The following is a 124,133-nucleotide window of genomic DNA, read 5'->3' on the forward strand; positions in this document are numbered from 1 at the left end:
TTTTTCATCTAGGGAATTATTTATACTTATTTCCATTACTGTTAAAATCTTGCTTTATCATATTTTTATAACTTGATTGTATAGTAGATATTAATTTTTATCCTTTTCCCTCTTAATAAGTCATTGATTCCTTCCTAATTCACTTTTATGTTCCTCCCCATGTATGTTTTTAATGTTAATTAAATATAGAGTTAATTCAATGTTTTTTAAGCAAAATGTCTATATTCACCAATTAAATATTGTAAAATATTAAAATTTAATGCTCAGAAATTGTTGATAAAATTAAACAAAATGAAAAATTTTTTATTTAACAGGCAAAAGCTAGGGGTCACATCACCCTTTCTTACATGAAACATATATAAACGATAATTTTAAAAAATTGACTGTATATACTACAATTAAATTTAGCTAATATATAAATTAACAAATCTAGTAAAATTAATTAACTAATAAGACTTTCTTAATTACATTATTAATTAAATATAAAAAACAACTAAACGAAACAAACAAACAAAATGAATTATTTTAGTTATTATATTTATAAATGGTCTATATACAAGTACATGTAACATGCAGAAAGCCAAAAAATTCGTACAAATAATACTAATACTTTTGATTAATTAAACTAGAAAAAATTATTAAATATTTTATACAAGTAATTATGCTGGTAATACAAGTAATAAAAAAACTAACACATACATGCACACATTTATCCTTTCGCGAGTCCCACACTCACAGCTCCTCAGGCCAGACTCGCATATGTGTTTATTTATTTGAGGTTATGTCTGTGGCAGTTCTCGGGTACGACTTTGACCAGCTTGCATCAGTTGGTACAACTGGTACAGAGAGGCGACTACATGAATGCCTTGCAGCTCCACACACAACTCATCTCCGGGCACGACTTCTCACAGATCTGTGCCTTCATGCCAGGCCTCAAGGTGCTCATCCAGTTAGCCCTTCAGTTGGGTGTCTATTTACAATAGTATTATGTCATACTTTATCATCTGTAAAGATTATATAATCATTATTTGTAAATTATAAATAAAAATATTTTATTGATTACTTACGTATATGTTTACTTACCTCTCATTTGAGTTTGAGGGGGGTTATAAGACTGGTCTGGATGAGGATAGGCCAATCGTGTACCTACAGTGCATCTGATTACATCTTTCAATGTTAACAATGTAATAAGAATTTTTCCACATTGTGATAAATTGATCTTTTTAACATTGTCAGTAATTTTCAAAAATTCTCATAACATATTAGGTTAGTATTTTTGCCTGTGTTGTCTTAGGGTTTTACAATGGTAGCTCTTATCAGTTCGGAAAATATGTCAACATTGAACAGTAATAGTGAAATTTGAATATCCTCAAAAAGAAGTATTATTAAATCGCCGATTTGTGTAAATGAAAAGCAAAAAGTTCTACCATGTAGAATTATATGAAATCATTTTAGTCGCTCTGTACTTTAAAATTTAATGGAATGATTTCTCTTTGAATATTTTTTCAGGATTGAAAAAAAATGTAGGTTGAATGAAGTCTATGAAAATTTTTCAAAGATTTTGACATAGTTACCATGATATTTTATTTTAAAATACTGTTTACTGATTTGACGACAGGGACCTATTACATGGTACAAGTTAAATTATCTTACATTAAACATGAACTATTGAATAAATGACGTTAAGATTTACACTTTAATTATTAGTTTAAATTTGATAAATGCATAGAGTACTTTGTCAACAATGTGAACATAATCTACAAAAAGGCAGACCCAAATACTGTTTAACTATGATGAAATCTATTATAGTATCTTTTCTTTTTTTAAAAAAAAAAGGAGAGACCAATATTCTTTTAAACCTTATTCTGCCTGTCCTTAAGGGCCACTGTCCTGTGTGAAGATCTTATCAATCAGAATCAGAAGAGTCAATACAATATAAGGTTGACAGTACCGATAAAAAGTACTATGGTCAAAGACAGGATTTGAACCTGTAGTATCACCAACTTTGATACAAAACCCAACATCTTAGTTTGCTTGGCAGTCGACGCTCTTGTTCTGTATTACGTGAGAATTAAATTGACGATACTTACATTTACAATAGCAATATTCCAACATACGAGTATTATTTAGGAAATTTGTTTGGTCTTTTGTAAAATTGTCTGGTAGAAGGATAATTTAAAGTTTGATGTTTCCTTATGATTTACATGGTTGATAGTTCTTTCACATTTCAGAATGTGTCTTTTTTATATTCCAAATTTTAACTCAAGACACCAAATTATGTTTTTTGTTCTTAGATGTAATACTATTTATCATTATAATTTTTCTTTATTAATAAGTCAGATGTTTATTAATTCTAATGGTGGTGTTAATATTTTTATTATCAGCGCAAGGAAGTTTCTTAGTTGTGTTACAATATTGTGTGTTACATTTTTCTTTTAATATTGATTTGATCTCTGCAGTAATACTCATAAATTAATTTTATTTTTAATTCTTTTAGATAATTAAGTAATCAACCTTGTTTTATCTTGATCTTCATTTTTATCATTAATTTTTTTTACTTTTCAAATGTTGATAAATTGTTATGTTACGTTTTTATTTTTTTGTTCACTTTGTTTATATGTGTTAGTTTTTAGTTATATTTCTTTAAATTGTTTTGTTATATGTATGTTTTGTTATAAGCTATTTACAATTTAAATATTTACTTAGAAAGAATAGATTATTATTATTATCTGTAATTGTTTTTATATATTAAGATTTTAAAACTTGAATTTTCTGTATTATAAAAGCAAAATAAAAACTGGTTCTCCTTTAAAGTATCTACCAAATCTGTTCCCAAAATTTAAAAAAAAAATTGTTAAAACCCATCCAGTTGGTTTTATTACTGATTAATACAATTATTTAATTGTGTGAATTCAAATAATTTTTATGGATCATAACTTTTTTTATCCCATTTATTTAGAATTCTTCAAATGATGTTGTATGGGTCTATAAAATATCAAATAATTTTGTTTGGTATATTGTTGATATAACAAAGTCACAAAATTGAGCCCAGAATAGAAACTTGAGGAACAGCAAATGACACTGTATGAAAAACTGTAGATCTTAATTTTTTTTATTTCTTATAAAATGTATTATTTCAACCTATTGTTTCCGGCTTGATATGAAGAATTCAAAAGATTTGTAGGCAACAATTTTTTGTTGCAATAATTTTTAATTTGGAAAGAATAATTTTATGAATTAACGCTATCAAAAGCCTTAACGCATATCCCTAATGTCTTTTCTGCTTTACCAGTTGTTTCAATAACTATATAAAAGATGTTGCTGTTATGACTACAGTTTTATTTGATCAAAACCTGTGCTAGGAGCTGTCCCCTCTTTCTAAGTAGTCTCAGAAAGCACCTTCGTGAATCCAATATGTTGGAAGGATGTTGAGCAGTCCTAGGCATAGCTGGAGAGGGTTTAGACATCTAAATATAGCATGCCTTTTGTATGGGTTGGTGTTTGAGCTATACCCATAATTTGGTGAGAGAAGCTGAAGCGAGGAGTAAAACAGAAGATGAGCAGTGTGCTCGGAGGTAAAGTCACACATACTCCCAGAGTCAAACAGTGCTCTGAAAACAAGAGTGCTGCTGAGCGGTGAGGTTAGTTGCACTAATGTGGTGCCTAGAACAATAATTGTAGCAACATGACCAGCAGAGGGTTGATATTGAGATTCTATTACCATGGATGTATTTTTCTTTGGGTTAGAAGCGTTGTTGGAGGCATTAGAGGGCCTAGTCTTTTGAGACAGCTTTGTTTGAAAATGCAACAAACTGTGGGGATAACTTGAGCACGTTGACTAGGATTTACATTGTGATTTCCTAAACACAACACACAACGTTGTTCTCTTTTTATAAGTTGGTGCCGTTCTCGAGGAGTTTTAGTTTTAAACGCTTTATATTTATAGATTTTGTGGTCATTTTTACCACATGCAAAACATAGCTATTTAGGAAAAGGGGGTGTAGTAGGTTGAGCTACTGGTTTGTTCCTGGAGCCCCATTTTTAAGGGGAGGGCTCATACCTTTTGTGAATTTTGATGGGAATAATTCACTATGTTGGGCGTTCATAGAGCTGGAAGCGTGATGTAAATTAGCACCCCCATAATGAGAGCAATCCTCATTTAAAAATGTTATTATTCATTGAGTGTTGGGTAGAGCATGAGGTTCGTTGCCAACACGTGCATGATAACACTAGAGATTCTTCCTTAACCTCATCGCAGAGAGCAAGAGGATACACTGAGAAGTGATGTCACATTCAAGAGCCTTAAGGGCTTGAGTGTGCTCAAAGAATAAGTTCATGAATGATGTCATTGTTTTTGTGAGATTTCCGGCAAATCCACGATGTGATATAAGTGGAGAGCTGTGAAACGACGAGGATTGAACGATCACAGAATAGGTCATACGGAATGGTATAATCTGCAGCTGTCAAGTTCAGATATTGAATAAACGTCAGCTGTGTATCACTGAGCGTGGAGAGAAGATATTGCATCTTTACTACATTGGAGAGCGACGCATTGCGATAGACAATGTTGTATAAATGTATGTTAAACGTCCATTTGGTGAGTTCGCCACCAAAGTTAAGCAGCTCCAATTTCGGGAGTCTAACGAGTGCTAAAAGTAGAATATGCTGGGGCACTTCATTGCGCGTTGCAGTGAGAGGCAACGGTGATTGTTTAATTGGAGCTAAAAGTGGTTCAATAGCACTGGAAGTTTGGACAAACACAGTCATTTATATTTCCCGCCATTTCAACTTGGCTTAAATTTGCCTCCGACTCATCATCAGTATGTTCTATGACGCGTACGAGATTTTCTTTGAATTCACTGCGTTTCTACTTGCTTTCAGTGAGATAGTTCGCAGCACTGAGGGACCATCTTGATTGGCAAGTTCATTAACCGCTGCCTGGAAGGTTGTCAACCTTATTTTTATTACAGCCGTTGATCATTTATAGGTTAATAGCTTGATTGTTTTATTAGCCATATTAAATTGCAACAATTAAAACAAAAAATATGTATATGTGGCGTGACGACCACACGTAATTTAATTTAGAAGTTCTCGGGTTCTAATTCGGACACGGTGATGGAAACTAGCCCAGGTTGCTGTAATAAAAATTCTCTCCTCGGTTGGCCAAATAAAACAATTTAGTTTATTGCGAAAACAATTTGAATTTTATTGCTTAATTTAGAATCAGTTGAACAATTACAAATTTAGAACGGGAGAGAGAGCGAGAGAGCGAGAGAGCGATTTCACGCGAGCTTAACGCGTTCAAAACCCTGGCACGACTGCGACTCAGAACAACGAACTCCAGGGAGCAGCGTTGTTCCAGACGCTACCTCAGCAAATTCCTGCCTGTTTACCACCCAGTAACTGCGCAGCTGCTCTGGGTATGGAAAATTACCAGGCTTACTGCTGACAGACTTGGACTTACAATTCATGTGCTGAATTAAAATATATATCTTCTCCACCTGCACTGCTTAACCTAATAAGTCTGGCTGCATATATTCATTACTCGTTACTACAATTAAATGTTATGCTGAATAAAAATAAAATATATTACTGATGATTTAATATTTTAAATTGGCTGATTAAGACCGCATACGATGTTACCGGTCTGGTCTTAGAACTATATGCTGGGGTCGTCACATATAGTACACAAAGAGCTTAAAGAATAAAAATCACTTGAAGGTTAAAAAAGAGTTTCTAGCACGATTAAAAAATTTGATATTATATGTATCAATTATCAAGTGATTCGAAATATTAATTTAATTATATTAGAAATGATGGCCGATAGACATGCAAATAAAATAAAAGAATTTATTTAGTCTTAAACTGAATTTCAGGATTTGACAATATTTGTATATAATTTATCAAGGACATCTAAAACAACATACTAATATTTATTATTATATGAGACGATTAAATTTGATTAGTATGGAAATTACACAGTAATTTTATTGAAACAATGAATAGAATAAATTAATTGTTTGTAATAAAGCAAGTGATTGTTTAGAACCAACTATTTATTTGAGATGCGATTATACACAAAGCCTATTACATCTGAAAAACAGTGTTTAACAGCGGAAAATGAAATAAAGTAATAAACTAATAAAGTAGTAAAATTAAATCCTAGAAATTTCCAAATGGATTTAATCTAGAGAGAACATCCCACTTATATTATAAATGTGAAAGTTTGGATGTTGTCCTCGAATCACGCTGAAACTGCTTTACGGATTGTGCTGAAATTTGGAACAGGTATAGCTTTTGGTCTGAATTAACATTTAGAGTGCTTTTTTACCACCCATAACACATTCATTTCACCAAATAAAGTCAAATTCAAATTGAAAAATTAGTTTGTTTTACATCTGAAAAACAGTGTTTAACAGCGGAAAATGAAATAAAGTAATAAACTAATAAAGTAGTAAAATTAAATCCTAGAAAATTTCCAAATGGATTTAATCTAGAGAGAACATCCCACTTATATTATAAATGTGAAAGTTTGGATGTTGTCCTCGAATCACGCTGAAACTGCTTTACGGATTGTGCTGAAATTTGGAACAGGTATAGCTTTTGGTCTGAATTAACATTTAGAGTGCTTTTTACCACCCATAACACATTCATTTCACCAAATAAAGTCAAATTCAAATTGAAAAATTAGTTTGTTTACTTTCGAATGTTGTGATAAGAACGAAACGTAATAACGTTTCATAATTCAAATTAAACTGGCACTAAACAGCTGTTGACAGCTATAATTCGACAAACTTTCTGAAACATCTGTTTACATTGCTAATGAAAATAAAAAGATAATGGCGGGCGACTTATTATGTCAAAACAGCAGGGGTGAATTTAAACGACCAGAACAGACCCATATTGACCACAGCAACTTTTTAGTTGTACGATACACTTTCGTCATTGGGATAAAAAGGCTAACTCTTATTGTTACTGAAGCCATCGAAGAACTTCAATAAATTATCATGGAATGTGGGAGGGAAATACTAATCTTATAAAAACTGTTTCACTTTACGACTTCAGGATCCCAAAACCTCTGTTCTTTAAACTTAAATCTAAATTGGATCAGGAGATTGGAATAGCTTTGAGTGACTATCGATTATCTCTAGACTGTTTATTATGTCATACAAAAAGAATACATAGATATATTGTCCAGTTTTTCAACAGAAAATTGTGTGCGAAGCCGCGGGTAACTGCTAGTTTAAACCCTCCAACTGTTGTTCATCAAAATTTTGATAAACAACCCTTAGCGGATTGTTGTGTCGTCAAAATTTTGATGAACAAACATTCCCTTGCATAATCACTCATTACAGTATATTCCGGCAACGTATCGATTCGATTCATGCACCATTGGATTCGGGAAAAAAAAGCCTAAGGAGTACTATAGTTTTATTCCTCTTTATATTGTAGTTGCAACGTACCAAGTTCGTAGTTTGGAACGTAAAAGAAGACCGCCATGTTGGTCGATGCCGTCTGAGTTGTTGATGTGACGAGTTGTGTTTATTAGTAGTTTTTTATTTGTGTTTTTTTTGTGGTGTGTTTAGTGTGTGGTGAATTGTTAAATATTGCACTAGTGCAAATAAATATATTTTAGAATAAATAAATTTCTCGAAAATTTTTTCGCAAATGTTTTGAGTAATGACAAAATGAAACTTTTTTTTCGACTCTTCAAAAAAAAGTTATGGAATTTATTTTACTACTGCTGTATAGTTTACTTCATTCTGAGAAATAAAATATGCAATATAACATGTATTGAAGTAAAACTGTATTAGTAAAACTTTTATTAGCAAACTCTTAGATATACACCCTATTTTCACAATTTATGCGCATCGCTGCTTTTTGTTATATAGTCTTATTATAGTTTCGTAAATTTGTATAATGCTTATGTGTTTTCTGAAACTAGAATAAATTTGACACAAAATGGCTATCTCACTTTTATATTTTTCTTACTATAAACTTAGTTTGCTAGGTATGGTCCCCCCCCAAATAAAAAAAAAAATGTAAATTTTGAATTTCATGGAAAAAAATTTTTAGTAAACATTTTTTGAAGGCCAAATTTAAATACTAATATTATTATATGTTTAAATTCTGAACACAAAAATATATACTTCTATATGTATTACTTTTAATTTATATTTTTAATAAATTTTTTTTAAACCCTTGCACGAGGCTCGAAAACATGCCGCCACTACAGGAAAAAATGACCGCCAGTTGGAGGGTTAATATATATTGCGATTAGTGTCAATAATACAAGGGTCAACGTCCCGATCACCTGAGACGGGTATAATCGATTGAGCAGATTTAAAAGTCCAACTCCAGTTCAGTATGCAAGATATGGAGGTGCGGGGTGCAGGGGTAGATAAATCTATTCCACGCTAGAATGTCTCTGCCGACTAGACGGCTCGTTCTTGAGGGGAAGTGTAGTGCCTTTTTTATTGAGGCTGAACTAATAATCTATTATAAATTACTTATTATAGAGAGTGCATACTAACCTACAGTTCAAACAATGAGTGAGAGAGAATGAGAGGGCAGAGCAATAGAACAACAAAGTCATACATTAAGTTATATGAGTGACAATGAAATTAATTTACTTGCTTAAATTCACGATTAGCGGTCTGGTAGTTTTTTGTAATATCCGTCAAAGACCTATTCGTTACAACGAGTAAACATAAACAAGTTTTAGGCCTACATCACAATAAAATTGGCAAATGAACAAAGTTATTATTAATCCAGAGCGTGATTCTATAGCTTCCGGCTCGGAGGACCAAACAATGTAGTGTATAGAAAAGAAATAAACTGAATCAATCTGTTATTTAAGAATAATTATTTTTTTAACGTTCGGAAGACCAGTCAGGTCAGTCTTCTGCTTCCGACAATTTTAAAGGAGAAATTTGAGGATAGGAAATTTCATGGACTGTGCCAAAGAAGTCTCTCACCAAGGGAAGTTGTCTTTTTCGAGCACAATCACAAGAAGAGCCCCTGGATCAGGCATACGAAATCAGAGGACGACGAGACCAGAGAGAATTCAAGGAAGTATCCAGAGGTCCTTACTGCCGGATAGTCCAGGTTTGGGGCAGAACATACACTTTGGCACGCACAACGGGCTAAGGGATGAACAAGGGATAACAAAATAGGTGTAAAACAATAAAGGAGAGTGGTTAACTAAAGAGGGTAAGATATGATAATTAACATAGAAGTGAATGTGTACTCAGACACATAGATACAGGAGTAATGTAAGAGATGTAGACATTGCTACCATACCAGTAAAAAAGATGCCGCCCCACTGACAGCCAAGCGGCGCGAGCACAGTGATGGATTTAGAATTGGTATTTGAGTGACAACAGCTGATCTCTCTCGCTCGCTTATTGATGAAACTTAATATGCATAATTAAATAAAAATATTACCAAATACAATTAAAACTAAACACCTACCAATTATATACCTACAAATTAGTCTACTGAGAAGAGATTTGTGGACCATTATATACACAAATATAATTGATCAATTACTAGCTTACCACTATATATTCAACCATGACGTTATAGTTTTTTCCTTTAATTCGATAATATTACCTAAACTAAGGTAGAATGCTAACCTATTAGCTGATAAGATTAGATGTAGTATTGTGTAAGATAAGAAACTACAACAACCAGAAATGGTTATAAAAACATTTTTAAATTTATTCAACCAAACCACAAAACAAATATCTTCTAACAGTTATCGTATTTAAAAATTTACTCCGAAAAAACTCAACACGATTCGACAAAATCAGCGTATATGTGCAGAAGATCGGTCATAAAGAAATTTTTGAGGCACGCTTCGCATAACAAACAATTCACTACAGGAATAAACCTTTGTAGAAAAGAGTGACTTGGCACAGATAAAATCAATTTTCATAGGAATGGAAACCATCATTACGAACCATTTTCCATTATCACTCCTACTTGCACTCTCGAAAATGTTTGAATGGGATACTGTGCGACCAACTTACTCACTATCAGAAAGTAGCAATTCATATTTGTAATGGACATGGTCAATTTTTTTAATCAAAGCATCGATGCATTGCATGCTCTGAATGGTTGTTTCGCAGATATTTTCCAAAGAGTTTGACTGCGATAATGCCAACATTCTTTAAAAAAAAAACTTGAACCTTTTTCAATAAAAGAGCAAGTCATTGGTTGGCTTACTTTTTCAAATCGAAAACAATTCACAACAATTTCAAACCAGGCCACATTTAAAGTCAATTGTCTTTTTTCACCCAAAGAACAAAATATCACAAATAATAGTGTTCCGCAGGGTCGATCTGGGAACAGTTTTGTTGGGGCGTATATCAACGACATCCCGGATGCGGTGCCGGCATTTTCATGTTTGCGGACGATAAAATATTTTTTCCAAGACTAAATAACGTGAAAAGTCTAAAAATTAAGACCTCAACAAGATAATATCAATTGGCAAATTTTTTCTAACAACCAGTTAAGAACTGTGATAAAAAGGAGATTCTTCGACTCAAACCCAACAGAGAGTTAACTCCTATTTCAGTTCTTGAATCAAGTGTTGTATTGGGGAAGAAAGATTGAAATGTTTGATTCCGCAGATTTTTCTTTGAATTGGTTGGACAAACCGTCTTACACGGTTTACAACATCGAAAAACTGAAAAAAAATATCCTATGGGGATTTTGTTCTAAGGAGGACAAGTAAATTGAACAATGTACACCTGAGTTGATGTACTTTGATTGAATCATATATTGATTATTCAATAGCACTTTGCCTAGGTTTTAAGACCAACCTAAATACGATTATCGTATTACTAAAAAGCCTTTAGGGCAATTTTTCGTTTACTCCCATGGGAGCATTGCCAAGATCTACTTATGGAATTAGGTATACTGACGGTATCCTGCCTTTATGTATATGAGCTAGTCATGTATATCATACATTAGAATTTAACACACCACTCCCAAAGAACTCATGGCCATAACACTAGGCACAAAACTCAATATTCTAGGTACAAATGATTAGCTTTGTTCTAACATTAACCATTGTATGTAGATCTTAAGTTTATCATGCGATACCAAATGTTGTAACACAAGTAGCCAAACTGAACAAATTTAGACGTACACGATTTATATTATTTGGTGTACCATAATTTATATCATGTGAACTCTTTGCTATACCACTTAAAAATTGCAGTTCTTCCTGTAACGTCTTGACCTACCCTTACCCTAGTGCCCAAAACTGCGTGACCTGTCTAGTGTTTTGGGAACAGGGGCCTACAGAAAAGAAACCAAGTAACCAAGAATACAAAATCAACCGACTGTCTCGACTGACTTTCAGAACAACCGAGTGGCGAGTAATGCATTTAGGTTCGTCTTGCTATTCACTTGGTTGGTTTGTTTCACTGACTCACGGACTTTCATGGGGTTGTGCCGGTTGTCAACGAAATGTCAAAACAATATTGAGTATTGACACTATTTTAATATGGAAATCATGTGGTATTTCAATTTATTTATTTGTTGTAGCGTTAACGGTAACTGTATATGAAAACTGTACTGCTTTCTAAGAAATTGGTAAGATGTATTTTTTATTATCAATCTTAAATATAATAAGGTTAGGATTATGAACTTAACCAAAAAGAACGATCAGATTTAGATTCAAATTCTATGAGAGCTCCTACAATATCTTCTAGATAGATTTGTACCTTTCCTCAGAAACATTAACCCTTTTAGTGCCATGTCAAAAATTTAAATTATTTTCAAGAATGTCTCATATTTTCCACACAGTACTACTGTAGGATGCCAGACCTACTTCAGTCATTTGCAGTGTTTTACTATTTAAATTTGTTAAAATTACAAATATTGAGGTACCTATGCTCCTAATTTTTTTTGGGTAGGGTACGATAAGCTGACCCGGGTTTTTATATTGAAGAATGTAGTCGATACCTAATATTCACATCTCAAATCCTAGACTACCAATCAATATAAAAGTACCTATAGTCCTCAATAACAATCATATGTTATAAATTAAAATATGAATTTAATATTTACAGTGATCAAACAAATTATTATAACCAAAATTAGGAAAACTGAACACAACCATATTTGCTCCTTTCACAGTTACACTTGTTTCTTTCCCACAAATTTCACATAGCTTAATGGGTTTTTTCGGTACGAGTCCAACATGTTGAAGCCACGAAAAAACATGTTTTATCATCTTTTAAAGCAATGTCATGTAGGTAGCTTTCTAAAATTGACTGCCATTTTTAACAATCAAAATTACTTATGTAAAATTGAAATGTTACCCTACGTGTATTATTTTAAAGTATGTACAGCTATTGATATAGATTATTTAAGTTAATAGTTCAAAATAATTAATCAGTATCTATTGATTATACTGATGGTTATGATTAAGTAATTTCGTTTTCTAATTTCGATATAAAAATCCAGGTCCGCTTATTGTACCCTACCCTTTTTTTCCTTGAAAAGCAGAGAAATAAATTTCTTTCTTAAAAAGTATAAAACCAGAAATCAGAAAACTATTCAATTTCATCAAGAAAAGAATAGGTGTCAAAGTATTACAATATGAAAATAATTTACATTTACATGTCATGTTTTAATGAAAACTGTTTATTGAAGTCTTGAAACTCGTCAAGGGTGTAGATGGATCTGTCTTTGAGCCAATTTAGCAGTCTTCTTTTTAAGGTTTTGGAGTCACAATTTTTGAAGTCTTGAGGAAGTAAGTTGAACAGCTTTGCCCCAGCGTAGCAAGGTTTCTTGGAGAAAAGTGCTGTCCTGTGTATCGGTAGGGAGAAGAAGTCATTACTATGTCGCGTGTGATGTTCATGGACAGCACTCATTCTGGGCAAGTTCCCGCGTGAGGCTGCGTGATTGATGACCTCGATGATGTAGATGGACACCACTGTGAGAATTCCAAGAGACTTGAAGGCTTCTCTACAGCTATCCCGAGGTTGAAGACCAGCCATGACCCGAACAGCACGCTTCTGCGCAATAAGGACTCGTTCAAGGTTGTCCATTGTAGAGCCTCCCCAGAGGATTATCCCATAAAGAAGGTGGGATTCAAAGATGGCATGATATGCAGTTTTTGTTGCAGTTGATGTGGCTACTGCCTTGATTCTCTTCAATGCAAAAACTGTAGAATTGAGTCTAGAGCATAACTGATCTACATGATCTTTCCAGGAAAGACATTCGTCCAGTATAACACCCAAATGTTTGGTTGTCCCAACCCGTTGTAAGTCTGGAGGCTCAGTCAACTCATCTTTCAGCCTTCCCAGTGCTAGGAGTTTTGTCTTAGAGGAGAGTTAAAAACAAGATCATTGCTATCACAGTACTGTTGTGCCATGCTCACTGAAATATAGGTGTTAATATCTAAGAGCTCAGAAGAGTTACTGCCAGTCAACAGGACAGTGTCATCAGCAAACATGATTGGATAACATTGATTTTCGAGGTATTTTGGCAAATCTGAAGTGAAAAGTACAAACAAGACCGGGCCCAAAACCCGAACCTTGAGGGACACCTCGTTTTGAACCATTTGTGGTTTGGACCTTACAGTTCTCTCAAATCCACACTGCACTTGTTTTATCTCGACTATCTGTCATCTCTCGCTGAGATAACTTTGAAACCACCTCAGTGTGCTTCCCTCAAAGCCCACAGAGATTCGATCTTTTGAATTATTAATCTGTGGTCTAGGGGAGTTCAAACGCTTTGCTGAGGTCAAGAAAAACACTTTGTAACAGTGATTCCTTTCTCAAGGTTGTCTATAATTTGTTCTACTAGGTCAATTAGTGCACTTGTGGTTGATTTTCCGGATATGAAACCGTGTTGTCTTTCAGGTAGAAGGTTGTTGATATTTAAGTGATCCAAGAGCCTTACCAATACTATTTTTTCAATAATTTTAGAAATAGTTGGAACAAGAGATATGGGTCTGTAATTTTGAACCTCCTGTTTGTTTCCATTTTTGTGGAGAGGATACACTTCAGATGTTTTTAATTTTGTAGGAAATTCACCCTGAGACAGAGACTTATTAATGATGTTGGTAAGAGGCTTGCTAATCTTCATTAATACAAAACTTTATCATCTTAGAGTTAATACCATCAACCCCCGCAGACGATGTTGATTTCAGCGAAGAAACAATATTTAAGACCTCCTCATGTGACGCAAAGCGGCCAGTTGGCAAGTGTTTCTCCTTGAAAAGAGTTATTCAACTGAGCAACATGTGATCTTCGAGTGTTAGTATTGTGTAACAAATTCTCAGCTGCAGTGGCAAAAAAATGTATTGAAGTGTTCAGTTACTTTGTCAAGATCACTGTCCACCTCTCCTGAAATTTCCAGCCGCCAAGTGGTCACTGGGGTTTCCGTAGAGGATGATCTCTCGTGGTTGAATGATGCTCCAGATGGCTTTTGATTTGTTGTCGATCTAGTGATGAAGGTCTCATTTGCCTCTTGTCTTAAAGTCCTCAATTTCAGGTCGTAATCCTTCTTCCTTTGAAAGGCCAATTACTTTATCCTCTTCTCTTCCGCTTGACATAAAGCTTTCTTGAGCCTCAATGAAGCTTTTTCCTGAGCTCTATAGCATCTGGATGGTAGGTTTACTTGAGGCTTGGCTCCGGTTGGTTTTCTTTGAGACGTCTTAAGAGGACAGGGCAATGTCCAGAGCAGCTGAAAAAATGTGGCTATAAAGTTAGAGTAGGCACGTTCTGCACTGTTTTCTTGGTAGACTCTTTCGCATGATTGCAGTGCAAGCAGGCTTTTTCAGATGTGAAAGATTGTCTTCATTTAAGTGCCTTCTAGTTGAGGTTGAAGACTTTTTAAGGCGAGATGGAACTTCCAAAGAAACACAGCTGTCCAGTATGATCAGAAATGCCTGTATTTGTTACTTGAACTCTTACTTCATGAGGCTTTAGGTTTGGTAAACATAAAACAAGTTGTATGTTTAAATGGCTTATGTTATCTTAGGTTAAGTACCTTTAAAAATTAAAAAAAGGCTGCAGTATAATAAGCGGCCACCAACACAATTGAATAATATCAAATCTTTGATATTCACAACCATCCAAAGGACTGGAAGCAAATTGTCAGATCAAATAACGTAATATTTATTCCAAAGAACAATATGGTTTTAATAGTTTTCGAACTTATAAATTCATTTATAAAATTTAGAAATTAAAATTTGCAACACAATCGGATTATGATTGTCGATTTTACTAATTGACAGTATTAGATTTAGTGTGCGCTATAGATGTAGTTGACACTTCCACAGTGGCACTTTATTGAGTGAGACTAACTAGTATCAATGTGATTCTAGTGTGACATAAGGCGTCTGCTGCAGTCAATATTATGTTAAATTATACCTTAAGGTGCTTATCACACTAGAAGAATATCAATTAAAATTCTCAAAATGTATTGTTCCAGATTATTAAATTTTAATGAGTTTTTTAAACTAGAAATGGATAGATAGTGTTTATTTCTTGTACTAATGGAGTGAATTTTGTTATGTTGAATCTAATATCAACATTTTTAACAGGGAAGCCACAAAAGTTTATTTCAATATTTCGACAAATCTTAATGAAAGGTAACAGCTGAAAACATGAGCACACCAAATGAAAAAGAAGAAACTGAAGATGACCTGACTGAAAATGGATCTCCTGGGAAGAAAGGCGAACTAAACCTCAGTTTAGCTCCATACGTTTTGTTGGCAGCACTGAGAGTGGTACTGACGTTGGTACCACAAACAGGTTATGTGCAGCCAGATGAATACTTCCAGTCTATCGAAATTGTAACAGGTAAGTCGCAATCTATACTATATACTCACTATGTATGTATTAACTGAAAACATTATGTTGATTCTATTATTATGTCAATAGCATTGGCTTTGACTAGGTAAATAAATAACTCTGGCTATGCCATTTGTATGTTATTAAACAGATTTATTAGATTCTTTTATAGAATGATAATAAGCCCTACTTTTGCAAATATTATGTGAAATTCAAAAATGGTCAATTACGTCAGTTATAGTCAAGAGATAGGTAAAACCAACGAATGAAATGATGCACAGAAGAATGAGTTAATGTTCTTTCACGCTCAGCTATCACGTATTGCAGCTGTTAGTTCAGTCCGTATTCATTCAATCTTCAATCCAACAATATATAATAATCACAAATATTTTGATACACAAAATCAGGTAGAGCTTATGCCATGTCTTTTCAATAAAATGAAATTACGTACTAACAACTTATTTTTAAAAATAACGGTGCATAAGATATTGTACAGTACACTTCATTTCACTAAACGTTTATAAAATAATAGTTCTTAAATTATTGTGTTGAACAATTTTTTAAAATCTAAATTTACTTGTTTACTACTTAATACTAGTTTACAAATATTTTATGAATTATATTAGGCCTTATTTAGGAAAAGGCATGTTGTAAACTTCCAAGCTTTTAAGCTTGGTTTTAAATCTGAACTAGAGTTCAGATTCTACAGAAAGAGTTCAGTACACAGTCAGTTACAGTTGTTCTGTTCTAGAGCTCTGTTAGAACAGATCATTTTGATTCCATGCAAAAACCAACTGTGCTTTAAAAAGATTTACAGAGCATGACTGCAATCTTTGCAGTAAAAAAGGCGTTGCTGCCACTATTTTGTGCTTTAATATTGACCCATTTCACTTCTTTCGTGTGCGCTACATAAGCCCTAGCTTAAAGATGTTTGTTATACACAGTATTGGGATGTTCATCGATAATATTACGTAATGAAATTAAACCTAGCATCACACTAGCTTAAAGTGGCATTAAGTGATTGGTAATAAAGTAATCACTTAATTACACCTTATTCACTTATTAATAACCATTCTACATAATAATCAATCCAAATTAATAAGTCCACAATAACACCTGTACTTGGGTCAAACTATTATTAAAAGATTTTCTTTTGCAGCATGCTTTCTATTCACTAGATGAATTACATTCATTAGGACAGTCAGTATAACTCATAAGCAAACGGTAGTGTTTTTAAGGTTTTCTTACAATTAATTTTATTATATATCATATGGGGGTTTACAGTATGAAGAAACATTGTTAATAATAGTTTTATTGTACTTGACACTATTTATTTTATATTTATACATTGTAAATAAAGACTTTTTGATTTGATTTGAGTAATCTTGACTATAAATAACAGCTTTTCGGTTTTATAAGTTACTAGAACATAACTGATCTATTTATTCAAACACAATGTTGTGTTTAATGTTGTTTAATAATTAATTATTAAACACAACTGGAGATTACATATATTTCAGAGGATATAAGTAATTTTTATTGAGTTATTAAAACCGATTTTTAATGTTACCCCATAAATTATTTATGCGCCAGCTTTTCAGTGGTTAACAAGTTTCTCTCTCTCAGAGTTCGGTTCATTGTGCAAATGAAATAAATGTTAAGTTGGCATGCTGAACCACTGAACCGTAAATTATTTTAAAACAAACCTTGAATATTTTAACATAGATTAGCTTTGTTTAGGTAACCGTTATTAATACCTGTTTTTGTGCTTGAAATTAAATAGAAAATTCTTAAACTGAATGAATGATAATATATTATGTTGTGTATATATTAACTAAGATTTAAATTTAAATTTAAAACTCTTATAAAGTATTTCAAGATTCATAAAAAATGTTTCTACACTCCAAATAAAAAAAAATTACTTTAAGACATAACCTTTTTTAATATTTAAGCACAGTATCCAAAACAGCTTATAACAAAACATGTTTTAAATTGAGTGCAACTAACATCGGATTAATGATTTGTTAGTTTATTTGGCTTGAAACATTTTAAAATTAAATAGTGAATATATTAACTTCAAAAACATCGTGTTATTGACTATTTTAGTATAGCTATTAATTGTGTTGTGTGAACAGTGCAAAATAAATAAACAAATGTTACATGTTGGAAAATATTCAGGTATGATCAGAACTATAAATAATCAAAATTAATACAAAATTATGGTTTTTGTAATAAATTACTATTTATTTCAAGGCTTACGCTAACATAATGCTTTACTTGTTAAACAGAAGACATATTCGATGTTGAAGCTTCAAGGCCGTGGGAGTTCAATGTGACCAAGCCGATCAGAAGTGCAGCCTTGCCTTACTTGTACGCTGGACTTCCGCTGTTTGTACTCAAGTGTGTGGCCCCCTTCATAAAGTTGTGGTTCGAGTACGACATGGTCACACCTTACTTCTTAGTCGTCATACCACGACTGACTTGTTGTCTGTTGTCGTTCCTGAACGATTTGTGCCTCTTTAAGTAAGTACTGATTTGTGTTTGTCCTTGTGATTGCTCGCTTAAAACCTGTTGGCATGTACCCTAACAAGTAGGCTAATAAATCTCCTAGTTGTGTTTTTTCATTAACAAAAGATACTTGATTTTCATATTGTATGTTTGAAGAGTAAAAATAGCCTGGTGATGTATTATTCAACATGTTTTAAACTGTACTGTGACTAACCTCAATGGCATATTGCAATTCCGTTCTGGATACCATACAAGAACAGGATTTATTTTGCACAGATAATTGGCTTCCCCAGGAGGGTTCACTTCTGGCTGATTTATACCTTCCAGTTGAACCTATACTGGATACAACAAAACCGATGTATCACTTAAATCTGGGCAACCGAATGGATGTTCAGGAGCGGCACATCACTAATTGCAAATGTCGAGATATTGGAGTGCAAGGCTAGATCGATAGGTTTAGTCTACTGCGGGAGATGCCTGTTGGAGTTGGTGAGGCTCCCCAAGTGTTAAGGGCTGTTGCTAGCTTAGACATAAGGGTATGTCACTCCCTGCCTGATTTGTGTTGAAACTCCACAAATTTTGTTTTAATAATATTGACTACTATTTCTAAATTTTTCCAATTGCTCCAAGAGCTTTCAATAATAATTGATATCTTGGTTATGGCACTCAAAGGGTTAAATTCTTATTTTAAGGGGGATGGACGTTTAGAAGCGTAGTAAACATGATGCATTTAAGTGCTGCAGAAGCGATAAGTGAGGGAACATTGTTGGAGCAACATTGTAGGTGAGCCATCTGCGTACCCAAGACATTAAGTCTTGGCTGTGTGGTCTAAGACTCATCTTGAACGCGGAGTTAGCCTTAGGAGTCATGGGTTTTATTCCTGCATCTGATATTAGGGATTTTTACAATCTGGAGAGAGCTACTGTTCTGTGGTAAAGCCGGTGGGAGGGCCCACCTTAAATTAAAGGTGGTTGGCTTGGGTGGAAGTTATGGAGTTCAGTGTATTCTTAACCCAGGATCAGTGTATAAGTGTACCAGAGCCAAAAACACTTGTTGCATTTTTTATCTTACTATTGAAAAACTAACCACTCAATTTGTGTATTTTATGTGTTGCAAAACATGTATTATTAAATCATAACCATAATAATAGATTTTAAGAGTTTAACTCTCAAACTGGCAGTCATGGTTTCCTCATATGGCAGACCATTTTTGGCGTTTTGTACCCGTACTTTAAAAATGTTCTAAAAAATTTATTTGTACTATAACTCTATATTTTTAATACATTATATTTTACAGGTGAATGTGAAGATAGTTATGGTATAAAAACATGCAAAAACCAATACAAAAAATATTAATACACTAAAAAAAAGTATTTTAAGTGGTGGGACTGCACTTGGTAAAGTGTGATAATGGAATAAATATTAGAATCTGAGATACCCAATTTATTGTTAATTTTATATAGTTTCAGAAAATATATAATAATTTCCAGGTTCTCCTGAAGAAAACATAAAATGTTTTGTAAAAACCATAAATAGTACAAGAAAGGCTAAATTTGTTACTATGGATACAATTATTTTAAAAAATTTACAAAAAATATAATTCTTACACTTTTATCCAAAATATATAGACATATATGGGCTAAAAATAAATGAATTTATAACCAATTTCTAAATTTTACTTTTTTTAGTTTTGAAAAGTGGTGGGACGTACCTAAAGTTGTTACTATGGGTATACAATCATTTTCAGAAATGATTTTAAGTGGAAATATTTCACAGAAAATTTTAGAATATTGGCTTAGTTTGGGGTTCCATAAAAAAGCATTAACCCGTCATCAGTCGCATGTCGGTCATTTTGACCGGCGCCCTCCATTTTCATTCACTAAACAATGAGTTGTAGTCAGATCGGTTTTCTCCCGCCATGACTTTGTTGGTGGGGATATACACAATGCAGGGGTGGGGGTGGCAGCAAAGCAGTTTGAGTCGGAGCGACCTTGAGAGTGGGCAAACAGTGCGTCTGTCGTTTTGACCGAGTGCGACTAACGGTGTGACGGTGAATCTTGACATTGTTCGGTCCTTTTGATTGAGTGCGACTAACGGTGTGACGGTGAATCTTGACATTGTTACGGTCCTTTTTGACTGAGTGCAACTAACGGTGTGGTGGTGTTTTTTTATATTAAATTGTTATTTCTTTTATACATTTTACTAAGTTACCTATCCACAATGGAGCTAAACGAAGAAGAAAGAATCGCAGCTCTCCTGCTTAGTGTTGAGCGGGAAGAAAGACAAAGAAATGTTTGAACTTCAGCAAATAATTTGTAGACAACTATTTCAAGATGTCCAGGATGATGTCATTATATAGAAATGATGACGAGGAAGTTGACGTTGTACATGATACTGATTCGGAGGAATCAGTCAGTTCTTTTTCTGAGACAACACGCCAGATACTGCCCATCATCCCCACTTCCACCACGTGGAAAAGCAATAGGACTACTTCGAGGAGCAGTCTTAGGTATACCTGGAAGAGGATTAGGTGTATTTAGAAGACCAGCGGGGTCCAATTCTGCGGAAGGAGCAGCGGGTCCATCTGGGAAACGAGCACCCGGTCCATCTACCGGTAGGAGCAGCGAGTCTCTCTGCGGAAGGAGCAGCGGGTCCATCTGCGGGAACGAGCACCCGGTCCATCTCCAGTAGGAGCAGCGGGTCTCTCTCTGCGGAAGTAGCAGCGGGTCCATCTGTGGAACGAGCACCCGGTCCATCTCCGGTAGGAGCAGTGGGTCTCTCTGCGGAAGTAGCAGCGGGTCCATCTGTGGAGACGAGCACACCCGGTTCCATCTCCGTAGGAGCAGTGGGTCTCTCTGCGGAAGTAGCAGCGGGTCCATCTGTGGAACGAGCACCCGGTCCATCTCCGGTAGGAGCAGTGGGTCTCTCTGCGGAAGTAGCAGCGGGTCCATCTGTGGAACGAGCACCCGGTCCATCTCCGGTAGGAGCAGTGGGTCTCTTCTGCGGAAGTAGCCAGCGGGGTCCATCTGTGGAACGAGCACCCCGGTCCATCTCCGGTAGGAGCAGTGGGTCTCTCTGCGGAAGTAGCAGCGGGTCCATCTGTGGAACGAGCACCCGGTCCATCTCCGGTAGGAGCAGTGGGTCTCTCTGCGGAAGGAGCAGCAGGGAGGGGAAAGAAGATCAGCAATAGGTCAACTACGAGGAGCGACAGCTAATCACAAGGTGGAGAGGGGGGCCTACAGCAAGGGGGAGTGCCAGCTTATCGAGGTCGAAGAAATAGCAGCTCCAGAATACACAGCTGACGGAAAGAAATATCTAGGTAAGGATTCAATTTACTATATGGGATAAAGATTTATCTGAAATAAGAAGAGCACCTCAAGGTCGAGCTCGACTACATAATGTAGTTATAAGGCTTCCAGGACCCAAGGGAGACGCTTGTAACATTAGGTCCACCTTCAGATGCCTTTGCTTTATTCTTACCATATCAAGAACTTGAACAAATAGTATTAAATACTAATAAATGGATTCAGGCAGCCCCAAGAAAACTATGAGCGTGAACGTGACGCCTTACCTACAACTCTTACCGAACTTAAATCTTTGTTAGGTTTGCTCATTTATGATGGTGTTATGAAGTCATATCACATCAAAATATAAGTCATTTATGGAGTACTGATGGCACTGGCATTGACATATTTCGTAGCGTAATGAACCAAAGGCGTTTGCATTTTTGCTCAGAGCATTGCGTTTTGACAATCCGACGATCGAGAAGAAAGATTGGCGGTCGATAACCTAGCTAATAATAAGGCCATTGTTCGATCCATTCGTCGAAAGATGTCAAAATGCTTACACACCAAGTGAGTATTTAACTCTTGATGAAATGTTGGATTCATTTAGAGGTGGATGATACTTCAAGCAGTATATGCCAAAAAAACCTGCCAAATATGGCATAAAAATATTTGCATTATGCTGTGCCAAAACATTTTATACAGTCAAATTAGAGATTTACCCAGCAGTACAGCCGCCTGGTCCATAATAGACAAAGCAATAGAGTAATGGATGTAGTCGAGAGGATGATTCAGCCAGTTGCTGGAACTGGTAGAAACATAACCATGGATAATTGGTTTATGTCTGTGCCGATGGCTGACCGTCTTAGAGATTATCCATCGTTGACAGTAGTTGGAACAATTCGTAAAGATAAACCCCAACTTCCACTACTGTTCAATACTTTACAAGATCGACCAGTACGAAGTAGTATATTTGCTTTCAGACCAAACTGCACTGTTGTGTCTTACGTACCAAGTAAGAAAAAAGAATCGTCACGTTACTGTCCACAATGCATGCATCTGACGCCATTGATCCGGACAGTGGCGAAGCTCAAAAACCTGAAATTTTGACATTCTATAACTTGACCAAAGGGGGGTGTAGACGTAGTAGACGAGATTGAAAAACACGTTATTCAATCTCCCCAAATCAGCAGACGATGGCCACTTACAGTTTTTTTCTCAATTTTAAACATAAGTGGCATAAATGCCTACATTGTTTATAAGGCTGTTACCAAAGACAACGTCAGTAGAAAGAATGTTTCTACAAAATCTAGCTTGGAGTCTCTGTGCAGAACAAATGAGGGTAAGAGTTCAGATATTTTCAATGCCACAGAATATCAAAACCAAGATAAGAGAATTATTTGAAATCCGAGGTGATGCTCTTCCAGCACAAGCTGTGCAGCGGCAGGGACAGGCAGTGGATGGAGTTGGCCGTTGCTACATGTGTGGCACAAAAAAAAAGCCGAAGAACCAAAACACGATGTGTAAAATGTGGAGGACTTTGTTTGTAGAGAACACACCAATCCGTTGTGTGCGCAGTGTGCAGGACCAGAACGTCGGCCAAGACAAGAAAGTGACAGTGACTAATCCGCTTCAGAACAAGCTTTTGATGATAACTACTATTTCTTTATAAAATATTGTTGTTTTTAATTTACTAATAAAGTAGCTAGAATTAGAATATTATTTCCATAAATTTCTCCATATAGTAGAATTTTATAATTTTATAATAATGTATTGTCTTATTTACAGAGTAATGTATTTTTTCAATTTTGAACAAGTAGAAATTTATATTTGACTTCAAAATGTGTATTATACAGCTAATATGATGTTTTATAATAATTAACAACCATATAACAATATAATAAATTAAAGTTTTTACTCGAAAAAATTACTTGCTTGTCTTTAATATTCACATTTTTAAATTTCGGTCAAAAAGACCGAGTGCGACTAACGGCGTTGCACAAGCCAGTGCGACTGATGACGGGTTAAGGGAAACCTAGGTGTCACTTTCAAGGCCTTGCTTGTTTGAGTCTGACAGGTCAACAATGTCTGTAATGTTAAAAATCAGCAACATATTGGGACATTATTGAAATGAGAGTTTAAAACAAAGCTGTAACAAGCTATAGACCAACATAATAAACCATACCCATGATATATCACTAATATTGTAGCTCCCAAACACTTTCACTGCACTGCACAATAGCCTAGATCAGGCAGGGGTTCTCAACCTGGGGGTGCAGTGAACTTCACAATAGCCTAGATTGACCTAGGCTTACTAATTACAACATATCACATATAAAACCATGAAATTACAAAAAGAAAACTATATATCAATTTAAAAAGATCCAAAGTAAATTTGTTTTATAAGTAATTAAGACTATCTTGTGAAATAAGAACCTTTTATGACTAAATCTAAAGACCAAAACAGACAAGACACCTGCTTCAAAATGGCTAGATGGAGACCGTTCTAGCATGTTTATTACTTCAATGTGACATCACTGTTGTCAAAACAGCAAAAAAAATTTCACCATTTAAATCAGCGATTCTTTCTGTTTGAATTGGTATATAAATAGTCGTGGTAGTGTTGACTTATGTTTTATATGAACTGTCGAAACGGTTGCATGTCAGATCCATTATAATGTCAATTGCCACTTGAGAATCGATTCAGATCGATATTGTGATGTCAATTGTCAGTTCCATGGTTAAGGAACCATTTAAACCATACCTAGCATTTTAGAAAAAATGACCAGTAGTTAGAGGTGAATGGTTTTGATTATTTTATTGCTTAGGATTTACATTCCAAACAAGTGTTTGTTCATATTCAGTTAGCTGTTCGTTGTTTTAGCTTGTCACATATTTATATTTGTTTGCTAATGTTACTGTGTTTGATTATGTGTTGTAGCATGAATATTATTAAAATTTACTTGAAATTTGTATATACAGTAAACTTCTGTTAATCCGGCTCTGTCAGGACTGGCGCATGCCGAATTATCAAATGTGCCGGATTATTGGATATATATCAGAGAAATAATGTAGGCATTATAAATAAACAAACATTCACAGTAAAACAAGTTTTTATTAATCTAATATAACTTTCAGGTAGTCCTTGTTATATGTGGATCTATAAGATCTATTTTTTTAACAGTCTATTTACTGTGCGTAGTTTACGCATTATAATGATTGGGTGGAACACAATCAAGGTCGAGGGCGCATTCATCCCGGTTCATCACATCCTCGTACCGTACTGCTACTACCAGCCTCTCTAGACAGTGCTTGCCTGTCTCAGAAGGCAGTGCGACAGAAGTCAGTCGTTTAGAGTCGTCCTTCCATCACAAACCTGTGCTGAGCACATTAACTGTGAAATTGACCTACCTTTACTAGACTCAATTGAATTGATACGAAAGTGCAACAGGCTGACAGCCGACGGCCATGGTCAGTAACGTGACTCGAGTCTAATCAATATCATCCCAAGTCGGCCAAATATGACGCCTAGCCTTTTCTCCACGCCTACCTAAACGCTGTGTCCACCATGAACGGGAAAAAACATTGTTGTGTAGTAAATTGAAAAAGTAACTCTTATTAAACTCCTAAAGTATCTAAGAGAGAACCAAATACTAACTGACAAGCAGCATGGATTCATCTCTGAAAAATCTACCACAACTACAATTATTGACCTAGCTGAATATATAATTGACAATATGCAGATCAGCAACACTATCACCAGCTTATACCTTGATCTCAGTAAAGCCTTTGATTGCCTTGGACATGAACTCATATTGACTAAACTTCAAAATGTGGGTATTAGACAAACAGCACTCAGTTGGTTTGAAAGCTATCTCAAAGGACGAAAGCAAATATTGGAACTAAAGGAAACAACCAAGGGACTCACACAATCACTACAATCTCACCCCCTACCAGTGAGAGGAGGAGTTCCACAAGGCTCGGTCCTTGGACCAGTTTTGTTTATTTTATTTATAAATGACTTTTCCAGAACACTTGAGAGAATATTGTCAAATGATCACGTACGCAGACGACACAGTTCTGCTTGCAGCAAATAGAAATACTGAACAACTGGAAATTAACACATACATAGCTTTCAACATGGCTCAAGAATATACAATGAGAAACGACCTCGTTCTCAATGAGAAAATACAAAACAAATGACTCTAGGCAGTAAAAAGGCCCTTGTAACTGAACTACCAAATATCCAAGCAGCTGATGAAGTTAAACATCTTAGCATAATACTTGACGAGAACATGCGCTGGAAAAACCATATAGACAGCCTCTGCCTAAAGCTTAACTCAGCATTGTTTGCATTAAAGAGAACCAAGACAACTAGTACTCATGAAGCCACGAGAACAGCATATCATGCGTTATTCGAAAGCCACCTGCGTTATTGAATAGCAGTCTGGGGTGCTTCTTCAGCTGGCTATCTCCACAGAGTTCTGGTGATGCAGAAAAAAGCAATAAGGTTAATGGCTGGAATAGGACCTAGAGAGAGCTGCAGAAACATCTTCAAAAACTGGAAAATATTGACAGTAACATCCATTTACATCATAGAAACCATACTTTACTGCATAACTAAGAATCCTCCAAAACAAAGAGATCTCCACGGCCACTACACTAGACAAGCAGGGGATTACACTCTACCAGTCCATAGAACAGCATTGTACGAGAAAAAAACCATCATATGCTGGAATGAAACTGTTCAACAAGCTACCAGATCATCTGAAAGACAACCCAAGAGCTATAAAGAGAACCTTACGGTGTTGGCTGCAAGACCACGCATACTACACGCTCGGTGAGTTCTTCTCATGGAATGATGAATTTTAAATAGACCTCTCATTTAATAATACAATTCACTTTTAAAAACTGTTTGACTCTGTAACATGTCTTGATGATGTTGTTAATAAAGCATATTGTCTATTGTGTATTGTCTAAATGATTAATGTGCCGTTACTTTACATGTTACTTTTTTAATATCGAACTATAAGATGCCGGATTAAACTGGATTACTGTATTCTAAAGTTTAATATTTTCTAATTACAAAAATACTAGTTAATTATTTAATGCCTTCTTTTAGAATAACACAATTAAGGTGTTTTTAATGTAACTAAATTTATAAATAGTTTAAAACCATGTTTCTGTACTCAAAACGTAATGTCATAATGTCAGATAGTCAGGCAGCTCTTAAAGCTCTTGACTCCAACAGCATTTCATCCAAGCTTGTGTGGGAGTGCTTCGACACTCTCTGCAAGCTTGGATCACGCAACTTTGTACGTCTTGGTTGGGTACCGAGCCATACAGGCATAGGTGGCAACGAATGCGCTGATGAGCTTGCCAAAAGCGGAGCAAGCATGCCATACACTGGTCCAGAACCGAGTTGTGGTATAAGCAAGTCAGCTGCTTACCAAAGTATAAATAAATGGCCCAAGAAGACACACCGCTTGCGGTGGCAGAGTCACCAAGGACAAGCACTCTGCAAAAGACTGCTTACTGACTAGCTCCGGCTTCACCAGATAGCTGATGGGGCTGGGCAGGGATCAGGTTAAGCAAGTGATTGCCTTGATCACTGGACACGGCCACTTCAGGAAGCACCTAAACACTCTAGGTTTACGAAATGAGGACTTGGAGTGCAGACTCTGCAATAAGTCTGAAGAGACTGCAAAACACATAATACTGGACTGTGAGAGACTGGGAGCAAGGAGAAGGGCTCTTTTCGGTGATAAACAACCAGGCGACGAACCAGATGCTAGTATCGGGGAAAAGCTTGTTAGCCTAATTAAGGGCACAAAGATAGGCTTACCCCTCTAACATCAAAGGGGCATACAATAAGCTCAGGTTGACGTGTGAGGATCTCTGAATCCACCCCAATATCCCAACGCAAAAAAAAAAAAAAAAAAAAAAAAAAAAAAAAAAAACGTATTTGAATTATAGATTACGGTTATTGACTGTAACAAGGCCCTATGTGGTTCTAGTGTATGACACTTGTATGTTTACAGACACCATTAATATTAATTACATATTAATTACAGACACTCACAAGTTTTGGCACTATTGATGTATATTGCACATTTTGTTTCAGGATTTGCAATATTTATGGACAGAACTATAGAGCAAGACTATTGACTCTAGCAAGTTCCTACGTGCTGCTAGTGTACGGCACTCGCACATTCTCAAACACCATCGAGATGACTCTTACATCGGTTTTGATTTATTTTGTTGCAGACTGTATGCATAGATCTGATCAGGTAATTGGTTTTGGCACATTTTATCAACATTTTGATTCAGAATAATTATTGTTACACAAACTCTAAATTTTCTCTCTAATTTTTAGACTAATTAGCCTACATGTTTTAGGCATGATACCAAGGATATTCAGACAAATTATATGTAGTTTTCATTGGAGAGTTTTGCATCTCATCTCTCTACACCAGCCTTCATGAAAAGTCGTTTATTGCCAACAGTATACCTTTATTTTTATCAGTGTCTGATCCTGCAGTTTAGGTAAGATCAAGTTGATACCGCTACTATCGCTTTTTTAATTCCACAAAGCAGTTGTTTTCTCTTTTATCCTCTTTTAAAAAAATTTTTAGAAAGCTTCCATATTTTGGATTTTTTGGCAGGATCAAATCATCTCTTTTTTAGAAAGGATATTCATCAGTGGTGGAGTGTAATCTGAGAGTATCATTGGCAAGTCAGGAGTGCTTCAAGGCTCTAACTTGGGACCTTAGTTTTTTATGATTAATATAGTGATATTAAGATTTGTCGACTGGTAGTTGGAGTAAGAGACCATTTAGCTCTGCAATCAACTATTGTTTCTGCTGTAGGGTGAGCTAAAATGAACCGCATACTTCTGAACTACAGCAAATGGTAGAAGGTATTTTTACTTGTAAAACTCATCTTTTTGTTTTTATGTGAGATGTTGAGCAGTAGGGTAAAGAGTAAGTACTTCATGCCGGTACTAATTGTTCGCAAAAGGTTTATTGAACATTAGGCCTAAGCATTATTTTAAAATTTAGAAGTCTCGTTGAAATGGATAGATAAATTTTCATCTAAAAGCATTAATTTGTCTGTGCCAACGTCACCTGCAATGGTAGAATAGGGTTACAAAGGTGCTGTGATCAATCTTATGCATTAAGAAAATACTTTTTGTGGATAATTAGGGAAATTTTAGAGCTGGTTAGATTACATTCACATTGCAAGAAGGTTCAACTTCCTGCTCTTTCAGCTCATTATGCTTGCTTTTGATGTCAGTGACAAATATAAGTCTAAGAGCTAAGGATTATACTTCTCATATGAGAGACCTGTTGTATATATTTTGGAGTAATTCATGTAGTAGCACTGCAAATATAATTTAGATTTGTTTAATGATGACTTTGGCAAGTTTTTAAGGAACGTGAGTTATGATTATGTCACCTAAGATAGTATATAAGCTGTGATTTTTAAAATTCGGTGTAAGACAACTATTTTAAAGTATAAAGTTTTATTTGATTTATCACCATGTATAATATTTGTATTGAAATCCCTACAAACAATCGGGTATGCATGCATTTAAGGGTTACTTTAGTGAGTTTATCATCCATGAAAAAAAGGGAGATCTGAACCAAATTCGTAATTTTTATGTTTGATAAATCATATAATATCAAGGGATTTTTAATTTTCTGTGGTTGTATTAGTATCATACACAGCGCATTAAAAAAAATATTCTCTGGATAGGTCACACAGTTCATGAACCAAGTCAACTGGAGTACTATTTCTGACCAAGATGAGTAAACCACCTTGAATTATCTTTTCTAGTGAAGAAAGAAACAGGATTATATCTGTGAATAATAAGAGTATATCACTATTACTCAACCAATCTTTTAAAGAAGGTAACATGTTTGGAACATTTATTTTAAGCTTCGACTGAAAAATAAATTGGTGAGATGAGATTTTCATTGGAGTGCTTCAAGGCTTCAACTTGGGATCTTTGTTTTTTTTTATATTACTTTAGAACTAGAAGGGTCACTTAGAAGTAACCACTGTAGAGTGCATCATGGGTAGAGCTTAAATAACCAAAAGATTAGAAACACTAGATTTTGGACCTTATTTCACTACTTACGGGAATTTCGATACTTCTAAAAACCTGTGGCATGTTTACTGGGGTGTAGACACGTATGGTATTATTGTGCTGGCGTTTGGGGAAAATTTCTTCAAACAGAAACCTTACAGCAGGTTAAAAAGGAAGCTGTGGAATTTTCTATTTGTTCAGGCTGTTTGATGTTTTCCCAGAATCACTGAAAATTAAAAAAGTAATCCTATGCAACAGTTTTAATAATGTTCTACGTAGGAGTTTTCCATCCTGTGATCATTGCACTATCTGTATGTCCAGTTTGTGATCATCATAATATATTTTTCCTTTCCATAATAAGAAAATGAACTTAGTCCATTAACAGTGAATGTTTTTCTGCCGTTTATTATATCCTTTGTCACATTATCCAACATTAATGGTTTTATATTGCATTTAACCCTGTTATTGTCAGTGTGATGTGTTGTGCGTATGTATGTTATTGTGTTATGTAAGAAGCTGCTCGGTCTACATGTACTAGTTTACTACTCTCAGACATGATTAACCCTGGAGCTAGCAGTCATTTTTTTTCCTCAGATAGCAGCCATTTTTTGTACCCGTGTTTGTGTTTTGTACCCGTACTTCAATATTTTGTAAAAAATACATTTTTACTATGTGTAATACATTATTTTTCAGGAGATAATGCATTATAAATAATAGGGAGATAATTATGGTATAGGCCTAACAACATTATGCATAAACCATTAAAAAATATGACTAACCAAAAAGTTTGTGTTTTAATTGTTTTTTAGATGGTGGGACTGCACCTGATAAAATATAATAAATATTAGAATCTGAGATAGCTAATGTATTTTTTCATTTTATCTAGTTTCAGAAAATATATAATGGTATCTAGGTTCGCTTTGAAGAAAAATGGAATATATTGTAAAAAACAAAAAGTACATAAAAGGCTAAATTTGTTACTATGACTACGATTATTACAAAAATATAATTCTTACACTCAATATTTCCAAAATATACCAAAATTTAGAGAATTATATTTATAATATTACAAAAACAATAAATTAATTAATAACCGAATTCCTAAATTTTATTTTTTTATATTTTAAAAGTGGTGGGAAGTACCTAAATGTTTTACCTTAATCTCATGAAATAAATATTTTTTGTGTCTAGGTCTAAATCTAAAGACAAAAACGACAGACTCCTGCTCCAAAATGCTAGATAACGACGATTGTTCTGGCAAGTTTATGATGTCACTGTAACATCAATGTTGCTAAAAGAGCAAAAAAAAAGCTTTATCATTGAAATCAGCAACTCATTCTGTTTGAAATGGTACAAATTAGCGGTGGTAGTGTTGACTTATGTACTATATGAACTGTCAAAACATATATATATATGTGTGTGTGTGTGTGTGCGCGCGCGCACGCGCGCGTGTGTGTGTGTCAGATTGACATTATAATGTCAATTGCCAGTTCCAAGGTTAAAATAAATCTAAACACTCTGGTGCTTGTTTAAGTTTTCCATAACACAATGTCAGTAAATTAATTGTTATCTTGTTATAATTTTTAGTTACAATTAACAACACTTTATTTTAAAATGTTGAAAATTTGTTATTTTATATAAATTTAACATGCTAGTTTATTTTAGCAGCAAAAACTAGTATATTAAGGTTGAAGAATGGTTTAATTTGTTGTTTAATATAAAATATTTTAATAACAACAATATTCTAATAACAAACAGTAACACACTGATTCCTTTTATTATATTTCAGATAGTAAATACTAATTGAAATTTACAGATAGAGCCTATGTGTATCATATCAATTTCAAATAGTACTTATTATTTAATTAACACTATATGTATATTTGCTCCTACTTTGTTGCTAACCACACAGCAATTACAGTGCAACTCGTGTAATATAAATACACTGTAAATGGCCACTCAAAGTGGCCTTCAAAAAGTGGTCAGAGTCTCAACCTGTTAACTTTCTAATTGAGAAACCCCTACACATAACGTAGGTATGGTGGGAAGGGTTGATTCAATGTGAATGTTGAGTTTAGCTCCAGTCCACCTTCCTCTTAGTGCAGCGTCTGGAATCTGACACTGTCACAGACTTGACTCCTGAAATCTGGAGTCGTGTTCATCTGAAGAGATTGACAAAGAAATTCAAAGTGAACTCTTTACGTCGTTTCGACATCAGAGACACGTAGACTACAAAATACAGTATAATTTAGGTGAAGAGGTATTTTCATTGTTATATCACTTGCACAAATGAGAAATGTCAAAATGATGTTGAGAATTCATTTTGAGCTTCTTTGTCGCTTTTTTTATCTCTTCAGATGAGCAGGTTCTAGATGTTGCACTAAGAGGAAGGTAAACTAAAATACCTACTTTTATTTAGATTGTTCGTAGCAAGAATCATGTAAACCAAAGTAAGTTCTTTCATACATGTATAGATTCTTTGTGTGATTAGTTTATTGTATTGTTGAATAATACATATAGCAGAATATAGATGATATAGAGATTTCAGTGTTGTATTTTCAGTATATTTGTTATCTTTGTTCATTTAAATAAAATTTCTATGTACTAATACAGTTAACCCATTGGGGAATTTGCCTGAGCGGCACTCGTTGTGCTCTTTCTCTTCATGAAAGAAAAGATCGTTTCTTAGACGCTAACGATCACGTATTTGTTTGTTTTTCTGCTAGATCGCAGTTTTGTGCCCTCGTGCATCCTTATAAGCAATTATTCTGTTTCGATTTGTTATGTTTGCACACTGGAACCACAAATAATAGCTTATTTTGTTATTGTTTACATTTTGCCATATGCTCAATTTTCGTCACTTTAATGTTTTTCTTACATTCTGTATATTGTGTTCTCAATGATTAGTGTTTAACTGTTTATAGTTGCTGAATCAGTTTTTTAGTTCTTCCGCTACCTCATGGAACAAGACAATTTGCGTACTTCAGAAGTAGACAGATACTTGGACAGTGATATTGAAATATCAAAGATACTCAAAGACTGACACAAAAGTGAATTATAAAAAATAAATAAATAGTCATTGTATGTAATGTAAATAATTTATTTGAATTATCATTTTAATAACAATTGAATGTAACAAACAGTTTTATCTCATCTCCCAGACAACTAACTCAGGAGCTTGTCATAATATCATAAAAAAGTGAAAAAATGTAAGTGAATTTTGATTGTTTTGTTATTATGCTTTATAATTAAGTAATCCAATAAACGCTGGTTTTTCATGTAAAAATCATTGTGCTGTTTTGAATTTAAATTTTTTTTAACAGATAAACAAAAACATTAATAAAATATTGACACTTGCTTTTGATTTTGTGTTTTTTACTCAAAATATTTTTAAATGTACACTAAAAAAAATTAAATAAAAAGTTATTTGAAGAAAGCAACACTATTGTAGAGCAACCAAACAGACTAAAATGTCTTGAAAGATTGACTAATTCATCTGTATCCAAACTTATTCTATTAATATTTTAATTTTAGTACATACATGCATTTTTTGCCAAAATCAATTTAAACATTCAGTCCTAGACAGGCTAGGTTAATTGCTTCCTCAATGGGTTAAAGGAAAGACATTACATTTTGTTAGCATTTCATAATGTTATCTGAACCCTTATTTTCCAGCTTCTGCTGACAAAAACAGAGCTATTTTATTTTAAGGCTTCTTTATTTGCTATTTAAAATAAGGATAATCAATTATACTTTGATTTTTCTAATGAAATAAAATCAGTTAAAGAGTAAAAAGAGGAGAATAAGAGACGTAGATTTAGTGCTAATACTGATTTTATATTTTATGTTTCAGGTGATTTATCAGGATGAGTACCTGCAAGAGTGTTACAATAAAGCAGAAAATATGAGAGAAAAAGTGAGGTTAAACAGACTTCGAAAGTCACTGCCTGGACATTCCTTCAGCAGCTGCCTCATAATAGCAAGCATTTCTGTGCTGGGGGTCTTCAACAGGCCGACGTTTATCGCGTTCGCTTTTACGCCAATATTTTTCTGGCTCCATCGTGGTCTAGGGTCTAAAAATATCGGATTGCCAGAATTCCACTTGAGAATAGTCTTGCTGGGTAGGTATATCATAAATAGAATAATTTAGTCTATTATTGTCACGGTTAAATTGTATTGTTTTAAAAGCTTACCGACAAAGTGTGCATTTTATTCGTGTTTATGAATGTAAGATTGGAAACACTTTGAATCATTTGTTTTATTATGTTAACCCTTTAAGTGCAGTGTTGTTACAGGCTACTACTGCCGGGTTTATTTGCCGCGCTCAGAGCTACTCCATAGTCAGCGCAAATGTAGCGTGATTCTTACCCACCATGCTCAACTTTAGCGATATCTTTATTTACTGAACTGTCATCAGAATCTGTTGAATCGTCAGGTCATAATAAAGCATCAATTAAAATAGCAAACAAAAAACGTGCAGTAACAACTTCCAAAACGCAATTGAAAAACTATAAACCAATAATGTTGTTTTTAACGTCCAGGTAAAATGACACCATGTGCTTCCTTGGTAGTTCCTTAGTGACCGTCAGAGTGTAGTAGCAATTAGACAACAGTGCTGTGGATTTGTAATAGTTCAAATAAGCACTACTAGAGGCCATTGTGTATCATTTTACAGCTGTCTCGCATCATGTAGCGAAGCAGCTGTTTGAAACAAGTTAACACGGGCATGGCAATTGTACGCAAAAGTGGGATCGCCCATGTTAACAGGGGTGTGGCAGTTAAGAGGTTAATATCATTATCTTCTTGTCCCCTCCTCCTCATTTCCTTCCTGTTTATTACACCATTATCAATTATTAAGTGCAACTGGGCCAATTAGTGTTACACACCCACACCAAGTGATTATAAACATCACTATAAGAAAAATGAAGCATAAACGATAGCAGTACACTGATTGCCACTTCAGAATGAAAAACATAGTAACGTGCCACACATATTCGCAGAAATCTGCAGGTACTGGGCTGGCTGGCTATACTTATGCGAGTGTGGGGATGCGTGCATGTGAGGCAAGCACACTCCCTAATTGATAATGGTAGTGTTACATCCCTATCTGTGTAATATCTTGTCTAAAAAATGAATGCTATAAATGTTAAGTACTTGTTTTTTTAATAATTTAATCTGAAGTTATTTGGAACAATAAATCAAAAAAGTCAAGTGGACTGAATTCAATCTTAAATACCAATATTTTGGCTGTTTTTTTAATGTTTTTTAATTTTCTGACATAAATTGACGAGATAGTAGTGGTAGGCTGCATACAATTAATCAATTTCAACTTACAGTTCTCCTTCTTTATTAATTTGATTGGCAATTAACTGCCCTTCTGAGATTTCTACTCCTACCTGACCGTACTGAGTATAATACACCCAAGAAATCACAATTTTCTATTTGTTTTAATTCAAGCAGAAAAGTATTTATTTGCCCATGTTTGTAGTAAATTGTTGGTAAAAACTACACATTTCTGATTTTAAAAACGTGTTGACTCACTTAAAACCCCATTTTACCTCTATTGCTATTACCAAAATGTATTTGGTAACACATTACTCTGTAAAAATATGTTTTTTTTAATTACCATCAGTAAATTATAATATAAAATCAATACACTTTATACACTATAAGCAATTTGGCCTTATGTTACATTAATAGAATGAAATTTTTTTAATTATTTTGTAATTAAGTCTATACTTCTGCACCATTATATAAAATGAATTGTGTCTGTCTGTGTGTTTTTGACTCAAATCACATTAAAATCACTGGGCCGATTTTATTGCAATTTTACATGGACATACTTAGGGTACCTGGTAAATGCATAGGGCTATTTCTATTTCTAGTCCTTCCAGGCTATGACCTGCTGGACTCTGAAGTTGAGAAAAATCCCATCTTGGTTTCTAAAGCTCCATTACAGGAAACAAGTATTAATTGAAAGAGCCAGTTAAATATAGTCAACTGTTCTGTGTTAACATTTTTTATGATACCACAACCATATGTTTACTTACTTTATCAATTTGTTTACACTAGCCTTGAAAGCATAAAGTAAGCTTGATAGTAACAACTTTGTTTATTTCCACCTTACCTGGCTGTTGAGCATAGAGTAAGAAAATATCCAGAGAAGAAAATTGAAAGCTTTAGTACAAATATACTTTTAATTGTACGTGTTAGCAGATATTAAGTATGGAGTGCTTATTTCAGTCAAACTGTAATGAAGATATCAATGACAAAGTTACTATCTAACTTTTACCGTAAATCAAAAGAGACTGTTATAAAACCCCTTCTTAGTTGCCTTTTGACAGGAGAAGGCTTCTCATACCTGTGTATGTATATATATTTTCTTGATCAGGGAATGAAGGCAAAATAAACTATGCACAAAAAATTACTAATACTTTTTCCTGCAGTACAACACAAATTATTAAGAACAGATTTTTAGAGAAGTTTGCTATAAGTTATTACTTGGAGTGAAATGTTATCTTTGAGGTGCTGTTAGTTGTGCTTAAACAACCGTTTTCTTCTATGGGGTGGTCTACTGCCGTGCACTTGAGCCTCAAGGGCCTTTTGCACACCCCGGAAGCACACCACGAGGCCTACCAGTCTATGATTTCAGCAGTTCCACAAACCGCAGAAAACAACCTATCAGGTCCTCCTGGGGAAATTCACCACCCTTGTCCAAACTACCAAAGATGGCATACCACTCCCTTGCTATTGAAGGACAATCAAAGAGCAGGTGCTCAGCAGTTTCATCCTGCTCATCACACATTCTACAGAGTGGATCCTCCTGAAGGATGCCGACTCTGTGAAGATGCTTCCCCAAGTGACCATGTCCCGTGATCAGACCTATAACCTGAGAAGACATTGATGTATTTAGTGAGAGTAGGTCAGACGCCACTCTGGAGGAAGGCGACTGTAGTACCAAAACTATCCTTACTTAGATTAGATTATTAAGTTTTTGAAATTTATTATGAATGAAACTGCTTTTGCTGTACATATTTTTGTTGGTTTACCAATCTAATAGTTAATTTTTGAAGTCTTGTTATGTATTCATTCACAAAATTCCTTTGAATCAACTGTTATTAAAATAAGATTATGTTATTGGTGTGTGTGTGTTTTTTTTTGCGATTCAGTATTTATTAAAAAATAATTCAGACTACTGCTATTTATACAAATTTAATAAATGTTAAAAGTCATTTGGCAGGTATTTGGCCTTCCAGTCATATTTTAGACTACTATTTGGCCTTCAAGACTTACAGACTACTCACTGGTGGCTGCCTTTGGCAGAAGCAACCACCAAAAAGGAGGTGTAGCCATCTACAAACTCAATAGCCTGGCCAATACAGTTGAGAGTCTGAACATCGAGGGACTTAGCACAGAACTAGTGTGTGAAACAGCGGCAGTAAAACTATCAATCAGTAGGGGACGACACTTGTACATCATTGGCATTTATGGACCTCCAAGTGCTCCACTTCAAAGTGCACTTGATCTTCTGTCCAGTATTCTAGACACCATCCCTGCAAATAACGGTGGCATATGTATTGTTGGGGACCTCAATGTAGATGGCTTGGAACACTCAAACAACAAAAACGACAATATTAGTTTGAGGGAAATGTTGGCCACCTACAACATTAATAGATTTAATCTTCCACCTACAAGAATCACCAAGATCTCCAGAACATCAATTGACATTGTGGGCACTAATCTCAACAACCGTATGGTTCATGTTGACGTGATAAACAACGGGATCTCTGATCACACTGCGCAACTAACAAGTATTGATGTCCAGTCCAAAATAAAAAAGAACTCCTCATCTTATAGACGTCACTTCAGCACACAGAACCTAACAGCACTTAAGAATCTTCTAGCTGAGCAAGGTTTACGACACTGAAAGTGCTGATTTAGCATACAATAGCTTCATTAATTCAGAGACTAAATCATTCGCTTCTGTAAAAAACATTAATCTAATTGTTAATGGACAAGATATTACTGAGCCAATGGATGTTTGCAATAGCATTTAACAGGCACTTCACAAGTGTACCTCATATTATCTCAAACCAACTTGACTTGCTGAATTCAAGGCATTACGATCCACAAAATTTTTTGCCAAATCCATTTGTTAATGGTTCATTTTATCTCTATCCTGTTTGTGAAAAAAGAGATAATTGAAGTTTATAAGTAAATTTAAATCAAGTAAGTCACCAGGCCTGGATGGAATACCTCCAAGGATATTGAAGGAACACATCCACATCCTGTCAAAAAACCTCTTTGCTCTTTGGTGAATAGCTCCCTGACTCACGGAGTCTTCCCTGAATGTCTCAAGGTAGCCAGAGTAACTCCAATATTTAAAAACAATAATTCAAATCTTGCAGAAAATTACAGACCTATTTCAGTTCTTTCAGTTTTTTTTCAAAATTATTAGAAACTATTGTAAAATTACGGCTTGAAAATTTTTTAAAATCATTCTCAATAATAAATAAAAATCAATTTGGTTTTCAATCTAATTTGTCAACTTCAGATGCTATCATAAGTTTAACTGATTATGTGCTAACTGCCTTGGACCAGGGACAGTCGACCTGTGGCCTGTTTCTGTGACCTCCAGAAGGCTTTTGATTGTGTAGACCATGAAATTTTGTTAAATAAATTGGAGTATTATGGCATCAGAGGAGTTGCTCTCAATTGGTTTAGTAGCTTTCTGAGGGATCGCAGCCAGGTTTGTAGAGATAGTTCGAAACAGTGCTGGTTCTGTCCATAAATATCTATCTCCTGCCCGCTATTTGGAGGCAGGCGTACCCCAAGGGTCAGTTTTAGGTCCAATATTATTTTTAATTTTTATAAACGACTTACCCAAGCAGTTCAATTTATGTGACAAATTAATTCTCTTTGCTGATGACACCACTAGTTTTGATTAAATCTGACAATAAAACTGAACTATCTCAAAAATTATATGATAACATTAGTTTTGATTTTTAACTGGCTTAAAGCTAACAAACTATCCTTAAATATTTCCAAAACATCCATACTTAATTTTCACTTTAATTAGAAACTTTAGAGAACAACTTGAAATAACTTTTTACCAAAGTAAACTTACTTCTACAAAAAATTGTAAATTTCTTGGTGTTACTTTAGATGACAATCTTAGATGGGAAAATCACATCAGTCAGTTAAATGGGAAACTAAATTCAGCATGTTATGCTATTCGTAAAATTAGAGACTTGACTGACTTAAGAACAGCAAAAAACTATTTATCTTGGCTATTTCGAATCTGTGTTGAGATATGGAATTGTTTCCTGGGGAAGTTCACCATTTATTGAACAGGTTTTTCAAAACTCAAAAGAGAGCAATCCGAATTCTAGGAAATTTGAAATTTAATCAATCATGTAGAGGACATTTTTTAATCTTCAAATTTTAACAGTAAGAGTATTTACATAATGGAAGTTTTAACTCAAACATATAAAAGAATACAGTCCAATCCCTTTATCTCCCATCATAACTACACAACACGTAATAGTTATTTTCTACCTGTTCCTATACACAGAACAGCCCATTTTAAAACATCTTTCTCTTACAATAGTCAGCATTTTTTTAAACAAATTACCTTTAGCATGGAGAGAGAGATTCCTACATTAAAGGCTTTCAAAAAAAACTATTAAAGAATACATGCTTCAAACTGAAATTTATACTTTTGTGACGATTTTCGTCCGAATTCACCAGAAAATAATTAAGATGTGAAATATCATACCACCGTATTAGCTATATGACTTGTGTTTGTGTTGTAGTTAGTATTTTTTTTAATTGTTAATTTAGTATTTAGTGTTATTATTTTCTTGACGAGCCTTATAACATTGTAATGTTCTATTGGGCTAATAAATCATTTCAAAATTAACACATTACTCATGGCGCTGAACACAACTTGTCCCTACAAGCTCACCCGAAGAAAGCAAAACAAAAGAGGTATTACTGACCTAGAGTCCGAAGAACTAAGGAAAACATTTATTAGAGCCCAAGAAAGGTTTATCATCAGTGGCACTCAAGAAGACAAAATAGATGCTTCCCTGAAGAAAAAGGAGTACGACCTGAAGCTTAAATTGATCAGACAAGAAGCCAGTGAAGACCTTATATCAAATGCCACAGATAAGAGTAAAGCAATATGGAGCATCATTAATAGTGAAAGAGCACCACGCCGAGAGGACAGGAATATGGATTGGAAGTTGGAGATCATGGGGAAAACTACCCAGGACATCAATAGAGTAGCAGACCATTTTAATGACTTCTTTGTTAATGTTGCGGATGCCACAATCAGAAATGCTAGCCCTGTTGACGGTACAATGTCTGTTGTAAGTACCATAACTGATCATAGGCCCAACATAATACTCTCCATTTTTCAGCCGACAAATACTGAAGAGGTAATTAAGACCATTAAAGCATTGAAACCAAAGCTTTCTACAGGGTTCGATGATATCCCGCCCAAGTTGTTAAAGATCTGTAAAGAAGAAGTCTGCTTGCCACTAACAAACATAATAAATAAATCCCTAGCCCAAGGTGTTTTTCCATCAAAATTAAAAATTTCAAAAGTGCACCCTCTTCACAAAAAGGGAAGTAAAAAGGAATTACAAAACTATAGGCCAATATCACTTGTCCCGGTGGTATCCAAAATTATCGAGAAAGTCGTGTTATCCAGACTACTAAACCACCTACAGCAAAATTCTCTTATTCCCAAAAACCAACATGGTTTCATTTCTGGAAAGTCAACAACGACTGCCCTGGTGGATCTGGTTGAGTGCATTATTGACAGTTTGGAAGCTGAAAATACTGTGGTCAACGTATTCCTAGATCTTAGCAAGGCCTTTGACTGCCTCGACCATGGCCTAACAGTAGAAAAACTGAGATCACTGGGAATAACAGACACAGCCTTGAACTGGTTTGGAGATTACCTTCACGACCGCAAGCAAATAGTAGAGCTGAAGCAGCTCAAAAATGGACAAACAAAAACAGCCAGATCATCTCCCCTGAGAGTAAATAGGGGTGTTCCTCAAGGTTCGGTACAGGGTCCAGTGCTGTTTGTGCTCTATACTGAAGACCTTACTAGATACTTAGAGGCCTTCTGCCTCCCTATCATGTATGCTGATGGCACCGTCCTGATCACTAACAACAGATCAGTTGAAGAATTGGAGATATCAACCTACATTGCGATGAATATGGCACATGAATATTGTATTAACAACGACCTTGTACTTAATGAAGACAAAACAAAACAACTGTCAGTAGGGCGACATAAGAATGATGTATATTACCTACCCAACTTACAATCTGTAACATCCATTAAACACCTGGGTTTAACTTGTACGACCGGCTCTCATGGCGTAGCCAAATCGACTCTTTATGCCAGAAGCTGAGTTCCTCTCTATTTGCTCTGAAAAGAGTCAAAGCGACCTGCACCAGTCCAGCGATTAAAACTGCCTATTTTGCTTTATTTGAGACCACATTAGGTATGGGATCATTCTTTGGGGTGCCTCCTCTGCCAGTAACCTCCAGCGGGTGCTGGTACTCCAGAAGAAGGCAGTTAGGTGCATGGCCAGTCTTCAATATCGTGAGAGCTGCAGGATTGCTTTTAAGCAATTGGGAATTTTAACTGTGACATCTTTATACATAATGGAAGTCATCCTGTATGCCAGTAGCCTTGGGTTGCCCAGGAACGCCAATGTTCACAACCACAACACCAGATTTGCGGATGATTTTGCCCTTCCAGCACACAGAATGAGCCTTTTCGCCATGAAACCGTCCTACGCCGGTGCAAGGCTGTACAATTTACTACCACCTGAAATCAAGAAGGGGAATCACATTTCCTTAAAGCAGAGACTACGTAGCTGGCTCATATCCGAAACCATCTACAGCCTGGAGGAATTTATTGAGAGAGCAAGGAGTGCACATCTCAGATGAACTTTTCCAAAATTGCTCTACTTATCTCTTCTAAATTTTATTTCTGAGTTATGACTGTTTTAAATATTTGACGCTATACTGTTCTTTACGATCATGTAAATAAAGAGATTTGTCTATTGTCTATTAGTTTTCTTATTTTAAGCACTTATATAACAGAAACGCTCAAATACAAAACAATTAAATCATGAAAAGTAAGGGGTCTGGTGTAGTGGTAACATGCTCGCCCTGCAAGTGAGAGACCCGGGTTCGAGTCCTGGCGGAGCAAGTACTTTTTGTGGTTCAATATTTATTAAAAATTAATTCAGGCTATTGCCGCTTATGCAAATTTAATGAATATATACATATATATATATATATATATATATATATATATATATACATATATATATATATATATATATATATATATATATATATATATATATATATAAAATAGATGTAACTGGTTTCCATTCACCATACTAAATTAACAATTTTTACTACAGTACTAAATGAATTAACCTTACCTTATTTATGAAAAATACGTTTTCGACTGCAGGTGAACCATAAAACGTAGATGAACTGTACTACCAGAAGTTGAAAATGTGTTTGTCGTAAGTAGGGTAACGTTCATTCAGTACCGTATTAAAAATTATTAAATATATATCATAATTCTAATAATCTTAGCATACACCTAAGAAGCATTTTTCAGTAAAAGGTTTTCTCAACGTTTCTAGGTCTGTGTGCATTGCCAATGACAGTATTCCTCATCTTAGTGGATTCGTTTTATTTCGGATATTTGACTTGGAATGAAATTATACAGAAGAAGATCAGCCTGGAGAGCAACTTTGTGATGACTCCGTACAACTTCATACAGTACAATGCGTACACGAGCAATCTGGCGAACCATGGTCTGCACCCTCGAGTCACACACTTGCTGCTGAATGTACCTCTGTTGTACAACGTGTTGGGTGTAGCGGCCATATGTGCTGTCCTCAGCCTGCTCTACAGGTAACAACATATCTGCTGTAGTAGTGTTCCTACTCGGGAAATTATAAAGTAGGTATATAAGGTGTGTCCAAAAAGTATCCGACCTTGACGTCTGGCATGAACTGACATTACTCGGCAGCAACGGTAATCTGGTCCCCTTCAAAGTACTCCCCTCCACAAGCCACTACCTTATTCCAACGCTCCTCCCACTTCCGGGAACACTCCTTAAATTCATTTTGCGGAATGGCTAACAGGTCCTTCGTCGCATTTTGTTTTATTTGTTCAACATCGTCAAATCTTTTCCCTTTCAAAGGAATTTTTAATCCAGGAAATAGCCAGCGGTCATTTTTAAACCGCCTAAACCACTCTTTTATTTGTGTATCGCCCATATACACGTCACCATAAACTTTCCGTATCATAGTAATCGTCTCTGATGCTGAATGGCCAAGTTTTTGGCAAAATTTAATGCAAATGTGCTGCTCAACACGTTCAGTCATATTGATATGCGACACACACACACACGGCAATACTGTACAGAACAGAGCGGTGTGACTCACTGAGTGACCAGATCGTATTCAATGCCTAATATGAGAAGGATTAGGCTCGCCCTTCCCCTCCAATAACCGGTTCGAGCCAGTCGGTTACACCGCGGCCGCCTACTTGTCGGCTGTCGGATACTTTTTGGACAGACCTTGTATACCTATATTGCAGGTAAATATTATACTGAAGGGATCATGGGTGTTTACCATCACTGAGTATGCAACAACTTATAATAAACATAAAAACAGCATAACAATCCGAACCATAATATAACATTAAAATAAATAATAAGATACATCACAGGATAAAATAACACGGAAGGTTAAAACTAAAGAAGATAGGTACATTAAAACTTAGTTAAAATTAACAAGTTCATAATTTAATTTGTAAGAGAGATTAAATAGGTGATGGATAACAAGTACTAAAATAATAAAATCAACACAATACACAACAAGAATGCTTAAAAGTAACAAGTCTGACACAGGTACATTTAAAAATTTGTTTACACTGTAAAAAGGATTTAAAACCAACCATTTATAAATTTTACTCTTAAAGTCGAGTTCTTTTATTCTTACAGGCAATCTATTGTAGAACTTGAGCCCATTATGATGTGGCTGGACTTTACATTTTCCAGTCTAGTGACAGGAATGTCCAGTAAATTACAATTGCGAGTATTCAATTAATGTATACTAGTAAACAAAGGACAGAGTGGCTCGAGTTGAATGACAATCTCCTCTGATCTTTTTCTAGTGGCATTCAGATTTCACGACCTAGAGGGTTTCAGATCCCAGTGATATTTTGGCTAGTTATATACCTGTCTGGATGACAACACTGGGTGTAATTAAAATATTTATTACTTTCCAACTGGGTAGCATAGTGTTTTCCAAAACTAATACAACACTACAGATGTGAGAGATTTTAAATTGGACAATGGCTTGAAGCCGTGATTAAACTAAATTCTTGTTCTTGTAAATTCCAGGAATAACAATTAACTGCACTGGTAGATCTCCAACCACAAAAATCGTATTGCCAATCATTTAAATATCTGGAAACAATGACCGTAATCTCTCTCTGCATTCCGGTGGTTATCCTGTACATAGACAAATTGTCCCCTATTTGATGAAGAAACATCCACCACTATACCTGGTAAATAGTATATCCTCCCAAGGCACCGAACCACACTGTCCGAAAAGCGGCTTTTATAACCTGGACAAAAATTAGGAAAACTCCTCCCAACCAACATATACAAAACTAGAAAAATACTGAAAGAAGAGCTTGAGAAGTAGCTTCTCGTTCTGACCTGCCTACATCTTGAAGGAATTTATAGAAAATCCAAGGGGTGAATGGACTGACGTTGCCTGATAAACAGCGACACCTGAGTAACAAAACTTGTACTCTGTGTGTAATAAATTTGATACCTTTTATATTCTGTACAAATGTAAATAAATATTTGATTAATTTTTTGATTGATGAGCCGAGAAGGCAGAGAACCTGGAGGGGCTGGCATTCTCCTGATAAGAATAAGGCAATCAGAGATTCAGACACAACTGAAAGAATCTCGGGCTCATATGGCATAAGAATCAGCAAATTGTTCAGTATGATGATCTCCCCTATTGTCTTTTTTATGAGGAAAATGGAACTTATCCAGTTCTCATGTTATGTTCTCATTATCCAGTTTTCCTTTTCTATTTTTTCCAAAGATGACAAACTATTGATCCCGAGTTTGCACTTGGAAGATTTCCTCTTGGAACCTCCTCTTTCCAAAGAAAGAAATTACTTCTCATCATAATTTTCAAAAAATGTAAAAGATAGTGCACGGATTAATGTCTTATTCTTACTATTGACAGTGAATCATCATTATTGATGGTTTGATTGGTGTCTCTGTTCAGTTTACATTGTATTATTGTAAAATGCACCAGCTGTGACTACCCTAGATTTGTTGTATTTCAGGATTATCAGGCAGAGATGGAGTGAGCTACCTCGCATACAGAGCATCATCGGCTTGATGACATCGGCATGCATCATTCCCATCGCTTTGCTCTCCATCTTCCCGCATCAAGAACCACGATTTATTATTCCCATCACGCTTCCTTTAGTCTTTCTCCATTCGCAAAGAATTCGCAACGTCCATGATGTCCAGCAGATTTGTGAAAAACAAGACAAAGGATTGAAGGTGTTTATAAAAAAAGAAGTGTCTCAAAACTACAAAGACAAAATATTGTCTGTCTGGTATCTGTTGAACATGATTCTGGTGCTAGTCTATGGCTTTGTACATCAAGCAGGAGTTTATCCGTTGTTAGATCACATGTCTGTGGTCATGAAGGAAAAGCCAAGACTGACAGCCGTTCATCTAGTCACCAGTTTCGTGTACCCTCTGCCGATATCGTTGCTTCGCCTCCAACACGCCAAGACTTTCGTAATAGAGGGAAGAAGCGGTTTGAAAAGGTAAAGCTTTCTGGCAAAAAGTTTTGTTACTTAGGATATTTTAATCTAATGTATTTTAAAGTTTGTAACAAATCATAAAATAGTGTTTACAGAGACCAAGCTGGTTCTTGACCTTTAAACTTTAAACTTAGATAGTTAAGTTCGATTCCCAAATCTGATTCTAAATCTTAAAAATTACTGGAGCAATTGCACTGAAATTTTACATATTGGCAGCTTTTTAACATATAGGCCTATTCTTATTTTGAAAATCCCTCCAGACTACACCCCACTGGTGTCTTAAAGCTGTGAAAATTCCCATCTTGGTCTCTAAGGTTTAATTACAGCTATAAAATCTTGATTAAAAAAGCCTGTTAAATGTAGTCAACTGTTCTGTGTAAACATTTTTTATGACAGCACAACCATGTGTATACTTAATTAAACCGCTATTTTCTATTTGTTTACATGTATAATTTTGAAAGCATAGAGTAAGCTTGATATTAAAAACACTTCTTATTTCAACCTTTTCTGAAACTGCTGTTGATACAGAGTAAGAAAGTATCCAGATAAGAAAATTAAAGTATGTAGTGATCGGTCAGTACTGTAATGCAGATATCAAAGACAATATTACCATCCTAACTTTTACTACAAATTTAAAGACTGTTATAAAACCCTTCTCAGTTGTCTTTTGGCAGAAGTAGGCTTCTCAGGCCTGTATGTATATTTATGTATGTGTATATATATATATATACACACACACACACACACACACACACACAAGATCTGTTCCAAAAATATTGCAACTAATTTCCACGGGTTACGTATATTCGGTTTTTAAAATTTTTTTTGTGGAGTTATGTTGGTACACATGTCACTGACGTATGCCAACAAGTTTGACCGTTTTGAATGTTCAGTTAATTGTTGACAGCTAATTTTGCTTGCATGTGTCATGGCTCATCTTCGATTTGTGCCCTATTTAAAAAAAATGGATCATAGAATCTGTATAAAATTTTGTATTAAAAATGGAATTAAGTCACGGAAGCATTTCGATTGATGACTGTAGCTTATGGAAAAGCTACCTTGGACTGAAAAGTTTATCGTTGATACAAAACGTTCTCAGAGGGCCGAGAAGATGTGAACAACAATGTGCGTGCCGAACGCCCCAGCATGTCAAAAACTGTTGATAGTTTGGCTTGTGATACAATACACTATACAATTTTAACTACATTGATATATTGTTTTTATTTTATTTATTTCTGTGTTTGTGTCTTAAGTGTGTGTATATGTTGTTGTTACTTGTTATTACCTTACCGATTGTTAATTAGTGAGAATTTGACAACTGTCCTTTAGACAGAGATTTATATTTATAGTAAGAAAATGGTTAATTGTAAATCTGACTTTTCACTTGCACAATGTGTTTAAAGGCGGTAAAAATTCTGGATTCTTGATTAATTTCCCGCAAATGCTGGTTGATATTCCATCATTCTCAATTAATTACTCACCGCAGATTTGAGGTCAAATCTTATCAATCGTTTCTAGGTTTCAAATAATTTTATCTTTATTTTCTTTATTTAAAAATACAACAGAAGGTCCTAACAAATACAGTAACTTGGCATTGGGTGCCTAAATAGTTTAATAAGAATTTTAATTGATTAACATAACTTAAATACTCGTAAATTATAAATTTATTTCCATATCTATTATTCCAAAAAATGTGTGCCCTCCTAGCATTGGTGCTGACAAAATGCATAAATAATGACAATCAGAAGTATATAATACCATAAAATTTACAATGCAAACAAAACAAGATCGAAGATATTTGAAAATTCAATAGCTTTTGAGATTTGGCTTCGACCACTAAATGGGTACAAGTAATATATATTAAATCATCAAAGATGTCCTGTAATTATTCACCATGAATGCAATAAAACTGAGAATGGGAAGTATGACATTCTTACACTGAAAAAAATATTTAACATTCATAAACAAACTGATTTTTATGATTGTTTTCCGTATTGTATCATCTACAATTCTTTGTTCAGTATAATCACGTAACAATGTTGTATTTTTTTATTTCAGGTACCAAACTGCAAGAGACTTTTTCACATATGAAATGGGTCTGTCAGATACAGTAGAAAATGCAGCCAAGAAAGTCAGAGAAGTTGTCGGCACTTCCGAGAAAATTTGGCAGGAAAAACGTTTGAAGTACAAAGTATTTTTAGCAATACCGACCAGTCGCTTAGCTGAATTTGAAATCAACGCATATAAAATGAATATCACGTATTTCGTAGAGCAAATATTTTACCCTCACGTGGCTACGGAAGCGATGCCTGACTTCAGTTTGGGGATGTTCACCAAGTGCGAGGGCTTCACGGAATCCGAGTGTCAGGCCACCATAAGCAACCTTTCACTGGACTTTCCACTCCATTATTTCTCCCACATTATCGATCAGTGTGGCTTGGCTTTGGTTAAAATCAATAAAATTATCACTTGATTCAAAACACTTTTGTAATTGTACAAAAACAAATTTTTCGCAAATTAAAATGTTTTATAGTAAGGCACTTTATTTGCAATCTCACCTAGTGGTGCAAGCTGAAATACAAGCAAAACACAAGTGCTGAATTAGAAAAAGCCTTAACTCCTAATTTCTAACCACTTGTTTCTGCTTTATAGGAGACATCTCTGTTAATCCTCCAAGTGCTAAAACAGCTAAGCTAATTTAGGATCTACGTCATAGATTTATTTCAAAATACCCTTCAAAATTTTTTGCTGCGGATTAATGTAATAAATCAATTTATCAAGAGTTCCAATATTGATGATTTATATATATTTTTTAAAGCATTAGTGGTGATATTTGTATTGGGCGATGACTATGACAAACGTCAAAAAAGGTGCGCATTACATCAACAAAAATACATCATTGCCCTTTTGCAATACAATCGTCGATGTCGATCATCACTAAGCATTAAAATGATAGGAGCTTCTAAATGATTAGAGATGTGAATCTTAGCACTTGGAGGGTCCAAAGATTGCTAATAATAATAAATAATCTAAAGTAGTTCAGTAATATTCAAGAAATAATAATTATTATTATTATGCTTATTGCTGGTTTTGTAAAAAATAAAGTTGTTAAGTTTTTTTAACTTGTATAGTTATTTATTCCTTTATTGCTTAAATTTTGAAGCAACATTAGTGAACTTAGGCTACTTTTGAAAACTAAACTTAACCCTATTAGGACAAGCAAGCTATTTATAGTCTAAAACGATTATGCGATGTAAACATAGCCCTCACTAGTCTTGCTAAAAAAGGCAAGCTCGCTATAGTCCGCTTTTTGTTCTAATATTTATGAGTCCGAAAAATCATGATTTTTTTTATGTTAATAATAATAAATAATTTAAAGTAGTTCAGTAATATTCAAGAAATAATTTTTAGAACCTTTTTAGAAATATTTATATGGTCATGTAACAATGTAAGTTTCATCCAGGCTTGTGTGGGAGTGCTTTAACACTCTCTGCAAGCATGGATCACGCAACTGTGTGCGTCTTGGTTGGGTACCGGGCCACACAGGCATAGGTGGCAACGAATGCGCCGACAGGCTTGCCAAAAGCGGAGCAAGCATGCCATACACCGGTCCAGAACCGAGTTGTGGTATAAGCAAGTCAGCCGCTTACCAAAGTATAAACAAATGGTCCAGGAAGACACACCGCGTGCGGTGGCAGAGTCACCAAGGACAAGCACTCGGCAAAAGACTGCTTGCCGATTCTAGCTCCGGATTCACCAGATGGCTGATGGGGCTGGGCAGGGATCGGGTTAAGCAAGTGATTGCCTTGATCACTGGACACGGCCACTTCAGGAAACACCTAAACACTCTAGGTTTACGAAATGAGGCCTCGGAGTGTAGACTCTGCAATAAGTCTGAAGAGACTGCAAAACACATAATACTGGACTGTGAGAGACTGGGAGCAAGGAGAAGGGCTCTTTTCGGTGACAAACAACCAGGCGACGAACCAGATGCTAGTATCGGGGAAAAGCTTCTTAGCCTAATTAAGGGCACGAAGATAGGCTTACCCCTCTAACATCAAAGGGGCACACAATAAGCTCAGGTTGACGTGTGAGGATCTATGAATCCACCCCAATATCCCAAAGGAAAAAAAAAAAAAAAAAAAAACAATGTAAGTCATCTAAATCTTTATGACATTGTGTAACAGCTGTTACATCACGTCTTCTTCTTCTTCTATGGAGCGGGTTATTGCCATGTACATAAGCCTCAAGGGCCTTTTGTGCACCCTGGAAGCACACTATGAGGCCGACCAGTCTATGGTTTCAGCAGTTCTAAAAACCTCTGAAAACAACAGATCATATCCTCGTGGGGAAATTCACCACTCTTGTCCAAACGACCAAAGATGGCGTACTGTTCCTTTGTTATTGCAGGGCAGTCAAAGAGCAGGTGTTCAGCTGTTTCCACCTGCTCGTCACACATTCTACAGAGCGGATCCTCCCGAAGGATACCGACTCTGTGAAGATGCTTCCTCAGGTGACCATGTCCCGTAATTACACTCATAACTTAAGAAGACACCGATCTACTTAGTGAGAGAAGCTCAGACACCACCCTAGGGGAAGGCGACTGTAGAACCATTCTGCTCATTTTTAAACCCGGATGCAGCCTTCACGTTTCTCTCATGTTCAGTGTGAACCCATTCCGAGACAGCCCCAAAGGATTCACACCTTGAAATGCCATAGAACGGTTTAGGTTCCCTCATATTGGACACGGAGTTCAAGTTAGCCTTTCATCCCCAGAGATCCCACTTTTTGTTTTATTCTAGCTCCGCTGGTAGAAGAGGTTTCTTTCTCTCTGACCAAGCCTTCCTAGAACGTATCACAACCCTGAAGAGTTTGTTGAAGAGAAATCTTTGTGGCGTCTGATCTGATATTATGTGCAGAGTATTTACCTGAATCAGGATGCTAATTATTATTATCTTTAGTTCATTTATAAGAACAAAAGAAGTTCTATTATGGTGTGTGCATAATTGATTCAAACCAGAAACTGAAACTTCCATAAAATACTAAGGAAGTAACATAGAAATTTCTGTACTTTATTGGTATTCAAAAAACTGTTTCATACTCCATCTTCAGAACTCTAGAACATTGTTCTTTAAATTTAAAAGTCCAATTATTCTGAAATTGTTCAGGAGATTGGAATACCTTACAGTGACAATCAAAAATTTCCAGGAGTATTTATTATGCCAGTATAAAGGACAGTATGTAACTAACTTTTATTCAACAGAAAATCAAGTGCAAAGCCGTGGGTAACTGCTACTTTATAATATATGTAAATGTGCAAACTGTTAACACAAAATTGTACTGGAGTAAAAGATTATGTGTTTGTGAAAGGAGGTAAGTTCTGGTTACTATCAGCTTGAGCCTTGTAATCTAATAAGGCACCTTCTTTCAAAACGTGACACTAACCTCCATAGAGGCAAAACATCCAGTTTGGGTTTTAATAAGGAGAGGATGTATTGCAAAAGTGAGTTCTTAATAGGCCATTGCGGGTGGTCATGGCTGTTCTCTTTGTCAGCTCGGAGACTTAACCACTTCCTGTACCTCATCTCAACAGATACTTTTAATTGATCTCACTGATTTGCCATTTAATATTGTGGAGTTATAAAATTCAATCCTTATCCAGACATGACTAGTACTGCACTCTCTTGGCAAAATAAGAGACTAAAATAACATTTCACTACTTAAATCACATATCATAGCAAGCATCAATTAGATTTGTTCGATCCTAGTGTCAATGCCACCATAACTGCTATGGTGTCCTATCAATGTAATGAAATATCACAAATCATTTATGTATGTATGTATATGATGTTTGGCATTTGATGGAGCCAAACATCAAAGTATGAAAATTAGTTTTATATTTTGTTGATGTAGAGTTAAGAGGCTGATTTTATTATTTATTGCAAATAAAAATGTTTTTAAATTTGCAAGGAAAAACTTTTTAATTGAAAAATGTATGAACTTAAAGCTGGCAAACATTGTTATTGTTTGAGAATTGCATTTAAATCTCAGTCCTTTAAAGGGTCAATTCTGATATACTGCACTTTAAATACAAGTTAGATTGACATATGGGCGGCTGAAAGGCAAAGTGGTCTAAGTCACTTTTTTTTGTCATTTTGAGTTATGGTCATATTTGGATTGCCAGCAGCTGATTTCATTTTATGGCAAAGAGACCCAAGTCGTAGTTCGCCTAAAAATCCGCTAGAGCGCAGAAGCTCACTGTGCCTGACTGATGTCAGCTTGTATATATTCGGCCGGCAGAGTGGTCTAAGTCAGACTTAGACCAGTTTGCCTGAAATCGATTTGTTCATTCACTTGTCATACCAGCTGAGGCTTGAAACAGTTGCTTTCTTTTGCCAATTATTGTTGTGTTTATAAGTTTCACGGTGATGGAAGACGATGATACACCTAGTGAGCCTAGCGTTTCTTCATACTCAGGATCAGATGACTTCCAACCTTCTGATGAATTTAGTTCAGGTAAGAAAATAAATAATTATGAACCTAACCTCAAAACTTGTTAACCGGGCTGGGCCTAGATCTACACATTACTAGGTACTTTTTAGAGCGTACAGCTATAGTTCAATCTGTATAAACGAATATGTGTTTTTTGTTACAGATGACTCTCGGCACTCTGGAAACCCTGAAAATTCTGCTGGTGATAGTGATGGCGAAGGACATGATGAAATGATTCCAGTTGCTGTTCAAGAAGAGCCACCCAAAAGGACACGAAAAGGTCAAAGAAGAGAAAGCAAGCGACAAACTAGAAAGAAGCAAAGGAATTCTGGTTCGTCCTATAAAAACAGAGAAAGGTAAAACAGTTGTAGCAAAATTATTTAGAAATACTCCGTGCTTGTGCAAAAAGAAATGTGACAATAACATTGATGAAGAAACAAGGAAACATGCTTTTTCAGTTTTTTGGAAGTTGGGATCTTTCAAATTGCAAAATGCCTATTTGTGTGGCTTGGTTAAGCAAGAAATTCCCCCAAAATGTCGGCCAAGGATGGTTCCCGCCCAAACAAGAGCTCGTCCTACCATTTTTACATTCATAATGTGGATGGCAACAACATCAATGTTTGTAGACAGTATTTTGTTGACAACCTTTCAGATCAGCCACGGTTGATTGACGCGATCCTTGAAGAAGCTAAAAGATGGAAAAGCACCTGGATTGGACGAACGTGGCTGTCATGTTCCCAGCCAACAAAATTGCTGTTGATCGTATGAATGTTGTTAGGGAACATATATTCTCTTTTCCTGCGTACCAATCGCATTATACTAGGACTCAAAACCCTAACAGAAAGTATTTACCATCACACTTGACCATTACTGCTATGTACAAGTCGTATTTAGAATACTGTAATGGGAAAGGCGATCCTGTCAGTGAGGGCGGTGTATCGTCGCACATTTAACACTGAGTTCAACTTACATTTTCATTCCCCTCTAAAAGATACTTGCGGAAAATGCGATGTGTTTAAAAATAAATTGAACGTATTACAAAATGAGCAGGAAAAAACATTTGAAAGCAATGCATGAAATGCATTTAAGAAAAGCAGAAGCTGCTAGGTCAGCAAAGGACGAAGACGCAAAGCAATCAAAAGATGATCCAAACTATTATGCATTCACATTTGACCTAGAAAAAGCTTTACCATTTCCTAGACTTACTACTGGTATAGCTTATTATAAGCGAAACATGTATTTGTACAATTTAGGGTGTCACGAACTAAAAAATGGGTTTAGGGTTTATGTACTCATGGGACGAAACCCAAGCTTCCCGTGGTTCCCAAGAGATTAGTTCCTGCGTAACCAAGCACTTGCTATCAAGGGCTAAAGATTGCAAACATATTGTTATGTACAAGCGATACATGTACTGGACAAAACAGAAATTGGAACTTTGCTCTTGCTATGCAAAAGTTGACACAGATGGAAACGTCTATCGATGTAATTGATTGAAATACATGGTAAGTGGCCATTCATTTTTACCAAATGACACGGACTTTGCTTCAATCGAGTCCTATGCGCAGAAAAAGCTACAGGTAAATTTATTCCCCAAAATGAGTGAATGAGGCCATCCTGAAATGCCGAAGTAAGAATCCGTTTCACTTAACAAAAATGGACTGAGAGGACTTCTATTCCACCACGGAGTTAGTTGATGCTGTAAATAAACGGTCAGTGAACGTTGATAAAGGAAAATTCAACTGGCTGAAAACCCAGTGGATCAGATTTATCAGAGAAGAACCTTTTGTCCTTTTCTACAAGGAAACTCTACAGAAAGATGTACAGTTTGAATCAGTGTCTCTCGCTTGGTCGAAACAAAAGACAAAGAAAAAATCGAAAAACAATGACCAAATACCTGTTGGGGTTGATTGAACAAAGTCACTTGTACAATGCTCCCCGTCCTGTGACTAAAAGAGAAGAAAAGGGATATGTTAGACCTTTTGGACTATATTCCACCTGTTCATCATGAGTTTCTACCATAACTTGATCACAGGTGATGATGTTTGAGGACATTGGACTTCTGGAAGAGGTGGCTGAATCAGAGCAAGACGAAAACATTGATTAAAAAAAAACATTTATCTGATGTAGGCCTATCATGTCTTTTTTATACAAGTTGAACTGTAATAAAGTAAGCTACTTTTTAATTATTACCAGTTTTTTTTTATTTTTCATTTTCCCAGATGATAGCTAAAAGTATCAACTAACGTAAGCCAAAGTGATCTAAGTCACGTTTTACGGTAAAGTGGTCTAAGTCCTGACTTAACCACTTTTACCCATCTAATTAATTAAAATTGGTATTAAAACTTACTTAAGGTAAAGTGGTCTAAGTCAGTTTTTTGGCTATAGCGTTAAGGAAAAACACGCTAAAAAAACGTTATATGCTTTAAAAAAATAAAAGATTATTGTACAAAAAGTAACTAAAAAATAATTGTCTAACTAAAGTCAGTCATTACAAAATTATTGCAAAAAATCTAAAACATCAATTATCTCAGAAACAGGTTTGTATGACTTAGACCACTTTGCATTTCAGCCGCCCATATGGTTATGCAATTGCTGAGTGGAAATGCTAAACTCTGTTAACTAAGATTTCATTTGAGCTGAGCAGGAGGTCAATAAGGGCTCCATTTGTTAGCCTTATCAGTGTAACGGTTTAATTCTGTGTGGTCTCAACAATAAATAGTGTTTTACACACAGCTGTTCATTGTTTGAAGGTTATTTTTGACGATGGAAGGAAACAGGATTTTTCCGGACATTTGCCATCGTTCAGTGAAACAATAAATCAGTAACACTACGTTTCGAGATCTGCAATCTGATCTCTTCTTCAGGTAATAACTAACCTAATTATTTATAAGGTAATAACTAACCTAATTATTTATAAGGTAATAACCTGAAGAAGAGACCAGATTGCAGATCTCGAAACTTAGTGTTACTGATTTATTGTTTCACTGAACGATGGCAAATGTCCGGAAAAATACTGTTTCCTTCACAGCTGTTCAGGTATGCCCGTTCTATCAATGACTAAGCTACCAAATAAATAGGCTAACTATTAGATTTGTATGATTATATTTTTAAAGGTTTTGATGGGTAAATTAAGTTGAAAAATGATCTCATTAGTTTTATAAGAATTTAAAAAAAAATATATATTAACAACATTGATTCAAGGAAATACTTATTTTAATGATAAAAGTAAATTTTTTCAACAAACAATTTATAAAATTACAGAAGAAAACACCTGGTTAGCTATCAACCAGTCATCCAAGGCTTTGTTTCTAACATGGGGATACAGTTAAAAAACTATGTTATAAATATAAAATAATTTTAAACCCAAAAATGCTCCACTTCAAAAACTTAGATTTTAGCGTATCAGTACTAATGAGTTGTTATTGACTTATAATTTATATTCTAAATTAATAGAGTTTCTTATTTTAAAATACAAGAAATAATCCAAGTGTTCTTTTCAAGGGTACAAAGAACTTTTAAATATTTAAATGAATGGCCATGAGCTATAAAAATAATTTAAATGACTAGAATCAAAAGTTCTGCGAAGAGCAGAAATGTAGGCTACAATACTTGTAAAATTGTTAACACCTTCATGATGACACGAGTCTTGAAAGTGTTCTTTTATGAAAAAATTATATGTAATGCATTAAGTTCGGAACAATGTTGGGTTTGAAAATATGCTTTATAAAAAATATAAGAACAGTTGGCTTAGAAAATTGTGGTACTGCAGAGAGTTTACATCACCACGTCTAGGTGAAGTTTAATTTACAACTTAAAATTGTAAGGATCAAAGTAATGGTAGGTGAAATCATTTTAAGTAAAAAAATTAAAGACAGGTTTATTTATTCAACAACATTGTTTATTATTCTTACAATAATCTGCCAGTTTTATTTATACATCCTTAAAAATGTAACTATTTGTTAGACAAGACATAAGAGATATTTTATATTCACTATCTTATCAAATTTCAAAGATGTCCTTCTAATTCTCTCCCATAATTTCCTTTGTTCTCTCTGTGATAGCTTTTGTTTCTCGGAAGTACTTAGCAGTAACTGGACGATAGTAGTAGGCTTGATAGTCGTGTCTCTCAGCCATTTTCTCCTTGATCGCCTTCGCAACTAACCTGTAAATTAAATAATACAATCATGTCATAAAATCACTACAACAGTCTAATGTGACTGCAGCTAGGAGCAAACTGACTACTTGAACTCTGCAAATGTTGTAGCGGGGAAGATGCGCGATTGTGTACTGTGCATACCAAGGACTTGCCACTTTTCTGGCCGTCATGGTGTGATATCGGAGGTTGAAAAAAGAACGGCCCTCATATTTTTTAATTCCTAATAAACTCTGCCACATCATGGTTTATACATTGCAATATAGCTAATGTAATGGAGCTATGAGTAACAGCTAATGATGTTAAAAACGAGTTACCTCATTTTAGCTGCTTCATCGTCTTCATAGAGGTGATGCAAGTACTTCTCATACTCTTGTTGGAAGCTTGGTTGCAGATATTGAGCAATAAATCTTGTTATGGGATGCTGAAAAAATGTTATAAATACCGGTTAAAAAAGACAGATAAATATCAGAAGTAATGTATAATTCCTTAAACAGCACATATATTTAAAAAGAAATATATAAGCTGAGTTTCATTAATTTCTTTAGTCAAATAATAATAAAGTTATTGTAAATAATATGACATGCAAATATTGTGCATACTTATTATTTATACTCCTCCGTAAACTGGCAGAATAGTTAGTATTAAACAACTCTATACAAAAAAATTCCAAAATACTATAGATCACAATTCAAACAATCTGCACTCAAGTTATAAAATTTTTAATCGGCAGGTTGCATGCTTTCTTTTTGTACATTCACTTCTACTTATGTGACCTCGACAGATGTTTCTGCCCTAAGAAGGTGTGATCCAAAATTAGTTGTGATGTGTCTCCTTGTAGTATTCAAAAGTTGTTATTAGTAAGTTGTGTGATTAGGCAATTCTAACAACAGAATGTGGTGGCAAGAAGTGGTAGCATAGTAGAGGAGATTGTTGATTTGTGTAATTGATGAAAAACTGTAAATGTATTTTTACCAAACCGCATCTAAATAAAAACTTTAAGTCTGATACCACCTGAATTTGAATTAACACAATTTTAATGAATATTAACATTTACTGAAAGAGAACATGAAGTGCGGGAAAGGCCAGGTGGTACCAGAGCCAGGGGAGGGAGGGTACAATGATAATATTGAGGTTAAATAATTGAGTGCTTAAGACAACACACACTTTCTTCATTTCTTGGAACCAAATCACGTATATTAGAAGACTGAATAAAAAGCAAAATATGCTTCTTAAAGTACATTAAATCTAACTTAAGATTCTTTGTACATCTCTTTACAGGTTGAGATATCACCCCCAATAAAAAAAGAATTTACATCACTTAACAAAAACACAGCTTTCATTTAAACTCTACAACTTGAAAGTAATAGCTAATACTCATAGTTATTCAGTTCCCCATCTCTTTAAGCAGTGTCTGGACAATACACAGTTGATGAAAGGCGCCTGACTACAATTTTAGACACAAAGACCTACTTAAAGATCAGTAAGTAAGTAACTTACTCTGTGGTATTCCCAATGTTTAGGAGTGTAGCCTTCTGGTATTTCCGCAAGTTTTGCAGGTCCAATGAAGATGTTGACATAGAAGCAGATGAGGGACAGAGGGATGGCCCCAACCAAGACATAATAGTGAAATAAATCTTTAAACTTGTGCCACTGCCATCTTGACACTTCAATGTTCATGGTGTTGCCATGGCCTCCTCCCATGTATCTCTTTACCACAGGGACCATTACTGCAACAAAGGAGAAGATTTGTAGTCTTGCAGTGAAATAGTGATTATTTATTGTTAAATAATTATGAAGATTTTAATATATGTAATTAAATTCATATAAAAAAATCTTAAATACCCTGTAAAAACATTTAAACACGAATTTTACCATTGGTTGTTAACATCTCCAATTTATTCAGTTGAGGAATTTCTCACTACAAATCATGTATGTTTCTAATCTGTTGTAGTTTTTTTGTATATAATTGTATTTGTATTATTTTATATATTGATTGTTGAATTTTATATATTGATTGTTAGATTTTATATATTGATTGTAAAATTTTATACATTAATGATTGTTATATTTGGTGGGGACTTTTGTAAAATTATATACATTTTGTTATAATCTTGTTGCTTTTACAATTGTTCTGACTAGTTTTAATACTGCCTGCTTAGAAAAAACAAAAAAAAAAAAAGTACTATAAAAACTGTCTCAAACCACTAAGTTTATATAATGTTGCTATAAATGATACTATTGGACCTCTATATGATTTTTATTTTTTTTTAGTTTGTAGAATAGTACATTGTTACAGGTACTTTTGACGTGGCCATCTGGTGGCAAATAGACATTGTCAATACTTGTAGAAGTCTTACGGCAATAAACACTATTTGTTTTTATTTGTAAATGATAGAGAAACGAGTTGATGGCTGAAATAATCAGGTTGATCTGTAGAACTCGATTTTATTTGCTTCTATGGCCACATGAGAAGGTCAAAACTCTTGGACTTATGTTGGACAGCATACTCACTTTCACTGACCACGTCACGCACGCTATCAAGCGTGCCTAAGGCAGGCTCAAGGGCCTTTACAGGTTTAAGAACCAACTACCAAAGACCAAAACTGCATCTCATACAGTCACTAGTTCTATCAGTTTTTTTTACTGCTATCCTACAGATGGCAATAGTATTTCAAGAGGTGACACTGAGTGAATACAAAAACTCCAGAACGGTGCTTTACGGTTCATTTTCAATCTTGAACGATTCGCTCACATGTCTGGTTACTGAGAAGCCTTAAATATGCTACATATGACAACCATATGCAGGATACTTACTCGCTGTATGATCCACAAGGTTCTTTCCCTCAAGGAGCCTCAGTACCTGAGTGAGAGACTAACATACTGGGAGAAGGTCTCACAGCGAAGCACCCGATATGATCGGGAACTTCGCTTTCCCAGAGTGACAAGGGAGACTGGAAGAAGTTTCTCGTTCTTTAGCCCAACGGTGTACAATTTCTTCCCTGCATGTCTCGGAGGAGATATCCTCTCAAGTTAAATTATAAAAATACTAAGAAGTCTTATCTCTGTAGTTTTTTAATTAGAAATTAAGATTTTACATACGTGTTGATATATTTATTTATTCACTCTCTCCTATAATTTAGTTAAATACGTTTTAGATTAAGATTGTTGTTATAGTTTATTTAAATTTAGAATTTGTAATAAATATTTAAACATGGCATGAGTTGCTCTGAAAATCAATGTATCTGAAAAAAGCTCGAATTAATAAAAGCATTTTTATTTATTTAACCACACCCTAAACTTGGCTCTTCTCCAGAACTGTAATTGGTCAAACGCCTACTGTACAACACATATGTCGAACCGTGTAGCTCAGATTTATGAAAAGGAACTTGCTCTGTAACCACAGAATCTAAAAGATATGTCAGCTTCCTATATACAGGATTATCAGTTGACCAGAGATATTTCCGAATGTTAACTTCAGGTTGCCTACTGAAACAAGAACGACAAATCTTTTCAGCTACCGTTTCAGAGCCAAAAGTTACAATAATTGTAGAAGTCTATTGGTCCAGTTCCTTCTTTGGCAATTGAGGCACTATACATTCTTGATTTTTGTTGCTCCTTGTGTAGAAAAGGATATGGTTCTGCCACTATATTATATAACTTCTTCTTCTACGGGCGGCCTATTACCATGCATTTAAGCCCAAGGGCCTTTTGCGCACCCCGGAAGCACACCATGAGGCCTACCAGTCTATGATTTCAGCAGTTCCATAAACTGCCGAAAACAACCTATCAGGTCATTCTGGGGAAATACACCACCCTTGTCTAAACTACCAAAGATGGCATACCCCTCCCTTGCTATTGTAGGGCAATCAAACAGCAAGTGTTCGGCAGTTTCATCCTGCTCATGACACATTCTATAGAGCGGATTCTCCTGAAGGATGATGAAGTGATTCTTTGAAGATGCTTCCTCAGATGACTATGTCCCGTGATCACACCCACAACCCGAGAAGACATTGATCTACTTAGTGAGAGAAGGTCAGGTCAGATGCCACTCTGGAGGAAGGCGACTCTAGTACCATTCTGCTCATTCTCATACCCAAATGCAACCTCCACCTTCTCTCATGTTCAGTACGAACCCATTTCAAGACAGCCCCTTGGAATACCGCAGAACGGCTGAGGGCCTCTCATAATTGACGCTGAGCCCCGGTTAGCCAGAGCATCAGCTCATTCATTCACAGGCATCCCCTCATGACCAGGAAACCAACAAACAGTCACATTGTTTATTCTGGCAAGGAAAGAAACGACTTGGTAGCAATCACAGACAATTTTGGATTTGAACACACAAAAGTCCAGCACCATCCTGACCAGTGCTGCCTGACTATCTGTGAAAATATCGATCTCTTACTCCAATAACACAGACAAAGATTCTCACGAGCACATTCCATAATGGCTGCGACCTCCACCTGAAAAACTATAGGATAGGGACTACTAGCTCCCTGCATGGTCTCACCCCCACAGTTCCAGCGCATGTGCCGCTTTTTGCTTTAAAGCCGTCTGTAAACCATTCAAGCTCCGCTGGTGGAAGATGTTTCCTTCCCTCCGACCAATCGTCCCTAGGAGGTATCACAATCCTAAAGGGTTTGTGGTATCTGATCAGAGATCATGTCCAGAACATCCCCCTGAATCAGGATACTAATTCTGCAGTGCCCACTGCTGCAGCCCAACCAGAGTCCCGCTTGCTGAAGACAGTAGGCACTCCTCCTGGCCATAGTCCGAATGACAATGTCCAGGGGGGCGAGGTTGAGGCAACAGTCTAGAGCTGCACCTCACGCACTAGGAAAAGCCCCAGTGATATCAAGGCAAGCCATCCTTTGGATGCCAGCAAGACAAGCTACCACCATCTTAGCCTCCGCTTTTGGCCACCAGACAACAGCTCCAGACATAAGTGCAGGTCTGACTATGGAAATGTAAAGGCAATACAAAAGCCTCGGCTTAAGTCCCCAAGACCCACCTATCACGCGTCTGCATTGAATTAAAGACCATTTTTCCCTGACAATAACCCTTTCTAGATGAGGTCCCCAGTTTAGGACCCTATCTAGGATCACGCCCAGGTACTTGACCTTGGACTTCAACTCAATGGAAGAACCTCTGAGTAGAAATGGACCAATACCCTCCAACTGACGCCTCCTGGTAGAGGCAACCTTACTCTCTTTTATTTCACCATCTGTATTGCCCTCTTCATTATCATCCAAAATTTGAAAATCCTCTTCCTGCTTAATTTTATTAAAACAGCTTGTACGTTGATTATAGAGAAATTCTCTGTGTTCTCTTTGAAAAACGTATCAATTCTTCCTTTTTCCCTTTTCAACACTTTTCATAGTTACCTTTCAACAGTTCACTGTTGAATCCTTTTTCTTTCCGTCATTACATTATGACTTGAAAATTTACATTGCTACATCAACAGATGCATGGGTGGATAGAGCATGTCCCTACTTTTATCCCCAGGAAGATTGCCACAATGCAACTGAGATATCCCTGACTTTCAGCCATTGTTTTAGATTTACTCAGGCGTACTTGAAAAGGGAAGAAAGTTGGGGAGGCTTTAATAAGCTGCCAACATAATAATAAACGACCGTCTGAGACGTCACAAAAGAAACTCATTAAAATTTAAAACACAAAAAGTTTATTTATTTAGAAAAATATTTTTTATTTGTAAATAAATGCTTTTACATAAAAAAACATTATCATATCTTATATATGTATAAGATTTTATTTTATTATAATACGATTAAAGTTTGTCTTTTCATCAGTGCTAAGTTTTAGGCCAAGCTTTCGAGGTTTTGTTTGTAGATAGGTCTTGGGCTAGTTGAAATATCTGGTACTTTGGGATTATACCGACCACACCCAGACATGAATCGTTATTTCACATTTCGTTTCTACTGATTACTAGATTAGCGTAGAACAATATTTCGTCAATATAAAACAGGAATTGTCTTATCGCAAACACCTCCCCATCCTCAGACAGAGGTCAAAGTCGAGCGTCTAGTACATAACGTGATTGCAGAGTCTCGCCGCCCGTTCAGCTGGTGCATCGCTTTGTTGTACTTCCGTGTTTTACCTCTACATTTCTCCAAAACACAAAAATTCAACAAAAACAAACATTTACCAAACTAAACTTTTTTATTAAAAAAAACACTCAAAACTTGTTTTTTATTCTTGATCACATTCCGCCACCCAAAATGCGAGTGCCTCCGGCCATCAGCGCGGGCTTCGGCAGCACCTTCGGTGCTGCCCCGCGCTGATGTCGACGAAAGAAAAACATCCCTCGAGATAGTACCTATCAGTAAAATATCAAATTCTAGAGGGGCTAATCAGAAATATAAATTGAATTGTAATGGAAAGGCAATGATGTACCGTGCAAATCACGTGACGCCGCGCGCGGCCTGCCGTAATCAGGATTCTCGAGAAAGATAAGATAACAGCGACAACAATACCGATCACAATACCTGGAAATGCTTGTAAGTTTGTAATTTTTGTAATTGAAGAGTTGTTTTTTTCGTTCTATCATGTTTGTTTCTATAAATTTCTATTTTTGTGTTCTTCATACTGGTGTGGTCGGTATAATCCCAAAGTACCAAATATCTTGATAACTTTTGAATTGTATAATTTACAGTTTATTTTTTACTTATTTAGTGTTGTCTGTATTTTTTTAAACTTTCTATTTTGTGCAATATAAGCTGTTTAAAGAATAAAATAAAATTGTCATATGTAACATTTTTATTTGTAAACATTGTACAATGAAAATGAAATTTTTTATTAGGATCTTTATAACTTAATTGTATTTACAGTAAACTAACCGAGCCTAGCTATTTTTATCGCCATAAATAATGGCCAAATAAAATAAACTTTTATCACTTAAGTAAATTTTATTTTTATTTTTTATTTGTGAACATTTTAATGTGAAATTTCAATGGGGCGTTAATAAGTAAGTCTTATTGAATAGAGCCAATCTATTGTTATAATCACCACAAGGATGTCCAAATGAAAAAAACCAAAAACGTTTTGATGTAATTAAATTATTTGTAATAACAATATTTTACAATAATGTTATTTTTAGCATTTCATTCCAATAGACAGACTTTTTATCTATAATTAAGTATAACAATCATTAAATTTGTGAAACAAATAACACACATAATAATTATTTTAAAAACATATTGTAAAATGAGATAGAAACCCTCTGGCACTAAAAGGGTTGACCTCCTCCAGTTGAAAACGTCCCACGCGTGTGCCCTGGTACAGACTCATATGCGGATGCAGTAAAAATGAAGGAGGAAGATGAACTGACTGTACATAGACCAAATCTTTTTTTAGAAGTCCAAGTAGACACATCTCTGCTTCAGTAACGGTAAACCACAACAAAAATTAGCATCGTTCAAAACTAACAAACCCTAAATTTAATTTAAATAAGCTTTCTGTGGAACATCAAAATGCCCAGATCGCAACAAACAAAGTGAGTGAACTGTCACTGCTATGCGAGGAATTGAATCCTGATGTGTTTTGTTGTTACAGAGCAAAGTTTTAACATTAATTCAATTTCTCAGTTTAAAATTAACAATTATCAATTGGCAAACTCTTTTCATAGCAGTCTCTTCAAAAGTGGAGGTGTGGCCATTTTTGTAAAAAATTATTTAAAGTTCAAGCCTTTTAAAACAAACTATAGTTCTGACTTGTACTTTGAAGTTAGTGGCATAAGTGTTTCCCTAAAATCCTCTGAAAAGGTAAACATAGTCGGACTGTATAAGGAAACAGGATTTTTCCGGACATTTGCCATCGTTAAGTGAAACAAGAAAACAGTAACACTACGTTTCGAGATCTGCAATCTGATCTCTTCTTCAGGTAAAGAACTAACCTAATACATAATTACAAACTAGGTTAAAATAAACAAATCTTACTAAAGCGTTGTGGCACGCCTGAGTCAGGAATCACAACCTACATGTTGTATGTCAACTTCACTAACACTAAAGACATGCACTTAATAAAAAAACTATACAAAACACCAATCATTAAACTAAACTACGGAATACAGGTCACAATATGTCTTCACTCGTCTACTAACCATTTACGGACTGTATAGATCCCCCAGAGGCTGCAACGATACATTTTTGAGAAACTCGAATCACTTTTGTCCTGTTTTCAATTAAAGTCCAAGCATTTCCATTATAATTGGCGATGTCAATATCAATGTGTTAGACCACACCAACCCCTTGACCCAGCGGCTTCGAGACGTGTTGAATTCATTCGGATTGGAGTGGGCTGTGAACTTGTCTACTAGAGTGACCGCTACATTGACCACGGCCATTGACAATGTCATCACAAACATTTCAACTGCTGTGGTCTCTGTATTGGACACCGCCATTTCTGACCATTTTGCTCAGGAGGTTACCATCCTTGGAGTGAGGCCGGAATCCGAACACCAATCTAAAAAACTCAAACGGTCTCTACATCCCAGAAATGTTGATCGTCTCTGTCAGTCTCTTTCAAAAGAATCCTGGACTTTCTTAAACAATTTAAAAATCCCAAATGAGACATTCAACGCATTTAGTTATTGCATAACCACACATCTTGACGTCCATTCAAAATGTTCAAGAAAAAAATAAAATTTCAAAAAAATCAATGGGTTACCCAGGGCATTTTCAAATCAAGAGAAAAGTTAAAGTTTTACTACTCCATATTTAGGGAGTCTCAAGATGAGCGGTTTAAAACCTTTTTCAAAAGCTATAAGAGAATTTACAAGGAAGTCATAAAAGCAGCTAAAGCCTATGCCATTGAAAGTAGACTGAAGAGAGCAGGCAACATATCCAAAGTAGCATGGAACATTATTAACTCAAATTTAAAACCAGATTTTTCCAAATTTTCTAAACCAATAAAAATTAAAGTTGGGGACGAACTTTTACTGACCCCTGAAGAAGTGGCCAGGGAGTTTAGTAATTTTTGTGCAACCGTGGTGCCAAACCTGCCTTTGAGCGGCAGTCGGTCTAGTTTGGAACCTATAAGGGGACCGGTATCGTCCATGGTGCTTTCTCCTGCTAGCGAGAACGAGGTGGGGAGGGTGATACAGGGATTCAACACAAAATAATCATGTGACATCAATGGCATGTCAGTGTGGCTACTCAAAAATTGCCTAAAGCACATTTTCAAACCACTGACAAGACTGGTTAACATGTCCTAGTGCTTCCAGCTCAGCTAAAAACGGCCAAAGTGATTCCAGTTTTCAAGAAGGACGGTCCTTGCCTCGCAAGCAACTATCGTCCCATTTCAATTCTGCCAGTTTTAAGCAAAGTATTTGAAAAACTTTTTCTTGAAAGACTCATGGATTTCCTCAATACAGTAGGTTTGATATTTTGTCTTGAAGCCAATTTGGATTTTGAAAAAACATGTCAACAATTGGGGACCGCTATCACAAGCCTTGTGGATGCGGTCGTGGAGGGTTTTGAGGGTCGTCGGGAGCACACAATAGGTGTATTTCTCGATCTTTCGAAGGCCTTGTGATTGTGTTCACCATGCTACTCTTTTGCGAAAACTGGAGTCATATGGGGTGCGTGGTCTGCCACTAAAGTGGTTGAAATCGTACCTCAGTGACAGATATCAGTTTGTAGAAATTTCCAATGTTCAGTCAGAGAGTTCCTTTGAATCAGGTGGTCTCCCAGGGATCTATCCTTGGACCTGTACTGTTCTTAGTTTATGTGAACAATCTTGAACTATCAATTCAGAATGGAAAGATAGTCCAATATGCGGATGACATGACTCTCTGCGTCAGGGCGAAATCAAATACCGCTCTGATTCTTGTATTCAGTATTTCTCGGAAGTTTTTGTCTCCGTCAACAAATTAACGAAATTCGACCCATTTCCATGGTAGAGGACGCCCTTTTAGAGGAAGTGGAATCCACTCGATTTTTAGGAATATATCTCGATAGAGGATTAACTTGGACCGATCATATTGAGCATGTATGTGCAAGAGTTGCTTCAGGCGTTTTTTCCCTGAGGAATTTGGCACAGGCTTGCTCTTTTAACATTCTAATGATGGCCTATTTTGGACTTTTATATCCCCATTTGACCTACGGCATACGCCTTTGGAATGGATGTGCCAGGATCAGATTCAACAAAGTTTTCAGGCTTCAGAAAAAGTCATTAGAATCATGTGCAAATTGAATCCAAGAGAGTCGTGCCACAACGTATTCAGGGAGAATGGTTTTATGACTTTACCCTGCCTCTACATCTTGGATGTAGCTCTGTATTGCCGATTCCAATGTGAGTTAGTACGGGGCAGAGACGTCCACAGGTATGATAGTAGAGGTGGGGACAGATACAGGATGCAACATCGTAGAACACTAAGTGTTTTACTCTGTAGATGAGTTCATGTCACGCTGCTGGGACCACTAATTTTTTGTAACTTAGTATCGACATTGAAGCCATGTATGAATGAGAGGGAGAATGTAATTTAAGGTACTTTGGGATTATACCGACTACACCCCGACATGAATCGTTATTTGACATTTTGCTTCTACTGATTACTAGATTAGCGTAGAACAATATTTCGTCAATATAAAACAGGAATTGTCTTATCGCAAACCCCTCCCCATCCTCAGACAGAGGTCAAATTCGAGCGGTCTAGTAGATAACGTGATTGCAGAGTCTCGCCGCCCGTTCAGCTGGTGCGTCGCTTTGTTGTACTTCCGTGTTTTACCCCTACATTTCTCCAAACACAAAAATTCAACAAAAACAAACCAACATTACCAAACAAAACCTAAACTCTTTATTGAAAAAAATACTTAAAACTTGTTTTTATTCTTGATCAAACTTTGCCACCCAAAATGCGAGTGCCTCCGGCCATCAGCGCGGGGCAGCACCGAAGATGATGTCAACGAAAGAAAAACATCCCTCGAGATAGTACCTATCAGTAAAATATCAAATTCTAGAGGGGCTGATCAGAAATATAAATTGAATTGTAATGGAAAGGCACTTATGTACCGTGCAAAAAAACTTAATTAATCATGTGATGCCGCGCGGCCTGACGTAATCGGGATTCTCGAGAAAGATAAGAAAACAGCGACAAAAATTCCGATCACAATACCTGGAAATGCTTGTAAGTTTGTAATTAAAGAGTTGTTTTTTCGTTATATCATGGTTGTTTCTATAAATTTATATTGTTGTGTTCTTCATACTGGTGTGGTCGGTATAATCCCAAAGTACCTAATTTAATGTATGTATGTGAGCAATGAATGAATCTTAGAATAGCAAACTGCATGATTTTTAGCTTTATTTATTGACATTTGCAAATGCAATGTAAAGTTATTTGAAAGCAATAAAAATATGATTGATTGAGGGTTAAAGTAGGCCTTGCTTTAATCAACAATTTATAGTTCCTCAACTTGAGTTTAGATGCTATGCTATTATATTCACTTCTTAAGCACTTTCCATTTGAAAAATCAGCAAAAATGTGGAGTGGGACTTGTAAATAATAATCTAAAATAATAATAAATTGTCAAGGACTACTAAACAACCTAGTGCTATAAAATGCGTTATTATAGTGCTCTGTAGTAAGTACTTACATTCATTTTTCCTTGCTAACGTGTTCAAAAGTCTAAAAGAACTCCAAACTACCATTTTGTTTTAAACTAGGTGACACGTAAAAAGTTATATTATTCAATTGTGAAATCAATTCAGCAAGACTAAATATGAGAAAATTGTAGTTGAAGAGGTTATCTAAAGGACTAAAAAAATAACACAATAACTACGGAGCAGCCGACAAAATTCTGCCCTGTTATTGACCTCAAGCATATGACAAGTCATAGACTACAGATGATAACGAATAGGTATGGCTTCATGGTGATTGGTAAATAAATTTGCCAGTTTTATTGTTCAGCAATAACTATTACACCGGTTGTGTAGTAAATGTTTTTTTAGTATTGTACTTTTATAATTAACTGTTATGTCAGTAAAGGCAATCGTCCAAGTTGTCCGGTTCACAACGCATTGAAACGACATCGACAGTACGGTGAAATTCTTGAATAGTTTCAGTCGTACAGTAGAGAGCTACGCCAGTCAACAAATATGATAAACTAAAACTGAACACCTATCTGCTGGGTGAAGATGTTTCTTTACAGTGAGCCAAAATATTTCATGAATTTAACTGTGTTATAACTACTTGGAGTCATGGCTAGATTAACCACAGAAGTTAACAATCCAAGGAATGATATTATTTCTTAGATTGAAAGAAAATTTCTTTCTGTGAGTTTATGTACTACTACTTCTATATAAAACTGAATTTCATAAATCATATTTGTTTGTGTGACTGTAAGATGACATTTTGTGTTTTATAACTGTTACTACTCTTAGTACACTTTTTTAATTCTTCACTCTGTTTATTTCATGTCTTACCTGACTGACAAATGGCAATAAATGATTCGATACCTAAAAGTTATTAGTTTCCTGGTAAAAAGAGGATTGAATTAAATTGTAGTTTGGTGTGCTTCTACATACACTAGGTCTTTGTATAGGCTGGATGCTTTACAGAGGATATATTTGAGGAATATAATGGACAAATGGAGTGGCGTAGTGTCCCCATCGACAATCTTACGGAAGAACTTGATCTGCAACCACTAAAACTAAGAACAGATGTTGCCATTCTATACGCAATTATCAATGAACACCTCAATATTGATTTGAGGTTTTTTCAAAAGTCGACTTCAGGCTATACTAAGAACAATACCGACAAATACCATTGGCTGCCGTTTCAGAGCAACACTACGATTATAATACCCAACTAACTCGGTTCCTTTGTATTGGCAATCCGATTATATCTGAGATCGATATCTTTTTTAAAACCTTTAAAACAAAAAGAAAATCTTAATCGATCTGTCTAACTAATTTTATGTCTCTTATGTCTTTACATTTCGAATACTCTGTTGTTAGGTTTTGTTTATTTATTTTATTTTCTTGTGTATTTATATATCCCGATACATTAAGATAGTACAAGAAAATAAAATAAATAAACAAAACCTAACAACAGAAAATCTGAAATGTAAAGACACAAGAGTTATTGGTCAGACAGATCGGTTAACATTTTTTTTCGTTTGAAAGGTTTTTTTAAAGATATCGAACTCGCACGCGCGCGCGCGCGCGCGCACACACACAACACACACACACACACACACACACACACACACAACACACACACACACACACACACACACACACACACACACACACACTGTGAATATTCCACAATGCCGATATAAACATAATAGATGCTATGGACAATTTGTATGCGTTTTTCAGCAAATATATACTTATTACAGTTATTCAATATGGGAAGAATGGTCGTCCAAAACCGGAAAAAATTAATTCAAAAATACTAGAAGATTATCTAATACGTGATTATATGTTACCTGATATGTGCTTACTCAAGGCAAGTTGTTCATTGAGCATGGTTTTCATGGATTTTGATTTTTCTCTTAATTTTTTTGTTTACCTTTCTTTTTTTAAAAAAAAAGTACTTGAAAAATGTATTTCCTCTGTAGTTAGGCTTTTCAAATTGATAATTAGTGTTGAAAGGGTCATTTATATTTTATAGTGTTGTTTTTATGGCTAATAAGCATTTAAATTTATGTTACTAGAAAATTTTACATACATCAGACATTCCCAGATGAGTAGGGATGAAACGGTGAAAAAGTGTTTGGTTTTTAAATACATTACAGTGAGCAATTGCTCATAGTGCCTTCTCTTACAACACCAAGGCTGTTTTCAGGTGGCCTCTACTTGTTTCCCATATGACAGTCGAATGATTTAATGGATCTCAATCAGGCGATAGTGTATAATCATTTCAGAAAGATGTACGTTTATTCACTGATCTTAATGCGAGGAACCGTTTGGGCAGCTTTATTTCCGATTTGTCCAAATGTTTCTTCCTTTGCTTCCAAATTTTGTCTTAAATGTTTGCCTTAAGACAACTTTAATTATATTTAAGGCTTTACAGATCTTACAAAATTGTGGCCACAATTTCTTAATAAAAGTTTGAGTACATTGTTCCAAACACTTATTACAGGGGAAATATAATTTAAATAGTACTAAAGCACAGTTTTAACACACTTTTCTTCATTTCATCTATGGCAAAGTCCCGGATGATAGAGAAATGAAACAAGCATTCTACTTTCCAGGTGGTGTCCACAGCTAGATGTCACTTGATAGTTAGTAGAACACTAAACCACATCACAGCATTATATGAAAGAAGGGAGGATTGGGAATGTTGAAATAGGCTTAGAAACTGTTTTATTAGTAATGAGTAGAAATCGTGAATTATAATTAAATTAGGATATTAGTGGGGTTACAGTAGTACAGATGTTTAAATACATACACATTAAATATTATTAAATGAATATTAACAGGTTTAAACTAAACAACTTGAAGTAATAATACAGATTAAGTTGTGGAATGAAAACAATGATATGATAAAACATGTAAGCTAGATTATCAACAGGTTGGTATGGATTTTAAAGTATTATAATCGAGTCAGACTGTGGTACGATGCTAGAAGAATGAACGCAGAAGCAATAAACGCTGTAAGTGTAAACAGAACAGTACGATAGGAAGACTGCAGTTCAAAGATGTAAATTGTGGAAGAGATAAAATGTCTTTTATATTAAATTGACACGAGTCAAATATTGAATTATGTGTCATGTAATAACCTGCTTTGCAAATGCTTGTAATATACTAAAAAAAGGTTATCTCTCCAGTCTTTGCTCTTTGGACAGAGGCCACTGAATAAAGAAGTACATAGAGTAATGATTAAACCATTAAACTCAAAACTGTAAATGTAAACAAAATCAAGAACAGGTTATTAATTTATAGTTTTATGTTTTGTTGTTGATTATTTAATAAAAATGTTAAATGTAAAAGTTTTTTTAATTGATTATGAATCTAGTGAATAGTGATTGTATTGAAGCTTGTAAATTACAATTTGTCCTTTGGTTAGTCTGAACAGTAATATATATCAATACTTAAAACAACAATAGTTCTAAGGTGTAAAAAAAGAGATTACAATAGAATCAATCAGGTTACTTAATTCTAATTTATCAATGGTATTGCCTTTATCGGTTCACTAACAGGAGTCTCATCAAATAGGCTATAATAAAATGGAACATATAGGCCCAGGCGTTTTAAACCCTTTTACCACTAGACTCATGTTTTTTGTTGCTGCGAATATTGCCATGTTATAGAACAAGTGTTGTGCTAAAACTGCAGCTGTAATTTAATGCCATACACTGATTTATTGGGCTTTAGTATATTCCGATAGCACCCGGTTTTTTATATTGATGAATGTATTCAGTCAACTACCTGATTTTCGCGTCTGAAGAATCCTAGACTATCAATCAATATAAAAGTATCTATAGACCTCAATAAAAAATCATATGTTTTAAATTAAAATATGAATTTAATATAATATTTACAGTGTTTAAACAAATTATCATAACCAAGATTAGTGTTATAAAACTGCGTCTTTGAGTAATGTTTACTTTAGCTTCGTTACTTAAAACGGTCTATAACCACTTTTAACAATTTCTTAAAATAGTTAACTTTCATTTTCAGAAAGAATTTTTAGGCAGTTGCAAAATATATATTGCACAAAAATTATTGAAGCGTTTTTAATTAGTTGATATCTAAATTAGTCATCAATCTAGGGGACTGGGAGGAATCAGGTTTTCTGGTAGAGGATGACAATAAACTAAGGCGGGGGATAGTTATAATAAGAGAGGGTAACAGAACTGTTATCTATCACACGAGAATTTGAATAGCAAGATTATTACTTCCAATTGCATTTAAAGGTAATTTAAGAGTTATTTGGTTTTAATCTTTAAACAGGACATGATGAAGCATTCATGTAATATTTATTATTTTTTTATATTTTTATGTGTTTTGTGTTGTATAATTTTAATTGTATGACAAAGCCATCCACCACCACAGTTACGAAGGGCCAACGAAGAAGGTTAACATTCGAAACATGTTACCATAAGACCACATGAAATTGGATTGGATTGACGTAGGATTAAACACCTATTATTTTAGTCAGAAAAATTGTTAGGTTTCCTAGTTAATTCTATTTTTTAAATATTGGTACCCGAAGTGGCCTAACCTCAACTGAATTGAAATAACATTCAAGTTACTAATTTCGTGTACAATATCAGTGTAACTCTCTTATTAAATGTATTAATGTTCTTGATCTAACTAGGTGTTATTTTTCAGGTCGACAATCTCACACCCTGTTTGACTGTGCACATTGGGACCAATAGTTAAAGAGTTTTGAATGAAAAATCACAATAATTATCAGGCTAATGAATGAGTACAGAGACATTGACCATTCTGTTACCTTGATATTACTTTTATAGTTCTATATGGATAGTTGGAAGCTGATATTGAAATCTGACCAATGACTTTCTAATCTTAAATAGTTTGAAGTATCTGACTATAACTCAACAACATTATTATTTAGTATAATAAAGACATTAAGTTCACATAAAAATATAAAATGATTAGACTTTTCCATTCTGTGTTTAGACAAAACAGTTACTTTATTATTTCATTTACACTAGGTGTGTGCCTCAGCATTTACATGGCACCACTTTTTGTACAAAACAATTGCACAAATTTCAACACAAAAATTGAAAATGATAACGCCAGAAAGACTGTTCAAGTTAATGATGCTTATGAACCAAAGATAAATTTGGCAGCTAAACCTAAGATTGCGATGAAGGCAGGTCATGGTATCATCAGACCTAGATTTCACAAAGCCGAACTGGGCATCAGAAACAAATTGTTTCTTGGCGTGTTAACGTCACCGGAGAGCATATCATCTCTGGCCGTCGCATTGAACAAGACTGCAAGTAAATTTGTCAGCAAAATCATGTTTTTCATCGATGCACCAAGTGCTCAACGTCTCAATGTGTCTTTGCTCAAACTTCCTGGAATTGTCGGATTTACAGACACCAGACAGACGCTGAAACCGTTTCATCTGATCAAATACGTCAGTGATAACTTTCTCGAAGATTATGATTTCTTTTTTATCATTAAAGACACATCATATATACAAGCACAAAAGCTCTCTGATTATGCAAAGAAAATCAGTATTATTTACGACATCCATGTCGGCAGGACTATGCAAACCATCGATGAATCAGAGAAGATTTGTTCATTAGGTAAGTTTTAAAAATCAATTTATAATTCATAGAAGTGCCACACAGATAAATGTTTGCATACATATACTGTATTTTGCTGTGCAATATTTTTTACTGAAAATAACTTTAAAATTATACTAGCATTAAATTTGTTTATTTATTACGTAAAACATACTAAGATTTTGCCCTACATTTTAAAATATTCTTTATAAGTCTAAAGTTACTCTTGCATGGTAATACATCTGCTATAATTAATAATCATTATTATAGCATTTTAATTTCTAAAATTCTGCTACTTAATTGCAAACCTAAAGTTTAGCTAGGGAATGTCATACAATGAATTATAGTCTATTAGGAAAATATGAAGAGTTACATACTTAACGAAATGATTTTATCCTTTACTTTTATTTAAGCCATTTATTTTAGCAGATAAATTTAAACTGAATTTCAGTTTGAGTACACAATTTCTAACTCAATTCAAGTTTATTAGTTTGTTAGCCACAAAACAAAATTGATATAGGCTAAAAGTTAATTTTTTAGGGGTTTTCTTTTTAAGTATAGTTTCAGAAAAAATTAGTGTTGAAGTTCATTTAAAAACCTTTTTAATTATCTTGATGTTAAAACACAATTATAAAAATAATTAGTGTCATGGGAAGGGTTAAATAAACAAAGCAATGGTTTGAAAATAATAATATCATGCTATTAAAAGAGATTTTGTCTGAACATCTACTTTTTTGCAAATTTAAAGGGATTCTCTTCAGCATTAAAAGCACCCATAAATTGAGCCAAATTTTCATACTTTGCAATATAAGTAGTTTTTTTTTTCAATAAAAATTTACATCCATAGTATGTTTTGAAAAATTGTAAAGTAAATCTTTTATAATTAGTATCCTAGATGAATTCGTGAACAATCTATAGTTAATTAAATTTTGTCTTCAATAACTCATTTTTTTAAGTGTGAAATGAAGCATTAAGTAACATTAGAACAGGCTTATAAAACTTTTGCAAGTATTGAGTGTATCAATTTGCAGTAACAATAAAGTTTTCTGTTATGCAAGCTTAATAGCCAATCACTGATCTTTATCATCAGTTCAATATTTTTCAAGAAAACAGTTCTCATTATTTTTCCACTGACCACTGTTTGTCAAAGGTCTGCTATTCAATAAAGCTGACTTTATAAAAGTACAATTATGAGTTACCTAGAGGACGAGATAAACTAAATGGTATAACGCCTGTTTTCTTGGTTATTACTACAGATTCTGGTATCCTGTTAAGTAATTCAGTTGTGAAGAAAATGCAGAGGTCCCTAGAATGGTGCGTCAAGAACGCTGTGACCAAAGATGACAATGTAAACTAAATGGTATAACACCTGTTTTCTTGGTTATTACTACAGATTCTGGTATCCTGTTAAGTAATTCAGTTGTGAAGAAAATGCAGAGGTCCCTAGAATGGTGTGTCAAGAACGCTGTGACCAAAGATGACAATGTAAACTTTGGTCGATGTGTGTTCCACGCTTCCCAAGTTCCATGTTCTGATTCCGCACAGGTGAGAATTCAGCTTTTCCGTAGTACTTAACATATTTTCAATTATATGAACATTTTGTAATAATCGAGTTAACTACTAATTCTAAAATTTTCATTTAGTAAAAAAGCTCCTTTTATTTGTGACAAATGTATTGTTTAATTAATGTATTGTTAAATGTTTTAAAATGGAACGGATACAATGCTCTTTTATCTACATGTATAAAACTGAATGTTTGTCTGTATGTCCTTTATAGAATCGTAAACTATTTGACCGATCATTATGAAAATTTGTATGTATATGTATTTTTTCACGGAGAACGTTTATATGCTATGCCCATTTATGTAACTCTCCACCAGGTGGCGCTGCAAGACATAAAAGTTTTTAAAGCGCCTGCACATTAATAAACTGCAATTATGAAACAGTTATGTATATTACATAGCCAAACATTCTTTTAAGGCGCTAAGTTATGATGTATATTTGTCTTTAAAATAAATTTCTGTTTGAACTAAAAGCTTGAGTGTTAGATCACGTTATAATAAAGTACTTGTACGTGTACAGTGGCTATAAACATACACTTTGACAGATTTTCTTGATCGTGGCAACAAGACAAACTTTACATCGGCATTGTAAATATAATTCACTTGAACCAGAAGTGCTCATATACAGGACAAAGCTTTACGAAAAGCGTCTGAAGCCGCAGGAAACAGCTAGTGCTTTATAAAACCAATAAAATTAAGGTTATTTTTTGAGAATTTTATTTTAATGTAAAATTATTAAAGTCTTAACACAGAATGAACTATTTGTATAGCAACCTGTACGTGTTAAACTAATTTTAAAACGTTTTGGTTTTACAAATCTGGTATTTAGGCCTACAATATATGTAATATTTTACAAATTTATTGGTTTAATATTATATTTGAAGATTTTACAAAATATTAACTATTTTGTTCGTTTTAGGGAACAAAATTCCAAACGTTTGTCGTCAGAAAGGGACAGCTCAATTCTTTGATTCCATCAGTAACAGCTGATAACCAGAGGTTTGATAATTCCATAATTATTGGACCGTTATCTAAAGCAGAACACTACTATACCATTCACTTCTACTTTTCAATGGTGAGTATAGTTAAAATTAGAAATACTTACAACCAAAGAGGAAGTTGATACACTTTTAATTCCTTTAGGTTAAGTCATGAGCAGAGAATCTGCCATAAAGGGGTCCGGTTCCGAGTTACTATCCTGGCTTCATCGAGTTCTAATGCCAGTATTGTTGATATAGTTGTTTGTTTTGCTGTCAGATAGCATGCTGTTACAAGCATTTCATTCACAAGTTTAATTGTTTTAGCTGTCTAAGATTATAACTGGCCAATCAGCTGTTTATTCTTCTTTAATCAGCTGTTTTCTGTTTGTTTTTGCATCTTGGTGTGATTGAGTATGAAGGAGTTTTAACAACTAAATTTAACTTATCAATTTTTAAATTTTAGTGTCTTATAAAAGATTGTCTGGTTTTAACCCTTTAACGCTCACTGGTCGATATTTCAACCACCTCATTATTTTGCTCTGTGCACGCTTTATTTTTACTTGTAATCTCTAGACGCACGGTGGTTGAAATTTCAACCACACCGAAATTCTTTCTATGCACACCTCTAAAATTTGCAAATTTTAAATGTTTTATTGAGTTAACTTTAATACTGGGGTTGTATCTAGACTTGGAAAAATAATTTAAAAAATCCTTTCTTTTATTTTATATATTTTAGGCTATGGTTGATATTTTGACCAGTGACCTTTCAGGTATATGCATAATATCTCATGCTCACTGGTTAAAATTTCAACCACTTATGGATAGTGTCACAAATGTTACAAATTATAATGAATAAACATTATTTATTTAAACCCAAAAAGTATTCACTATTTAAACAGAAACTTAGTTTCATTTTAAACATAATTGTTATAAAAAACAACAATTATTAAAGTAAAACAGTAATCCAAACCAAAAATTATCATAAACCCTTAATTATTTAAAGCAAAAAAAGTTTTTTATTTTATATATATATATATATATATATATATATATGAATAAAACAGCTTAATTCAAACTAACTATTATAACGAAAAATATTTAATTTAATGGTAAAAAATTATACATTTTACATGAACACATTGTTACATTTTTAACAATTTTTGCTAAGAGGAAAATTACAAGTTAATAACTTTCATTTAACCATATTCAGAGGGAAAAAAATATTTATAGGCCTAATCAATACATAGTCATTTGGAAATAAAAAACATATTTAATCTAACCTAATTAAAAACTTAAATATCTTTATAATGAATAAACATTATTTTATTTAAACCCAAAAAAGTATTCACATTAAACAGAAACTTAGTTTTCATTTTAAACATAATTGTTATATAAAAAACAACAATTATTAAAGTAAAAACAGTAATCCAAACCAAAATTATCATAAACCCTTAATTATTTAAAGCAAAAAAAGTTTTTTATATATATATATATATATATATATATAATATATATATATATATATGAATAAAACCAGCTTAATTCAAACTAACTATTATATAACGAAAAATATTTAATTTAATGGTAAAAATTATACATTTTACATGAACACATTGTTACATTTTAACAATTTTTGCTAAGAGAAAATTACAAGTTAATAACTTTCATTTAAACCATATTCAGAGGAAAAAAAATATTTATAGGCCTAATCAATACATAGTCATTTGGAAATAAAAAACATATTTAATCTAACCTAATTAAAAACTTAAATATCTTTATTAAAAAAAAAGTAATGAATATAAAATTATAGCTCAGGGCTTGTGGAAATGGGCGAAGCAGGCTAGACACAGGGCTACATCACATTTCCCACAGGCAATACTTGTGCGCTTACATTTTTCCTTCGTATTACATCTTGCACATCTACGAGAAGAAGTGGAAATTGGAAAATGTTCTCCAACATTATTAAGGTCTAAATTCGTTACCTTTCTACCAGTTACTGAGGTATTAGCTTTTGGTGTTCTACTACGGAAATTCCCAATGAGTTCTGCTGTCAGCTTTTTCACGAAAAAGTAGTTGTGTCATTGGTTTTTTTCTATTTTCAGTTGAAATATACTTTATACAAAATAAATGAGTTGACTATGACAGATTCTAAAAGAAAAATAAAAGATTTTTAACCACCATTTTCTTGATTTCTGGACTATTCGATAACATGATTTGTTTATACTACAAAATTATCTCTAAAATATGTCATGTAAACTTTCAAGCAGTCTTTATTTCTTGTTTATAACTTGCATGTCCAAAGATATTCGTCTTATCTGAATAATTTTGTCTTCTAGAGGAGAATATCCACATTAAAAGTGTATAACACCAATTCAAAATCTATAAAGATAAATTTTTTTATAATTATTATAAAATTACCATAATTTAGGACAAAATTCTTTTAGTGTGATATTTAATTTGTTTCAAGAGTCTATATGGCTAATATAATTTAAAAACAAAGCATAATGTAAAGTCTCATATATCACGACCAATGCTAAATAAATTTAAATGTATTAAAATCTCACCTTTACTCAGCTGCAGTTAAAAACGTAATGGCAAACAGGATTTTCTCTGATGTCACTATCCTAGATGCACGCTGGTCGCAGAATGAGCCACTTTTTGTTGTTTATCTCGATAGAGTGCAGTACAAGTGCCGTTCACGTCTATTTCATGTCCCAACATGTCAGATGGAATTCCAAGAATGGCTAGTGCTGACAAGGACTATATTCGCCCATCCGTATGAGCCAAAATTACCTTAATTGAAAGTGGTTGAAATATCAACCACCGTGCGTAAACTAAACTGAATGTATTTTTGGGGTGTGCACAAGGAAGTTTTTCCAAGTGGTCAATATTTCGACCAGTGAGCGTTAAGGGAATAAAACATAATTTAGGCAAGCTATAAAGGGTTTAAAAGTATATCTGTATACAGAATAGAAACAAAAAATAGACCTTTTAAGTTTATTCTATGTATATTATTAATAAAAAATAATAAAATTCTATATGTGTAATAATATTTAAACTAAAAACTATTATAGTAACAACTTAAAATAATGTATTTAACACATTCACTGCGGATGACAAAATTACCGGCGACAGAAAATGCGGGAATTTTTGTTTGTTTTTTACTTACCCAAAACGGAGTCAGGATAGCCAAAAGGGTTGTCCAAGATATCCCGGAAGCTTTGTTGGCCTGAACGGGTGACGTCATGTCCGTGCCGAGTCTGCTCGTTATCCGCACCGGGTGCCAGTCCCCGTGTTGTATGTGCTCGCAGTGCACTAGGTTTCGGCACAAACACTTGCGAATTACACGTATATAGTACATGAATGACACGTAGATAGTACATCAATTACACGTATTGGGGTGGGGTGACCTACTGGGGGTGGGGGACGCCGCCTTCACCATCCCTAGGACTGTTCAAACTCGACTCATTGTCTTTATCAGATGAAAAATTATCGTCAATAACATTATCGTCTTCCTCCATTATGAGTACATACACTTACACAGTCAACAGACACTATAATCCACTCACACAATATCGCAAAGCATATACAACAAACGAAAATGGCGAACTGGCAATGAATCGCACCAACTGACTCACCGAAACAGGCACACCTCGCTATGAGTGTTACAGCCTTCCCGGGCAACTGCTCAGCTCACACTGAGGCAATATAAAAGCAGCTGTCGTATGCCGAGCTCGCTCGTCCACCGTCCGACACGCCATTTTCGCATGACGAGCATGCTCGTCACCCGCAGTGAATGTGTTAAGTTAATCTGAAAGTTTTCTACAATCCGTCCAAGTAGTGGTAATGTATTGGAAGCTTCAATTTCATGTTGTCAAATTTAATATTTTTATGAGATTGTTATTTTTTTTTCTTAATTAATTTTTGACTGAATTATTGTTATAGAGATCACGTTTATAGATTATATTGTTCTTCAATAATAATACGATTTATTTGGAAAATTAGTGAGCACACTCTTATTGGAAAAATAGTATTTAAAAATGTATTACATACATAGAATAATTTGGTATTAAAAGCACTTCCTGTGTAATGTACCGTACTTAGATTTTTACCCATATGTTTTATATTCCATAACTACAAAAAAATCAATTATAAAATAAATCTACTAATAATATTACTCTACACAGGTTAATATGAACATTTACTTTTTAGACGGAATAGGCTGGCTTTAACTTTTGTTATATTCTACATTTTAGAACCTAAAAGTTACAATTAATACTTAATTTAAAATTGTATTAATCAAAACCTATTCATTGTTTCAAACACAATTTACGTCTGTAATAATATTTTAGGTAATGCATTTCTGAATGTTTCAGAAAACAACAACGAAACTAAATATTGCTATTGAAGACTTGAGGAAGTCTGTAGTAAAGCTATCAAAGTCACAGACAGCTGAGAGCAGAAGGTGGCCAGTGGCCAGCCAGCCGCCCGCCGTCCCGTTGTCTCACTTTGACGTGGTGCGGTGGGACCACTTCACTCTCACTCACAAATATCTCAACAACGATTTCACAAACCTTGTCCCTCTCTCTGGTGCCGACAAGGAAGATATCCAGGTAACCCTCTCACTTACCTAACTGATACTCTTATTAACCATTTATCACAATGTCCACATTTATAACCATAAATTTTCTGAGAAGGTGTTTTGTACATCATATGATTTTTACTAAAATTAGTTTTAAACGTTTGGTTGTAATCCTTAGAAACTAATAATTTTATTTTGTGTACTTTTTATTTTAAAACTGATGTATAGAATTTAACATTTCAGTACTGACCTAACATACATAGTAGAGGTTATCTGCTATACATGTGTGTCCATTTATAAGAATGCTGGGTAAGTTTAGTGATTTAAAAACTAATACTCAGAAAATGTATTTCATGATAATAAAGTACTACCTACATTGAGATTTTAATAAAAATTTTTATTTTTAAAATTATAATTTAGTTTTTAACTTTAGAAATAAACGTTATTAAATACAGCCACAGAAATGCTTTGTTCAGTTATGTATTTAAAGCAACATGAGCAATCCAAAAAATGTAAAGGTAAAATACTGAAGTACAGTAGAGTCCCGTTAATCCGACCTAATTGGGACCGAGCCCTATTCGGATTATGTGATTGTTCGGATTAGCCAGAATTACAGAAAAATACGGTTTTAACTTGAGAATGGGTCTAGTTTGTTATAGAATTATCAACATTGTTTATTAAAACATGTTTTCTGACTGTTGCATTGCATTTCTTGACAAATAAACGTGTTTGCGAATACTAAGCACATTTACCGTATTTAGTGTGAGAGTTCTATTGTTAAGCAATGTGAGTCATCCAATAAACTCTCTTCAATGCGACAGAAGACAATAACTGAATTTATGTCTTTTAACAATTAATATTGTACTCAATAATAATATCAGTACTGTACGTCCAATTTTTGTTTGATTTCACTTCTTAATACAGTAATTTAACTCATACTTAACCTATAAGTTTCAATTTGGTACTGTATTTAACTTCATTATTTATGTACTGTACCGTACACAATTTGTCTTAATAAAATACCGTATGTCTATTTAATTAAAGTTTTATTTGTTTATGTACGAAATGATGCACCCATTTTCATTTTTTAAGTAATTAGTTCCTATAACTGTTCATTATCGTTATAAATAATTCCTCCTGGACCTGTTTGGATTAACCGACGTTCGGATTACACGTGTTCGGATTAGCGGGACTCCACTGAATAATAATTAAATTTAATGTTCAAATATTGATGTACTAGTCTAACGTTTAAGTGTGATAGTAGTTCAAATTTGTTTCTTTCTGTAGCAAAATATTTTAAAAAACTAACAAATAAAAAAAAAAACATGTAAATTATTTTCTGCATCTTGTCATTGATGTTTGATGTTCTCAAAGCAAATTGATGATGTTTTAAAATTTGGTGATGTAGCACAATAAATATTACTGCAGGATCATAAGTATTTATAATTAAATTAGTATTAAAGGAAGATTATTAAATTTAAAAAATGTTAACTGGCAAGAAAAAAAAACATTTTATTTATATAACATTAGAATAATTGATGAATGCCAATGCTGATTGAATGATTCATGAATTTTATGATATGATTGAAAATATTTTACTATCTTCTTTACAATGAAACAAACTTGTTGGATTGCATTAAAAGTAAAGGTGTGAAAGACGTATTTTTGACTATGCTGTTCAAATAAAAGTTTCATTAATCGTGTTTAAGTCAAAGTAAACTTAGTGCAATTCTAATGTGTGATCTTTTATAATAGTTTCATATGGATGTTAATGAAGCCATTATATTTTATTAAACAATTTTATTAGGTATTTTTGAATGTTTTTACAAGTTTATATCGGCTGAGATGAAAAGAAGGCAGCAATGTAAACCAAATGACAAAGAACCATTAGTGTTTCTTTTCTGACATCTCCTTGATTTTCATCTGTTGTAGAGAATCATCTCCGCAGCTATAACTCATGTAGAGGAAAAGTATGAGAGTGCATTGAAATTTCATAGGTTTATAAACGGGTATCAGAAATTTGACCCTTCAAGAGGAATGGATTATATAATTGATCTTGAGTTCAGAGAAACTACAAGTGGCAAAACGATCCACAAAAGGTAAAACTAAACGAAGCATGGAAGCATTACGAGATGTTAGTCCCCAGATAACTTACAGCATGTATTTAAAGTGAGCACTGTACATCAAATTCAAATTGCATCACCTTTAACTATTCAGATAGTAGAATAGATTAACACTTCCTCTTACACTGTTCGGGAAATTATCGTAGTATTTTACTGTGAGTTGTGGTAGCAACATGCTAACATTACATTGTTCAGGCCACAATAAGTATTATCATAGAAATATTTGTGTTAATAATAGCCATTAGATATGGTCAAATTCTTAACTCTTTTATAAGTAGTGACGTACTTATTATCACCAACAGCACTGCACACAGGTTTTCGCTGCAGAAAATTATACTCTAATGTAAAAGAATTTGAGAACAGTGTTATTAACCTTTTGCACGCCACTAATAAATCCATTAACTTTCCTATAACACCAAGACAAGTAAAAAATGTTGTTTCTTAAGTTCAAAGCTAATTTTTATTATAACTAAATTATAAAAGGTAAAAGCAAAAAAGTATAAAACAGAATTTTCCTTAAAATTAGCGTATTTATTGATAAAAATAAAGAAAGAACTATTTACAAAACTGTTAATTTCAGATAAATTTACTTTTAAAACAAGATAAATATTTAAAACTAATCACAACACTACCACACAATAAAGAATAATAACGAGATACATAGTAGACTTGTGCACTCGTGACAACCGAGAAAGCAGTTTTACACGCCACGGATATGTTTGGTTATGGCTCTGTAGGAGATGCAGAACTGACGAGCAGGCGGTTGGAGTTAGACAAAGGGCGCTCCCGTCCCCCTGCCGCAGAGTGAAGGTCGTTTATAAATACTTCCTTGGCAACCGTGATAAGCACGGAGCGTGCAGCTGGGGATTTTGAAGGCCTTTTATGAGCTAAAAAAATCTCTAAGAGACATAATCTAGATAATATCAGATATAACTGTATTTGGCATTTTGGTCAAAGTCTACCATTCTAATATATCTGTCTATGGCTTGGGAAGGGTTACATTATAAAATCAATACTTCTATTATACAATGTGTTATTAAAACCTTTGCACTCGACGGGCCATTAAATGTGGCCCATACTGATTTCTCGCCCCGCTCAGGTGAAATTACGGATAATTATCCTCTCAGCTTGGCGGGCTACAACTAGTGGCGGGCCACAGCCAGTGGCGGACTGGGTTGTGTGTCTCCACTCGGTGATTATGTAACCATGTACGTCACTTGACTTGTATTTAAATAGCTGTATTTGATCTTCCACCCTCTAAATGACTGGTATTTAAATGCAATTCTCAAACAACTAACTTACAACTTATTAGTTTAAAGCTAAACACTTTTTCAATTGGTCATTTATTATATCCTCTTAAAATACAAAATAGTACATAAGTTAACCTGAAGTTTTAATTTTGCAAAATAAAAATACAGTTAGTCTTAAGTAGGTCTCTAATATGAATAGAATATAAAATCCTTTCCTTATTTTGAGGTTTGGTTCCACCAAATGTACTATTATTTTAATAAGTTGATAGGATACATTATAGCAGCTACAGCGGCACTGACACTTAGATCAAATACAATGCTAAACAGAGTTTACTATGTGTGGTATGTGCTTCAAATAGATAAATATTAACTTAGTTCCATATTTGGCAGAGGGATTTCAGCACTTTCCAGCCACAACTGGATAAGGATTGAATTTTATAGTGGGCCACACATAGTGGCCTGTGAGCTAAATGGCCAAAACGGTGAGGGCCACTATGTGTGGCCTGGCGAGCTGAGGGACAGGACCTTGTCATAACCCTCTGACCTGACAGAGAGAGGGGCACCTATGCTGACCTATAGTACCCCCCAAGCTGAGAGGACAATCAAGTGCAAAGGGTTAAGGCTACTGTAGTTAAAAAGGAAATATAAAGTTACACAGTGAGACTTGGTTCTCGTTTTAGCACCAAGAATTTTCCACCAATACAACCGTTTACAACCTTAAGAAAATAAAAGGAAATCTGTTTTCAAATAAAGGATATTCAAGTCAAAAAGTAAATAAAAAATAAGTTAAAAAATTTACTTGATCTTCATGTTTACATTACATACGAAAGTGAAATAACGCATGAAAACGTATGTTTTTTGCGTAGTGAAAGTGTTTTTCAAGCAATACGCAGTAGGTGACTTTTCATCCCTTCCTCATCTCTAACCCACATCATCCTGCATCTTGTCTGTTTACAGATCTACTGGATCAAGTCAACATGACAATATAGGACTTCTTAGTCATTTTTATTTTGGCTGTTGTACGTGTATTATTACGTGTTTCAGTGGCATATCTGCATTGTGACACAGTTTTTTATACGTGCTTTTCCTGACATAGTCTTGAGTTCAGCTATATCTGATTTTGCTCTGTACTTTTTTGTTTTTAATTTTGACTTTATTGTGGTAATCACCATGTATTCAATTGTTTACTAGTTGCCAGCATAAACTTAGTTTCTTAGTATTTTTTTCTTAGTATTTTACCTCTGAAAAAGAAAACAGATTATAATGCTCGAGACATCCTATTCTATTAAACTTAAAGATGGAAATTGTCCGTAATTTTGTAAAAATAATTAGTTTTATAAATCATAATATTGCCAAACTGTACCAAGATTAGCTATAATAGATGATTTGAAACCCTGACATCGAAATTCCCAAAAGGTCAACCTGATATAATCTGTGAACATGTACAGACATTGTATGTTTATTTATCTAACTACACCAAGGCTTATTTTTTATACAATTCATATCTCACAATGAATGATCAAAGGTTTATTGTTTTGAACCAGTCAAATCCCAACAATTTTCTAACATTATGTTTCAGATTTGAATTGTTCAAATCGTTGGGCAAGGTAGAGATGGTACCAGTACCTTATGTCACGGAGAACGTGCGCGTACATGTCGTCATCCCAGTCCAGTCAGCTGACAGTGAAAGGATAATGACGTTTTTGAAACAGTACAGTATAAATGCAATGGAGAAAAAAGATTTGCAGTTCTTGATGTTGGTATGTATCCGTTCATGTGGCGAAAGAATTGAGAGTTTTTCTATTGGTATTAACTGCTTTATAATTGCTGAATTTAATCAATTTTATGAATAAAATTTATTTATTTGCATAAAAAGAACTACAATGCCACATTGACATCATAGGTTTCTGATGTCATGCCTCATATTGATGTAATATTGGTGAAACTATTAATATAGCACATATTATTGCTTATGTAGTATTATAATTGCTAATTATAATTATATTCTATAAATGAATTGTACTTACAAATTTTTATAATGGTATCATTAGAAGTGTCTGTGATGATCATTCATGCCACCGTTCATTGAGTTAGTTCTATCGCATTATATTATCAAGACAAATTAAATGTGCATTGCTATAGTTTACTGGTTTTATAAATACTCTATGTGAATTGTTTGATGCAAAAATCAGAGTCAGCTGATCGAGTAGCTAATTTATAACAGCCGAAAAAAGAACAAAACTTGTAAAATTAATTTATAGAGTTAAAAGTCATTGTTTGTAGTCTTAGAAGTCCAAATAGACATATTCAGTAGCAATGAAAATATTAAATATTGAAAAATTTTGATGCACAAGATATGTTTATGTTGCCACAATAGCGTCACTGTGCCTGAAGGTTTTTATATAACTTTATTAGATATGAAGACAATATATATATATATATATATATATATATATATATATATATATATATATATAAATTAGCTAGTGTTATTTATTACAAACACTTTTGTATAGATTAAGTTTTGAATACGTTTTGTACACATTTGCTGCTTAAAATAAATATAAATGTGTGTTTCACTATGTTTTAGACTTGAACTATTGTATTTTAATTTTCTGTGGTTTAACCCAAAGTGTTCAATATATTAGCTTTTGAAATTAATGAGAAAAATGTAAATCTAAAGATATGTGGAGAATTATTAGTATACCAAAACAATTTTAAACACAAAAGTTTTGAGAATATGAACATAACACACAACGTAGAGTATAATGAAATTAAATTGTGTACGTCCATATTAAATGTAACTGGTGATGGTATGTTTCAGGTTTTTATCTATAACTCGCACGAGTCATCAAAAGGAGACAATGATATTTTTAAAGAAGTAAAAAATAAAGCTTTATCGCTTTCGAATAAATTTGAGAAGTTAGGCAATTTAATAAAGTGGCATTCAATAAAGCTTCCTGGCAATGGATCAGACTTTGCAGTTTTAACCGAATCTTTGCTAGATTTTGCTGTAATGGACTCTGTACTGAAAAAGTTCTCACCAGAAAGTTTAGTTCTTGTAGGAAGGCCCAATATGGAAGTGCGTCTGGATTATTTTAATAGGGTAAGTAAGGCGATTAGTTTTTCTTAAACAATATTCTTTTTTGTTTAATGATATTTTTGTGTTAATAACTAGTGTAATACTTCAAATTTATTACTTCTACATAACTGCAAAATTTATTTAACGTTTACATAATTAAAAGGTAACCCATAAACTGCCATTATCAATTTACATGAATACATAGATTTGTCGTTTAAGCTTAATATTTTTTAGTAATAACTAAGTTAGTACTTTAAATTTATCATAGTAATTTCATTTTAACTGAAAAGTAATGTAAATTGTAACGTGTAAGTAGCCTACAACTGGACAAAGAAACCTGCTTCTTGAAAAATTTTTTGTCTAAACTTAAGAAGTAGGTTTGAGACGAACAAAATTAATATGACCGAAAAAACGTATTTAATCCAATGTGTTTACGGAGCATGGTCTGGGGGTCGATGTTTTGAGGACGGCTAGTATCACACGAGCTGCCTTTTAGATTAATATGGCTTATGGCCACCCTGTACTGCACAGTGAATGTGGAATCGAGTATAGTTAAGATATAAAAAAAGATATTTACATTACTGAAATTCCTGTTTTCTTCTTTATTAAAATGTAGAAATTAATATATAATTTTTTAAAATTATTTGGCAATCACTTTAAAAAAATCAAATCAAATATAAAAATTGATCAACAAATTTTTTTACAAAGAAAACAAACCATTTCTTATTGCAATATTTTTTAAACCTTTCATTTACACACAAAACAGTATAATGACATAAGTACAATTTTATTGAAGTTGGAAATCTTTTTGGTGAATCCGTAATGGATTGAGGATGAGCGGGCGCCTTGATGGAAGAAAATAAACAATCAACACAAGTAGCCTGTTGCTTTGTAAAAAAGCCGGATTATCAAAGCACATAATATGTTCTATTGGAGAATCATGTTATTAACATAATGTATGTCAAATTACACAATAAGCAATTATGACATAGCATTAGCGATTATGTAATAACCCTAAAATTAAAAGCATAAACTCTGTAAAATTACAGGATCCGCACACTAAAGTGTTATAGATTGTGTTGTCTTCACTGAACTATCTACAAAATTGTATTTCGGTGATTTAGTTTTCACTCAAGGAAATTATTCTTTCATTATGTGACGTGAAAAAACCTTTGGATATAAGACAAATTACTATTATTATTACATAAAAACCTTTGTTGAAATCAGTGTTTGGAAATTCTCACTGGAATAGCAATGACAACCTATTTGGTTGGCAGCAAAAATTAAGCTTACACACAAGGAAAGTAATCCTGTTAAGATTGTTCCTTTATGAGGTATAGAATTTACATTCTATCGTATGATGTCCACACTATTGTATTTTGCAGGTGCGGATGAACACTGTGTTGGATTTTCAAGTGTTCAGCCCCATTCCTTTCACTGAGTACCATCCAGACATCATTTACAATGAGAACCGGCCACAGCCACCAGAACTGGATATCAACAAGAACTATGGCCATTACGATTCTACAAACTTCAAGCACATATCATTCTACACTGCCGACTATTTAAAGGGTGAGAAATTCAAAAATAAATCAATGTTGAATACAGTAATCGTTCAATTAACATTACAAGAACAGTTCTTCGTCGTGCACTAGAATTCATTACACAATAGAGAATAGATTTTGTAAAATAATAAAATGATGTTTAACCTTTTCAGTCCTATCCATTTTAAAAAAAATATACACACAAATACCAGTGATTGTAAAGTATCTATTAAGATCACAGCACTATAAAGAATAATAATACATTTACAGTCATAAAGCTTAAACAATTATAAAGCTAGAGCAGAAGTCCAGATAAGAAAAATTTGGTACCCAAAACATAAAGTTGCCAAAACAGTCACATCAAAATTTAAATATTATTATAAAATTTAAATAAATAAATAACATGATTATGAGAAATAAAAACAGGTATATAACAAATAAATAAATAACTACAAGTAAAACACAACCTCAACAATTACAATAACAGAATTATATAACACTGATAAATTAAAAAATATAGTCTGTATAGATTAAACAAAACATTACATTAGCATTTAAAATCTAATCATTAAACTAAATCTTTTATAGAATAAATGGATTGACTAAAAGCCAGGAATACAATTTTATTATAACTATATTTAGAGACAAGTGTTCTTAAAAAGTTGTAGAGCTTCAAAGTGATTACTGTGTGACTATTAATAGTTTTATTAGTCTATAAAAATCTATGGATACATTTTCTCTATTTCTGTTATACATATGTCTGTCACTATACATTAGGATAAGTTCAGGATGTTTGAGAATATAGAGTATAATATAAAATATAAGTTAAATATGGTTTCAATTTTATTGAAATATATTTTATAGATGTTTTTGCGTTAAAGGAAATCGATGGAATTCATTAGGGGCGTCAAAGGAAGGGTTAAGTAGTCTTGTGTAAGAAATGATATCATAATTTGTGATATTCATATATCCGTTTACTTTTATTAATAAAAACTTATAAATAATTTCTTTCATTTACACTTGATTATAGAAAAATGTGTGGCATATCATGACTAATTTTAATTGTAGGAATGAATTGCTACTCTCATTGTACTCTTTTGCTCTCTGAAACCGCATTCATTGTCCACAAAACATTGTTCTACTCTGTATCTGATCAGCTGCAATACCTTTGCCCCAAACAATGTTGGCATAACAGAAATAACAGTAAAATAAACTAAAATAATCCATGAGTAACAAGATGAATCAGTCTTTCACCTTTCCTAGCAATGCCTGCAAAAGAGTTGCCAATAGCGTATTCCCAATTCCATCAAAGACTGGTGGTAACGGTTGTCAGCAAAAGTAATGAAATCCTGCTTTTGTGAAGTTGATTGGTCAACTAAAAAACAGATTCAGTTTGAAGTATCGCGTGTTGCCTAATTGCACAAGTGGTTGTACTTTCACTGAGTTTATACTATATTAACACAGTTCATGTTACTAGTTCTTTAGTAAGCCTACTTTTTAAGGATTGTTGTCTTCAAGAGTTTATGTATGTAAGGCTGTCCTAGCTTAACGGAAAGAGCGAAATTGTGCTGGTCAGTGTGGACAATTTTGCCACCGACATCAGCGTCCGTTGCTCTTGCCGTCAAGCTAGGACACCGCCTACATGCTGATTGTGTTAGTATCATACTGAATAACTTCATTTAATTTTGCAGCTCGTAAAAAAATTGAGGATGTAATTCCACTTGTTAAATATGACAAAGACATCTGGAAGTTGACACCTAAATCCCAATTGGCAGAAGACAGTCCTTATCATCTCTATACAAGGAATGGTATATACAACATGTTCGTGAAGAACAGCAAAGCACACATTTTGAGAGCGGTGGAACCCAGTCTCCGCTTGCGACACTCGCTAGAGACCTGTGTGTACTGTCGGAGCCAAGTGGAGTTTAACGATTACTGCACCAGGATGCAAGCGTTCAATCTCGCCACTAGAAGTCAACTCGGCAGACTCATACTGGACCACCAAGCTCACGTTGCATATCCTCGGAGTGAATTTTAGCTTGATAGACTGGTTCATACCCTGACACAAGAGCCTAGTATTATTATATTTATAACGCTTTTTACTTTTTCATTAATACAAATTGTATTTATATTTTTGAAATATACAAAATATAATTTGTTATATTGCATCTTATTTTTATACCTGCTTTATTTTATCATTATACAGGATATCCCATAACTCTCTGGACAAAGGTATACCACGTTATTGCTCAGGTCAAGGCAAACATATTTTACCATATGAACATGGGTCTCTGATGCTTAGTTTCCCATCTGTCTGTCTGTATGGGTTTTTTATAAAAAAATTAATATCTTTAATAAAAAATTAAATTATACCAAATTTGGCACAAATTTTGAAGATAACAAGACCAGTTACTTAAAAAAATATCAGGAAATTATCTTTAGTATTCTCATAATGGCGACCTTTCAAACTTTGAATATCTTAAAAACCAGTAAAAATTACAGGAATAACAGATTTTACAGGATTTTGTCACAAATCTAATGACATAAAAATTATTTAAATGCTATAAAAAATAACTGATTTATAGCAGTTGTACTGTGGCAAGACATGGCCCACCTTGAGGTTCTCAGCGAATAGCCAACAATACGAAACTGAATAAACGGCAGCTCTCAATGTGAGCTGTCTTGTCACAGTTATTTACTCTAAATTAGTTATTTATAATGACCATGTAACTACTCTTGGTTTAAAGTTATGTAAAGCAATATTAATGATTAGAACACTGTCTGAATTCTGCAATGAAAAGCTCTTAAAATGGTATATTATGCATTCTTTTAGTCCCAATTGGTTTATGGTATTGAAATATGGAGAAATACATTTAAAAAGAACATTAATAAAATTTTACTAATACAAACAAAAGCAATACATTATATTTCTGGTATTGCTTATAAAGATTCATGTAAACAAAAATTTCAAGAACTTCATATTATGACAGTTTCTTGTTTAGTTGTGTATAAACTGTTGCTTTATATGGCTACGTCAAACAATTTAATATATCAAAATATCCACCAATATAACACAAGGGGCGCAAACAATATTGTAAGTTAAGAACTGACTTCCAAACAATATTCATTAGCAACATTATTCTTGGACCAAAATTATGGAATGCACTGCCAAATAGATTAAGATCACTGCCATTTGGTATTTTTGGTATTAATGATGAATTAAACAATTATTGTTGATCTTAGGAAATTCTTTTATCTGTAGTAATACTGGTGTCTTTAATTAATTTTTTATTTATTTAATGTATTGCTTCTTTTAACCCTTACCGCGCTATGCACTCAAATGCTAAATGTACCCAAAAAGCTGAAACTTATGTAAAAAATACAAATTTTAAATTTTAAAAGCTATGTTTGGTTTTAGGTTCTGTAATGTTAAAATAAAACAAAAATTAATAAAATTCTAATTATAATGTTGTATTAGCAAAATTATATACATATTTGTAAATAAAAAAATCAAAATTTTACCTAAAAATTTTCTTTTGTATGATATGCTTCAAAACAGTCTTCTACATGAAGTGCTGGGGTTGATGTGCATGTTTTGCAGAAATATGGTGTGTCACGTCTATGTCCGTTTTCTGCATACAAACAACACACCTTCTCCTTTTTTCTGCCTTTGATGGGAAATGCCGCCCACTTAGCCGCTCGTGAAGGGGCCCAGCTGGCGCGCGCCGTCGTCTCTTCTCTCTCCGTAGACTTGCCTTCTCTGCCACAAGATCTTCAACAAGGCTCTCCCTGAATTCCTCATGTTACATTGGTCTTCGGCCGTGTGTAGTTTGTATACTCTTATACAACAAATAAGAGTTTACAATTGCTACTTCTAGTAGCCAGAAAAATATTTTCTTATACCACTTCTTTGTTTTGCGCATGAATTGGTAATTGGATATGAAGTGGTCACTTCTATCAACAGCACCCATGTGCTTTGTATAATCTAGGACGACATTAGGTTTTGGTATTGGAGGTTGATTGGGCCATTTACTTGGAACAATTGTCATATCGTGTTTGCTCCCTTTGCTCTTAGTGCTGAGCATGGTAACAACTCTCTAATACTAATAATAACTAACTGATACTAAATAACCATTATTATAACACATAAACTACATCACACTACAAATAAACACTACTATAAAAATGTCTTTGTACACTAAAATAATATTGTAACTGAATAAAAATAGAAAACGAGTAAGCAACGATCCGTAGTTGAAAGCGAGATACAAGTGACTGACGGCTGGCAGTACACGCACGCAGACCCTGAGTCAACCGCGCTGCCTGGAGTGTCGCCATGAAGCTCCAGACACAAAAACAATAAATAATATTTTGTCTGTCGACAAGGAACGGTCCGTGTCCACGTGTTGGGTTGCCCAGGCCATAAATCAACCTTCACCTTCGTTCTAGTACGTTTGTTGTAAACAACACGTCATTTGTAGCCAATAAACTGAATGCACTCAGCATCTGAGTTCACAGCGTTTCAGTAACATGTGAACCTCACTCAGCGTTTGAGTGCATCGCGCGGTAAGGGTTAAAGGTTTGGACAAACTGGAGGATTGCATTGCTCTTAGCATTGAAGTGTACAATAATGTGTTTTTAATATGACAATGTATGACAAATTGCCATGTAATCTTTACCCATTAATAAATAAGTATCATTTGAATGCTATTCCATCACTCATAATGTTTTTCCTTACAATTAGCAATTCTGTAGACAGTGAATTTCAAGTGCTTTCCTTTAGCACCTTGAAAACAAATAACAGCACATACTTCAAAGATGGAGTTCTCAATTGATGGGATATTTGTAAAAACGATTGATTTTTGCCTTAATTATGTCTGTAGCTTGCTAACAGACAAAGGTAGATAGTGCGCAAGAGCTGGACACTGACCACAGCACTACAGCGGTTGCATTTCAAAACTGTACTTACTTACAAAAAACATACGTTGTAGTTAGAAGCAGCTCAGAGATACACATGGCAAATGACATACTGCACTCACAAGGTAGACTGTAACCCTGAGTTCTGGGTATTTACTAAGAACACACAGTTGTAGTAGGTCTTTGGTTTTCATTTTACATTTTGAACTTATTTGTGTATGAGCATAACAATTTTAATTACATAATGAGCGTTCTAGTATTTCCGAGTCGTTTTACGGTTAAAGTGGGAGAAGCAATACTACACAAAATGGTACAGACAATGAATTTTTTATTGCTCCTACATAACTTATTTTTGAATATTTATTTATCATCATGGCACTATTCTGCCTGATGGTCTCCAAAGGTATAAGGAATGGCAAAAATTGGATTGGTAATAATTGTATATAAATCGTACTTTGGCAAAAAAAACTTAGGATTCAAAAATCAGGAATTGATTTTAAGATTCGGAATCATATTTGAAAATTCTGTACTTATCCATCATAGCTGGAATACTGCAAATCTCTTGGCCAAAAAAGGAACTAAATTAATATTTCACTATTTGTAGTACATACCATAGAAAACCTAGTTTAGAATTTTTTTATCTAGCCAACCATAGAGCTGAGCTTGTCAGCTGTACACTGTCTATATCAAGCGGCATGAAAGAAGTCCTTTGAAGCCAATTGCAGAGAAGCACATAGTTGTCACATTGAACATCTGGTGACAACTATAAAATTCTCCTCAAAACAATTAATTTGGACACAATGCAAATATCTAGCAGGATATAAGGGCTGAGTGTTCAACTCAGCCAAGCTCGTTTGGTACTTGACAGGACATTGAGATCAATTTCTTCTGATCGTTATATTTTGATCTTGCCCGATAATAATGAAGTTCAGATATTTATAACTTCAAATAAACATCTTACAAATGAGTACCACTGTTTTACCGGTCCACACATTGTTGGAGCATTACTGGCACAATACGAATCTTGAGATATTTTAATTGTGCTGACAAATTTTCCATGTGGTGTGAACCGGAAAAAATTACATCATACGAGTCGTGGCTATTAAATAACGAGACTGACACTGCTGCGGATCAAAGTGGCATGAATGAACCACCATTAATCAACAGCGTTTAATCAGAACCTACGTTTAAGTTATTGTCTGTCTTTTTTGTTTTGGCTGATGAAATGGTTAGTGCAATATTATGGCAACGAAGTATTGTGAAATCTAATTTTAAACTTGGAAAAACTGCTACTGAAACTTATAATTTACTGAAAGAAGTGTATTGCAGTGAATGTTCAGCACGGATACGTGTTTTAGATTGGTTTAACCGTTTTAAAGATGGCAGAGAAGATGATTCACGGCCAGATCGCCCTTCAATGTCAAAAACTGATGAAAATGTCACACACTGGTTACATGGTCTATGTTTAGCCACTCTTGATTGTTATGGGCCTTTCTAGTTCTGAAAATATCCTACATATATCGTTACCATGGTCTTTACTGCTTCTTTTACTAAGAAGACAATACATTTTATTTAGTTTTGTTAGCTGCTATATGCAAGGTTGTGTGTTGTTTTTTTGTTGAGATTGTTGTTGTAATATTTTCCTTAATTTTATTTATGAGTTTATTATTTGGCATATATGTATGAACATTTTTGTTTTTGTAAAATCCATTGTTATATATTAGCTAAAATATGTTAGAAAATAACTAACGATCATAATGGGCGTAAAGAACTGAGGTATCCTGTTGCTGCAATTGAGAGCATTTCTGATATCAGTGATAGTGATGGGAAGTGTGAATGGCATAATCATTTTCCATGCTCAAAAACCGTTTGACGATTCACGGTTTGTGCGAAGATGAGGAACTTGAAACGTAAAGGTGAATGTTATTTGGATTATTTTCCCATTGTACAGTACGTTTAATTAATTGTAAAGTAATTTTGTAAACTGTGAACCCAAAAAATAAAAATTTCTTAGGAAACAAGAAGTTTAAATATATGTCCAGCAAAATCATAATAAAACAGTACTCATAATATTTTCCTTAATTTTGTTTATAAGCTTATTACTTGAGATACGTGCATGGACTTTTTTTATTCATGTAACAAACATTGTTGTATCTTTGGTAAAGTATGTTAAGTTAGTTAGAAAAGTAACTATCTAATAACAGTGTTTAATAAATTTAATGCTCCATAGTTTATGGATTTAGATTCTGAAAACTTTAACCAGTCTTGTATTTTTGCTCGATTTAATTGCCGTTATCGGTACAGCAGAGGCCTCATTAAATACTTCTTATATGGATTACTTCTATATTGTTCTACTGTGGCTTTAAATCCGCCATGGATTGTTTTCAAAACACGTGTGTATATTAATGACATACAATAGCTGTTAAACGTAACAATTACGTGAATGTTCAGTTCCATCTTCCGCTTAGTGCAGCGTATGAAATATGATCCGTCACAAGACTTCACATTGAATCAACACTTCCCGTAATAGCTACGATATGTGTAACAATCATGTGATATTCTTGACGACTTCAATATAACTGCCATTCGTAAGAATGTTGTTAGACGATCGTATCACTGTCTGCTGTACCCGGACACTCAGGCTTTATACTCTAGTTGGTACTGACAATGCCTCAAAGCTAGGAAACAACTTAGCAACAGTGCACTTCACACCCACAGGTTCCTCCTCCAATGGACTTCCTGTAGCTGTAATCCTTACTCACATTAATTCCCTATTCAGATCTTTGGCCACATTAAATGAAGTTTCGTCTTTTAAATTAAACTGTTTTATACTACCATCCTTGCCTGGTTGATCCAAGGGTGTATCCAGTCCTAAATTTCGGAGGGGCCACCTGAGTTTTAGTTTACCACTAGCAGTTAGCCATGGATTTACACTCTACTTGGTAGGTTTATAGCACTTCTGGTTCGAGTGAATTATATTTCTGACACCACTGTTGAGTTTGCATTGTTGACATGATCAAGGAAGTATATTACAAAGTGTATATTTACTCCCATTGTAATGCACTTCTGGTCTTAGTATATTTTTGTTTAGTAGTTGATTTGCCTTGTTTCCTGATCAGGAAAATATATGTATACAGGGTGAGGCAAAATAACCTCCCTATTTTCATTGCTTTATTGTGAGTAGAGGGAGGCACTCAGAATGGTGGGGATAGCCGCAATCGATGCAAGAGAGGGGGAAGTTTAAGTGACACTCCGCCCGTAGGCACCAGTCGTCAGCCACCATCATGGTGTGGACGAGTGCACAGAGAGGTTATGCGGTCGAAGCGTTCATTCGTAGCAATGAATCGGTTATCATGGCTCAACGCGAATTCCGAACGCGGTTTCAAATTCCTCCTCGTGATTCAGTACCGGACCGCAAGTCTATTGTGCTGTGGGTGAAAAACTTCAGAGAAACTGGTTCTGTTGTGAAAAAACGAGGTGAAAGACCTCGTAGTGCTTGTACACCAGAAAACATTAATGCGGTTAGGCAATCAGTTTTGCAGTCTCCTCAACGATCAGCTCGCAAACATGCAGCCGCCCTTCGAATGTCCGACCGTAGTTTTCGTCGAATCCTACACGTGGATCTTCATTTCCATCGTTACAAGATGGTTGTTGTCCAAGAGCTGTCTCAACGTGATTGGCAGAGTCGTATGGAAGCGTGTCAAATAATCTTGGAAAGTCTCCCACCAGACGCTGTTGTTTTTTTTTTCAGTGACGAAGCGCATTTCCATCTGTCTGGAAGTGTGAATAAACAGAATTTTCACTATTGGAGTGAAAACAATCCGAAGGAAATCCATGAGAGGCCTCTTTATAGTGAACGTGTGACTGTTTGGTGCGCGTTATCACGATGTGGAATCATTGGCCCTCATTTTTTTGAAGAGGATGGCAATGTTGTTACTGTGAACTCAAACAGGTATGCCAACATGCTAGCAGAATTTTTGAACCTGCCCTACAACAGAGGGCTTTCGAGAATGTGTGGTTCCAGTAGGACGGTGCCATAGCACATACTGCCCAAATGGTAATGAACATTTTGAGGCAAATGTTTCCTGGCCAATTGCTTTCTCGGGGAGGGACATTGTGTGGCCAGCGCGATCACCCAATTTAACCCCATGTGACTTTTTTCTGTGGGGTTACTTAAAGGCCGATGTGTTCAAACATCGCCCCAGAAAACTGCAAGATCTGAAGCAAGCAAGCTATACGGGAGGAAGTTCTGCGCATACCTCAAGCCATGCTCCAGAGAGTCCACGACAGTTTCAGAATTCGCTTGCAACAGTTTATTGATAACCATGGCCACCACTTATCTGATATTCTTTTTAAAAGAAAGTAGAAAAACTTCCTTTGTCATAGAATAAGTTAAAATGAATAAATTTGTTTTTTTGAAAAAAAAAAAAACGGTGGTTTTTATTAGCATTTAAAAATAGGGAGGTTATTTTTCCGCACCCTGTATATTTACTCAGCTCTGAGGAGCCTACTTCTGTCAAAATATGTCAAAAGACAAATAAAATGGGTTTTATAACAGTCTTTAAACATATAGTAAAAGTTAGATAGTGACTTTGTTTTTTATATCTAATACTAAATATTTGCTACACTTGTACAGTGAAAAGTACATTAACAGTGACACTATGTTTTTTTTTCTTTATAAACTGAAAAATATAGTTAATATTTTAAAACATTTAGAGCTGGAATGAATACATTAGTTCAAAAGCACAGTCCAGTGAACTTTCATCTAGCATAGCTCTTGCAGACTACTTCAAAGGGACTATTCGGCGTCAAATTCTGACCATTTTATGTTTTCGGACATTTTCTAATGTCTAAAACGGCGTTAAAATAATGATTTTCCCTTACAAAATGTTCTCACTATAAAAATGGAAACAAATTGAAAATAATAAACCATGTTTACACTGAACAGTTTATTACATTACATGTTCTGTTAATTTATATTTCACAACATTAGAGACAAAGATGGGATTTTTTGCCAGTGGGGCGTAGTCCAAAAGAATTTTCAAAATAAGAATAGGCCTTTATTCATCCCAGGGACCGTAAGAATGTTCATGTAAAATTTCAGTACAATCTGTTAAATATTTTACGTGTGAAAGCAAAACAAACAAACAAATAGTAACTTTTGTGTTTATAACATTATTATGATTAATATAAGTAGAGGTGTATTATTATTATTATGTCAAAGATGCATTTCAGTACAACAGAAGACAAGGTCTTTAGAAAGAAATTTACTCATACTCAAAGGTTAGTTCATAAAGTTAAATTAATTTTATTTTTTATGATAAAAATTTAAAAATTGATTAAGCTTTTTCGACAAAAATGTTTTTTTTTTAAATATTGGAAGAGGCCATGGTCCTTCACCTGGATCCCCACTGTGTTGATCTATGTAGTAGCAGCTTATATTTATAAATAACTATCAGTTGGGAATAACATTGTTCACATGCCAAGGAATGAATTAAAACAAACATTTGTAAAATTCCAAATATAAGGTGTAGGCTTTATTTAAACAACACTGTGATACATTTATAAGTACAAATATTGTGTTTTAAGTGTGCGGTTATGTTCATTTCTAGATGGCTCCCCTGACTGTACATTCCTACACCTATATATTGTTATATTAGTAATTTTTTGACCAAAAAGCTTTCTTGCGTTATTGTTAATTTCACACTTTGACAAAACAACACGTAAGGTACAAAGATTTCTAAATGGACTGCCCGAAACACTCCATATTACTGATGTACAACATACCTCTGGAAATGTATCAAATACAACAGTTGCAGATTAGCTTTCAAAATGAACAAAATAATACTTTTAGGTATAAAGCTTTTCCTAGCAGCCGCTCTAATTGTCTAAAGATCCAAAATAATGTATCGTACCTACACTATACAAAAGTTTTCAAATATCCAAAAATAACAAAATATTCATAATCTATACAATCAGTAAATAAAATTACTTAACAATTTGAAAATGGAATGTCATACTAAGAGAAAAACAAACAAAAACAAGAATACACATTTATGTGGAGTGACAGTGTCTTTGAACTACTCTATATATAGCACAGGTCTAAGATATCAAGCTAGGTGATGATATGCATAAAAATACATGTTTCTCTTACATACAAATAGGTTAGGATCTAAACGAAACAGCTCCAGCCTGGCGACAACCGTACAAGTAAAAAAATATCTTACAGCGATTTTAACATTAAGAACACATTTTAAAATAAAAACATAATAAATTATTATTATTTATTGCAAACAAAGTGTTTTCAGTTATCTAGGCAGTACTGTGCAGAAACTGTGTCACTACTATTAGTATTTGTGTTTTCAACACTTCTAGTTACCACTAAATAAAAATTAATACAGTTAATTATTGTTTTTTTCAGTACGAAACCAAGCATTAATTACCCTTGAACCATATTTCTACCTAAGGTTGTTAAAGAAATGGCACTTACAAAATTAAAACGTAACAGCTTTATGACCTTAGCAATGTTTAAGTTCACGTCCAAACTTACAGTTAGCGTACTGGCAAGATGTTTTTTTTTCTCTTTTTATTTATAATACCTATAATATCAGCTGCTCTCAATTTACATATAAATGCATTTATATAACTTTGTATATGATCACTTTTCTATAATAATTCAATTTATATATAATTACACATTGCGGTACAAATAAAATTTGTAATAATAAAATTAATACAAAATAATATCATAATCGTCTCGGTATACACAATACCCTATTCACAAATAAATAATACTGTAAATACATTGTTGATAATGTAAATGCACAATCATAATAAATACAGGATGGTCCTAACATAAAAAATTGAGTTAAAAAGTTCACGATCAACTACACCCTGCTTTATGTACAACATTTACTGGGATGCGACCGATAGGTTCGAATACGATCTCTATTTATAGGACGAAGATAATTTTGGTTACCTGTAATCAATGGATCGGGACACAGCGCCCTTTGTAATCTAAGCACCAGCCAATAAATCCAATAAGAACAGAACGGTAAAGTATGGACAGGAAAACAGAAGCAACTAAACAGGTAATGGGCGGGTTTAGATGGCTAGAGTGGAGTTGTCCCACTCTAAGTCCTTCACTTTGCTGACGGCTGCACTGCCCTCCTCCTCCTCGTCGGTCGAGTCCAAGTCATCGTCGTGGTAACTCGAGTTGTCATCAGATGATTCATCATCGTCAGGAGCGATGTGGGACTGACCATGAGTCCCGGGCTTGCCTGGCCGCGGACTCTCCAGTTGCTGCGAACACCATCATCTTAGTGAGTAAAAACAATGTTGAGCATCACAGAGAATACTCGACAGTCCAAACAAATTACTACAATAACGGTGGAAAAATACAGGTTTTAGTATTTTATGTGACATCAACTTCATCTCTTCTAATCACACTGAAACTTGGATTACAGTGCTTTGTCCTTTTTGTAAATCGCACTTAGTCCTGTAAGAACCTTTGCGCTGGCTTCTGAAGTGACAGGATATTCAGGATGGGTAAGGTTAGGGAGTAGGGGGCGGCCTCCTTTCGAGATCCATGAGGAAGAATTAGGGCACTAATCTCAAAGTCATGTCTTCTTGGAAGAAGGGGAGGCCAGCTCTGAACCAGCCTCTCCAGTCAAAGCAGGCAGGGGGTGGCACACCCTTGTTGAGGCTAGCAAGAACCTCTGAGGTTAGGGAACAAACCCCACCAACTCCAACAGTCATCTCCCACAGTAAACTAGACCTATCGAATTGCCCATGAACCCCAGAATCTGGACATTTGCGGTCAGTGATGTGCCGCTCCTGGACATCCACAAGGTTGCCCAGATCTAAGTGACACATCGGTTTTTACTGTGCCCAGTGTTAGGCTCAACTGGAAGGTATAAACCAGTTAGAAGTGATCCCTGCTGGGTTGTGCTTTGTCCTTAGGAATGAAATAGTTAGTATTTTCTTTATCAGAAAACTTATTCATATAGTGTTTCTGGTTGGTTTATACCTTCCAGTTGAACCTAAACTTGATATAACAAAAACTAATGGTCACTTCTTCTTCTTCTAAGGGGTGGCCTATTGTCATGCACTTAAATCTTAAGGGCCTTTTGCACACCCCGGAAGCATGCCATTAGGCCAATCAATTCACCGTTTCAGCAATTCTACAAACCACTGAAAACAACCAATCAGGTCCTACAGGGGAAATTCACTACCTTTGTCCACACGAACAAAGATGGGATAGCGCTCCCTTACTAATGCAGGACAGTCAAAGAGCGGGTATTCAGCAGTTACCTCCTGCTCATCACACATTCTAATATTCACGAGGAGACAGGTGTGTCCACTAGTCACTATGTTTACATAAAAACATTTTAAATTTGTAAGCAAAACACTAAGTAGAACCATTTCACAACGGGGAGGCACTTCTGAAGTTAATATAAGCTGTTCATATAAAACACTCTATTTTGTCCATATCGACACTATCTCCTACAGTTCATGCTGATATTTATGTGACTACTTTCAGTTAGAACTTTATTATGTCCCATAAAAAATTAAATAATGTTAAAATATTTTTTTATATTTGTATTGTATACAATATAATAATAAAAAAATAATCTTGTTATCAATTAAAAAAAACATATATAACTTTAGGAATTTAGCGATTAAATAAATTGGATATACATTTTTTTTCAATTATTATTTATCAATGTATTAGTATTTTTAAGAGTCTAATATTAAATTTTAAGTTCTGTTCCATGGATTAATATCTTATTCACTACCATATATTACAGAAGCTGACTGCTAAAGGTTCCAAGCATTAGGCAACTACAGAGTTTGAGAGACACTAGTCAAAATCAAAATGTTAATTAGTGAAATTTAGTAAAATTTACTAATAAAAATCAAACTCTGTGTATCATTAACCCTATGTTCCTGGTACCTTAGTATCAAAATACGATGGAATCGTTATCAGTAACTTACCTCCATGGGATTGACCGTTATAGTCAATGCAGAGTCGTCCCAAGCCATCTCTGTGTCTTGGATCTCCTCCTGTGTGGCGCGGTGGTGTGCTGCTCGGATGCGCACCACTCCCAGCACGATCATGAACAGCAGGAATCCCACGCACACAACGATTATGATGGTCACAGCGTGGCCTAGACACAACGTGTTACTTTAGTCCTTCAGGAATCCCGTACACAAAAGGTGTTCGTTACACCTGTATCCAAGTCAACTCCTTGTATGTGATTGTGAGTAACTTGGTGGTAACGTGTGTGAACAGGAATTAACGCATTATTATTATTATGAACTGCAGGGCAAGAGATCCATTTACAAAATTAAAGATCTTCTTATGATGGAGGCTCTTTACACAAAAGCCTTAGTTGTTGGTTTTTTGAAGTAACTAACACAACCTGTCCTCAATTTATTACAACCAAAAAATAGTGAAAAAAGCATGAACCTTCCCTCTTTACACAGCAAACATTGTATTTAGCTGTTTATCACAGACCTCTGATGTGGTTAGGATCTGGTCGTTAAGGATGTCCAGTGCTCTATGGTTTCAACTTACATACTCATATGAATTCAAAATTTCAATTTTTTTTAAACAAAGAAATGTTATAACCAAGAGACTTATAGTGTAAAAGCTGAAAGCCTTATACGGTTAACTGATGCTGATATATTTATTTAAAGGTTGTTTTTTAATGTTTCAAACTAAAAATAATAATCTGAAAAAAATCACAGTTTTATATTTTTAACCTTTTTGATACCCTTCCATTTCGACCTCCACCACGACTTGTATGGCAGATGATCGATTTCCTTCATAAAGGAAACTTTATCGATTTAAAAGAAAACCACACTTTATGTCTATACACTGCAAATTAGCTCTTAGTTTCAGGACTAAGTCTATTAAAATATTTCTTTAATGACATAAAAAGGTTGTTTTTTAAATGGTAAATAAATTATGAAAATGTTTCAGTTATAGTGTGAATACAAAAAACATTAGGAGTATTTGTTTCCTGTCCTTTCTCGGATTCAGTCCATCTAAATTTAAATAAAAAACAATTTAAAAAAAATAGTTTTATTGCACTTCAATAATAAGCAAGTATCTTTACCAAGCTAGTAGAACATGTACAGATGCAATGAGTTTTCATATAAAAGATATTTTTTATTCTTCCACAATTTTAATTTACTTTAAATGAGCTTTCGCCGGTTAAGGCCTAATCAGTGATAGTTTACAGAAAAATATATGTATAAAATAGAAAAAAACATAATAAAATAGTTTGAATAAAATTTAAAACTAATTGTAAAGACCGAAAAGTAATAAATTATAGAAGTATTATGTAGAAAAATATGGTTTGTAATTCATAATTTTTGAATGGATTTCTTGTTTAAAAAGATTTTATTCTAACTATTTTATCATGTTTTTTCTATTTTATACATATGTTTTTCTGTAAACAATAACTGATTATGTCTTAACCGGTGAAAGCGCTTTTAAAATAATTTAAATTGTGGAAGAATAAAAAATGTCTTTTATATTAAAACCTGGTGACTTCCATAAAGCTTACAAAGCAGAAGATGCATTGAACACTAACAGTAACATCTGTCAGTTACCTGGAGGAGCGATAACAGCCTGGGTTCGGTCACTCATCTTTGTCTCAAGGTAGTGGTCAACAATGGTATGGACGGGAGACTTGACGTGTTGCGGGCTGAGCAGCAGGTGGGCGGGAACTTGCTTGTCTGCAGTCTGCGCCGGGGCCTCGGTTGGGGCTGCTGCCGAAGGTTTTGCGGTAGGCACTCGCGGGTGTATCACCGTTAACTGTTTCATTACAACACTCGTTAATTCAAATTACATTTGTCCAAACTGATTTTGAAATAAATACTAAATCTTTAAAAAGAAACCGACTTAAAAATTAACATAGAAATTTCATATAGTGAAACATTAATCTTTTATACAGCCTAAAGTATAGGTAAATTGATACCAACTTTAAATTTTAAACAATCAAGTATGTAATGGTCATAAAAGGTATAACACAAAGTTTCGAGAATTGGAATCTATCCTCTTCGTCAGGTGGGGAGTTATTAATACCTAATCCGTGCATCTAAATCCTTACTTAAAGAAATAATTGCTGATCACCACCAGGGAAAAAACATCCTCCAAACTAGTATTGAAGTTAAAACAAAATTCCTCACAAATTTAATTGGCAGTGAATTTACTAAAATCCTTCAGAGCATCCAAAATAGACGTAAAAAATTTCAGATTCTGATAAGAAAAAGAAAATCTCTAAACTTGAAAAACTCAGACCAACAAACAATTTATCTTTCAACAACAAAAACATGGATGCAAAAAATATAGAAAATGTCGACAATAGGGTTGGAAGCGGCTTGTTTTTAATCCTTTCCCCTCCTGACAATCTCCTTCCTGTCTCATTGTTTCAGACGACACTACACGGTGCAGATGAAAGAGCCGACATCGACATTCTTGTTAGTATCCCACTGAAGCTTGTGCTGATGTGATGTGTGATTGTGATCCTCGTAATTGTGATTTGTGCTCGGGACTTGCATCCTGTGCAGTGACAACGCCTGGACTGGACTCCAAGCAGCTTTTGGCTATGTTTGAACCTTTTTCTTTCCCTTCTTTACTTCTTTCTGTTCGTTATTTTTGTATGTATTAATACCTCCCCCACCTGACGAAGAGGATAGATTCCAATCCTCGAAACATTGTGTTAGTTATACCTTTTATAACTCGTATAACGATGACAAAAGTCCGAAATCCTGTTATCCTTTCAATGCCTTCCATTGTTAATAACAAACTTTAAACAAAGAAGTATGTAATATTAAAAATATATCGAAACATTGCTTGAATAAGTTGATACACTTACTCTTAACATATAGTTTAGTAAGAATTTTAAAAAATTCCCAAAAATAATAAAAATGTCTGTAAAAAAGACAGAAAGTGCTAATAACAAAATTTAAAAACTAAAAAGATTTAACCAATGATAATGTAATATAATACTTACCGTTTGAACATATTCATTGCTCAGAAATCTTCCATTCATTTCCGAGCAGATAAGCTTGAATACCCTATTGAGGTAGTAAGCCGGCTTCCTGTTTGTGTACTGAATCTGACGTAACACCTGGAACAGATGAAATCGTTAAAGAAGCCGTTGGCTGGTTTTAGATGATGATCATGGAATAAAATTTGTGCCTCACTGTGATAACTACCGTAGTAAAGATTTTTGGTTGAAATGTTGCGATTAAAGTTTTGTTTTCGTTGAAAAAATTTTTATTTTCTGTAAAAGAAGTGTTATCAAACCTGACATTGATAAACTGCAGCAGAATTCTCTGATTACTACTACTATTTTTACTCACTTGGTAGCTATTTGTAATCGGGAGGGGGGATAAACAGAGGGAAAGGACTATTTTGGTAGTGAAACAGTTGTCACACTTGTCTATTTATTGTGCAGGGCTGTGTTTAGGCTATAATAAATCAATCAAGTAGTAATAGTTATAGGTATTATTCCCGGATTAATAATATATTTCTGGATATGTGAAGTACATGGTTGATGAACGAGACAAGTTTTGCAGGGTTTTCTATGAGTTTTTTTTCTCCCTTCCTGAGGGAAGAGGACAGTTTGTCCCCGCACTTAGTCCTAAAAAGGACCTTTGCACCTCCCTTACTTTAATTTGTGCCCTCAAAAACCGAGGCTTTTGCAAAAACCAATCAGATTTAAGGGCTCCTGTTCTCTAATGTCCTTGGGGCTGAGGAGATATGCTCCCAAGTATCTTTTCCGAGTCTCTGCGATGGCAGGGCAATCCAGATTTAAGAGCTCCTGTTCTCTAATGTCCTTGGGGCTGAGGAGATATGCTCCCAAGTATCTTTTCCGAGTCTCTGCGATGGCAGGGCAATCCAACCAAATGTGTTCCACTGACTCCTCCTCCATGAGAGGAATTGGATTCATGGTCGGTTTGGAGGCGGATCTACAGACTTTTCATATCAGGTAACTTGGAATGGACAATTTTGGCAGAGGTTTCTGAGTTGTCAGGAAGTGGTGGTGGAATAGTCTAAACATTTTTAAATTTTGGTGAGAGGGGTTTGAGGATTTTTAAACACTCTCATCAGGATCTTGTAGCTTGGATGATGATAATAAGAGATGTGTTCTAGGGGTTGTTTTCAGGCTGAGGGATTTCATTAGGTACACAGAATGGAAACAATAAGTTGCACTAGGGTGGATATGCCGGAGAGGAAGTGATGTGTCGCTTGTCTATGGGTTTGATAAGGATATCAGTTTGAGAGAAACCGTCTTCAAGGATCTCCTCCACTTTAAGGAAAATTATTTCAGAGGTGTCGAGGACGTTTTCAGGGTTTTCATTTGCATCACCTCACATCATGGAGATTACCAAAAGTGGAGCAATCACAAAAGTGCACCTTTAATAAGTAAGAATACTGTGACTTAGGTTATTTACCCACCTCTTCATAGTTGTAAATGATATCACTTCCAGAAACCGTTGCACCATCTTTGCTGATTTTCGCAACGATGCCAAACTGGGTGAGCATGTTCTCCGGAAGTGTGAGACTTTCGTGGTCTGGGTTGAGGGACGGGTACACAGACACAATACAGGAGTCAAGTTTCTTCTGGATCACACTCATGGATTCTCCTGTAACAGACATGAACCGGTAAAATGAGTCACTATTTGGGTAAATACATAAGTTACTTATATTTCAATTATGTGGGATGCAGCAGATGGTGAAGTCTTAAAAAAACAAAGCGAATTTAAACAAAACAATGTTTGGCTAAAACAGCTAAAATTAACAAAAATTTTAAGAACACTAAATAATAACTTTTTTGAATTAAAAAGTGTACATCTAAACTCTACAAACAAATGAAGATGTGTCATCCTGGCCTGTGCCCTAAGCTCTCCAACCTGTTGATGTGTTGGTATGCTACATAGAGACCTTAATCATTGTCTTCGCTATTATCATTTTGTCTACAAACTGGCACCAAAAATTTATATAAATATATATTAATTCTTATGGACAAATATATAAATATCTCACAACATTATCACACTCCTCCCCAAAAAAAGTAAATTATGTTTCTTAGATTACTCCGGTAAAGATAATCACCCTGTTTAAAGGGGGAAAGCAGAGATATGAACAGAGTACTGTTCTTAAACCGATTTTAGAGTGCTCACACACTGCACCACCTCATGACCGTTTTGAAACTTATTGCACAGCCCCAAAGTTAAAATGTTGAATTATCGGAAGCCGAATATTCATTATACCCTGCCTAATTTAACAACCAAAACGATTGACCAAACAAGCTTACCGTGCTTCCACATCTTGCCGGAGGGCTGGACTGAAATGTGGAGGTCAGTGAAGACTCGGACACCGTTGCGGAAATCCTGGTAGTCTCTGGCCAGGTTGGTGGTGCCGTTGATCTCTATGCTGGGCTGTTGCGGCTGCAGGACCATGATGTAACTCTCTACTGGCGGCACTTTGATTGGTCGGCCTCGATCACACCTGCACAACAAAGAGAAAAAAAATTACAGTTTTCAACTTGAACATTTAGGATACGAATAGCTAATCTAGCTTTATTTAATTTCAATATGAATAAAATTATAACCTGTACCATTAAAATTTAATGTTTCATTTGTGCGTATATGTGTATACATACTGGATCACTGTTTTGTATAGTTAATAATGATTATCTATCAATGAATTAATAATTATGTTTATAATGTTTTGTTAGGATAAGGATAAGGATATTTCAAATTATACTGACGAGTTACCTGCTCATTGTAGATCTTATCTACTACCATTATGTAATGTTACGTGATAAATTTCTGAATTCTGACATTTACTTCTCCCATAACAGGGTTTACATTAGTTTGAGGTCATTCTGGCCTTATCTGATAAAACTAATGTGATTTTTGCCACTTTGCCCAATAGATATGATAGACCAGACCTTAATGATGCTTTTAATAGGTGTGATTATGAGTGGTTAGAAGAGCGCCTTGTTTAAAAAAACCTGAGGTACTGAAAATTTATTAGTGAAGTTTTTAGAAATTCACACTGATAAAAACGAAATTGAAAAGAACATAGGCCTATTAATAATATTTGTAAAAAATTATTTTGAATAACTTTCATTCTGGAAGTTGAAATCACTTGTACCTGAATATTATCTCAGAGTGGCACATTTTGGCATTACCAATCTCACATCTCATATGAATTAATTTGAGGGAAAATTCACCCCATATTCATGAAATTATTCTGATAACAAGTTAAAACCATAGATGGAGCTGGAACCTTTGGAGCACTGTAGCCGAAGTTTAAATCTCTTAAAATATGTACAGTTGTCAAACTATACATGTTGTATGTTCTATTACACACAAAATATAATCTTCAACTTTTCAATCTTCGGCGGGATTTTCTGAACACAATATGAGAAGGAAGGCTACATTTGCCACGCCACGGCACTGATGGGGAGTAACAGGCAACTCTTTCAAAATTTAACACCATACATTTTTTAACAAGCTTCCATTTTAAAAATAAACCATTTTAATGGTTTACTAATTAACTTGTTCTACAATATTCATGAATTCTTTAGAGCACGAATGTACATATTGAATTTTGCTATGCAATAATTTTTTAAAGCATTTACCAATATTCAATTACAGGGTATAACTGGATTAGACTTAGTTATCTTGTAATTTGACATAGCATAAAAAATTGCAAACGTTAAATGTTTCAATGGCAATAAATATTCTTGATTCTTGGAAGTATGGATCATCTGAACAGTCGACCTGAAACAAATGTTTAAGAATTTATCAACAGCATTGTAATGTACTCACATTACGACAGTGGAGAGGTGCAGGTTGCGGCGGCCTGGAGTTGGGAATTCTCGGGAGTTGCTGTAGCCTATTTTCTTCACCAACACCTCAAGATTTGTCTTATTGTCACCTTCAATGCTCAGCTCGGTCAAATCTGGAAATGCAATTATTATTTATAAAATAATATATTCAATAACTGAGAGGTTCACCAATACAGAAGCAGTTGTTTTGACACCCAAGGAAGCCCTGTATGGTCTCGGCTGATAAGAGGAGTTCATGAGTTATGTGATTTGCAAGCCAGATGGTGGTCAAGTATCAACGTAGTTAGTCTTTAAGACTGGACCTGTCTCAAAAGTACAACGTTGAAGCCATGTTGAGTTCTTGGTGATTTTAGATGTAACCTATTAAGATATTTTTTGTTACGGATGATGGAAGATTTGAAAGTACAATAGGATTTTGGACATTTTCCATTGTGACAAAAACACATGTTGTTATAACAACGATTAGATATATTCTAAACCATAAACCATCTCAGACCTCATGGCTGCTTTGGTTCTTCACGATATTCTTACAAACCTCAGTTGGTTAAATAAAAATCACCAGAGCTGAGAAGGCTGTATAAAAATGTAAAAACCCTTTTAAAGTATATCAAAAAGTGTAACCTACATTAGGTTTGGAAAAATACAAATTGCATTAAAAATTTGAATATAATCACATAAAATGATAGAGATTTTTGTACTGCAAAAAGTAGATGTATGGCATAATTTACATTTTTGTAACTATCTATATGGTTACTTAATATTTCTGCTTCAAGTAACGCATATTAATATTTGTTTAACGGTCAATTGCACAAAAGACATTTTTTGCCAATTAATTGTAATCTACATTTATTGTATAGATACCAAACTGACACTGACGCATCACAAAATCTTGAAAACCACAGAATGCATTTACATGAAATTTGGTACACAATTTTGTTTTATTTCTTAGATGCTCACTAAAAAACGGTTCTGAAATTGCAGCCTATCCATAAAAATACACAAAAAACATTTTATCACATTGGGAGTAGTTAAAACATGATAATGTCCTTAAGGTTCACAAATATGTTCTATAAAGACGCTTAATCAACTTATTCATAACTAATAGAAATTCTCAAAAAATCTTATTATTATAACAATTTATAACATCAGAAAATCTGCTGAACAGATTTTATGTGACACATTGTTAACATGTTCGTGTTACCTACTAGATGCTTGATAAGAAATGTTTTTGAAAACTTCACAGCTTAACCACGGAAATCTGTAATGACTTTAATGAGGCACCAAACACTTTGTACAGAAGTTCGTCTTACTTCTTAGGTACTCGCAAAGAAACTAAAGCTATCATTATACAAGTAATTTATATAAATAGGATTACAAGGATTACACGAAGACTGCTGCTATTTCTAGACTAATCCACACTCATTGATCACCTCTTTCATGTAACATTTGAGTACTAAACTCTAACAAAACCAAGTTGGAAATGTCTGAGAGATTGACTGACCGCTGTTGGTGAGCAGTTCCATGCCAGGCTCCAGCAGCTCCATGGCAGGGACCTCCAGACTCTCCTTGCACTTGTGCAGACACGCCAGCACTGCAGGCTTCTCCAGCTTGTTGAGCAGTACGCTGAGACCGGCCAAGTAGCCGTTGAGGTGGTGCTTCATCTTGTTCTCCGAGCCCTGCCAGCACGCGCCCACTGTCAGCGTTGTGTTGATTCCCTTGGTAGGGTGCAGTGGCCAGTCGTCTATGATCTCAGGATTCTTCTTCTCATTTTTAAACAGAGTTCCATCCACATACAGCTGCACTTCCGGGAAGCGAACCAAAACCGCGTAGTGATGCCATTCATTGTCACACACCTACACAAACAACAATAAATACAATGTTAGTGTAATTATTGTTGCAGATTTTAAATACTGTTGTACTAATTGGTGCATTAACGCTAGAGAGGTTTGGATTTGTGGCTATAACTGATGATTCGTGGTTGTTGAAACATTAAGTATTAGGAAAATATTTCTAACAAGTAGACAACGTATTCAAGTATTGGTATACCTGAGGTAGCTTCCACCTCCACTCTGCAGGACGGAAAATGTTAAGGTCACCCTCGGAAAAGTCTCGTCTCAGCAATAAAATCAATCTGCAGTTGCGTACAAACCAGGCGTAATGGTGGCGGTTCATTTCTGGAAAAGTATAAGTAACTTTACTAAAAAAATCTATAATAGTATAAAAATGTTGGACATACTAAAAAAATATTATATTGTATACACTGAGGACTAAGATCAGTCAAAAGGGCATTGCAGTAAAATGATTTTAAAGCAAAAAGTCAAAAAGTTTATCTTATACATGATGAAATCAAAAAGATCTATTTAAATTGTAAATTTCTTTTCTAATAGTATATAGATTTTTCAGTATGATAGTGTTAAAAATAATTGGAATCAATGACATTACAACATTGCAATACTAATGATATAAATATATAAAATGAATTTTTTTTCTCATTCAAATACATGTAAATACAGTACGGTAAATATCAGTACCTAGTAAATACCAGTATATAACAATACGCAGCTTAAAGAGAAAAATATACCAACACAAAAAGCAGAAAATTTTGCACTATGGTGGGAGTCATCATCGACTTCTAAATGACAAACTTAGCAGCAATCCCAAGTTATACAATAACAGTATAGCTATGATAGACTAGTAATACAAACAAAACATATTGATTAGAAAAATCCAACCGCTTTTAATTAAAAAAAAAAACATACATTTACAAAAAAATTCATATTTTTACTGAACAACTAAATATAAATTTTCAGTGTGTTTAACACTTTTACTCAATAACCAAAACTTTAACCTTTTTCAAATCTATTGATGAATTTATTAATTTTAAAATTCATAGTGGATAATGTGTATACATTTACTAATCAAGTGGATGGTAAAATATCTTTACGTCATTGTCTATTTTCACGTATAAACGTCAAGCTTTTGAATATTTTCGATATCGTTTAGCACTTAATACCCTTTTTATCAACATAAATTAATGATGTTCCAGAACGTAAGTACTCCCCAAAGAGTTAAATAACACAAAACCTGCATCAATATTTCAGCTAATAAATTATAGGTAACAATCATAATAAAACAAATTGGCATCAAAATAATTGATTACAATCAACCTCATAACTTAGTTAACGTGAGGTGTTCACACAATATTCTCCCTTTCCCTGTCCAAGACTATTCTTTATCACCCACATCAGAGATGCTGGCGGACTGTTTATAGCCAGTCATTACCATTTGTATGGTTTACAAAAGGTTATTCATAGTCCGAGGTTGAAAGATTCAAGTTATAACAAAACTCACTGTGGTCGTCGGCACTGCACAAGATGTGTTCCTTGGTGTGCTTGTCCAGGTCTGCGTGGGCCTTGTGCTTGAGCCAAGTGGCGATGGTGAAGGTGCGAGCGAGGCCGTGGTCTAGCACTTCGCTGGGCACTGACACGGCCGAGGTGCTGCCGTCAAACTCGAACATCTGGTCGCTCTCGTGGCCCTCGTCTGTGGCAAGAGACTTGGTCCACTCCAGTCCAGACCCTGGCGTCGGCAACAGGTCCACACTCTCACTGCTCGCTCCTGTTAACAGTTACATGTTGGCAGGTTTTGTATTCACAAGTTCACGACGATGGCTTATTTCTGGACTCTTACTTGTGTCGAATTTTTTAACTAAAAAATTAACTTACCTTAAAAATTAAGCAATCGTTTGTCCGACAGAGTACACGATAGTGCGAGATATTTATTTAAGCGCAGAATCAAATTTAACAAAACAACAAGACAGGCAAGCAATAAAAATATAATAAGGAAATGCATAGCAACGTGTTCCACATCGGGTGCATGACACGCTTTATGAAAGCCTGTTATGGACCCAACAGCAGTTTTGAAACATCGTGTGTACCCTCTGGGGTGCACGCCGTTGTAAACATGATAAATAATTAAACTAAAGGTTGTAGATATACTTTGGACAACAAATTGTATTGACATTAGCTTGCAAAGGAAAAACTCAATTACATTTAAAAGAATTAAATGTTAAAACTAAATTGGCAATAAGCATTCAATTTTAACAGTCACTACCATCTGATGCCTATCTAACCTTAATATTAACTGTACACGGTAGTCTGAGGTATTTATTTAAGCATGGGATCAAATGTAACAAACCACCAAGTCAGTGAAACAATAAAAACACAATAAGCAGCGTGTACCACAACGGGCACACGACACGCTTTACGATATCCCGGTATGTACCCAACAGCAGTTGTGAAAGATCGTGTGTACCTGAGAGGTAAGTTGTTGTGAACATGTTAAAATAATGAAACGAAAGGTTGTTGATATCCTTTGGACAACAAATCGTATTGACACCAGCTTGCAAAAGGAATTATTCAAGTACATTTAAAATAATGAAATGTTAAAACTAAATCGGCAATAAGGAATCAATTTTAACAGTCACTGCCAATGTGATGCATATCTATACTTGATATTAATCGCACAAAAAGTATGTATCTAATATGGTATTACCACAAAGTTTGCGCTGACTCTGCACGGAGTAGGTGTCACGGTCACAGCCCTTGCCGATGTGGGAGGTGGCCAGGGTGAGCTTGGTCTGTACCGAGTGCACTGCACACGGCACGTCACACAACTTCAGCTGAGCCGTTGGGAACAGGTCCTCCCTACCTGAGCCAGGGGCGTAGTCCACACGTTCAGGGATACCTGCACAAGTGGTAAAACATGTTTCTGAAACCTGCCAATGCTGTTACAACATTGGATTTTTAAAATGTGATATTGATAGTTTTCGTGGAGTGGTTACTTTAACATAAAACTGAGCCAACACTAAAATTACAGAGTAGGAACTGTTTCAAATATTAATTCACTAGATCAGCCCCCAGTTTTTCTCTCGAGTTCATCGGGCAGATATATTTTCAAATGATTAAGGACACAGACATCATAAATATTTCTAAGCACATCAGATGATTATATTTTTAAACAATGTAAAACACAGTCATGTTCAAAACTTGTTGTTGCAGTTCATTCTTTGGAGAAATCCAAAGAGAATTACTATGTAACTATAACTGACTTGTTTAAACTATGAAATATAAGAGATTTTTTATTTGCTTCTTGAGATCTGCCAAAATTCCATGTTGTAGACACGGATTACTTATTATTAAGTACATATAAGTGTTCACAGCTGAAGTGAAACTATCTCGAGTTGTCCACCTCATAAAAACAATGTTGAACCTTAACTAAATTTTCATTATAGATTTAGGGCAGATATCTTACTTTAAAAATATGATTAATGCAAATCTTAAGTTTTTTTTTTTAAGTTTTATAGTCTTAGAATATTTAAGCAATAAATTACACATATGTTTAAGTTTTTCTAAATATCTATTGGTTTACAACTTTACTGATAAAACACTTTTTAAAAAAAATCAAGCTTTTAAAATGTATATTGATTATATCTTTAAAATGAGAAATCTCCCATAAATATACAGTTAAGATCAAGGCGTAAAGGTGTTTTGATTTTAACACCCTTCTTATATGTTTTAAATTAAGATAGTACAACTGGCTTTGTAGCACAGTATGGACAATTGCCAATAATAAGAAAAATAAAACATGTTTAATATGTAACTTGCACATAACTTGAAAATACAAAATTTTAACAGAAACAGTTTTGCTAGATTTTTACAATAACTGCACGGAGTAAGATTAAAATTAAATTGTTTATTACCGTTAAATATTTTTTCACGTTATCCACTTATTCATGACCACAACTTATTGTGAATATACAGCCAACATTAAATGCTTTATCCAGTAGCTCATTCTGTGATCTGAGCGTAAAGTGAGTTAGGTCTAAATAAAGAACACAAACTGGACTTAAAACATGTGTAACACAACAAACAAAGTTAACAAAGGTGCACCAATGTACATATCAGATAGAGTCAATGGGTGTATGTGCTATTTCAAGCTATTCTGGACTTAATCCACGTAAATACAGAGCCAAGCTAATTCCTGTAATCTATCTTATGATAAAGATTTGCAGCATTTTCTTATTTCTTTAGGAAACTGGTGATAACCAGTTTCCTTTTGTCCACAAAATTCTACTGTAAAAAATTAATATAGTTTACAACAATTTTTGTAACCTTTTGTGTAACCTACATTTTTGCTAGGTCATGAAAACCGATCAAATTTACCATGACAATATAACTAAATGTTAATAAGTTAACTGTTCGCCAATCCATTATTTGGAACCCGTTTTCCTTATCGGTCCATTTCATTTTAAGATGTAACTAAAAAAAAAGGATTATTTCATTTTCTGCTAAACTGAAGATTATTTTTTTATGAATCAAAAAGATATATTAGTGTTAAATAAAACACACATTATTACTTTGTATTTTAAAAGTATTATTCATGAAAGAAATACACACAAGTTTTGAACATATTTTGAACCAAAATAATACAGAGTGTATGTATTATTCAACTTATAAAGTTGAATAATATGAATAATATAATAATAATATTTGAGTTCTACAAAATGTTTTATACTGACCAATTTCAGATTTTTTAAAACTAGACACTAGCTAAATCTGCCAATAAATAACCCCTAGATCGATACAGTTAATGCATATGAACCAGTGATATAAAGTTAATCTGAACTGATTTCCCATAACAATATTTATTTTGCTGTAGTATCTGATTAAAATAATAATAAAATCCTCTAAGTGAGAAATTATAACGAGATGGTACAAATGATACTATTATTACAAATCAAATCAAATAATTTATTGTCAGGACACTACAATAGTGTATAACGTCAACAAGTTTACACACAATTTACTTATTGTAGATTATGTTTACATAGTCTCTTACCACCATGCACCATGCTTTTAACCCTTAAAGTCTCTATGTCCACCTAGGAAGTAACCGAAATATGCAAAAAGAGTTAACTTCCGACTACACGGATGTCAGGTAACATGCAGGAAGAGCCAGTGTCCAACTCCATGGACGAGTAAACAAAAATCAATTAAAAGTACGCAAAACAGATTAATCCTACAAAGTCTTTGATGCTTGTTCATGTAATGGTAAGATCTTTCCACAAGTCATTTTGTACAGTGCATTATCACCATAATAGTGGCGGAGAGAATAAAAATTAATACAAGAGACAGTAAACATTCGAGTTATTTTGTTTGTTATTTAGCCTTATGCTTACCTTTTTGGGCAGATCAACTATAGGTTATTTTGATAACCTACAATTAATTTCTAATTTAGTGTTTTTTAGAGCAAACTATAGTTTTATTTACAATAGAGGCTTAACCGCCATGTTCCTGTATTCATGGCGACATCCGGGTGCGGGGCTTTGTTATATACTACCCTACCCTCCCCCCCCCCAGCGTGTTGAGTATTTTCCCCATTTTTAGTTTTGAACATAACGTTATTTAGTATAATAAATTAAGTAAACAATTAACAATGTTTACAAAGATCTCAAATAATGTCAACCAAGAGTTGGCAAGGTAAAATAAATAATTATTTTACCATATTACCACAATCACACAACTTAACATCGGAAAACACCTTGTAAAATATCATCGTAACTATTTCCGAACTAGTGTACAATACAAAGCACGTAGCGGCCAAGTAGTTTGAGTAAAGTCCACAAGATAGCACCACCAACTAGAAAGTTATCTTCTAGACATTTCTAACAAAATAGAACACAAGTAACAAATACAATATAACAGCTGATACAAAACAAAAATAAAACAGCTGATACAATGAAAACTAGTATACACGGGTGTGGCAGCTGTTTACAAAACTAGAGTTGCACGATATATCTTGGGCGTGGTGGTTAAAGGATTAAATTAACATTTTGTACAATTTCACTAGGTGGTAGGCCTTCTCTTGTGGTTATCAGAAAACAGTTTTGGTACCCAAAGAACACAAACTTGTGGTAATCTAGTTTTTCTGTTACTGTCTTTGTATTAAAAAGGCTCTGTGAAATTCTTAGGAAAATGATTGGAAAGTTCTGAAATTGTGAAGGACAGTCCTCACAAACTTTTTCATTCACTTTGTTCAGACAGTTATCACTGACAAGAGAAAGCATACCGCTCCTTTGTTCATCGTGAATGTTTTCCTTCCATTTTTTAAAAATCGTACCCATTTATGGACAACACATAGTATGAAAATGTCATGAATTAAGAACTGTGTATTCTACCACTCAGCTCAAAGCCACATTTATCTCATGGACCCTGAGCTATTGAATCTGTAAAAGTTCTATTGATCGAATGTCGACGGTCATTAAAACGTATACAGGAGCTTCACTAACTTAAGTAAATAACAATCAACATGTTCAAAGTAACATATTGCAGTTAAAATAAATAATATATAATTACAGGGTCTGTCCGGAAAGTAATAGGACTGATTTTCATTCACCGAGACTGTACTTCGGAGTGTGTGCGCACCGATTGGATTCGGTAGAGGGCGTTCCTAGCTAACGAACAAGCGGCTGGTCAGTTGTCTCCGAGCACCTAAAGTCAGGATAGGCATTTTCACGTGACATGTTTCTGTGAGTGGTGCAAGCCGAAAAGCAGCGTTCGTTAGAGAAGAGGTACACGATTAGATTCAGTGTGAAATTCGGTATAATCAAGAAGGCTTACCCAGATGTTACTTTAGGAAGAAGTGGTGTGTTTCGGTGGCACTAGGCCTTTTTGGAGGGCCGGGAAGAGGTCGCTGATGAAGACCGTGTTGGAAGACCTTCGACTTCGAAAAACACCGACAATGTGACTTGTGTGCGCAAAGTTTTGAACTCAGACCGTCGACTAAGTATTCGTTTAATTGCCCCGATGTTACATTTACCGAAATCTGTGGTTCATGAAATTGTGACGGAGCATTTGAACATGCGCAAAGTGTGTGCGAAGATGGTCGCAAAAGTGCTCACTGGCGACCAGAAATTGCGGCTCACACCGTTCTTTCTTGTGAACAGCTACCTGACCAAGACCAGCATCCCAACTCTTCCACGGCAGCCCTACAGCCCAGATGTCGTCCCCAGACTTTTTTTTTTTGTTTCCTCGCCTGAAAAGGCAAGCATTTTGAGACGACAGAGGGGATCCAAGCAGCTTGCACCGCGGCTCTCAAGGCAATTACGGAGAATGCCTTCTGTGACGCCTTCAATGCTTGGAAATCGCGCTGGCAGCGTTGCATCGACGCAGAAGGAGCCTATTTTGAAAGTTTTTAAAGAATTGTAACGATTTGCTCAATACATTTTTTTTAATCGACTCAGTCCTATTACTTTCCGGACAAACCCTGTATATCTGCCATTATATCCAATTTTAAATTAAACCCATTTTACTTAATACTGTGCACAAGTACACCTGATGTTTCGAAAATAGAAGAAAAGGAAAGATGTTACTAGGTACCTAATGCTAGTAATTTTAGTTAAATTGAAACACTTTTACCTGTGTACTTAGATTTTAATAAAAAATATTAATGACAACTTTAATTAATGTTTCAATACAAAAAGTATGTTATAATTTATTATTACTTCACTTTCATTTAAAGAATTTCAAGAAATCAAGAGACAGAATCAATGTTTTCCATCCTGTGTTTGTATTGAAAAATATTAGTTCCACAAGACTCCCTACTATAGAATAATCTGAACCTACAGTTTTTTGGACCAAGCGATGATCCAGGCCAGATAAAAAACCTGATATTACTGTGTGATACATGGTCTCAAGATAGTGATTTGACAGATAAATTATGTTTCTGTACTCACTATCTGCCAGCTTTATTACAATAGTGATACACCGCAGTGAAGACACTATTCTTAAGTAATAGCAGTAAGTATCAAAAGTCTGTCTCAGAATCATATAAATTAACACTTTATTCATACATATAATAGTTTATTTTTAACAGGCTTTCTTGGTTTGTTTAAACTATTGACAAAGATATCTTATATTTGATCTAATCTGCTTCTTGAAATGTCCATGAACTTAGCTACATACTTTGAATATGATACATGATATGATTTACTAAATACTAACCCAACATTATATTTAATCAAATTCCAGATTTTGACATTTCAAGTAACAATTAGCGACAATTGAAGCAAAAAATGTACCCTCGTGGCAAAAAACCCACACCAATCAAAAAGCAACAGGCATCCCAAAAAAACAAATACAGTTGCACAGAATTTATCACCCACAAAAATGATTATTTTTACCGTTTTCCATGCAATCATAGGATATTTGAATGATTTTACAGTTTCACCTTCTGGACATTTTACCTGAACAGATTATGTATGAAAAATCAATGCGTGACATTCTTCAAAAGCACAATACAGAATACACACATCCCATAAAATAATGCTCGTAGTGGCCACACTCAAATTAATGTTTATACGTACACCAAAAATACTCATAGACAACGTCCACGAGTTATCCACGTTTGTGATGGAAGCAATTTTCAAACTCTGGAATCACAATTTCATCGTGTAACTACCATTACTCTAGTTCTCCAGAGATTTTAATGTTAAAATTTAGAAATCAGCTTAGTGTAATGATCTGTTAAACCATACTATTTTTATTATCATTGTATTCATAATACGTGAAAAATTAACACTGAAATTCAAAAACAAATAAACGTTATGTCTCTTTAACTTGAACAATTAAAAAAGTAAACAGAACAAACAAATAACAAAGTTTTGTTTAGATTAAATTGTGTTTTAATTAAAATTCACTTCTTTTAATATTAATCGTTACTAATTACATGAATGTTAAAAATGTTGAATCAAGTTACCTTTCCAGCCCAATTTACAAATCCTATTGACTTTGACTGTAACCATGACCGGAACGGATTGCTTCATTCCGCAGTCATATGCAACCACTGACAGAATATGATTATGGCTTCGTTCATAATCTAATGGTTCCGTGTTGCGTATTGCTCCTGAAAAGTGAAATCATTTCCACACAGATTATAATTCAGCTTCAGGTAGTATTCTTCAAATTGTACAACAATATAAATCAAACAACACAAAAGTGAATTATGTTTATGGTTTAAATGTGTGCAAAAAATGGTGGTAAATTTCTTCTATAATTTTTAAACATATCACTTAGTTGAGGATGTGATAGTCAGAAGTCAGATCAAACCTTAAGAGTAAAACGTTGCAAGTCTAGTATTGAAACGCAATACTAAAAATAAACACAAAACTGTTTTACTTTTAGAAAATAGTTTGATTATAACTGTGTGTATAAAATTGAATGTTGTTACTACCAAAATATATTTGACTTTTGTTAATGCATTTTTTCTTACAATGCAACACTTAAGTTATATTTCTACTTCAATCAACTACAAAGTAATTTTGTATTTGGAATATCCGTTCAAAGTCCATAATTTTAAAACGATTCAGAGGAGTTACGAAAACATTTATGAGATTCAAAGAAGAGAAAAAAAGTTGTTTATGTATAACGTAATCCATAAATATGTTTCATTACTTGCTTACAACATGACACCACTAAAACTATTGTAACTTGTCAAACTGTGAAACACTCCTTTAGATCATGGACTATAAAATAATTACCTTCATTGTCAATGACGAATGGCTGGTCACTAGTCAGAATCTCGTATTTACAGATATCACCAAACTTGGGAGTACAGTCCCTGTCAGAAGCCTCCACTCTCAGTATCTCCTGGTAAAGTCTGCCCTCGTCCACTTGCCGAACGTACGATGGCTCCAAGAACGCGGGAGCGTACTCATTGATATCTACCACTGTTATGTGTACGGTGGCACTACAAACAGAAGTTCATTTGGTACTAGGGGTTGTTTTTTTTTTTTTTTTTTAAATCAGAATATATTCAAAGCAGTGGCGTAACTATTTGGGCATAGCACCCTCTTGAATTAGCCCCAACAATAATTCATATAATATCAATCTACCTTGTCTGAAATGCAGCAGTTATATTTTTTTACCTTGAAGTAGACCTATCTAATTAATACAAATTTAGATTTACTCAAATTTATTATGTAATACACGGTATGGTATGCTCTTCAATAAAAATCATTCCCCTTCCCCCAAAGCTAAGTTCCAGTTACGCCACTGATTCAAAGTTAGAACTGATATGGTATATAAGGTTGCACTACCTGCATTGCAACATCAATAATTTTATTTTTCAAAATATTGTTAATTAGTTTTAACATCATAAATGATCTTGTAAGGATAGATGGATCTTGGACATTTGCCCACTATCACATGTTAAAAAATTAAACACTATCACAAGGACTGGTCATTTATGTCTTCTTTATGTGTAAAAACATAAATAAGGTACACCTGAAGAAGTTTTGAAACTTCAAGAAGAAGGTACACAGCAGTTCTTGAAACATTGTATTTCAGAGTGTTGGGAACATAATAACAATGTAAAATGTCCATAAACTATCTTGATAACTGGATTTAAAAAAAGAACCAATGGCTTGTTAACATCTATATCATACTGTTTTCTTTAAAAGACACAATTCTACAATAATTTTTATTTGTATCACAAGGCCTTTCGACATTCAAGATGTCATGGTCAAGTGTGAATCAAACAATCTGAAACAGTATAAATATTTTTACAATTTAAAAACAATTACAGCTGAATAAAGCGTAGTAAAAGATTTGTAAAGTTAAAAGTATAACAAGTATTAAAATTAATATATGTGTAATAGTTTGGGTCAAAAAGAATTTAGTTATATTTTAAAGGAAAAGGTAAATTTTGAATCGGTCCAAAATTATTATTTAATATTTTATCTCCATGTTTTTTTTAATGTATGTTTTAAAAGTGTCAAGTTCTTGTTTATAGACTAATTTTAATAACATGAAGTTTTTAGAGATAATATGATTAGCTTCCAATGCATGTTTGAAAATATCTTATTTTTTAGTTTGTCTGTATTAATAATATCTTTCATGCTCTTTAAATCTTTTTTAATGGTTCTTTTTGTCTGGCAAATGTAAATCTTATCACAATCTTCACAGTTAATTTTGTAACTTCCACTTTTATTTTCATCTAAAAATGTTATCTTTTGGATTTTAAAATAGACTATTTATCTTTATTAGCTGTGGAAAAATTTTGTTCATGTCAATATTTTTTTATTACTATAATATTAGATAAAACAATACTTTGTATGTGAGGCACAAAAGCAATATTTTTATTTATCAATAACCTAGGATTGTTACTCCATTATGTGTATAACGTTTATTTAAACTTATTCTTAAAACTTCTATATTTAAAGATATTCACTTAAAAAAAAATAAACGAACAATATTCTAAGGAAAAGGAACGACAATATTTCACTTAATCCTTGAAAAGTTCCAGGTTCGAAGGTTAACTGTGTCACGGTAATTTGTGGACGACGCAAAATGTAATTTATTCCTCAACTCTGAATGACACGTTATTTATTGACCTGTGTTATGTAACAAGGAAGTTATTTACTGCATATGCTACCACCTGGATGGCCACATATATCTTGCCAGATATTTATTTCACAGATTTATAAGGAAATTTTATCCGAAAACTGGACAAAACGTTCAGATCTTTCTGCCTTACTGATCTATGATTATAGTAATAGTAGTACATTATATTTGTAATATTAGAACAGTGCCTTGTATGTAAGAGCACAAAACAGTTTCATGAAATTTTTATATAACGGTATTTCAATACACTTTTAAGGTAAAATATTGTTTTAAACACAATAAAAAAAACGCAAAATTACTTGTCAGATTGGTCGCCACTGCAAGACACAGCTGCAATGTCAAACTTGTAGTTCTTGCGTTTCTCACAGTTGAGTACTCGTCTGGCCCTGAGTTCAGCCTCTCCTTCTCCTTTAAGTATAATCTGGAATATTCAAAACGTTATTTGAAACCAAAATATCAGAATATTCAATTCTGTACACTCATGGTTGACAGATGTTAATATAAATCAATCCTGAGACTAAATAATTTCCACTCACTTCGAATGGAGCTTCACCATGATGTTTGTTTACGATTCTAAAGCTGCATATATCAGCCCCGACTCCTCGAATTCTTGGAGTTACTTCGACAAGCGTCTCGTTCTCCTTCACCAATCCGTGGTAGCCACTCTCCAGACTCTCCAAGTCAAGGCGTGGTACTGAAAATTACACAACAATTAACATATCTGGCTGTTACGATGTTACATTATTTTCTTGTACATGAAACAGAATTGTAACCTTGAAAGATTAAACCAAATATACAGCTGCTAAGTATCTTAATTTTAAAATGATTTAGCTAACCATTTGAACAATGGCAAAGTAAAGAAGTAAATTTTCGATTTTGTTTTGAATGAAGCATGCCTTTGCATAAAATCCATTAATCCTCCTATTGGCCAGTTTACTCATTTTGAGTTCCTCTACATTCACTCTGTAATGGTCAGCGACCATTACCCGAAAAATTAATATAATATTTAGGTGTTTCCAATAAACTAAGCTAACCCAAATGGGTATTGGTGTCAGTAACCCAAGTACTGATATCGTAATAGTTTCATAATTAAAGCCAGTCAAAAAATGTCAAGAAGGATATAAAAACTACCTATACTTCCAAGCACCATGCTGATGGAAACTTCAATTTTGTATTATAATGAATAAAAAGATTAGGTAATACACTATTCAAATAAATGTATTGAATTTGCAAAATATT

At 34.4% G+C, this 124,133-nt stretch overlaps 4 protein-coding genes across 5 annotated transcripts; 2 read left to right on the forward strand and 2 right to left on the reverse strand.

The window, feature by feature from the left end:
* The first annotated feature begins 11,473 nt into the window (after positions 1-11,473).
* LOC124371657 (GPI mannosyltransferase 4-like) lies at positions 11,474-48,170 on the forward strand. The gene is made up of 8 exons (XM_046829995.1): positions 11,474-11,607; positions 15,575-15,833; positions 18,113-18,347; positions 27,740-27,905; positions 33,561-33,828; positions 42,400-42,673; positions 45,143-45,637; positions 47,693-48,170. Exons 2-8 carry the CDS (start codon positions 15,638-15,640, stop codon positions 48,105-48,107), a joined length of 2,049 nt encoding a protein of 682 aa, XP_046685951.1. The 5' UTR covers positions 11,474-11,607; positions 15,575-15,637; the 3' UTR covers positions 48,108-48,170.
* Positions 48,171-56,002: 7,832 nt separating this feature from the next.
* On the reverse strand, positions 56,003-68,098 carry LOC124371656 (NADH dehydrogenase [ubiquinone] 1 beta subcomplex subunit 5, mitochondrial-like). Its single transcript, XM_046829994.1, has 4 exons — positions 67,892-68,098; positions 57,780-58,009; positions 56,597-56,703; positions 56,003-56,288 (listed from the first exon to the last, which is right to left on the reverse strand). The coding sequence occupies exons 1-4, from the start codon at positions 67,944-67,946 to the stop codon at positions 56,147-56,149; spliced, it is 534 nt and encodes a 177-aa protein (XP_046685950.1). The 5' UTR covers positions 67,947-68,098; the 3' UTR covers positions 56,003-56,146.
* A 3,039-nt stretch (positions 68,099-71,137) lies between these two features.
* LOC124371658 (chondroitin sulfate synthase 2-like) lies at positions 71,138-90,794 on the forward strand. 2 transcript variants are annotated; one of them, XM_046829996.1, is made up of 10 exons: positions 71,138-71,308; positions 72,582-73,531; positions 74,904-75,055; positions 75,992-76,147; positions 80,429-80,665; positions 82,567-82,733; positions 85,587-85,767; positions 86,832-87,113; positions 88,475-88,661; positions 90,325-90,794. In XM_046829996.1, exons 2-10 carry the CDS (start codon positions 72,865-72,867, stop codon positions 90,669-90,671), a joined length of 2,376 nt encoding a protein of 791 aa, XP_046685952.1. In that variant the 5' UTR covers positions 71,138-71,308; positions 72,582-72,864; the 3' UTR covers positions 90,672-90,794. The 2 variants fall into 2 exon arrangements, with proteins under 2 accessions (XP_046685952.1, XP_046685953.1); XM_046829997.1 differs by lacking the exon at positions 71,138-71,308 and adding an exon at positions 71,911-72,163.
* An 8,266-nt stretch (positions 90,795-99,060) lies between these two features.
* Positions 99,061-123,588, reverse strand: LOC124371659 (calsyntenin-1-like; the record flags this gene model as incomplete). The annotated part of the gene is given in 15 exon segments (XM_046829998.1): positions 99,061-100,852; positions 102,548-102,720; positions 104,174-104,378; positions 105,580-105,696; positions 107,031-107,218; positions 107,890-108,083; positions 109,415-109,547; positions 110,936-111,287; positions 111,481-111,608; positions 112,786-113,049; positions 113,986-114,177; positions 120,250-120,396; positions 121,031-121,239; positions 123,194-123,315; positions 123,431-123,588. Coding segments are annotated over 15 exon segments (2,780 nt in total), but the record flags the coding sequence as incomplete, so codon positions are not given.
* Positions 123,589-124,133: the final 545 nt, after the last annotated feature.

The sequence above is a fragment of the Homalodisca vitripennis genome, unplaced genomic scaffold (genome assembly GCF_021130785.1).
Source record: "Homalodisca vitripennis isolate AUS2020 unplaced genomic scaffold, UT_GWSS_2.1 ScUCBcl_1748;HRSCAF=5759, whole genome shotgun sequence".
NCBI classification, from domain to species: Eukaryota; Metazoa; Arthropoda; class Insecta; order Hemiptera; family Cicadellidae; genus Homalodisca; species Homalodisca vitripennis.

What these genes read in the sequence shown, in the direction of transcription:
- LOC124371657 (XM_046829995.1), top strand. Translation starts at nt 15,638, where the DNA reads ATGAGCACACCAAATGAAAAAGAAGAAACTGAAGATGACCTGACTGAA. An exon ending in AACGATTTGTGCCTCTTTAA is followed by an intron (nt 18,348 to 27,739) that starts GTAAGTACTGAT and finishes ATTTTGTTTCAG; the next exon opens with GATTTGCAATATTTATGGAC. An exon ending in GTATGCATAGATCTGATCAG is followed by an intron (nt 27,906 to 33,560) that starts GTAATTGGTTTT and finishes TTTATGTTTCAG; the next exon opens with GTGATTTATCAGGATGAGTA.
- LOC124371656 (XM_046829994.1), bottom strand. Translation starts at nt 67,946, where the DNA reads ATGGTAGTTTGGAGTTCTTTTAGACTTTTGAACACGTTAGCAAGGAAA. An exon ending in AACATTGGGAATACCACAGA is followed by an intron (nt 56,704 to 57,779) that starts GTAAGTTACTTA and finishes ACATTTTTTCAG; the next exon opens with CATCCCATAACAAGATTTAT. An exon ending in GATGAAGCAGCTAAAATGAG is followed by an intron (nt 56,289 to 56,596) that starts GTAACTCGTTTT and finishes TTTAATTTACAG; the next exon opens with GTTAGTTGCGAAGGCGATCA.
- LOC124371658 (XM_046829996.1), top strand. Translation starts at nt 72,865, where the DNA reads ATGATTAGACTTTTCCATTCTGTGTTTAGACAAAACAGTTACTTTATT. An exon ending in AGAGAAGATTTGTTCATTAG is followed by an intron (nt 73,532 to 74,903) that starts GTAAGTTTTAAA and finishes TTATTACTACAG; the next exon opens with ATTCTGGTATCCTGTTAAGT. An exon ending in GTCTGGATTATTTTAATAGG is followed by an intron (nt 87,114 to 88,474) that starts GTAAGTAAGGCG and finishes TGTATTTTGCAG; the next exon opens with GTGCGGATGAACACTGTGTT.